This window comes from Megascapheus bottae, chromosome 10, assembly GCF_031878675.1.
Source record: "Megascapheus bottae isolate mThoBot1 chromosome 10, mThoBot2.hap1, whole genome shotgun sequence".
NCBI classification, from domain to species: domain Eukaryota; kingdom Metazoa; phylum Chordata; class Mammalia; order Rodentia; family Geomyidae; genus Megascapheus; species Megascapheus bottae.
The window spans coordinates 58,722,932-58,846,034 of NC_143518.1; the positions used below are offsets into that span (position 1 = coordinate 58,722,932).

At 52.3% G+C, this 123,103-nt stretch overlaps 4 protein-coding genes across 8 annotated transcripts in view; 2 read left to right on the forward strand and 2 right to left on the reverse strand.

The window, feature by feature from the left end:
* Cacna1s (calcium voltage-gated channel subunit alpha1 S) overlaps positions 1–3,549 on the forward strand; it is a 70,137-nt gene extending 66,588 nt beyond the window's left edge. Inside the window, exons 39-44 of the mRNA XM_090339955.1 lie at positions 1–29; positions 650–900; positions 1,935–2,023; positions 2,710–2,801; positions 3,057–3,194; positions 3,298–3,549. The exon at positions 1–29 is cut by the window's left edge and continues 100 nt beyond it. Of these exons, the coding sequence (XP_090196081.1) occupies positions 1–29; positions 650–900; positions 1,935–2,023; positions 2,710–2,801; positions 3,057–3,194; positions 3,298–3,549 (851 nt within the window). The remainder of the gene's footprint in view (positions 30–649; positions 901–1,934; positions 2,024–2,709; positions 2,802–3,056; positions 3,195–3,297) is intronic.
* A 13,067-nt stretch (positions 3,550–16,616) lies between these two features.
* On the forward strand, positions 16,617–66,798 carry Kif21b (kinesin family member 21B). Its single transcript, XM_090341446.1, has 35 exons — positions 16,617–16,859; positions 29,528–29,750; positions 30,025–30,207; positions 32,445–32,594; positions 32,690–32,824; positions 33,162–33,329; positions 33,635–33,750; positions 34,197–34,392; positions 35,093–35,282; positions 36,515–36,578; positions 36,684–36,902; positions 37,159–37,240; positions 37,583–37,700; positions 38,704–38,895; positions 39,936–40,135; positions 44,808–44,915; positions 45,443–45,511; positions 46,450–46,682; positions 46,877–47,024; positions 47,188–47,382; positions 47,473–47,574; positions 48,276–48,441; positions 48,621–48,672; positions 48,836–48,893; positions 49,667–49,872; positions 49,952–50,026; positions 51,765–51,878; positions 53,441–53,479; positions 55,228–55,364; positions 56,308–56,488; positions 59,228–59,392; positions 59,568–59,685; positions 61,022–61,192; positions 61,716–61,915; positions 62,852–66,798. The coding sequence occupies exons 1-35, from the start codon at positions 16,819–16,821 to the stop codon at positions 62,910–62,912; spliced, it is 4,875 nt and encodes a 1,624-aa protein (XP_090197572.1). The 5' UTR covers positions 16,617–16,818; the 3' UTR covers positions 62,913–66,798.
* Positions 66,799–70,737: 3,939 nt separating this feature from the next.
* LOC150058567 (maestro heat-like repeat-containing protein family member 7) lies at positions 70,738–92,073 on the reverse strand. The gene is made up of 23 exons (XM_090341643.1): positions 91,213–92,073; positions 90,305–90,527; positions 89,911–89,975; positions 89,321–89,443; positions 89,128–89,207; positions 88,689–88,818; positions 87,162–87,248; positions 84,660–84,767; positions 84,058–84,193; positions 83,492–83,580; positions 82,001–82,150; positions 79,102–79,256; positions 77,171–77,315; positions 76,739–76,914; positions 76,229–76,366; positions 76,018–76,132; positions 74,688–74,828; positions 74,049–74,225; positions 73,767–73,925; positions 72,762–72,863; positions 72,150–72,252; positions 71,672–71,731; positions 70,738–70,960 (listed from the first exon to the last, which is right to left on the reverse strand). Exons 1-23 carry the CDS (start codon positions 92,071–92,073, stop codon positions 70,815–70,817), a joined length of 3,669 nt encoding a protein of 1,222 aa, XP_090197769.1. The 3' UTR covers positions 70,738–70,814.
* An 819-nt stretch (positions 92,074–92,892) lies between these two features.
* Positions 92,893–114,336, reverse strand: Inava (innate immunity activator). 5 transcript variants are annotated; one of them, XM_090339959.1, is made up of 11 exons: positions 114,143–114,336; positions 111,746–111,748; positions 107,454–107,602; positions 106,534–106,658; positions 106,048–106,164; positions 105,379–105,592; positions 99,640–99,693; positions 98,664–98,874; positions 98,224–98,397; positions 96,119–96,728; positions 92,893–94,448 (listed from the first exon to the last, which is right to left on the reverse strand). In XM_090339959.1, the coding sequence occupies exons 1-11, from the start codon at positions 114,301–114,303 to the stop codon at positions 94,356–94,358; spliced, it is 1,911 nt and encodes a 636-aa protein (XP_090196085.1). In that variant the 5' UTR covers positions 114,304–114,336; the 3' UTR covers positions 92,893–94,355. The 5 variants fall into 5 exon arrangements, with proteins under 5 accessions (XP_090196085.1, XP_090196084.1, XP_090196082.1 ...); XM_090339958.1 differs by lacking the exon at positions 111,746–111,748; XM_090339956.1 differs by lacking the exon at positions 111,746–111,748 and having other exon boundaries at positions 98,224–98,394; positions 114,143–114,303.
* Positions 114,337–123,103: the final 8,767 nt, after the last annotated feature.

Sequence of the window (123,103 nt, forward strand, 5' to 3'; positions counted from 1 at the left end):
AAGCCGCTCTGGAGGAAGGAATATTCCGGGTGAGTGGGGGCAGGACCACTGCTGGTAGCCTAGGCAGGGCGACTGGCAACAGTGGAGGGACAGGAGCCCAGACACATGAGAGAGGACAAAAGAGCTGAAGACACCTGCCCTCTCCACCATTGCCACTCCTGGAGTCAGAGTCAGTAACCACTCCACCAAAGCATCAGACAGAATGCACCCTTTCCTGTCAGCCCCAAACAAGGTCCACATTTTTACCCAAGGACCTGCATCCACTAAGGCTTCATCTTTCACTCCATGGAATACTTCTTACGTTTTCAAGCTGGAAGATCCTCTCTCTAAACCCTTCTGTGTTATCCATAAGGATACGGTGATCCGAAGATAGGATGTGTGATCTCCAATGTAACATAAGTTTGGGAAATTGCCTAGAATTTGGTTCAGAAGACTCCCCATTCAGTGCTTTCTCCACAGAGACATCTTTTCCTATCTGTATGTCCATGTCTCCTGTGCATTTCCTATGTACGTCCCATTCAAGCCATCTAACAGAGAGCTGGCTGAGGGAGGAAGGAGATTCTCCTCTCCTGGCCTTAGAGATTTACCTCCAATCCCCTGTTCCCATGCCATTGCCCCAGAGTGACAGCTCTGTCCTCCTTGCCTCTAGAGGACTGGAGGTCTCTTTGGCCAAGTGGACAACTTCATGGAAAGGACCAACTCCCTTCCCCCAGTCATGGCCAACCAAAGACCCCTTCAGTTTGCGGAGATAGAGATGGAGGAGCTAGAGTCACCTGTCTTCTTGGAAGACTTCCCTCCTGATCCGAGAACCCACCCTCTTGGTCGTGCCAATACCAACAATGCCAATGCCAACATTGCCTATGGCAACAGCAACCATAGCAACAACCAGCTGTTTCCCAGGTAATAGAGGTGACTGCTGGCTTTGGATTGGGCTTGAACAGGACTTGATGGGGATCAACTTAGCAGGCGCCAGCGCCCCAAATTGATAGGAGGCATACTGAAATTTGCAAGATGGTCTTTGTTTGCCTTTGTGCCCTTGGAGACCATTCTGCATCTTGAGGTAGGCTTGGGTGCAGAGCCACTACTGGCCAGCAGGGGGCAGCCTCATGTCAGCATTGGCCTCGTGCTAAGTGGGTCTTCAATTCCACGGTCCACAGAAGACCTAGGAGCTGAGATGTACACTGCACTGGGTACTTCCCATCTCACCAACTACAGGCTGTAGGCTAAATATAATCTGTGATTGCTTAAGTGTCATGAATGCAGCAGGATGAGGGAGGAGCCGCCACATCCTAGGGGTGGGCTCCCAGCAAAGCTTCTCTTCTAGACAGATAGCCTGCTGAGTGCAGATCTCTTTGGGAGAGAAGGAGACAGAAGGCACTTGAGTAGCTACTACCTAGGGACAGGCTGCCTACACCTCATCCAATCAGAGGGGCCATTCAAAGCCACAAGGCTTAATAATGCATGTGTCTTTGGGTCACAGAGTGCTACATGGAGAAGAGTGTTATTTGGGAGATATCTGTGGTGACCGTGACCAAATCATTGCAAAGATTAGATGTCCTGAGAGGAGAGATGACACTGACCACCTCTCAGAACCGAGCTGCGACTTAACTGCTAGAAACACATAAATGCTGTCAGAAACCCCAGTGTCTGGGGGTGGGACACAACTGCTGCTGATTTTAAAAGCTCCTTGATGAGAACCAGGGTCTTGAGGGTTGTGAGGATGTGGAAGGGAAGAGGGAGCACTGAACAGAAATAGAGACGGCCACGTGTTTGGCTTCACATCCAGGGCTGGCTAGGCAAAGATCTGGGAGCCTCAGCCCTCAAGATTTTTACACCAGGCCCAGAAGGAAGAGGGTGACAGAACCTCAGAGGGAACAGGATGGTGGAGAACCAACAACCTTCTCTCTGGTTCACCAGCCTCACTTCCATTTCAGTGTCCACTATGAAAAGGAGTTCCCTGAAGAGATGGAGACGCCTGCGGCCAGAGGAGGAGGAGGCTTCGGTGAACCCCACAGGGCCCCGGGTCAGTCAGTCCTTCTCCTAAAGAAGGGCAGGGAGGGTCTCCCTCTTCCCTCGGAACCCGGGAGTCTGGCTGAAAGGGCTGCTTAAAGCCGTTGCTGGGCCCAGAACTGGAGCACCATTATCCTGCCAAGAAGGGTACCAGCAGGGAATTGGGAGTGGGTGCTCTATCACAGGCCTTCCACCGGCTTGCCAGAACACTCTCCTCACCCCACCTGAGGCCTTCTTCTCCAGAGCCCAGCTTGAGGCTGCTTCCTCCAGACTCCCAGATACATGACAGCTGGGCTCCAGGGCCCTTCCCCAGATGACCCTGTCATTCACTAGTGGGTCTGAGATTACTGTGTGCCTGGATCTGGGCTACTGTGGGAGCCCCAAGGGTATTAGGAGCCAAGGGTGATGATCTCCCCCCCCCTCTCTCTCTCACACACACACACACACACACACACACACTTTCATGAACATATATGGACACCCTGAAGAACCATTTAGCTAAAGACTTCACCCTGAGTTTTACTCCTGAACCCACAAGGACAGAACCAGGCAAAGCAGGTCAGGGCCACCCTGCCTAGCCTGCAGTGGGCTGGGACCTAACACATGTCTACCCTCTGAGCTACCTTCTGTGGCTGGCCAAGTAAGACAGCTGACCCAGGGCTCCAGGCACCCCACTCATTCCTGACCACCTTGCCACAGGACCCCACAGCAAACTCCGAATGGACACAATGGAAGGACAGCTGGCCTCAAGGGGAGTGCTCAGAGGCCAGGCGCCTGTGGTCACATGCCAGGTAACAGCACAGAGGCGGGAGGGCAACATCGTACAGACCCTGCCCTCCATCCCTGCCCAAGCTAGGAGTGGGGCCATGGCAGGGGGCGGCCAAGCGGCAAGCTGTGCCTTCAGAACAGAGGATCTAGGTCCCTGGCTCCTCTCCTTTTCATGGGTCTCAACTGAGCCTCTCTTGGATGACCTGGGATGAACTTTATCTGTGGGCTCCAGCCTCCTTGTTTGGGGGGGGGTCTTTGCTTTTGTGTATTTGGAATAGCACCCCCGGGCAGAGTCTTCCAGGCATGAAGAGAGGAAGAGTCCCACGGTAGAGTCTCTGGAAACACCGCACAGCAGGAGTCCTCAGGACAGCGCCCTCGGATGCCCAGCTCCAGCAACAGCCTTGCTGATCCAAGAGGTGAGACAGGGCTCCTCTCACTGCACTGAGAGGGTGACCCCACGACAGGCTCCAAAAGGTGGGTCCCCAGAAGGCGCTCACCCAGCCTCCTCTCCTCCCACAGGCTCTGATTCGAGGAGGCCTGGACTCCTTGGCAGCCGATGCTAACTTTGTCATGGCAACAGGCCACGCCCTGGCAGATGCCTGCCAGATGGAACCAGAGGAAGTGGAGGTGGCAGCCACAGAACTACTGAAAGAACGGGAGTCACCAGAGAGCATGGCCAGGGCTCAAGGAGGCCAGAGCCTCCAATCTTCTCTGGGTAGCCTCCATCAGCAGCAGGGCTCCCACGAGGCTCTTATTCCTCCAGGGCTATGAAGTCTATTCAGAATGGCCATGGCCTAGAACTGGCATGACCAAGTGGCTACCGAGTGCTGTCGTGGAGAAGGCCTCACTCCACACATCCCCTTCTCTCCCTCTGGGCAGCTGGAGGCAGCAGCGTGGTCAGGAACCACCTCCAAAAGCTTTGAGAGTATAGAGGGGCAGGATAGGCCCCGCCCCTCCCCAGCAAGAAGCCTGATTGGATGCAACTTCTAATGTCATTCAAAAATGGTCACAAGGCCACACCCACCAGCAGACATTAAAGTCTCCCCAGTCTGTGATACCAGTCTAGCCTCTGTCTTTTTTATTTTTCCCTCTCTCTATTCCTTTTCCCTCCTCCATCTTTAGAGCCTAGCCAAAGAACGAAGGGTCCACCTGCATTTTCCTTCTTCATGAGGAAGGGAAGGGCTTGTATAGAGTGGGATTCTTCTGGAAGTCTGTGATCGGGCCCACTGAGGAATAACCAGTAGCTAAGGCCACCACATGCTGGCCATACCACAGCCAACCTTCCTTAAAGCTATGAGTAGGTTCTTTGGCCAGAGTCCACTGCTGACACAGCCCTGAGGCCTCGGTGAGCCGGGTTTACAGCTGGGTTTCCATAGATCTGCAGGCTCCACGACCCCGCTAGGCTGTTCCACAACTGGTGACTGACAATGGCCACTGTTTCCCAAGTGCCTCCCGAGGGTCAGTCTAGGTATGGTTTCAAGCCAGGGGCTTAACATACATTTAAAATATCCATCTTGTTCTCAACACCACTTTGTATAGAAACCCACCTTAGCATCTATCCATCTATTATCAATGTACCTAGCATCCTATCTCTACCTCCCTTTCTCTCTCCTTCCCCCTCCCTCTCCTCCTTCCCTTTCCCCCTCCTTTCTTCCCTCCCCCCCTTCTTTCTCTCTCTCCAGTCAGGGACTCAGGGTCTGGGCACCGTCCTTGAGCTTTCTCAAGGCTAGCACTCTACTACTTGAGCCATAGCATCATTTCTGGCTTTTTGTGTATATGTGGTACCAAGGAATCAAACCCAGGGCTTCATGCATGCTAGGCAAACACTCTATCACTAGGCCAAACTCCCAGCCCTATCATCTATCTCTCCATACTCTATCTATGTATAATCTGTCATCTACCTACCTATGATCTATCCATCCATCTGATCACTCATTTCCACTATTGAAAATCAAACTTCTCACATGGGTCATCTTCTTTTTCTTATAAATAGATATTTATTGTTATTATACAGGTGATATATAGAGAGCTTACAGTTTCTTTAATCAGATAATATGCACATTTCTCTTTAGACAATGTCACCTTTTCCTTTGCCATTTTGTCTCTATTTTTGTTTCTACTCTCATGTCTCCTACTCACACAGCTTGCCCTCTGCCCCCTCCCTCCCTTTCAGATTCTTCACTTCTCCAGGGCTTAGTTTACATCTCCCCTCCCCCACCATGTCCCGGACCTCCTGAATTTCCTGCCACCTCACAAGTTTTCCAACTTGAAGCTTCCTTGCAGCTCTCCAGGGAGATTTCCTGAGTCTACTGCCTCAGCTGACCCCATCAATCTCATTTCGCTATTACATCCTGCGAAGAGCTTTCCCCGAACACTCCCACTCAGTCCATAGCCAGGCCAGGATTCAGCACACTATCTTTTTCCAGCAATGATTGAAGCTAGGAGGTGACTGCTATTTACCTGCAGCCAGCCACTGAGCTGCATAAAAGCTGCAGCTGTGCCATTGGTCACAGTCACTTTCCAGGGCTCACCACCCATTGGTGGCTCAGCAGCTGCTTGTTAAATACAGGAAGGAGCTAAGAGGTATGGATTCTGCCCAGGCAGGCTTGGTGCCCAGTGTCACCCACTCATCCCTGTAACCTCAGCCACCTTGGCCACACATGCACGCCTAGGGGAGCTGGGTGGAGAAGCTGCCTTCAGACTCCCCACAAAGAGAGCACCTCACCCAGGGCAGTCACATTCACCAGCTTTCATTTCATGGACTCATCTCTGTGGGAGATAAGAATGAGCAATGTAGCCCCCGGGCTCCTGCCAGTAATCCTAGCTATGCCAGAGGCTGAGATCTCAGGATTTAGGCTCCAAGCCAACTGAGCCACCAAGAGAATCTTATCTCCAATTAATCACACACACACACACAGCAACTTTATGTGCCTGTACCTCAACTGCTGTAGGTGTGAGATAATATGAAGACTTTGCCAAAAAGTACGCAGACATCCAGATACAGGGAAAAGAGGAAGAAGTTTAATGCCAAAAAAGGGACCGGCAGACCCCTTCACACACACACACACACACTCTAAGACACATGAGAAAAACGCTGAATTGGGAGAGTCCTGCTCTCTTGTTTGGTCATGGCCTGATCACCTCAGGTGACCTCTAGGACTTGTAAAGTGCAGGGGAATGTTGCTGGTTGCATGGTGACAGCTCAGCACCAGGGGACTGTCCCAGGTGAAGGGAGTTGGTAGCTAATTATCTACTACCTCTACTGAATGGGCCTAATGTTGCCTAATGTCCCCCCCTCCACAGGGGAGGAGCCTGCGGAGCTAAGAGGGAGGGACCACCCGCCCCGCACCAGCACCATTAGTAGGATTCTTTAAAAGAGTAGTTTATAAAGGTGACCTGGGGCCGGGAGTTTAGCCTAGTGGTAGAGTGCTTGCCTAGTACAAAGACCCAGGTTCAATTCCTCTGTACCACGTACATAGAAAAAAGCCAGCAGTGGCGCTGAGGCTCAAGTGGTAGAGCTCTAGCCTTGAGAAAACCCAAGGACAGTGCCAGGATGTTTAGTATCAAATTCCATTTCTTTAACTCTTAATTAAGATCTATTTTTTTTTTTTTGCCCCCTTCTCTCTCTCTTTCTGGCCCCGCTCGCTCCGACCCCGCTCGCTCCGGCCCGGCCAGCTCTCGCTTGCTCCTGGCTCTGCTCGCTCCGGCCCCTTCTCGCTCTGGCCCCGCTCGCTCCGGCCTTGCTGGCTCTGGCCCCGCTCGCTCCGGCCTCGCTGGCTCTGGCCCCGCTCGCTCCTGCACGCTCCGGCCCTGCTCGCTCCGGCCACCACTCAGTTGGGCTCTGCTTGCTTTCGCTCTCTGTCGCTTGTTGCAGTCTCCTGTCACTTCCGGCTTGGTTGTGTATGTGGGATACCGAGGAATCGAACCCAGGTCTTTGTGCATGCTAGGCAAGCACTTTAACCGCTAGGCCAAACTCCCGGGCCCCCATTTCTTTAACTCTTGTTTGTCAAGTTGATGTTATTTCTCCCTGGCTAACTGACAGAGATGTAGACACAGGTTCTGGGTCCCTTTCCTATTATGTCCTTGGGCTTTTAAAACTTCAGGCAGTTTCTTTTGTTACCATCAGCCTGTGTGAAAGACCATTTCTCCTGACTAAGTGGGTAGCTTCTACCAGGCTGCCCAAATAGAGCCAACGAAGTGGAGATGGGGAGTGGAGAGAGTGAGAGGAATGGGCAAATCAGACAGATGCCCCTCTCAGCAGGGCCCCCTGACAGCCTGGGTGCCATGGGCACAGGTGGGGTTACCTCCTGTCACTTGGGAACACTGGCCAGAAGCACTATGTGTCAGTTCCTTGGAGACTTGGGGACCAGCTGCTGAGTAGGGATGCTGCCAGAAGGGGCGTGGATGTCACTAGTGGGTGCTATGCACAAGCCAGTGTACACAGGACTTGGAAGGCACAAGGAAGGTCAAAGACGGAGTCCCAGCCTATCCTCAGACCAGAGATGCCTGTTTCTCTCCCTGAGCCACATAAGGGCCTGCTCCTGGGATTTTAAAATTTTATGTATTTATGTATTTTTGGTCCTTCGACTTGAACTCAGAGCCTGGGCACTGTCTGTGAGCTCTTTTGCTCAAGGCTAACACTACCACTTCGAGCTACAGTGCCACTTCTGGTTTTATGATGGTTCATTGGAAATAAGAGTCTTATGGACTTTTCCCACCTGCGCTAGCTTTGAACCATGATCTTCACATCTCAGCCTCCTGAAAAGCTAGAATTCTACATGTGAGCCACCAGTGCCCAGCTGTATATCATTTTTGACCTCAGGGCCTTGCATATGCTAGGTAGGTACTATATCCTTCAGCAGGAGAAAGAAGAGGAGCAGAAGTCAGAGGAGGAGGAGGAAGAAGAGGAGGTAAAAGAAGGTGGTGTGGGTGGAAGGTTAGTGTAAAGCAAAATAGGGAGAAGGCACTCCACAATGCTGAGCCAGGAATCAAGAGCCACTGACACACAGTGTCAAGCCAGTGACAAGCCAGGAAGAGAGTCCAGGGCCCCTCCTGCAAGCTTCAGAAAGGCAGCCATGAAACAAAAGGGCAATCCATTCTCTGTTCTAATGCCTCTGCTCCAAAGTTTCCTCTTCACCTGTGGAGGGATGGCAGCTAACACCCATCAAACCCTGCCTTAACATTCCTGCTTTGCAACACTGTCTGCAATATAGGTATGGTGCATTAATCCTTTTTTTTTTTCCTCCAGTTCTGGGGCTTGAACTCAGGGCCTGAGCACTGTCCATGGGCCTTCTCAAGGCTAGTGCTCTACCACTTGAGCCACAGCACCACTTCTGGCTTTTTCTATGTATGTGGTACCAAGGAATTGAACCCGGATTCCTTCATGAATGTTAGGCAAGCACTCTACCACTAGGCCAAACTCCCAGCCTGGCTTTTTTATAAGAGGAGAAAACTGAAGTTCTGAAAAGTGAAGTGAATTAGGTGAAGTCACTTGATCACAAGATGGTGAAACCAGGGGTCTGAATAGAAATCTGGACAATATTCCTAAACTCTTTACTTCTTGTACTACTGTGAAGACCCAGCACAATCTCCCCCATCCTACCTCACCCTCTACAAACCTGGCCGGAGACCACTGAATAAGTTGTTTTGGGAGCCCCACCCTCTGCTCCCAGGCCATGCTCCCTGAGCCCCCAGAATGTGCTCCTCAGCACCTAACCACCTGTGCTAACAATAGTTCTCCTCAGCCATCTCCTGACTCCCCCCCCACAGTAAATTTATAACACTAGATGACTTTTATTACACTGTATCTGAATTAGGGGTTTGTTGTGTATCTTCTCTTATACACTGTGAGTTTCTTAAGAACAGAGTCTGAGTATCAACTTTGCATTCTCAACAAAAAAGGAAAGGAGAGAGGAAGGGAAGGAGAGAGGAAGGGAGAAAAGAATGGAAGAAAGTTGGTCAATATGTATTAATTAGATCATTTGAAATTGCCAGTATTCTATAGGTTCTGAGCTACACAGTGGCAATTTGATCATTTTCACCTACAGCCCCTAGGGAAGGTTTCCCCCACTGTCCAGGGGCCCTCTTGTAGTCTCTGCTTTCAGATAGCACCCGGTGGCTTGGAGGGAACTCCACAGATTGTGCACTGATGGGCCTCTTTTTACTGTTGTCTTTGGGCCTGGCTATCAGTCTCCCCTGAAGAGAGGAGCAGAAACTCTTTTTGTTTGTTTTTCCCTTTGGCCAACATCTGGGCTTGAACTCGGGGCTTGTTTGCTCTCTGAGCTGGTACTATATCCCAGTAGCCACTTGTTGCTGGAGCTTTTGCAGACTTTCCTGCCTGGCTGCCCTTGAACTGTGATCCTCTGATCTCAGCCTCCTGAGTAGCTAGAATACCAGATATGAGCCACGGGCACCTGGCTTTGGGGCTCATTTTGACGACTTGGGGCTTAACTTCCACCACGGTTTGCCCCTTCCTCTTTCACAGACACAGGGAACCCTATCGGCCTGGGTGGGGATGATGAGAGCCAGAGTCTAGGCCTCTTCCTCTAGGCTTTCTAATTTGGGTTATGACCTAAAAGTCTCTTCCCCACCCAGTCCCAGCCTTCATTTTGGGTCCTCCAGTTCACTTTGAAAGTTAAAGAGATGGGAGCGAAAGATCTTTTTATACTGTTTGCATGCTTGCTTGACCTGGCTAATTCCTTAAACTTTGCTCAAGGCAACATGTCCCTTCTGTCTACAAGAACAAGTGTAAAGGAACCCGGGATGACACAGATGCACTGAACTTGGCCAACTGGACCTTCACAGTCAAAGGGCCTTTGACTTGCTCCCGGGAGACACAGCCCATACTGCCTGGGGTACTGGCCTCCTCTGCCACCCCTGCCCATCCTCAGCCTGGCTGCATTGTTGGGGAGCTGGCACTGTCACAGTGAACCTAGTGGGACTCTCCCTTCCCCTCTGGGTTTTAAAGTATGAAGTGTTCATTTGCTGGCAATTTGCTCTCTGGGGTCTGGCTGGGGCAAATATCTACTGAAATCCAAAGAAATGATGAATCCTTGGAGACTGAACACCAATAGCTTGGGGGCAGGGGACAGTACTAGGGAACGCGATCAGAGGAAAGGGTGGCATTGACAAAGAAGCTTCTTTAGAGCCCTGGCTAGGAGGTCTGCAGCCACCACTAACTAGGTGTGACATTTCCTGTGCCCTTCCTCCCTTGTCCCCTGTGGCTTTCTTTGTCTCTTTCTTTCCCTGTCTCTCAGCCTGGCCTGCAGCCTATTCTTCCAGCACCCTTCCCCTCTCCCAACCCCCCACCCCTGTTCCTGCCACCTTCATTTCTTTCATTTCCATTTCCCTGCCACTGGCCCCTGGCAACAGGTAGTGGTTTCTCAGTGAGCCCTAGGCCACCGGGTGCACGGAGGAGGCTCTCCAGATGGCCTGTCCGCATGAACGAGGATATGCCCTGAACCACTCTTCACTTCTATCTGGGCAGAAACTGAAGCGACTTACCCTTCTAAAAGCAGCTTCAGTGAGATAAAATGAACACATAGTAAATTACACCCAAAGCATATACATAATTTGATAAGCCTTGATGAACATAAGCAAGAACAGGGCCATCACCATCAAGATAATAGATAGCACCGTTCAAAAAACTTTCCTCACCCCACCCCCGTCTACCCACTGCCCCGCCTCCCTCCTCCTTTTGCCCACTTTCTAATTTTACGGTTTGCCTTTTCTAGATTTTGTTTTTTATATATCCATGGAATTTTGCAGCAGGTGTTCTTTTCGGTCTGCATTTGCCACTCAGCACAACTAACCTTGAGATTCTTCCATGCTGCACTGTATATCAGTAGTTCATTCCTGTGGATCGCTGAGTTGTACTTCACTGTATGGGTATCTATTTCAGGGTCCCACTCTCCTGTTGATGGATAGTGGGGTGATTTCTACTTCAGGCCAGGGCAAGGCTGCCAGGTTGCTCACATCCAAGTCATTGTACGTGCAAGGACACCCGAAGCAGATGACTTCCCAGAGGCTCTGTGTACTTTCTTGGCTCCACAGCTATCAAGGCCTAAACATGGCCTTCTCTGTCACTGGAAATCTGTCTATGCTGGATGAAATTGGCCATGGGCTCCCTTGAGTTTGCAAGGTACCACTATTTGACAGTAAGGCCTGAGGCAACCCTTGCTGTCCTGGTTTGTTTTGATGGGAGACTCATTCTGACTTCCCAGGGCTGTTGAGGGCAGTCCATTATGGCATGGGCCGAAGCGTGTGGCACAATGCCTCAGTGTTCAGAAACAGTGGTTGTTGTCCCGCATGTGCTCAGAGGACACACTCACAATGCAGAGGAGGCTTCCTCTGGGATCTCCCAGCAGTTGCTCTAACCCTTTGTGGTGGCTCCACTTTATGAAGGAGTACTCTGGGCGGGGGATTCACGCGATGGGACCCTGACCCTCAGCATGGGAACCATTCCTCGCCAGGTGAGACAGGCACAGAGAAGGCCTTCAGAAAGTCCCACGACTTTTCAGAGCAGCTCAAAACCCAGCAGATGAGCGCAGCTCCTACACCCCCAAAGGGTTAAAAAGCCTCACGTGACCAGCACCAGAGGCTCATGCTTGTAATCCTCAAACCGTGTTCAAAGCCAGCCCAGGCAGACAAATCCACTAGACACATATCTAGAAGTAACCAGTGAAAAAGCAGAACAGGAGGTGTGATTCAAGTGGTAGAACACGAATTCTGTATGACTGCAAGCTTGAGGCCCTGTGTGCAAAGCTATAGAGGGGTTCCAAATAGCTCTGGATACCAGGATCCAAAAAGGCTTCCTGTGCATCTATCTATGTATGTACAGGCAAGTAGAGCCTTAGAAAATGCTTATAACATTCAGTAACTTCACAGCCCAGGGCTGTGGGCTATGGTTCTGCCAGGAAGCCTGGGAACAAACAGCACTTAAGTTCACTGACATGACATGGCAAAGGTCAATTCCTCATTTGCACTCTGTGAATGACCTACACCCGAAGGGAGAGAGTGGCTCTTAGGTTTCACTTAGAGGTGACACATGTCACCGCTTACCATCAAGAATGAGGACAAGCAGACTTGCCTTGTGCTGGAAGGTAGACAGCTGGAAATATGTGACTAGAGCCAATGAAGACCACAGCCACTTACTGACCTTTGAGTCCATTTCCTCTTCTGCAAAGTGAGGGCCGTGACAGTGTTTACTTCATAGATTATTGTGAAGACTACATGAGGAAACTTATGTAACACTTGCGGCCACTGTGGTCACTGGGTGAATGCAGGATTCCTTTCCAGGTGGCCCCAGTGAAGCTGGATCCTGAGGTTTTGCACACCAGAGCTCCATCCTGACTTGACCCTGCCTCGCAAGACATTGTGCAGTTGGCTAAGGATGAATAACCTCCCGTGGCTTTGCCCTTCCACCCACCTCTGAATCTCACTGCTTGTGTTAGGCAGACCTCCTCTTTATAACCTGCCCCTAACCAGCTTTATTCACACACACTTCTAATCCAGTGAGACAGGAACCTAGTAGAGAAAGAATTGAGAATCCAAGGGAAACAGAAAGGAACTAGGCATGAGTTTTGTGCTAGGCTCCCCATAGCCACACCTGGCAATCATTGGACTGGACCCTGGACTGTACTCATCCTGGTTTTGAGGTGGGGAAGCTCATGCCTGTCATGGTGACATCACCACTCCAGAGATACATGGCTAGGAAGTTGCAGGGCTGGTTGCTGAGCCCAGATCTCTGTGACTTGGAAGACCACAGTTCAGTCTCTGGGATGTCTTGCTATTTTGCTTGAACTCCGGACTCATTAAAGGCTCAATAGTAGATTTTTTCTTTAGTTTTTTGTTTTTTTTTTTTGTCCTATTATGTTGTCATAGAAACTGTCCTACTCTGAGAAGATGGGGACCTACCTTGCTGTTTGGTGTAACTTTAGAGGAGTCTCTTCATCTCTTTGGGCTCCCATTTCCTCACGTGAAAGGAAAGGGGTGAGACGAGCAGCCTGGAGCTCTAAGTGTAGGATTTGGTGGCATTCTGAATTTCCTTCGGCTCTAAAGCATCACAAAGTAGAAGGGTAAATAAAGCCAGGCATGAATCAGGCACCAGTGGCTCATGCTCTTAATCCTAGCTACTCAAAAGGCTGAGATCTGAGGATTGAAATTGAAAGCCAGTCAGAGCAGGAAAGTCTGTAGGACTTTTATCTCCAATTAACCACCAAAGCTGGAAGTGGATATGTGGCTCAAGTGGTAGAGGACTGACCTTACGCAAAAAAGTCAACAGAAAGCACTCAGACCACAAATTCAAGCCCCAGTACCAACAGATACACAGAGCCCAGCATGGTGGCATGTATCTGTAATCCAGTACTCTGCAAGTGGAAACAGGGAGGACTGGGAGTTTCAGACCAGTCTGAGCTATATAGTAAGCCTTTGTTAGAAAAAAAAAAAAAGTCCCTTGCTTGAAATGACATAGAGCATTAATTAAGCCCTAATTATCATTTGAAACCAAAGACTGATGGATATTGTTAATCCACACCAGTTCTCTGCCTTCCTTGTTATTTTTAACAAACTGGTTTCCTTTGTGGCTGAGTCTGTCTTCTCCCATAACAAAGGAAGTAAAGCTGAGCCTGTGCATGAACTCAGATTCCCCTGGGTTGGCAGCCTAGTGGACCCACTCTGGTGTTCTGAGTTCCTGCTGGTAGGCAGAACTGGGCTCTGCCTCAGGACAGACGTTGGAGGCTGTGACTGAACATCTACCAGAGGATGGGCTGCTGTTTCCCCTGGACCCAAGCATAGCTGCTAGTATGGGGCTGGAGGTTAGGACCCAAGGTCTGGAACTCTGTCTTCCATCAACACTTTAGATTGATGCTTGTATAGATTTTGCAAATTATCCATGCCCAGTGCTAACCCTGAAGGTGATATAAAGGAGAAGGGCTCAAGTTCAGATCACCTGTGGAGACATTCCTAGGGCCTACAGGTAACTCTTGTGTGTTCTGATTGGTTTCTAAATGGTGGCTGTAGAGAACTGGGATATTTCTGAGAGTGATCTGGACCAGATGGCTGTCCCAAGTTGCTGCTGGAGAATTTTAGTAGCGTGGGAGCTTCCTGGCTGTGAGGGGGCCACACTTCCCCAAGGTTCCCATATGCCCAGACGCCCACGGCTTCTGTTAAGAGAAATGATGGAGGCCCCAAGATGCTAACGGTGGGGAAGGGGGCTTGACTCCAGAGAAGAGCTGAAGCTCTAACTCTAGTCCAATCAGAAGCGTAGGACCAATGTGTGTGTGTGTGTGTGTGTGTGTGTGTGTGTGTGTTTGAGAGAGAGAGAGAGAGAGAGAGAGAGAGAGAGAGAGAGAGATCTGCAGAGTATTGAGGTCTACATATTCAATGCAGTGGCTCACCCTGAGAACTTAAGAATTTAGAAAGGAGGGGATTAAAGGGTAGCTGAGAGAAGGCAGAGGGTGTTACAACAAACCAGAGAGGAAGCAAAGGCTCATTAAAACTGGATAGATGTGAACAGAGCAGAGATTGTCCACGCTTCCTCTGACCCTTCTAACCCAAATCTCCCTAAGCTGCAGTTTAAGCCTCTTTCCCACGTGGCCTCTGCTCAATAAGCAAGTTCCTTCTAGGCAGCAGAGCCCAGGAATAGGGCAAACACCGGGCTGCCCTGCTGCTCCCTACCACTCAAGGGGATGCTGATGAAGCACCTGGAATAGATGACATCCCGATGTCCTGACTTCTAGGAAGCCTCAGTTCGCAGCCCAAGTGCCTCACAGCTCAGGCTGTCCAGACTAGACACCCTGTGGCCTGGAAGGATGAGGGAAAGGGTGGGGGGAGGGGGCAGGCGGTGGCTTTGGCGGCATTTCCCAGCAGTAGAACTGTGAGTCAGAGGGTCACTTACTGTCAGAAGTCAGAATGGACCTCCTGCAGGCAGGAAACTAAAACTGGATCCCAAGGAAGTCCAGAGGTGGGTGGGCAGGAGAGCAGCTTTGCAAAATGCAGCAATATTTTCAGACCGATCTATGCCTGGAGGTTGCCATGGCTGTAGGAAAAGCCTACGCTGGCCTAACTTCTTTGTCACAGGCTCTCATTTAGAGGTGACATGGGGAATCTAAAACCACACATATGAGTTCAATCTTAAGTCTGTTGCTGATAGACTGGGTTGAGACTCAGTTTCCCCATTTTCAAAATTGAAAACAGATAATAGAGTCTAGCTTCCAAGATGTTGATAGTAGAGTTGTGGCTTAAGTGGTAGAGCATGATGAGTCTTGAGCAAAAAAGCTAAGGATAGTGCCTAAGCCCTGAGTTCAAGCCACACAGACAGACAGACAGACAGACACACACACACACACACACACACACACAAATGCAGGACCCCCTGCCCTAACATCACTCTTCAGGTACCACAGAAGGATAGGATATGTTGATCCACCCTTGAAAATCTCCTAGACAAAGATCTAGATGCAGCAGTCATGGGTGGTAGGGATGGTGGGGATAAGGGACGGGAGGAAGATGGTACCAACAGATGTATCCTTTGATGCCCCCCCCACATATACCCTTGCCAAAATCTCTGACATAGTTTCATCATCTGAAGATGATGCAAGAGGCTTGCAGCCTGACTCCCTTCCTCCCCTCCCCCACCCCCAGAGATCTCACCCACATCTGGAAGTACAGCTGGGTCCTCCTCTTGGGTCCTTTCCAGGAGAGGGACTGGGTGAAGAGAAGGAAGGGAGGGCAGCTGGTGAGGAGGCCATGTGAATGGCCTCAATGTTGGGAGCTGGAGGGGGGGGCAAGGGAGTGGGGAGTCCAGCTCCGAGGGAAGGGAATTGTGATTTCACAGCCATGGTCTCCTCCTCCATCACTGCCTTGTATTGAAGTCGCCAGGGCTCCCCCTTGTCCTTACATCCATCCCTGCAGGCAGCTGCGGGGCCTCCTCCTTCTCTTCCCACCCACTGCCCAGCCCAGCCTCTCTGCCCAGGTGCCCGGAGTTGAGAGTCCCCTTTGTTCCTTCCTCGTCCCAAGGCAGCGCTGGCCTCCCACACTGACCCTCGGCCCCCGCTGGCACAACGAGCAGAGTGTGGACCAAGCCCCGTGGGTCACGGAGGTTAACGGGCTGGGGTCTAGCCGTGGAGTCCGGCCAGGCATCAGCCAAAAGATGGATTTCAAGTGCTGCGGGGCGGAGGTGGGGGAACTGGACTGAAGGCATGAGCAAGAATCCCCCTCAAGAAATACTGGCGACTTTACAGGCACAAATGCGGAAGGGAAGCCGGCCCGGCCTTTTCAAGCCATAAACCTCTCTTCTCCGCGGTGGGAGGCTGTCTCCGCCCGGCCCGGCCCGACCCGGCCAGGGAGGCCAGGTTCCCCTCCCGGGCTTAGCCACTGACTCGCGGGGTGACCTTTGCTCGTGCCCTCCCGGCGTCTGTTTCCTCATTTACACAGGGAGGTCCCACCGAGGCTGCGGTCCCGCGACGGCGAGGCTCGAGGACGCCGCGCGGTCCGCTCCTCCGCAGGAGACCCCGCTCCCCGCCCCGTCCGCCCATCCGGCCCGCCCCCCAGCTATCCCCGGGACGCCCGCCAAGAGGTCCCTTTAAAGGCGCAAGTCCCACCCCCAGGAGCCCATTCGTGTCTCCTATTGGTGGGTTTGAGGGGGCGTGGCCGGCGCGAGCCCGGCGGGGCTCGGGGGCGGAGCCTCGGCCGGGTCGGCCCCCGCCCCCTTTGTTCGCGCGGCGGCGGGAGGCGGCGGCGGCGGCGGCGGCGGCGGCGGCGGCGCGGGCGGGAGGTGTGTGCGCGCGTGTGCCGCGCGGTGGGAGCGGCGGGGCGCGCAGCCGCCTGTCAGCGAGCTCTGCGCCGCCGCCGATGCCCGCCCTGAGGGGCCGGCCGCGGGTGAGCCCGTCTGCCGGTCTCCGGTGAAGCATGTCACCCCCAGCCTCCGCGGGAGTCTTCGCCAGCCGCGTCCGCGCCCCCGCCTCCTGCGGCCGCTGCCCCGGACACTGGCCCCCGGACCCCCGCCCCTGATCCTCGCCCGGACCCGAGCGCCCGGGGACCATGGCCGGCCAGGGGGACTGCTGCGTCAAGGTGGCCGTCAGGTGAGGGGCCGGCGGCGGGGCGGGGTGCGCGCGATCGCGGAGGGCGTCGGGGCTTTGTCCTGCGGGGTGCGCTCGGCGCGGGGGGCGCGGGGGGCGCCGCTCGACCCCGAGCCCGCAGTCCCGGAGGAGGGGCCGGGCCGGGCCGGAGGGCGCCGCGCGCTGGCCCGGCTGCCGCCGGGGAACGGCGACCCGGCCGGCCGGCCGCTGGAAGGTGGCTTTGTTCGGGTGGCAGTTTCGAGCCCCTCTGGGGAGCCCTTAATGATCAGAAGATCGAATAAACAAGGAAATCCGGTATTTCACACCCAGCCCTGGCCCGGGCCGAAGCGTCTGCGCGTTTCCTCTTCGCCTCCCCACGCGGCTGCTGTCTCATAACGGGGTGCTGGAGGGGAAATCCCCCCCAACCCCACCTATCCCAGTCGGTTCTGGGAGTTGGATCCATCGAGCCGCGGCAGCACACCATCCTGAGAGCCGGTTCTGCAGACAAAGATCTGCCCGAGGACCCACAGAAGGGCTGGAATGGTGCCTTGGCCTTCACCGGAAAGCCTTGGCTTTTGGAGAGGACCCTGCTGGCCCCGCCGGTCCTCCCGGGAGCCCTGAGGAGGGAGGTGTCCTCTCAAAGGACACTGCCTCCGACCGTGGTGTGACAGTGATGTCCTGTCACTCAGGTGGAACTGAGCAAGGGGAGGAGGGCTGCGGTCGCATTATCTGGGGTTCCATTCCCCACTGGCTCTGAGACTTGAAGGGTTCTCCGGGGCCTTGGGGGGGAGGGATGGAGGAGGGCCAGCCTGGGTGGGTTCTGTTGGGAGGGGCACAGAGAGGTGCAGAGGCAGGAAACGCCGCAAAGTTAAACCATCTGTGTTCTTTGTGCGGGGTGGAGCAGCTTCACACCGTACCATCCCTCCTGTTTTGGTTTGGGATTTTTTTTTTCTCTTTGAGAGGTGATATTGGGAGAGTACTAGCCTGCAACTGGCCACCAAGGCAAGCAGAGGGAGAAGAGCCTCTGTGTTAGCCTTGTATGATGTGGGTAGGAGAGTATTCCAGGGCTAGGTGGGTCTCTGAGACAGGTCTCCAGATCCCCTGGGTCAAGGTGACCTAGATTCCAGTGGTCCTTGGATGTTGCTTCTATACAGGGTCAGAGATGGCATCTGCCCCCAGGACAGATGTCCCCAGCCACCTGGCCAAAAGAGACAGTCACTGCAGTTTATGACAGCCCGGGGATGGAGAGAGGAAGATTGAGGGGTCCTCACTCCCACCCAGGCATCGCTCAGAACATCACTTGAGCTCAGTTTTCCTGGCACAGAACAGCCAGAGACAAAGAGGAGCCTGGCAGGCAGGTGCCTGGTGGGTTGGTGGGGTGGGGCCTGGCAGCTACTGGGGCTGACACTGCAGCCAGGAACTCTTGGAGATTGAGGGAGGAAGCCAGGGAGGGAGGGAGGGAGGGAGGAGGGAGGGAAGGGGGAGAGAGAGAGAGAGAGAGAGAGAGAGAGAGAGAGAGAGAGAGAGAGAGAGGTGGGTGGGTGGGTGAGAAATGTAAATATGGTATCTACTTCAGATGAGAAGGTACCATAAAAGGGAAATGAAGCTCTAACCCCCACTGGGTATAAACCAAGGCTAGGAAAGAAGGGGCCAAGTGCCCCTTCTGTGGGGGCTTTTCTTTAGACTCCATCTTGGAGGACAGACAAAGGACCTCTGTCACCTCTGCTTTGAGTCCCCAGACTGGATTGGGCATGGTAAAATGTGGAGGTACCAGTTGGGGAGCCCCAGGGGATGGACACCTGTGCAGAGAGTCAGGAAATCTGGTGGTACTGTTCCATTTCTTCCACCAGAAGATTCCTGGGGCCCCTTCTACTGCGACAGGCTGGTGCCAGCCTTCTCCACTGGGTTTTGGAGTAATGTTTCCAGTGTGAGTTGCTGATCTGGAAGGAGGCTTGGGGGAATTGAGCATCTGTAGGTGAGAGTCCTGCCCACTCCTCCCCTGAGCTCTGGACTGCATCTCTGCATGCTAGTCTAGCCTGGCACACGCCAGACCTCAATGTGCAGCCGGCCATGGAAGGCACACAATGCCTGGACAGAACCCAGTTTCTAATCAGAGAGCTGAGGGTAGGATTGGGATAGAGCTGTGGCTGGGAGGGAGAGCAGATGTGACATGCTACAAGGGGAGTTCTTCTTCCTTTTGCATTTCCTTCCATCTCCCCACCCCCCCCCAAAAAAAACTCACTTGTCCTGCTAGAAAGTCTGGGTTTGGGGTTGCAGTTGAAAGACTAAGGATCTAGGATTGATATTTCACATCCCCAGCCCACTACCTCAGGCAATTGCATTTCAGACATCCTGGAAATCCTTTTTACCTGAAATACTTTCCGAATTCCCTCGATAATACCTGGGGGAGGGCCTTGGGGTCCAGCTTTGTGGACAGGCAAGCAGGGAGTCTAACTTAACATGTTAGGAGGAGAGGGGCTCAGGCTCTGAGACAGGAGAGAATTGCCAGGGCCTGGGCTTTTTGCCTCTAATCTGGATGAGGATAAAAGCTGCTATCTACAAAGTGCTGCTGGGAAGGCCCGCCTCTGAGAATCCATTGGAGGACCCAGGGTTTCCAGATTAGGGGAAAGGAGCTAGGTATGAGGGGGCCCCAGAAATCACAACATCCCCCCACCTCAGGTTTACTAGGTAAAGTCTGGCCCATCTGTTCCTGAACTCAAGCTTGTCTGCTTTGCACTAGAGTCTCAGGTCAGCCTTCCCTGTCCTGTGTCCCTTTATCCTTTAATCCTCAAGTATTTATACGGTATGGACTCTGTGCTTCTAGCCTTTACCTGGAGGTTCGGGAAGAGGATGAGCAGTAAAGCCAGAAAGAGGAGAGGCTGAGCTGTAACCTGTCTCAGCTGCAGAAATACAGGCCTTCTTACAAACTGGAGGAGAGAGAGAGAGACCGTTAAGAAACACAAGTTGGCAAAGCTGAAATTGGGGAAGGAAGCTAGGTCATGTGGTCAGTTTATTTAAGACCCTTTTAGGCCCCCAGCTCTAAGCCCCCACCACAAGGGGAGCCCTTAGTGTTGCCTGTCTCCCTCCTCCTTATCTCTGCCTGACTCCTCAAAGCTTCCTTCCGGTAGTCTGTTGGGGAGGGGGAGGTGCCCTGGCCCATCCACATCCATTAAAGGACAGTGTAGGGACAGGATTGGGGGAAGCTGGGTACCCCCAGGGACAGGCTGGGTTCATTAGTTCTGAGATACTTAGAAATCTTGGTCAATAACTCTGAATTGAGAAGGGAGAGAAAAAGCAGGGGGGAGGAAAAGGGTAAGGAGGGGGGAAGAAATTGTGGACATAGGCATATGGGGTGTTTTCAAAGCCAGGCAGTGCCATTTTAATACCAGTTGTGCGTCATTCTGTCCATTTTATAAATCTGGGAAACTGAGGCCTAAACCAGGACCTTGTGTAGGTTGTGGTGGGGACCTGGAACCTTGGTGGCCTCCTGCTGTGGAAGCAGGGCTTATGTCACCACAAGGAAGTAGAGTATAGTAACCACAGACCCCGGAAACTGCCTCCCTCCTCTACCCAGCCGCCCAGCTTGATTGGACTTAAGCTTTTGAAAAATGTCTACTGGAGAGGAGGAGAGGCTGGGCTAAGGAAATAACAAAGGTGACACCTGCCTGGCAGCAAAGGGCAGGACTGGGGCCAAGGTAATTCATCTCGATGGGTCCTGGAGCTCCCTCCCTGTAGGTCCTTCTGAACCTACCTCAATTCTAACAACTAGAGAATGGAAATCCCTGGTTTGTTGATTTGTACAGAGCAGTAGAAATGGAGAAAGTTGAGAGCATATGAGTAATTCCTGGAGGGAACAACATGCAGGGTAGGATTCTGAAGGAATGAATAAAATATTTAAACGAATCAAATGTGTGTATAAAATGTTCACAAAATTAAGTGTACCTCAGAGGTATCTCGGTCATTTAAGGCGTAGTGACTGTAAAACAGTCCCATCTCTGGCCCACTGTGGCTATTTAGAGCAAGACAACATGTTGTGGTGGGAAGGAGATTGATCTAGGAGGTGGACAAGCACATGGATTGATTTCATTCTTCCTCTGTGCCGGGCATGGAGTCCACCCATAACTGTTGAGACTTCTAGTGTGCAGATGAGCAAACATGGAGGGTGGCTGGTGTGGGGGGGGATCTGAACTCAGGTCCTCTCCTCTCAAGCACATGCTCTTCTTACCTGCCTGACCATCCAGCTGCTCTGAGTCTCAGTGCTGCCATTTCTTCCAAGACTTTACTACCACACACTGTAAGGTGCAAGGGCCTGCAGCGTGGCATACATGCCACACGGATGTGTGGCAAGGGATGGACTTTGTGTTATGAGGTCATTTGGCAAAGGGTTGGTTGATGGTCACCACAGTGGTCCTTTTGTGTTTGGAAAGCTTCTTTCTTCCCCTCATCCTTCCTTTCTTGGATCCCTGCATCTGTCTCCTTGGCAGTTCTCTAGGAAAGGGAGTTTGGGGACACCTATGACTCTTCCTGCTGTCAGTTTCCTAGGTCAGAACCTCAGGTGTCCAGGGTCACCCAGTCCTTCATTTTGCCCTCTAGACAGCAGCACATGGAAAGCTTTCAAGAGAAAAGCAGCTTCTTCCCGCCCCTCCCCTTAGAACAGCTGGAGGGGAGCTGGATTAGATCTAGGCTGCCACAGAGGGAGAGCCTGTCTGTCCTAGGGAGAGGAACAGGGTGGAGCTTTGTGAGTGGTGGAGTTGAGCTTAGGGCCAGGGCTGTGAAGCCAGGTGCATGCAGGTGGCAGCCCTTTGACTGAAGTGTACTCTTCTCTACAAGGCTTCCTCTCTGACCTCTCTGGGGTGTGGAAATGAGAGCAAGCATAGTCCCAGTGCCCCTACCTTCCATGGTGGTGCCTGCCTGCCCTTGCTGTAGGCTAGGCTGGCCCTATCTCGGCATGTGCACTGTCACCCCAGGCTTACAGTGGAGCTAGGCACAGACCATGGTGGTGGGGAGAAGCGCAGCCCTCCCCAGTCCTCCACAGCCAGCCGGCTGCCTGTTGCTGTGCATTCCTCAGCCCCAAGTGTCCCTAGGGCCCAGTCTCTGCGAACTGTCCCCCAGCAGATGTAAATACTGTCACAGCTCTGGAGTGGGCTCTGGGATAAGCCTGATTTTGTCTTGTCTCCCACCACCCTGAAGGTCATGGGAAACTCCTGCCAGATGCCCTGCCCAAGGGGGTGGGACAGCTGAGTGGCACTTCCCTGAACAGGGCTGGCGGTTCTTCCCAGGCCCCGGGAAGCAGAGGAGTCAGACCCAGACCAGGGTACACAGGAAACTCCCAGGCTGACTGGAGTCAGCTGAGGGGCCTCCAGCTCAGAACAGGCCTGGCCCCTTCTCTCAGCCTCTCTTCCACATCTGCTCCCCCTTCCCCCAGTTTCTGATAGCTAGATGAGCAGGTAAGGACATCATCTCTCATCCTGCTTACTGCCTCCTCTTTGGTGCCCACTTTCCCCCTCTGTAGTGTGCCCCTGCTGCCCTGGGGACCACCAGCATGCCACTCCCCCGGTCCTCTCATAGCAGGCACCTCATCCTGCTCGCCTGCCAGTCCCGGAGCCTGGCTCAGAATCCATTGACCAGTAAGTACTCTGGAACAAAGTAAGAGTAAGGTTAAGGACACCCCCTTAGGAGGATGTAGGGTCAAAGCCCCGGATCCCATACTTTGGGTCAATGCTTCAGGCTCCCCTGGAAATTTCAAGGATTGCTCATGCCCCACTCCTTATAATCAAGGGCAAAAGTCAAGTGGAGAAGGTTGGCAGACCCCTTTCACTAAGCCTGCCAGGGCCTTATAAACCCCTGCCCTTTAAAGCTGCCTGTTTAGGGGTTCAGAGCCAGCCCAGGCTGGGGACAAGTCTAGGAAATCTGGGAAAAGGTGGATGCATGCACACACATAAAACATATGCTGCTACTGCAGCATACAGGATCAGCACCCCTAAATTGGCTCTTGTCACCCTGATGAGGAGAAGACTGGGCTCTCTGCTATGTCAGCTAAAAGTCCCCTAGTGTCTGGGAGCCAGACTCCCCTGGGAGAGCAGAGGTTTTGCTTCTAACTGCCTTCCCCTGGGCTGGCAGGCTGCCAGGGAGGCGGGGCGGGGGGGGGTAGGAGGAGAGGGTGCTGGCTGAAGTGGGGATGTAGACACCCTCTCTCTGCTACAGAGGAACGCTGCCTTCGCCTGGCAGGGAAGCAGCTCCTTGCATTGCCATGCCCCAGTCTCAGCCCCCTTTAGCTACAATACAGGGAAAATAACTTCCCAGCAGGCTGCTGGTGGCACCGCTGGCAGCTGTTGGTGGGATCAGCCTGGGACTTTCTCTGAGGGGATCATTTTTCTCCCGCCCTACTGCAGAATTGCTTGGTAAATGCGGCAGGATTGGACACAGGCAGGATTGGTTTGGATATCATTTCCACTGTTACAAATTGTGTGACTTCGGGTTTGTTAAATTTCACCCTTAGGGCCATAGAAAAATGGAGCCCACGTCCCCTGCATCACAGGGCTGTCAGTGCATTACCTGTGTTTGTGGGCCTAAGTGAGCTTGTCTTCCAACTATGCAGTAGATACTGGGTTTCATCCTTTTCCAGTGAGGCCTGCAGTTGGAAATGTACAGAAGACAAGCCAGTTTTTCCAGAGGAAAGACTGCTGAGGAACAAGATTCCATAGACCAACTCCTTCTCCTCACCTCAGGCTCTTCTTTCCAGGGTTTAACAACTTCTGGCATGCAGGAAGTTCTTTTGGCTAGCTTATCTACATCCCTCCTGCTGAAGTTTGCCCTGTCACTGATGAGAAAGAACTGGCAGGTCACAACAGCAAAGCCATTTGATGTGCCATGAGGCTCATCTCTGGATCCCTTTCCTATCCCCTGCACACACAGAAGCACACAGGCATAGACACAAACCTTCACCATGGAGGACACAGCAGCTTGGCTCTCACTCTTCCCTGCCACCTGTGGTTGGAGCCAAGCATGTGGATTTGGGGTTGGGTACAATGAAGGGGGTATCTGAGGGTATCTGTTCACATAGAAACTTGGGTGCCACACACCAGGAGACTGTATGATGAACTTCCTGACTCTACACTGCCCCACTGGTTTGGGGATTTCTTTTCAGATTCCAGTAAGGCATTAGTGTGGTCCTTTTAGAGCAAAGAGCAGATATGCTTTTAGCCCCGGGAACTTTTCAGAAAGGTCTCATCATATTGGTTATTTTTGCCATCCGAGGGGTATATCTAGTCCAGATTTTTGATCTCTGGTATGAAAGCCTTTGAGATAGGGCTTATCTCAGCCTACAGGTCTCCTAAGTGTACATCACATCCTAGAGAGCAGGGGGCTGTGGCTGTGTTCTGTCTCCCAGGATCTCCTCTGGATAGAATCTTTGAGGCTGATGGCCAGTAAAGGTGATCTTTATAGATCATGCTCCCGTGTTAGCTTTAAGACCTTAAACAAAGTTACTTAATTTACTGGCCTCATGCCTGTAATCCTAGCTACTTAGGAGGCTGAGATATGAGGATCAAAATTTGAACCTAGCATGGCTGAAGTGGTAGAGTGCCTGCCTTGATCAAAAAAAGCTAAAGGTCAGTACCCAGGTCCTGCATTCATGCTCCAATACCAACACAACACATAGAACACACACACACACACACACACACACACACACACACACACACACACACTGCCCAGCTGTTCTCTGAGCCCTCATGTGTAAATTACAGGCAAAACTGCTCAGTTTAGAACTAAATGATCCATTGTGATGACCTACAGGTGTCTGGCAAGAGGTAGTCTTGCTTCTTGGGTGGTGTGGTGGTTAATGAGGAAGTTTACTTCTCCAGGGTATAATGGCTTCCGGCACAGGAAAGGTGTCAGGAATCAGATCGTACACCATGTTTGTAAGAACCTTCATTTGTAAGAACTCTTCAGAATTCAGGAATAGTTCCTGCTTGTTCTGCTTCATCAGTGAGAAGTAAGACTGCACAGGACTACTAGATCCTGGGTAAGGTTTGGGGAGGGCAGGTTAATCAGGAACCAAAGGAGGAACCTAGCCATCTGATTGGGTAGGACTGACTTCACTTAGGAGCCTAAGGTCACTGGGTGGAGCTCCCAGGGGATGGGGTGTGGCCTATTCTTGAATATGCTGCTGAGGATGGGATAGGAGTGAAGCTGGACCAGCCCTCCTCCCACTCCCAGATGTCAGGTTCCAGTCACATGTCCGGATGTGCCAGTTATTACCCTCTGCAGAGGGAGCTTTCTTTCCTTGGCCAGCACTCTGCATCCCCTGGCCTGCCTCTCCCCCCTGTTTCCTTTGCCCTCCCTTCCACCTTGTCCTGCTAGCTCCCTGAAGAGCTAAGCAACTGCTGAGCTCAGCTCTTCCCCACAGCTCTGTGCTCTAGCTGGCCGTCTTTGTCTCCTGTCAGCAGGCACCAAGCTGGTGGGGGTGGGGGGAGCTCAGGAGGAAGCGGGGATGGCTGCCTACATCACCCCAGCCCCTGCCCAATTATGAGCAGAGGAAGCTCTGCGACCTCGGGCTGGTGCCAGATTCTGCCTCTAAAAAGATGCGGGCTCTTTCAGCCCGCTGCTCAACTTGCAGGTTGCCAAGTAGCAAATAGGCAGGCTCTGTTCTGAGAGATTTGGGTGGAGGGGAGCGCCTTCTGAGCCTGGGTTATCCTGGCCACTGGCCCTCCCTCTGTGCGGGATCAAGAAGGAATGGAGGGAGGCTTGTAGGTATTGGGGCCTCTGGATGAGCTGAAGCTCCTTTAGATCAGAAAGGACACAGAATCTGCTTCATGGCAGCTGGCCTGTGGGCTATAGTTTGCCAATTTGATTGTTTTAAATATCGCATTAAGTTTTGCTTTGTTTGCAGAACCCAGGGCTCGGGCTCTGTCCCTGAGCCTCTCTGTGCTCAAGGCTAGTGCTCTACCTCTTGAGCCACCATGCCATTTCAGCTTTTTTCTGAGTAGTTTATTGGAGATAAGAGTCTTACCCACTTTCCTGCCGAAGCTGGCTTTTTGAATCGCTATCCTCAGATACTGCCCTCCTGAGTGGTTGGGATTATAGGCCTGAGCCACCAGCACACAGCTGCATTGTTTTAATTGATCTTGATCACTGCTTTATTTTTTTTTTTATGCCTTCTTAAATTCTGTGTTTCCCTTACCTTACCCTTGTCTGGCTCCTAGGGCCTATAGGGTAATGAGAGACGCCCCAGAGGCTGACTCTTGACCCCACTTCTCAGGCTTCAGGGAAGAACGGGCTATGAATGATGCCCTCCTAGCTACCCTGCTCTAAGGAGAAACTTATTCCTCAGGTGGGACTGGATAGGCCTGTGCAGTCTTCAGAAGTAACTTTACCCAGGGTGGGGCGAGGAAAAGAGGCTGCTGAGGAGAGGAGGGTGAAAAAATTCTTAGAAAATTAAAATAACCAGCTGGAGAACAAAACTCACACTGTGAGAGGGCTGCAGCTGGCGGAGGACCCTCTGCTGGTCTCCTGGTGCTCCTTCTGTTCCCTGTGGACCACGGATTTGCAGTGAGGAGAGAGCCCAGGAGGACTGGCTACTAGGTTATACATCTAGAAAGGCACAGCAGCCAGTGCCCAGGCTGGCACTGTGTGAATGGATATGTGGTATTCCTTCCAGAGGCCCTGGCTCCGCTGGTGGTGCTAGGGAGGAAGTTTCCTTCACCACTTGGGGACTGAGAGCTGCCTGAGTAGGAGGCAGCCAGAGCAGCAGACACACACCCAGGGCTGGCCCGGGGCTCCACTGTCGCTGTGAGTGATGTCAACCGCCTCAAGCGTCTACTTTCATTTTTGAGAGATAGAGGTTGAAATCCCCAGCTCAGGGCGCCCAGTGAGGATGGCCATTGCGCGGGTGGCCCGGCCCAGCCCAGTGCTAGCACAGGCAAGGCATCCATGAAATCTGCTTTTTGGCTTTGCACCCCCAGTCACTCACCCTTCCTGGGACTGACGCCTGCTCCTTCATCTACAGCAGTTTCTTTGGGAATTAGTACCCCATCCAGGGCCCATGTCCTCTCATCTCCCAGCTAGTACTTGCTTTCTAGGTGATACTGCTTATCTGTCCACACCCTGGCTAAGCATCCTGGTGCTTAGACTGTGCCAGCTTGGGGCTGTGACCCTAGACAACCCATGTCAGGATGTGCTATGCCAGCAAAGGGTCTCTGGGTGAATACCTATCAGAGCCCACAGCCCAGAGGAACCCTCTTTCCTGCCCTTCCTGACTGCCCCTCTGTCTGCTCTCTCTCAGCAGCAGGCTCCTCAGGAAGTCTGGGGCCTGAAGGGCTCTGGTAGCAGGGCTGACTTCCCCCTCCCCTACTCTCTCTCTCCAGGGATGCTGATTTGATTTCTCCCAATCGTCAGTATTGCCATCTGCCTGCAGTAATTAAATGGTATTTGAACTGGATCCAGAAATCCCATCACAGACAGCCACGTGCTGGGGAGAGTGTCCTCGGAAACTCTGCTCTCCTACGTAGATCAAGGGTCCTCCGTGGCTGCCTGGGCAAGACCCTATTCCACCTGATTGCCCTGGGAAGAAGTCACTTGCTCTTAGGCCCCACAGGCTCAGGCCAGCGCTCCAGATTCCAGCCCTGTGTGTAGTGCCAACCCCCTCTCCCCCCAGCCCTACTCTCAGGATTCCTGGACCAGGCCTGAAGGCACTGTCCATCTGTCCATCTGAAGGACTATGTACCGGGCAGTGTCTGCCTCAGCTCACAGTGGCTCCTCACTGTCTGTGATTCTGGGTGACTCCATCCCAGTTTCCTCATCTGTCAATGAAGTACTCTTGGTTACAACCTCATGGGGTTGTTGTGAGGTCAAGAGTTTTAAGAGTCAGCACATAGGCACTCTCCAGGCTGTCCAGTGAGAGCCTAGCCTGTGTTAGCTGCCATGATTAAGGCTGAGGCAGACATCAAGGCAGGAGACTGTCAGCTCTGAGGTCTGATGGGGAGCTGGGGTGTCAGGTTCTTGGTCTGGATGTTTAGAGGAGACAAGTAAGAGTCAGCTCTAGTGATTAGGGATAGAGGGGGTGATAGAGAGGGTGAATATGATCAATGTTCATTTATATATATATAATATATATATGGACATGTCAGATAAAAGACCTTAATACAACTAATTGATGCTAATAATTTTTTGTGGGAGGGAGATGGATACCATTCCCAGTCACAGTTATGGTAGGAGCCTGAGAAGCTGAATTCTCATGTCAGGCTGGCCCAGAATACCTGACCAAACCTCTAACTAACTTCCTTGGGTTTCTTTGCTTTCGAGGAGAGCCATTTAACCACGAGGACTTGTTCATGCCTCAGAGGAAATATTTCTAGAAAAGGCAGACAGATCCTTGCGTGTGGAACTAGACCAGTTTACTCCCCTCTCCTCCCTCTCCCAGGAATTTCCACCTCCCCAAGGCAAATGCAGGCTAATTGGCTCAGATAAACACCCACCTAAGCAGTCTGCAGCTCTAAGTGAGCCTTGGGCCTGGGGCAACCCAGGACTGGAGACCTGGAGGCCCAGGCCTCTGTGGCTAGGTGCCTCTGGGCCCTGGGTGGGTGCTGGCTGAGCCTCTGTTCTTCCTTTCTTTCCTTGGTAAATGTTGGCTTAGGGAAAGGATCTTGACAAGCGGCTCATTGTGAGTGCTGGTCTGACAGGGCTGGCTTGTGTGAGTCTATGGGCTTTGAACCCCACCCCCGACTCTCACTTCACAGGGCTTGGGGGTGTTTTCTGCGAATCCCTGCACATGCATGCTAACTGGCTCCTGTTTGGTTGCCATGGGGACCTCGTCATGGTGATGCTGCTTAGAGAAGGGAGGAAGGGGTGGCGGATGGAGATCGTTCTGTCCATGGCTGGCTTTTCCACTCCATCTTGATGCTACTTTCTCTTCTCTGTAGGGGAGAGCCTGCTAGGACCTGGGATATGGGCCCATCCTGGGTGCCAAATGGGTCTGGTGTTCATTGTAGATGTGTCTCCTTGAGCTGGGCTGTTAAAGGTGTGCTTGATCTGGTCCCTTGTGTATAAGCCTGTCTGTGAACCCAGCCTTGTATGTGAGCCTGTCACCAGTCTCCGGCATAGGAAAGGGGGCTTCTATGATGGAGGAATCTTTCAGGCCACACAAGCCTTCGTAAAGGTTCTGACCTCCTCTAAAACTTGACCCTGCCTCGGGGGAATGTGATCAAGAGCCAAAGAGAGCTAACAAGCCTGTCTCTTTCTTCCCCAACTCCATCCCTGAGTTTTGTCTCCCTAGAGCAAGTGAGCTGACTTCTCTCCCTGCACAGAGTGACACTAATTCCTTGGATCCAGATTCAGCTAGTGTACACTTTCATTCTCCACAGGCTTGGGTTTGGCCCTGTCACTTTCCATTGTACAACAAAGCATTCTTAGCCTCTTTTAAAATTAAGCCAGTAAGAGCCACCTCTCAGGTTTATATATAGTGAAGAAGACATGAATTGATTTAAAAAAAAAACAAAAACCTGCAGATTCACTGTACACTGAGTGCTCAGTACATGTTAGCAGCTGCTAGTTTCAGTTGGTGGTGTGACTTGTATTTCCAAAACTGTCCTCTGGGGGTGGAATCATATGGGGAATGCAGGGGTGGGGGTGGGGAATATCTGCACCCTCATCCCTCCAGCTGGGCTGATCCAGGTCTCTTTCCATCCTGACAGGATTCGGCCCCAGCTGTCAAAGGAGAAGATTGAAGGCTGTCATATTTGTACCTCTGTCACCCCAGGGGAGCCTCAGGTCCTGCTGGGAAAGGACAAGGCCTTCACCTATGACTTTGTCTTTGACTTGGACACCTGGCAGGAACAGATCTATTCAACCTGTGTGAGCAAGCTCATTGAGGGCTGCTTCGAGGGCTACAATGCCACAGTGCTGGCCTATGGGCAGGTAAGCCATCCCCCCCTCACCCCCCCCCCCCGCACATGATGGTTTGGTACCCTTTCCCCTATCAGATCAGGGAGGCAGACCTATCCTCAGAGCAGTAGACATAGCTACACCATTTAGTCTGTAGTCTGGGGATGGGCTGGCTGACAGAGTGAGCACTGTCACTGCAGCCTTTCTTGGGGGGTACCTTTGGGACTAGCTGGACTGAGGTAGATGGGTGAGGGGATTGGTTCAGGGCTTGCTGGGTAGCAGCTCTGTTGCATCTTGGCCAATGCAGACCGGGGCTGGAAAGACGTACACCATGGGCACTGGCTTTGACACAACAATGGCGGAGGAGGAGCAAGGCATCATCCCCAGAGCCATCGCACACCTCTTCCGGGGCATCACGGAGCGCAAGCAGCGAGCACAGGAGCAGGGCATGACTGGACCTGAGTTCAAAGTCAGCGCTCAGTTCCTGGAGGTACTGTGGCCTCATAGGGAGTCAGGGTGGGGGAGGGAAGTGGAAAATAAGATCTTGAAACCTGAACTCTCTTCCTGTATAGCAGAATGTGACCAGGGAGTCACCAGGGTATCTGCAGCAAATAAGCTCCCTGTTTCCAGAAGCATCCAAGCAAGGGCTGGAGGACCATATGTTAGGTCCCCTCAGTAGTGTGTCTGACATCAGATGGGGGCTGGAGGCATGGCCTGCAACCTTCTTGGGCCCTAACTGATTCCAACTCTGACTCTTTTAATAATGTGACCTTAAGCTTGTCATTTTTCCTCCCTGGGTCTTATCTGCAAAATGGGGGTGACTGTCTACTCGGTAAAGGTCAATGAAGATAACAGTAAAGCTGTGCCTGGCACAGAGTGGCATTCTAGCTGTCTCTCTTCTTCCTGACTCTTAGTGGGCCACTCTAATCCTCCAAACCCCTCTGATTGTCCCTTCTGGGTTTCGATGACTCCTCGCCCATCTGAGACTTCTTGGATCCCGGGTCAGAAAGATCGTCCAGTTTCTGGGAGGGTGCCACTCTAGAATTGTACCAGCCTGGGACTTAAGAGGGGATCTCTGGGCTCCTTGATGCCTGGGCTTTTCTGAGCCCTCATTCAGTAAGCACCAGTTAGGAGCTTCCCCTGTGGAAGGTCTCTGGGAAGACTGCTAAGAAGGCAAACCAGGCTCAGTAAGAATCTGGCCTTGCTTCTCCTATGAAACATTTGGTTAGGAAGCTCCGATTCTCAACTTGTAATACCCCTAACCACAGGAGCCCACTCTGAGTTCTCACCCCCAAAGCCTGGTGACTATACCCCAGTTGCCCTCAGAGGGAGGGATATGGCCTCAGCCCTGTCTACAGCTTCTCATGCCTGGCCCCCATACCTACTGTCCCAACTATTCCCACACAGGCAGTAAGGGACCAATATTCTGGGTCCTTCTGGACTTGGCCTTCCAATCAACCATATGTATATGCTAGTGTGTGTGTGTGTGTGTGTGTGTGTGTGTGTGTGTGTGTGTGTCCTGCTGCTTATCTCTATATGCTTTCCTCTTATATCTCTTGTTCTTCTTACCTTCTCCATCCTGTTACTACCATGGCCTCAAGAACAGGCTAACTAGAGAATCCAGGCCAAAGGGTGAGCCAGTCAGAAGGGGCCAAAGTCTACAGATGGAGTCTATACAGCCATATAAGGCCCATAAAATCATTGAGTACACTAACACGTGTGCTGCAGGTCAGCTGCCTGCAGTCCATCTGCCTGTATTGATCATCGTGTATGACCTAAGAATGTTATAAATATCCAAATGGTCCTTGGCAGAAAAAGATTCCCCACCCCTCAAATGATCTACAGTGTGTCTGTCCCAACACAGACAGACAGACGGACGGACACTGGCATTCTGTCTACCATTTCTTCCTTTCTGTTTCCTCTTCCCTTTCCTGTGAGATATTTCTGTCCCTTTCAGGCTATGAAAGCCTGGCATGTTGGAGCGTTGCAGTCCTCCCCTACTGCCATCCCACAGGTCTCTTTTGGCTCCAGCTGCCCCATCCTTTTTCTCAGTCCTTGACCCCAGCACCTTGTTTAGAGGACAGCCCTTTCAGCACTGCCTATAATTTCCAGTCGCAGGTCTCCCCTTGGCTGAGACCTGCCTGAGCTGTAACTTGTGGCCAGCCACTTGCCACCATCTCTCCCTAAGAAGCTGGGCTACAGTGTCCACCCCCCAGAGCACAGGGCCAGCATGTGGCCATTCTCCCTTCCCCAGGGGTTGTCATCACCTCTATCCCCAAGGAAATTAGGATCAGGGGCTCAGAGCCTGGCTCTGAGCCTGTGCTCTGCTGAGCTCTACTTCTGCCCTTTCTTGTCTGGAATCATACCTCCACCCCCTTCTTTCCAGCCTAGTAATCAGTGAGATCTGCTGAAATCCAGGTCCTCCCTTCCTCAGCTGCATCTAGGACTCCTGTCTGTTGTTCCCTTTAGGACTTCAGTCCTCTGCCTGAGACCCAGAGCTACTGGATCCTGATTCCATGAGGGTCTCAGCTTACTTCACTCAGATCTAGTTGCCCTACTTCCCCTGTCCCAGAACACAAATCAGAATCCAGAGGGGACCGGGGCTAACCTCCAGAGCCTTAGTTTCCACTTCAACAAATGGAGGTGGCTTGTCAACCTGAGAAAGGCCCTGGAGGCCCCGGTATGTGCCATCGAACACACCAGACCACTGTCTCTTCCTCTGCACAGCTGTACAATGAGGAGATACTGGACCTGTTTGACAGTACCCGTGACCCGGACGCCCGCCACCGTAGGTCCAACATCAAGATCCATGAGGATGCCAATGGCGGCATCTATACCACAGGCGTCACGTCTCGCCTCATCAACTCCCAGGAGGAGGTGAGCAGATGTCCAGGACAGGCCGGGGGCCTCCTGAGGGGTCAGAGACTAGCAGAACAGAGGTCCCAAGTCCTCACTTCCATGTCTGTTCCCAGCTCATCCAGTGCCTGAAGCAGGGTGCCCTGTCACGTACCACGGCCAGCACCCAGATGAATGTGCAGAGCTCCCGCTCCCATGCCATCTTCACCATCCACCTGTGCCAGATGCGAGTGTGCTCCCAGCCTGACGTGGTAAGAAACCCTTGGCTCTGTGTGCCCAGCTATATCCCAGGAAGGACAAAGGAGGAGCCGCCAATCCGTGCTAGCTCACTATTGCTGAAGCTTGCCTCAGCCACTTAATTTTTCTTTGGATTTTCCCCTTGAGCCTCAGTTCCCCTATCTATCCAATGGAGTAACAGTACTCCTAGCACCCACTCTATACAAGTGCTGTACTGGACTAGCCAGAGGTGAGGTGCCCTGTGACCTCTGACCCTCCCAGATAGCTATGCTGTGGGGCAGAGTGTTGTGGGCTTAGAAGCCATAGGTTGGGGTGAGGACTGGACAAGCTGGATGCTGGCTTCTGCTGTAGGTGAACGAAGCGATGCCTGGGCTTCCTGATGGCCAAACTCCCACCAGCGAGTACGAGACGCTCACCGCTAAGTTTCACTTTGTGGACCTGGCTGGCTCGGAGCGGCTGAAGAGGACAGGGGCCACTGGCGAGAGGGCCAAGGAGGGCATCTCCATCAACTGTGGCCTGGTAGGCATGTGGGGGGGTCACCAGCCCCAGCAGCCAGCAGCTCAGGCTCCCAGAGGCTCTGTGACCCCATGGCTGCCCAGTAGCCGGATATTCGTAATCATTACCTACCATTGGGTCTTTGTTTCTTTACCCTCAGGCCTCACTCTGCCCAATCTCCTTATTTCACCTGTTTGCCTCATCTGCCTATAAATCACCCAGGAGCCTGAGGGCTACTGGAGTGAGAAAAGCAGGTCCAGTGGATTTGGGACAGTGAGTCACACAGCCCACCTCCCCGTGGGACTCACTGGCAGTGCCTGTCTCCACAGCTGGCCTTGGGCAATGTGATCAGTGCCTTGGGAGACCAGAGCAAGAAGGTGGTACACGTACCCTACAGGGACTCCAAGCTCACCCGGCTCCTCCAGGACTCTTTGGGGGGCAACAGGTATCCAACCCCCAGTGGGCAGGAATGCAGTGGGGAGACAGGGAGGTTCCTGGAGAAGACTGATGTGAGGCTGGATATAGATCAGAGGCAGGGAACTTGAGATTCTCTGTGACCTTTGACCAGTTATGTTCAGACTCAGTTTCCTTATCTGCACAGCAAGGAGAGCTAGCCCGACAGGAAGTATCCAGCCCAAATAGGAATAGATGGGAAATACTAGGGAAAACACAGGGGCCCATGGCATAGGCTGGGCACCAGGCAGAGGACTCTGAGGTTAGGCATCACCACTTCCTCCCCTTGTTAGCTGGAAACTCTTGTCCAGGTGGTCTAGGTCTTTGGGCATTTAGGCAGGGGGTTATAGAGAGGGCACAGAACAATTTCCTCTCCTAGACAGTTTTTTTGAGAGCTGGCTGTGTCCCTTACCCTTTCCCTGCCTGACTGCACCCCAGCCAGACCATCATGATTGCCTGTGTGAGCCCCTCGGATCGGGATTTCATGGAGACCCTCAACACTCTGAAGTATGCAAACCGGGCTCGCAACATCAAGAACAAGGTGGTGGTGAACCAGGATAAGACCAGCCAGCAGATCAGTGCGCTGAGGGCCGAGATTGCACGGCTGCAGATGGAGCTGCTGGAATACAAGGCGGTGAGCGTGCTCCCAGGCTCTCCCAGCATCTCCTGCACGCAGGCCATCACCCACCCTGCATCCCTACCCTGCCGTCCCTGAGTTCCTCAGCACGCCTTCCACCTCCCCATTGCCAATCCATCTACTCCTCAGGCCTCTTGTGCCAGGCATGGGGCCCAGTACTAGGTGAACTAGGTGATTCAGCACTGCTGACTTCAGAATACTAAGTCCAAGAAGAAGAGCACCCTGGCTTTGGTTACACCCAGGGAAGACCCTTTCATGTCCACTCAGCATGCTGGGGCAGCTGAGACAACAGCTGGACACCTGGGCCAAAGGTCCCAGCCAGCATGCCAGGACAGAGTTGGCTCTACTCACCTGGGGTGGTCAGGAAGGGCCTCGGGGAAGAGGCCTTTCATGTGGATTTTGAAGCATTAACAAGGTTGTGAGCCAGGAGTGGGCAGGCAATTGATGTAGAAACTAACCATGTAAAAAGGAAGCAAATGAGAAAAAAAGTGTACTTTAGGGGAAGCGTTTAATTCCACCACACGAGAAATCACGGAAGGTTTTTGAACCTTGGGAAACAGGCACTGTGGTTTAGGAAAGCTGGGGTAGGGAGACACGGGGCCATGCCTCCGGAAAGGCCCAAGGCAGAGGGAGGAACCTCGTCCCCTCCCTGTCCTGTGAGATGTGGTGCCTGACGGCTCCTCCTGCCCCTTCCCAGGGCAAGCGGGTGATTGGTGAGGATGGCGCCGAGGGCTACAGTGACCTGTACCGGGAGAACGCCATGCTGCAGAAGGAGAACGGGGCGCTGCGGCTGCGGGTGAAGGCCATGCAGGAGGCCATCGATGCCATCAACAACCGTGTCACCCATCTCATGAGCCAGGAGGCCAACCTGCTCCTGGCCAAGGCCGGTAAGTTGTGTGGGGCAGAGCAGCAGCAGACCATCCCAGAGCCCCAGTGTACAGGACCCCTTCCTCCTGTTGGGGGCAGCCAGTCAGGGCACAGATCGGCTCACTAATGCGTGTTTTCCAGTGACTTGACAACAAATCTAGTCTGATCCAAGTGGCAGGGGCACGCATCCTCCTGGGTAAATGATGCTGCAGTGTAGAAGAAGACAGTGTGACATTCCCTCAGCAAGCTCCTACCCGTGTGTCCTCTGTTTCAGTACACTTGTTTCGTACGTATATGTTCCCATAGATACATACATGTGTGAATATATGCTATGTCTGTACATGAGACCGTACGTACTGTTTTATGTTTTCCATTTTCCTTTCTTTTCCTTTCTTTCTTTCTTGCTTGCTTTTTGTGGTACTGAGGCTTGAACCCAGAGCCTGTGCTCACCAGCCTTTTTTTTAATATTGGTTATAATCATTATTTTTGTTTTTTTTTTTTTGTACTGGTGTTGAAGCTTAAACCTAGGGGCTCACATACATGCTGAGCCACACCTCCAGCTCCAGCATTTTTACTGGAGAAATGAAAATAAAGAATCTCTAAGATTTGTCTACACGGACTGGCTTTGAACTGTAATCCATAGCTCTCAGCCTCCTGAACAGCTAGGATTATAGGCTTGATCCACCAACAGCCGGCAGTGTTGATTGTTTTCCTGGTGGGTCCTCTCTTTATGCCTGAGCTAGCGTGGACTGTAATCCTCTTACTTGTACTCCTCTGTCGCTGGGATGACAGACTGACTCTTCGTAACAGTTGAAATGGAGTCGTAACATTTTTTATGCCCTGGCTGTCCTCGAAGCTCAATCTCCCACTCCACCTTCCAAGTATCTAGGACTACAAGCTTGAGTCCCCTCACCAGCGGCATTTTTCATTTGGTATTGTTTGATAAATGTCCGTATTAAAACCCACTTAATTTTTTAAACTAGTGCATTCTGTTCCATATGTGCTGATGAATAATTTATTCTAACAGCCTTCTATTGATGGACACGGAGATTGTCTCCAATTTCATGCCATTTCCAGCAATACATGGTGCATCTGTGCTCATGTGCAAGTATTTCCTTCACGTAGATTCCTTTGTGGTCAAGGCCATGTGGGACCCTGCCTGAGGCAGACACAGGGCCGCCAGCCTTAGTACTCTAGGCTCCCATCATCAGTGTTCTGACCTCCTTTATTGCAACTGCCTCCCCGATTCCAGGTGATGGCAACGAGGCCATTGGTGCCTTGATCCAGAACTACATCCGGGAGATTGAGGAGCTGCGGTGAGTGAGTGGGTGTGGGTGTGGGTTTTGGCAGGCCAGAAGCCTCAGCCAGGCAAGCTCGGAGCAGTGCTAGCTCACTGTCTCTGTCTCATGCTTTTCCTGCAGGACAAAGCTCTTAGAGAGCGAGGCCATGAACGAATCCCTCCGCCGCAGCCTGTCTCGGGCCTCAGCACGGAGCCCCTACTCCCTGAGTGCATCTCCAGCTGGTCCAGCCTTTGCAGCCAGTCCAGCCAGCTCCATGGAAGATGCTTCTGAGGTGATCCGCAGGGCCAAGCAGGACCTGGAGCGGCTAAAGAAGAAGGAGGTCAGGCAGCGGAGGAAGAGGTGAGTGCGTGCTGCCCCCTCCCCCAAGAGCTGGGGTACTCACACATGGACCCCCACTCACCCTCCAGAGACTGCTGAGCCGTCCTGGGCTTGGACCCGACTCCACCCCCATCTATAAGGGCTCCCCCAGTGTTGCTTCCATGTCTTCCAAGTGCAGGAATATTCCTTGTCCAGCCCCACCCCTGCTGCCCCTGGCCTGCATGCGTAAGGCAGCATTAGTCACCCTAACCTGATTTCCCCTTCCCTCCATGAGCAGCCCAGACAAGGAAGCCTTCAAAAAGAGGGCAAAACTTCAACAGGAAAATAGTGAAGAGACAGACGAGAATGAGGCAGAGGAGGTAAGGACCCACCCCTGTCTTTGGGAGTGGCTCCATCAACATCTTTGCATGGGAGGGGAGGGGGAAGGCCTCCTGTTGACCCTTGAGCTTCCTTATAACTCTGGCCCGTTGCCATGGTGATCACCATCCCTTGCTTTCTTCCCCTACCAAATGGATGATGCTAGACAGAGGTTCCTTCTGAAGGCCTTGCCCAGTACACTAGGGGTGGAGTGCTTTCTCTGGCAGAGGCGTGGCTAGCTCCCATCCACATTGATCTCCCCTGCCCCAGACATTGTGTCTGGCCTGGCCTCTGGACACCCCTTTCTTGAGGCAGGTACAGTCCTAATGGTGTTTGATACCTAGGAAGAGGAAGAGCGAGACGAGAGTGGCTGTGAGGAGGAGGAAGGCCGTGAGGATGAGGATGAGGACTCGGGCAGTGAAGAGAGCCTGGTGGACTCAGACTCAGACCCAGAGGAGAAAGGTGCGTGGGCCAGAACCAGGGGAAGAGGGATACCTGCATCCAGTGTGTGGTGGGGGAGTTGGGGGCGGCAGGGAGGGATGCCCATTGCTGGTCAGAGCTGGATGCATGAAGTTCAAAGGCTCTCTGTTCACAGGGAGCACTTTCCAGAGCCCACAACCCCTAGATGAAACATGCACGCCTGCATGCCCACTGCTTTGCTTAGCTTGATCATTCGTAAGCTTGGTATGCCCAGTCCTGCACTTAAATACTGAGTATTCTCTGCACTGCATGAGCTCAGGGAGGTCCCATCCCTCCCCAGTGTGGTCTCTGCAGGTCAGGCATGGAACAAAGCTTCTCCGGTGCCATGGCCCATTCCTCTCCATAGGGTCTGACGCCTGGCCTTTCTGCTTTGACACATTTGTGATGATTCTGTGGCTGAAACTCAAAGGCTAGACATGGTCTCTTAGCTCTCCCCACCCCTGCTTTGTGGGACTTGAACTCTGGGCCTGGGCAATGTCCCTGACTCTTCAGCTCAAGTCTAGTGCTCTACCACTTTGAGCCACAGCACCACTTCTGATTTTCTGGTAGTTAACTGGAGTTAAAAGTCTCATGGACTTTTGTGCCCTGGCTAGCTTTGAACTGCAATTGTCAGATCTCAGTCTCCTAAGTAGCTAGCCACCATTGCCCAGTTCTTAGCTCTTTTTACTTAGGTCTAGCACTAAAAACTAGAGCCACCCCTCCAGTTCTGTATAGTGTACTAATTAATTGGAAATAAGAATCTCTCAGATTTATCTGCTTAGGCTGGCTTCATTCTCCTGAGTAGCTAGGATCACAGACCTGGGCCACTGATACCTAGCTTCCTGACTACTTCTTAAATATGTTACCCATCTAGCATTGCTGTGGAGTTTACATTTCACTCACTGTGCCTCAGAGAAGGCATGCTCCTTCAACTGGCAAGTGTGATCCCCCACCTGCCCCTTTGCCCCAGCCTGGCACTAAGCCTGGCTTTGCCATGACCCTGCAGAGGTGAACTTCCAGGCTGACCTGGCCGACCTGACGTGTGAGATCGAGATCAAACAGAAGCTGATTGACGAACTGGAGAACAGCCAACGGCGGCTGCAGACACTCAAGCACCAGTACGAGGAGAAGCTGATCCTGCTGCAAAACAAGATCAGAGACACACAACTGGAACGTGACCGAGTGCTACAGAACCTGAGTGAGCCGATGGGCCCCGTAGCCTCACTCTGCCCCCGCCCAGCCTCTGTCACGACACATCCATCCATGGAAGGCTTCAGGATAAACCTGACCTTCTACATAGGGACTTCTGATCCTCTGACCTCCACGAGTTACAAGTTCCTGTGTCTACCCCTAACTTCTGTGCTATATTTTCAATTCTTCTTTTTCATTATCACCTTACATGTTAGAATGCTTTAAATTGTCATACACTGAGGCATGTGAACAAGATACCTCCTGGACATTTCTTTTGCAGTATATGAATCATATACTGCTGTTCAGTTCATCCATTCCATTATTCATTTTTTCATCCACTTAATGGGCAAGTATTGGTTAAATATATCTCAGAGCTTTGGGGATTGGGCATTTCAGTAAGGAAAAATATAACAAAATAAGCAGTCTGCAGAATGCAGATCACACCAGGTGCTGGTAGGTATTGTTATTATTATTATTGTTAGTTATTATTATAAAAAGACAGCAAGGGAGGGAGACTGGAACACTGGAGACTGGGTTTGAGTTTGAGTGAAGATGACTTTATTTATTTTTGTATTCTGCCTGCTTGGTAGGGGAAATGAACACAGAAGCAAGCCTGGGCAGTTTAGGGGGAGAGTGTAGCATGGGGAGCAGGTGTACACCCCCACTCCAGCCCACATCTGGAGTTGTCTGCTCTTACTGACCTCTTTCCACTGACCCAGACCTTTCCTGGACCATAGACCAGAACAGAACCGGCATCAGTAGGGCTGTGAGCCCGTGTGAAGCAGAAATCCAGATGTGCAGAGAGGGCAACATGAAAATAGCCCTTCTCTTCCAATAGACTACAAGAGCAGGAAGGAGCTTGGTCCACTGCTGGCCCCTCCCCATGCTTGTTCAGATGGAGACACAGGCTGAGGGAGGGGGCATGCACAAGGTCTCTCAGTGAGACGAGATGCCACACACCACCACTCCCTGCTTCCCTTCTAGTGAGCCACATTTAGTGGGTACACTAGGCTTCTGCCGCTAACAGCCGCCTCTTGCTGCCCACAGGTACCATGGAGTGCTACACGGAGGAGAAGGCCAACAAGATCAAGGCAGATTATGAGAAGAGGCTTCGAGAAATGAACCGGGACTTGCAGAAGCTTCAGGCGGCGCAGAAGGAGCATGCGCGGCTGCTCAAGAACCAGTCACGCTACGAGAGGGAGCTAAAGAAGCTACAGGCCGAGGTGGCTGAGATGAAGAAGGCCAAGGTAGGACTGAGCATGGCCATGATGTGTCTTACACTTCACTTTCCATGCATAAAATAGTCAAGGTAACGAGCTGGGCACCTGTGGCTTGCACCTGTATTCCTAGCTACTCAGGAGGCTAAGATCTGAGAATCATGGTTCAAAGCCAGCCTAGGCAGAAAAGTCCATAGGACTCTTATTTCCTGTTAACTAGCAAAAATCTAGAAATAGAGCTGTGGTTCAAGCGATAGAGCTTTGAGCAAAAAAGCTAAAGGACAGCACCCAGGCCCTGGGTTCAAACCCAGTATTGACACACATCAAAACAAAACAAAACAAAACTCACTGGTGTAAAGTGTAGGTTTTCTTCATGGCATTGCCTGATTTGATCCTGTGCTAGCCTTGCATTACTTTCCTCTCGCCCAAGTGCACTGTCCAAGATGAAGGAGCCTGTATAGTGGACGAAGGAACTGTGCAGCGAATGGAGGAATTGTTCCCCATTCTGGGCTGTGTGCAGGTGACGGAGTTTATGGGGGCCAGGGCAGATGCCATGCCCCCTGTGGTAAGAAGCAACACCACAGTTGTCCCCTGTCTGCAGGTCCATACACTCTTGCCCCAAATCATAATGACAACTGCAACCCAGAGCCAGGCTCTTGACTAGTCATCTTATATGCTTAGCCACGTTGAATTCTTAGGAGAACCTCGTGGGAGGATACTAATTACTATTCACACTGTATGCATGGAGAAGGGGCTTGGGGAGCTACCAGGAAAGAGTGCTGGGATGAAAAGTCAATCTGGTTTGTGTTCTGGAGGGCACAGTGCTCCCATTACCACTTTGTCATCACCCAGAGTGACCTAATCTCTGGCCCTGCTGCTGAAGGGCATGACTCTTGACTCAGATCTTGTATCTTCGCTGTTTAGGTATGTCTGCCACTGGCTTAGGCCCATAGATACATTTTCCCTTCATGCCTTCCCTCCCCTGGGCTTTCCTGCCTCAACCTCAGCCCCTGGTGCCTCTCCCCTCCGCCCCCACTTCCCATAGCTCTTCACAGTCCTGGACTGGACCTTCAGTACTAGTGGCTCACCCAGATGCTGTAAAGGGTTGGCCTCAGAAATGGAGACTGCAAAGAGAGATGCTTTCCAGTGCTTGGGGCCCCTGGGCCAGGGGCCTGCATCCTAGAAGCCTTTGGTAACCGGTCTCACAGCTGACTTGGCTGGCACTCAGCTGCAGGGGAGGAGAGAGGCAGTGCAGTGATGTCACCTCTTAGAGGAAGCTACTGCACAGAGGTCTTGGAGGTCAACCACCTTACCTGAGCCAGGTTCAGGACACAGGTTCTGAGCAGAATGCTCAGACCAAAGACCCCAAAGATCCCATTTTCACCTGCTTCAGTGCATCACCCTGTGGACAAAATGCCATAGTCACTGGGGACTTTGTAACTCAAATACCCACAGATTCTCTTGGACCCAAGCGCCCTCTGATGGTGCAGAGGGAGATTGGGAAAGAAGAGTCTTCCATAACTTAACCTGTGGTAGCTCTGATGTTTCCCACTCTGTCTGTCTGGATCCTCACAGAGGCCTCTGAAGAACAGACAGCCCCAGTCTCTCCTGGCAAGCTGCCACTACAGCTAGACATGACCCTGGAGAGCTTCTTGAGAAGATTCTCAAAGTGTCTGAAACCTGGGAAAAATGTTTGCCCAGAATGTAGGATGTATTTGAAAGCTAGTAGGATCCATATTTTTATCTCAGCCGAGGCCCTTCAGGGAGGCCCAGTGCTGTCATGTGACTATGCTCTTAGCCACCCAATCCTGGATGCACAAAAGGCCAGCCTGAGGTCATCCCAGAGATTTTTCAGGGACAGGAGGACAGAGAGCAGAAGCCAAGGAGTCTACCCAGATACAGTGAGGGTGAGTGTCTGAGAATTTTCCCATAGCTGCAGGGCCCAGTGCTTTGCAGAGCTGGACTGGTGGGCTTGAGTCTCATGGGAGAGGGCAGATTGCCTCTTATCTCAGAGCTGCAGAGCAAAGCTGAATTGTCAGATGCTTAGAATGAGCTTATCCACTCTTAGGCCATCAGCTCTGCTGTGGCTTTCCCAGAGCTCAGCCACATGTGCAAAAGTTGAGTGGACAGATCCAGGATCATGATGTCCCTCCTCAGGGAGGCGCAGTTCTGGGCGTGCTAGAGTTCTGTGGTGCACCTTTAACCTTGGGGAGAAGACTCACGTTGGCCCTCAAAGACCCAACAGCAGCCATTCCTCGCTCTGTAGATTCTGCCTCCCTCCCTCCCATTCCGTGGTGTCCTCAGAGAAGGACAGGCTGGTGACATTCCTGGTGGTGCCTGGAGGCCTCTGTGGTAGAATAAAAGGACTGGCCTTCATTCTGATTCCCTTGCCACCATCCAGTGGAAGGTATCAACAACCCTACATTTTTTTCATGTATTCTTTTTTTTTGCCAGACCTGGGCTTGAGCTCAGGGCCTGAGCACTGTCCTTGGACTTTCTCAAGGCTAGAGCTCTACCACTTGAACCTCAGCACCACTTCCGGCTTTTTTCTATGTATGTGGTACTGAGGAATCGAACCCAGGTCTTTGTGCATGCTAGACAAGCACTCAACCATTAGGCCAAACTCCCAGCCCCTTCATGTATTTTTTATTGTAATTAATAGAAGGGTTACATTATGTTCACCAGATAGAAGGTGCATTACTTCACAAACATTCTCATGTCTTAGTCCCCATTTCCTTCCACCCATCCTCCGCCCCTCATCTTGTTTTCCCCCCTTCCCTATTCTATTTCAAATAACCAAATAAGCATGTATACAATATATCAGATAACAAGGTAAAATACTGTAACAATATGAGATAACCAAGGACAGCAAAAGAGATGAGAGATAACGTAGTACATTAAGGACAACAATCACTCATTATTTGGCTTTTGTTTCTATATCCTGGAGGTCCTTTCATTTAGCCTCATCCTATATGGCCTTATGTATCTAGGTTTTGCTTTATTGTAAATCTCTGCTAGGAAAGCCCAAGGTTTCTACCGGTTATGACAAATGAGGGAAACCATTGAGCCTATGTTTCTTTGAGTCTGGCTTACTTCACTTAATATGATTTTTTCTAAGTCTTTCCATTTCCTTACAAATGGGGCAGTGTTGTTCTTTCTGACAGCAGCATAGAATTCCATTGTGTACAAATACCACATCTTGTTGATTCACTCATCAACTGAGGGACATCTGGGTTGGTTCCATATCTTTGCTAGGTAAATAGTGCTGCAATGAACATTGTTGTGCTGGTGGATTTAGTATGTCCTTGTTTCTGGATGGTTGGGTAAATGCCAAGTAGTGGAATTGCTGGGTCATAGGGGAACTCTATGTTTAGTCTTTTGAGGAACTGCCATACTGCTTTCCATAGTAGTTGAACGAGTTTGCACTCCCACCAACAGTGTAGTAGTGATCCCTCCTGGCCACATCCCCTCCAGCATCTGTTGTCATTCGTTTTCCTGATCCTGGCCATTCTAACTGGAGTGAGGTGGAATCTTAGAGTTGTCTTGATTAGCATTTCTTTTATGACCAGAGATGTTGAGCATTTCTTCATGTGTCTATTGGCCATTCTAATTTCTTCTTCAGAGAAGATTCTCTTTAAAAGTCTCTGGCCCATCTTTTAATAGGATGGTTGTTTCTTTGGAGATTAGTTTTGGAGTGATTCAAGTTTTTGAGCTGTCAAAAACCCTACATTTTTACAGGGCCCTGGGACAGAGGCTTGCCGTGTTTGCATCATCTCTGACACCACTAATGGTGTTCACTGTGCCTTTGGCTAGGCACTGTTTGCTCAGTCCCTATCCCTGGCTTGACCAAGCATAGACTGTCATGGCGCCACGTTGTGAGCCATAGGAAGAGCTAGATTGGGAAGGCAAAATACCCTGGGCTGTGAAGCTGGCCATCCATTACTAAGTTCTGTGTCTCTAAGTCATCTTTATTGTGGAAGATCATTTTCTTGTTTATAAAGCAGGAAGGGTCATGCATAGGATGGTCATGAGAACTGTGCCTGGCATAGAGCCACTTCTCAATAAATAATAGTGGGTTTTATTGCTGTCACTGTGAGCCTGGCCCCAGAATCTGACCCTACCTTCACTTCATCCCTGTTCAAAACTCAGGCTGTTATTAGAAGACAGGCTCCAGCAGCCAGGCTCTCCCAGAAGAGCCAGACTGAAGATGGTGGCTTTGAATTAGGGCCAGGATTGGGTCTTGCAAAGCAGAAGTTTGTACACTACAAGGCTGGCTATTGGGCCACTCCTTCCTGGCTGTAAGATTGTCCCAGTGACTTTAGCTGCTCTGGAAAGAAATATCAGAGCAGGCCGGGAGTTTGGCCTAGTGGTTAAAGTGCCTGCCTAGCATGCACGAAGACCTGGGTTCGATTCCTCGGTACCATATACATAGAAAAAAGCTGGAAGTGGTGCTGTGGCTCAAGCGGTAGAGCTCTAGCCTTGAGAAAGTCCAAGGACAGTGCTCAGTCCCTGAGCCTAAGCCCAGGACTGGCAAAAAAAAAAAAAAAAAAAAAAAGAAATATCAGAGGATCCAGACCTGAGCTTTGAACTGGTAACCTTGTGGGTTCCCAGCCTTACCCAGTATCTTTACAGCCAGCCCTATAGCCTGTGAGCCACCCTCTCCACAACCCTGCCTCATGTCCAGGACTCGTCTCCTTCCCAGGTAGCCCTGATGAAGCAGATGCGGGAGGAGCAGCAGCGGAGGAGACTGGTAGAGACCAAGAGGAACCGGGAGATCGCTCAGCTCAAGAAGGAGCAGCGGCGACAGGAGGTGAGAGGCAGCCCCCCTAGGCAGAGGCTGAGCATTTGGGCCAGAGCCCCCAGCCACCACATGACTTAGGACAGCCAAGCTGGACTCAGTTCCTGCTGTCCTAAGTCACGTGGTTATGCTTGGAGTAGAGAGTAGCTGTCAGCAGGTTAGCCCCTTCCTGCCCCCACCTCCCACCCCCGCCCCTAGTCACTGCTCCAAGGAACTAAGACATGAGCCCAGAGAGCAACCGGAACTCACACATGGCCACCGGCAGCCCAGACACACAGGGCTAGGTCAGGTCTAGCAGAGAAGCCTCCCAGAGCCGTGCCTTCTAGCTGTATTCCCCACCATAGTCAGGGATTCTTGTTTTACAAGGACAAGGGAACTTCACCACGATCTCTGGTGAGTGGAGCTCAACTCAGAGTGCCAATCTGGCTGCCTGAGAAGCAACTGCATGAGGAAAAACCCAGGCTTCCAGCTACAGAGCTGGCCAGCTGTGAGCAGCCCAAGGCCGGTGCTGAGTATGGACCCTGCCTCTGCTTTCTCAGTTTCAGATCCGGGCCCTGGAGTCCCAGAAGCGGCAGCAGGAGATAGTCCTGAGGAGGAAAACCCAGGAGGTAAGCACTCCTAGCTTGGTTCACGTCCCTATCCCTGCTTAGTACTCACCTGACTCTTTTATTCTTTTTTTAATTGGTGGTGGCACTTGAATTCTGGGCCCAGGCATCGTCCCTGAGTGGTTCAGTTCAAGGTTAACACTCTACCAGTTAATTGGAGACAAGAGTCTCATGGACTTTTTGTGCCCAGGCTGGCTGTGAACCATGATCCTCAGATCTCAGCCTCCTGAGTAGCTGGGATTACAGGCGTGAGCCACTGGCACCCAGCTTTGCTCTCTTAACTCTTACCTCTTGTTTGTTTTTATATTTCTATTTGGGTTTGATTTGATTTCTTCAGACCCTCATTATGCGTAGCCTGAGCTGGGCTGGAACTTGCTATGTGACCCAGGCTGACTTCCAACTCTTCATCTTCCTGCCTCTTCCTCCAAGTGCTGGCATTGCAGGTGTGGGTTACCATTCCTAGAGATTCCTTCTTTTATTCAGCAAACACAGTTCTGCCCAAGTCGTATCGGGCTTATACAAAGTGCCTTTCTCAACAAGAGTTGGGTGTTGATATCAGACATTGGAAAGTTGTCAAAACTTACAGAGGCAGACACAAATTTTCCACCTTATTTTCACTTGAAAGCTCACATTTGTCATGCAGCCAGTTGTTGTAACTGAAGTAAAGTTCAATTCATTCATTTTTCCAAAACAAGAAAGTTGGGGCTTCAGGACAGATTACAGACTTTGTCCCCAAATATTTGAGCTAACTACTTAAAAAGTAGGTTAGTCTTCTCTCATATCCATTTCACTTCAGACAAACAGGAGATTTTTTTACCCGAACCTAAGCCAGCCACCTCTCTCTTACCAGCCAAGCCCCCCACTATCACTACCAAGCTTTCTGTGCAGCTCTGGGCTAGCTTGCTCACTGGATCCCCCGTTTCTTGTTCTCCTGCCCCCAGGTTTCTGCACTTCGGCGCCTGGCCAAGCCCATGTCTGAGCGGGTGGCAGGGCGTGTAGGATCAAAGCCGCCCATGCTAGATTCAGGGGCCGAGGTGTCTGCCAGCACCACCTCATCCGAGGCTGAGTCAGGGGCTCGCTCAGTCTCTAGCATCGTGCGCCAGTGGAATCGCAAAATCAACCACTTCCTGGGGGACCACCCCACATCCACAGTCAATGGTGGTCGCCCAGCTAGGTAAGACTGGCTGGCCGTGCCCGGCCTGTGCCGGCAGAGTGTGGAAATTCCAGTGGGGTTGGGACCAGCTCATATAAAAAAGGACAAGGTTCTGGAAGGACTCGTCCTAGGTCTTAGCAGCTCCCGCCTGGAGCTCGACAGAGCTGCAGAGGAGAAGGGTGGGCAGCATAATCCCCTTTGCCTCTGCCTCCCAGAAAGAAGTTCCAGAAGAAGGGGGCCAGCCAGAGCTTCAGCAAAGCCGCCAGGCTCAAGTGGCAGTCCCTGGAGCGGAGGGTCATTGACATTGTCATGCAGAGAATGACCATTGTGAACCTGGAGGCCGACATGGAGAGGCTCATCAAGGTGGGCCGCCTGCCCCACTCTCCCCTCCCACCCTCCGTCCATCCTTCCGTGGCTCTGCAGACGTCTCTGGTCCAGACATGCTGAGAGTCTTGGGTGGCTGGGGAGCCTTTGGGCAGGGCAACAGAGTCTCCTGAAGTTCCTCCTCCATGCCTTTCCCCCCTAGAAAAGAGAGGAGCTGTTCCTCCTGCAAGAGGCTCTTCGGAGGAAACGTGAACGGTTGCAGGCTGAGAGCCCAGAGGAGGAGAAGGGGCTGCAGGAGCTGGCGGAGGAGATTGAGGTGTTGGCGGCCAATATTGACTACATCAATGACAGCATTACTGACTGCCAGGCCACCATTGTGCAGCTGGAGGAGACCAAGGTGCCCACAGGGCTGGCGGGGGCACAGATGGTAGAGATGGACGGATAGGGACAGCCTCAGGTGACAGGGGTCTCTGTTTTCTGGTCCCAGGAGGAGCTAGACTCAACTGATACGTCAGTGGTCATTAGCTCCTGTTCCCTGGCCGAAGCTCGCCTCCTGCTGGACAACTTCCTCAAGGCATCCATTGACAAGGTGAGCCCCGGGCAGCCCACAGGCTTAGGCGCCTCCGTGACATGCCCTTGTGAGGACGTGCCCTGGGCCTGGCTCCTCCTCCTCTGCGTCACTCACAAGCTGAGGCAAGCCACCCAGCTTTCAAGTCTCAAGTTGTCCAGCCATAAAACGGGAGTGATGACAATGCAGAGGTTACAGCTGGCTACGTGGCTTCAATGGACAACACATAGAAGCGCTTGACAGGACGCCTGGCACACAGCAGCTGACTCTGTGTGTCTGGCCCAAGCTTAACTACAGCAAAACTGGCTTGAGTCTGTGCAAGGTGGAAGGAATCAATATGTATAGGTTAGGGGTCAGGGGGACAGAGCACATTCTATTCTGGAAGATGAAAACCAGAATATCAGGAGTCCCCCAGCATTGCTGTGGCTCACCCGTCTCCCTGCCTGAGGATGTGTTTCCTCCAGATCACTAATGTACATGCCTTCCCTGTCCTCACACAGTCTTCGTTTAAGGACACCAGTCGTATTAGATTAGGGACCAATATAATCTAACACTACCCTAATATCCTCTGAAGGCCCTGCCTCCAAATACAGTCACATTCTGGAGTAACAGGAGTTTGGGCTCTCATATGTATAGATTGGGAGAACACAGAGCTGAGGGAGCTGGGGGTGAGCCCTCCCTCAGTGAGGAAGTTACCCTTCAGTCTTGCTTCCTGCCCTCAGGGGCTGCAAGTGGCACAGAAGGAGGCCCAGATCCGGCTGTTAGAGGGACGTCTGAGGCAGACTGACATGGCGGGCACCTCCCAGAACCACCTACTCTTGGATGCCCTGCGTGAGAAGGCAGAGGCTCACCCTGAGCTGCAAGCGCTCATCTACAACGTCCAGCAGGGTAAGTGTGGGTGTGGGGAAGGCCTCCCAGTTCTTAGGGCTTTCCCACTGTGCCCCCAGAACTCCCCAATAAGCCCTGATGGGATCCCAGTGGGAAAGATACTGGAGGGAGGCCATCCGTACCTTCCCCAGGCTCTGACCGGGGTCTCTCAACCCTCTTCCACTCTTCCCCTTCCCCAGAGAACGGCTACGCCAGCACAGATGAGGAGGTCTCCGAGTTCTCCGAGGGGAGGTAGGCATCCCAGCAGGGAGTGCGAGGCTGGCTGTCAGCCTGCACTTGGGACTGTGAGGGAGAGCAACTGATCCTAGAAACAGAGGCTCTCTGAAACCCGGAAAGCCTAGAGACATAAAGCACAGAACATCAGGATCCCAAACTCTCTCTGCTCTTTCCTCAGCTTCTCCCAGTCATTCACCATGAAAGGTTCCACTAGCCACGATGACTTCAAGTTTAAGGTGAGTTCCACTAGAAGCGAGGCAGTAGGTGATGCAGAGTCAGCCGGTCCCGACCCGGTGACTCGTCCTGGTCTTAGCCCAGCCCAGCGTTGCCTCAGCTGGGATGAGGTATCATAAAGGACCTATACTGGAATTGGGGGATACCCAGATGTGCAACCCATTCTTGATGAATAGAAGGTGGGAGAAATGTCTAGAGCCACTTCTGACTTCTGTTTCTACTCTACCTAGTAATATTACCATATCCAGAAGGTCTGCTTAAAAAACAAATTCTCCTTTTCTCCACTTAAGACTCTGTCCCAGGCTAAGTTGGAAGTCTAAGTATCCAGTTACTTTGCCTACAGATAGTTAATTCCCCAGCACTGAGAGTCAACAATATATAAGAAAGCTCAGTTCTCAGCCAGGGGCCATTAGTATGCAGAACCAGCCCTTGGCTGTATTAAATTGCATTAAATGCCGGCAGGGAGGAACTTCAGTCTGGATTCACTGGTGACCAAGGAGTTAATCTGAGCACTCTGTGGTTCACAAAGTCTAACTAAGGACAGGACATTCTTGTAGTTGTTTTAGATTCTCCAGAAGCCTGGGGAGTTTAGCTATGGAGCTATGGAGGTATCTGTAGAGGTGCTGTCTGTAGAGGTTTTCAAGACCAATGCAGCACAGTTTCCTTCTTGGGATCACACACACACACACACACACACACACACACACACACACACACACACTTTGTGTACTATCTGTGGTGGCAAATTGGGCCACCTAGTCCTTAACCTTTCCAGGGTGAGCCCAAGCTGTCTGCCCAAATGAAAGCTGTGTCCGCTGAGTGCCTGGGTCCCCCATTGGACATCTCTACCAAGAACATCACCAAATCCCTGGCCTCTCTGGTGGAGATCAAAGAGGATGGAGTGGGCTTCTCCATCCGGGACCCCTACTACCGGGACAAGGTCTCACGGACTGTCAGCCTGCCCACCCGGGGCAATACTTTGTAAGGAAGGGATCTGGATAGAAGGTGGGTTCAAGGGGCAGAGGTTGGGTCTGGCCTTCACTGGACCATTGTGTTCCAGCCCCCGGCAGTCTCGAGGCACAGAGACATCCCCTCTGACCCGGAGGAAGTCATATGACCGCGGGCAGCCCATCAGGTGAGAGCATGGTCTAGAATCTGCTCCAGAGATCCTGTCAGTCCCAGGGGTATGAATGGCATTGTAGCTCCACTCGTAGATGGTCATACACAAGTCTGACTCTGGCCCTGCTGGCCTGAGTTACTGAGCTTCACCCATGGACCTTGTCTACTCTGTCAGTTATGGGCCCAGGAAGTGCCAACTCCATACAGTAGCGAAGCCATAATTAAAAACTGTAATGTGCACTCAGCATAGGTGGCTTTAACTTCCATTAGGGGTGTGTGTGTGTGTGTGTGTGTGTGTGTGTGTGTGTGTGTGTGTGTGTGTAGTGTACTGGGGCTTGAACTCTGGGCCTCACATTCTCACTTGAATGAAAAAGATTTTCATTCAAGGCTGGAACTCTACCACTTGAGCTACACTTCTATTTCCAGCTTTTTTGATGGTTAAATGGAACTAAGAGTCTCCCAGATTTGTCTGCCTGGACTGGTTTTGAACCTTGATCCTCAGATCTCAGTCAACTCAGTAGCTAGGATTACAGGCATGAGCCACTGGGGCCTGGCTTCAGTAGCCTCTTCTCTGGAGCCTCAGCAGATGCCCAAGACACTGGCTTGTAAATACTTGCAGTGGGAGAGGTTAGGCCAAACTTTATCTGAACCTAATGACAGCCCTCCAAAGAGAGGAGCCTGGAGAGCTGGGGTGGGCAGTTCACAAGGTCTCTTTGGAGGTACAGTCAGTTCTCATGGTTCCTGGGAGTTGTGTTCTGTGAAGTCACTGTGAACACTGAGTCATGAATAAGAAACCATTGCTCCTAGGGAGAAGGCAGGCTAGCTTTCTGCAAACTTCCAGTCATGACACTTTCGGTGATCAGCTGCGATCCACTATCTTGTTTATGTGTTTCTACTTAAAGATACTTTACTTAACACATATCGTTGATGGTTAGCATGCAGTTGGCAACCCTAGCACTGTAACTCAGGCCAGGATGAAGCTCATCAGATCCACACAGCTCACCCCGCCTATGTTTAGAACACCAGACAGTGCCTCAGCACTAACACTGTGCATGGAGACTGTCTCCAAATGAAATCAGTGGGAGGAGAACATTGTCCAAAAAGAAATGTTTACCTGACTTATGCAACTGTAACACCTCCCTTACTTCACCTTTATAATAACAATTTTTAAAATTTTTTAAAAAAATGAATTAATCTGGCTACGGTAGCACAGTCCTGTAATCCCAGCCTCTCAGGAGGCTGAGATAGGAAGATTGCAGATTTGTGGATTAGCCTAGTCAACTTAGTAGTACCTGTCCCCAAAACTAAAAAACAGACAAATAAAAAACAGTTTAAAAGGATATGGGTATAGCTCAAAGGTGGAACATTTGCCTAGGATGCATAAGGGTACTGAAATCACCATCTCAGAGCAGAGCAGTGCTAACACAATACTAACAATATATTTCTCCAGCATCCTTGCTGAAACAACCTCAGCTGGGCACTTGTGTATGGAGCGACTCAACTTTTTGCTGTTTCACGCAAATCCTAAAATAATTGGATAAAAGGAAACCCAGGAGCATTGATGGGAGATTGCGAAGGCATTTCCAACAGTAGATGGTCCACCTCGCCTCGAGGGGCTTGTCTGGAGCAAGGCCCTGCAGTGACTCACGGCAGGCTCCGTGCTGTGGCTTTTCTGATCCAGGCACAGCACAGGGGTGGGCCTGCAGGAAGGGGTGTGGTCACTAACAGACCTGCTCTCTGTCCCCACTCCCCAGGTCCACAGACGTGGGATTCACACCTCCTTCCTCCCCTCCCACTCGCCCCAGGAATGACCGCAATGTCTTCTCTCGGCTCACTAGCAATCAGAGCCAGGGGTCAGCGCTGGACAAGTAAGAGTAGGACTGAGGGGCAGGCTAGGGAGGGAACTCCAAGGGGGATGGGAGTCTATGGCTGAGCCTTGCTGGAGGCAGGGGTAGCTAAGCTGACCCCCTCTACCCCAACCCTGCTCTTCCTGCCCTTCTGAATGATGAGGCCTGACATCCCTAGTCCTTTCGGGACTGATGGCATTCCCTTCCTGGTGCATGCTGGGACCTCAGGAGAGGACAAGGTAGAAGCTACCACAGGGAGGGGAGCACTGAGGAGAGGCAGACACACCTTCCTCAGCTCCGTCTTTGCTTTCCTCAAAGGGCCCTTCCTTCAGCTTCTGCTACTGTCCTGGACATTTCACACGATGCCCAGTGGCCCTTGTGGTCTGTCCTCTCAGGCACAGCAGGCTCTGCCACGCCTATACTCACAGTCCCTGTTGCCACTCTGTAATTGCCTAATGTCACTCCCACAATGCACTCACCTTGCTTTCCAGCTTGCCTTCCCTCTGTGGCTTCACTGCGACAGTAAACCAGCCCTGAGAACTGACCTCTCTGTGCCATTCTACAGGCATGAGGCCCAGAGAGAAGGGAGCCAGCCAAGCAGGGCCCCGCACTCACCCAGTGCTTCCAACTTCCACTGGCCTCGTGTCTCCAACTGTGAGACGCTGCCCTGGGCACTGGGGCAGATTTCATCTTACCTGTGCTTGCTCCAGACTGGAGCCCACTCCTGCCCTCTGCAGCATTCTGTCCAGGGTCCAACCCAGCCGACCTGCTATCCTGGACACCTCCTTCCTGAAGCCCACTGCAGCCTAGGCTCTCAATGGCGGAGCTGTGACCCCAGCCAACCCTCCCCAACCATGCCTTCACAGCCACCTACACTCCACTATTTTATTTGATTTTGGTTTTAAGACAGGGTCTTGTTCACTCTGTAACTCAGGCTGGGCTTCGAACCTCAGCCTTTTGAGTATTTGAATTATTAGAATTAGGGTTGCATTCTGCCCATCCCACCTGGTGGTGGTCTAATAGTTTTTGGTCCTATCTAGTGGCCCAGGTCTTATGTTGTATGTGCAGACCAGAGCCAGTCCCCAGCCCGGCCCCAGTGGGCTGCCAGGGGTTTGTGAGCTTTGTAAATCAGTGAGCCCTGAGGAATGTGTGACAGAAGCCATCTTCCAGGAGTGGGTAGGAGCAGCCACAGCTTTCTTTGGCCTCAGGCAGGTATGAGCATTGCTGGGGTGGGCTGCTGTCCCTAGCTGTGTGATGGGCCAGCCAGAGAGCTTGGAACCAGTTCATAGCCCCCTGAACCACCTCCTAGGTGTGGGCTGGCCTCCCACATCTCCTACAGCCCCCTCCTCCTACCCTGCTAGCTGAGGGACGCTTCTCCCCTCCCCATCTTCCCCTGGGGGAGTCTCGCAGCTCCCAGGCTGGCCTGTTCCCCCTCTTCTGCTCTGAAGGCCCTCCCCGCTCTTCCTCTCTTCACTCCCCTCAAAGAGAATAACCACCCTCTGAGCCCTGCTGCTGCCACCTCTGCCATCCCTCTGTGTGTTTTCCTCTCTCCCCTAATCCAGCTAATTTTCTGCCCTCCCCAGGTCTGATGAGAGCGACTCCTCTTTGTCGGAGGTCTTGAGGTACACACAGAATGTCTCTTGTGTTTGACTCCTGCTCTCGCTCTCTCCCCTCTCTCTCTTCTCTGACCCTCGCTGCACCAGTCCCCCCTGCCTGTACACCAGTCCTCGGCATGCAGCCCCTCCTCTCCTGGCGCCCTGCCTCCCTGCCCCTGCCCCTCCTGAGGCCTCCTCCTGCCACACAGTTCCTTCCTCTCCAGGTGGAGTTCTGCTAGGTGCCATCTCCTGATGGCACCAGGCCTGGCTGGAGCTGGAGGTTGGGGGAGGGGTGCAGTTGCTTGTGGCTGGGCCTGTTCTTTTCTCCCTCCTGGCCTGAGCAGGGTGGAGTGGGGCATGGAATGGGTGGGCTGAGCTCTGCTGAGGGACCTTAGGAGGGGTGTTGATGGCTGAGCAGGGCTCTTGTGACTCAGCTTGCCCCCATAGGCAAGCCCTGAAAGCTTTGTCCCTGAGAAGGCACCAAAGCAGGCCAGGCCCCTGCCCATATCACTTGGTACAAGGTGTGCAGATGCCTCTCCCCCTCAGCCAGTGGGATGCACAGAGATGAGGGTCAGGGCCTCCAGAAACCCATAACAAGGTGGAGTCTCAGGACCCAGGCAAGGGGGCGGGAGCTCGCAGCACTGGGGTTGGTGGTATTGTGAGGAGACGCTAGCACGTGCATGCCAGCCTCTCTTAGAAGGAAAGGCTCCCTGTTCTCCAGCTCCATGAAATATTTGGCAAACTGGGCCCAAAGAGTGTCACGAGCCGAGAGCTGGGGGCAGCATGGGCAGCTATGTGTACCAGTACCCAGGCTGGCAGCCCGTGTGTCTGACTACCATCCTAGTGGTGAGCCTGGTCAAGGGGCCCTGGCCTTTTTAGCAAATCCTGTGCTAATGAAGAATATGTTTTCAGACATAATTTGGCCAGTTTTATCCCAGACACCCTCCCTGAGAGGGTGAAACAGGCCCGGTCAGAACCCCGGGAGGCTACTGTAGCCAAGTCCTCTTGTCGTCTGCGCTCTGCCACATTTCCTCTTAGAGCACCATGAGCACTATTTTAGGTCCAAATAGCCCAGACCTCCCCATCCTCGGCTGAGCTGGGGCTTCCAGGGGGTTTTATTCCTTTCATGCTGATCTGATAGTCCATGGTAGACCTCCGTGCGCATGTGTGTGTGTGTGTGTGGATGCACATGCATGCATGCATATGTGTGCATTCATACTCCTGTATGTTTCACTGATGGAGGGGCCAGCCCCAAGCCAGTGGCTAGCAAATGGAAGAGTTGTGTTGGGATGTGAGGAGGTGATGGCCCAGCCTCCCTCCCTCCTCAGGTCTGGTGACAGCTGTCCTCCCCCCACTCTTGTCAACTGAAGTAACCTAAAGATTCTGATCACCGCTGCAGGGTGGATTCTAGCACCTGCGCTGCTCTGTCCTGCTCCACCGGGGCCAGCGTGCAGTTCTGTCGCAGGCTGCATGTAGGCCAGGCAGCCTGGGACGGGAACTGCCTCCTCCCACCTCCCTTAAGCCTCCAGCTCTTCCCACCATGCCTAACATGTTCAGCGCCTCCTGGAAGTGCCCAGGGTGCTGGACAGGTTGCTGTACAAGGCAGGCACCCTCCTTGCCCTGCGCAGCATTTCCTGGCTCTCAGCCCCTGGTGGAGTTCTGCTAGAGGCTTTAGGACCATTAGCCTTCATCCCCTCCCTGCCCAGCCCCTTCTCTCCTGAGTGCCTGATCAGCCTGGCTGACCCGCCTGTCCTCTCTCCCTCTCTCCTGGGAAGGGGCGTCATCACTCCTGTCGGAGGAGCTAAGGGTGCAAGGACAGCCCCGCTGCAGTGCGTCTCCACGGCCGAGGGTCACACCAAGCCCATCCTCTGCCTGGATGCCACGGATGAACTGCTTTTCACTGGGTCCAAAGGTATGTGGAAGCCCAAGGGCCTTAGGGTTAGACTCCCACATCCATCCCAACTGCCTCTGCTCAATGTGGGCTGTGAGGCTATAGAGTGAGGGAACCACAACTGGCTTCTCCCCCTTGTTTTTGGCTTTGTCTCTAGACTCCTACCTCCTCCATCCCTAGCCAGACCTCCCCACCCTTCCTTAGAAGTTGTAGGGAGCTTCTCAGGTACCTAAAGTCTCAGACGTCAAACGCCACCAGTCTCAGTGTCACCGAGCAGCTTTAGCTCTGTGGTTTCTGTGACTTAGATACAGTAGACATGCATAGTAGATGTATACTGCATGCATAATAGACAAATTGTATTGCGTGCAGAATAGAAACAGGCATCTAAGGAGAGAGAGGATGAGGATATTATATATATGTGTGTGTGTGTATAATATATATACTTACATATAGATATCTGTTTACATATAAATACATATATACTTACACATACATATATATGCATATGTATAATATATACTATATATTTATATATAAATATGTATTTATTATATAAACACGCAGAAGGATTGGAGACAACTTACTTATCATGTTCGTCTCTTGCTTTGTCAGTAAGGGTGTGACTGATTGGTTCGTCTAAATTTTTCTTATAAGATTCGCTTGCCATTGTTCATGTAGGTGGTCTTATTGGCATCTGTAAGAATGAGCCTGGAAGCCTTAGGGATTCTATTTGGCAATGCTTCATGAACTCACCAGTCTCAAGTCCTCACCTGCTTCTCTCCCCTAAAGTTCTCAGGAGAGCTACGGGTGCATGTTCTTTTTCGCACTTAGACTGAGTTCCTTCCCCCAGATCTCTCTCCACCTCTCCCTGCTAGCCTGGCCAGTTCCCTCTCACCAGGGGAGCCGCCTCACCCCAGTGGCTGACTCCATTCCTCTGCTCTTGGATCTTTCCCACCTCCTGCAGATCGGAGCTGCAAGATGTGGAATTTGGTTACTGGACAGGAGATCGCAGCTCTAAAGGGCCACCCCAACAACGTGGTCTCTATCAAGTACTGCAGCCACTCGGGACTTGTGTTCTCCGTGTCCACCTGCTACGTCAAGGTGTGGGACATCCGGGATTCAGCCAAGTGTGTTCGAACCCTCACGTAAGTTTCCCTGTCTGTTTCACCATGCTGGCTGCCACCCCGATGACAGTTAGACATAGCCAAGCCTGGCAAAGTGGGAGCAAAGAGCCTTAATGGCTGGTGGATTTGACTTGACTGCAGCACAAGCTAGGACCCCTTAGTTTGGCAGGACCAGTATTTCGATGAGCCTTTGAGATCCTGTGAGATGAGCCAAGAAGGAAAATGAAGCATGGTGGAACCTCTCTGTGCAGATGAGTCACCCAGGACAAACTTAAGACCAGGACTGACAGTGTGAGGCAGGCCTGGGAGATACAATCAGGAATCCTCGTAAAAGTCATGCTTCGAGAATTGTATTTTTAGTACATTAATTTGATCCTTACAAAGCAATGGGAAACGAGGTGCCCATAGCTTATACCTGGAACTCTATCAGGAGGCTGAGATCTGAGAATCAAGGTTCAAAGCTAGCCCTGGCAGACAAATCTGATTCTCATCTCCAGTGCATAATCAAAATGCTGAAAGTAGAGCGTAGATTAAGTAGTAGAGTGCCAGATTTCCGTGAGAAAGCCAAGCAAGAACACAAAATCCTGAGTTCAAGCCCCAGGACTGGAAGGAAAAAAGGAAGAAAGGAAGGAAGGAAGGAAGGAAGAAAGGAAAGAGAAAGGATCTTATTTTTTTTTGCCAGTCCAGGAGCTTGAACTCAGGGCCTGAGCACTGTCCTTGGGCTTTCTCAAGGCTAGAGCTCTACCACTTGAGCCTCAGCACCACTTTCGACTTTTTTCTATGTATGTGGTACCAAGGAATCGAACCCAGGCAAGCGCTGTACCACTAGACCAAATTCCCAGCCCAGGATCTTTTAAACTAGGAAAATGTTTCTATATGATGCTATAATGGTTGGTAGTATTAGTTATTACATATTTCTCCATGCCCACAGAATATACAATACCAGGAATAAACCCAGAGCAAACAGTGGGTTGGGGGGCAGGGAGATGGATTCATCAGCTGTAATAAAGGCACCACACTGGAGTCTGGCACTAGTAACTGGTGACAGGGAGGCTGTTCCTGTGTGGCAAAGGAGGTACCTTCCTCTGGGTTTTGATATGAGCCCGAAACTGCTCTTTAAGAAATTGAAAAATAGGGGCCAGGAATTTGGCCTAGTGGTAGAGTGCTTGCCTAGCATGCATGAAGACCCAGGTTCAATTCCTTGGTACTACATACTTAGAAAAAGCCGGAAGTGGTGCTGAGGCTCAAGTGGTAGAGCTCTAGCCTTGAGAAAAATCCAAGGACAGTGCTCAGGCCCTGAGCTTAAGCCCAGGACTGGCAAAAAAAAAAAAAAAAATAGTACTGGGAATGTGGCTTTTTGGTAGAGTGCTTGCCTTGCACACATGAAGCCCTGGGTTTGATTCCTCAATACCACATAAACAGAAAAGGCTGGAGGTGGTCCTATGGCTCGATGCTATCCTTGAGCAAAAGAAGCAAAGGGACAGTGAGCGCTGGTGGCTCAACACCTGTAATCCTAGCTACTCCAAAGGCTGAGATCTCCGTCCTTGAGACTCTTATCTCCAATTAACCACCAGAAAACAGGAAGTGGTTCTGTGGCTCAAGTGGTAGAGCACTAGACTTGAGCTGAAGAGTCAGGGACATTGCCCAGGACCTGAGTTCAAGCCTCCAGACTGACAAAAAACGAAAGAAAGAAAAAAGAAAAAGAAAGGCTAGGAGTTTGGCCTAGTAATAGAGTGCTTGCCTAGCATGCACAAAGACCTGGGTTCGATTCCCCAGTACCACATACATAGAAAAGGCCAAAAGTGGTGCTGTGGCTCGTGGTAGAGCGCTAGCCTTAAGAAAAACCAAGGGCAGTGCTCAGGTCCTGAGTTCAAGCCCCAGGGGAAAAAAAAAAAGAAGGAAGGAAAGAGGAAAGGAAGGAAGGAAGGAAGGAAGGAAGGAAGGAAGGAAGGAAGGAAGGAAGGAAGGAGAAAGAAAAAGAAATAAATCCTAGGAAAGAAGTAGTTGAGTCTGATCACTTCTTAATAATGAAGAAACGAAGACTCGGGGGTGTTTGGTGATTTCTACAAAGTCCAGTTTAAAGCGGGCCTCCTGACTTGGTCTTCTGGCCTGTCCAAGCCCACCTGGGCCTAGTGACAGGCCACACTGGTTTGTGTGGCAAAGAGCAGAGCGAGGTCTTCCCTTGACTTGCTGCTAGTGATCTTCCTTTGTCAGGGAAGGCTTCCTGGAAGAAGGGAGGTTCCAGCCAGGTGCAGTGGCTCACACCTGTATACCTAGCTACTTGGGAGGCTGAGATCTGAGGATCCCAGTTCAAAGTCCATGAGATTCTTATCTCCACTTAATCACCAGAAAGCTGGAAGTGACAGTGTCGCTCAAGGGATAGGGTGGTAGCCTTGAGCTGAAGAGCTCAGACAGACAGAGTTCAAGTCTCATGACCAAAAAAAGAAGGAGGACCGGGAGTGCGGCTTAGTGGTAGAGTGCTTGCCTAGCATGCACAAAGACCCAGGTTCAATTCCTTGGTACCACATACACAGAAAAAAAGCCAGAAGTGGTGCTGTGGCTCAAATGGTAAAGCTCTAGCCTTGAAAATGCCCAAGGACAGTGCTCAGGCCATGAGCCCAAGCCCAGGACTGGCAAAAGAAAAAAAGGAAGAAGGAGGAAGAGGAGGAAGAAGAAGAAGAGGAGGAGAAAGAAGAGGAAGTACTGAGGTTCTGTTGCTGGACCATTTTGACCTCTGGTTCTGCCTCACTATCATGGCAGGTCCTCCGGCCAGGTGATCTCTGGAGACGCCTGTGCTGCCACATCCACCCGTGCCATCACCAGTGCCCAGGGAGAGCATCAGATCAACCAGATGGCCCTCAGCCCCTCCGGCACCATGCTGTATGTTGCCTCGGGCAATGCCGTCCGCATCTGGGAACTCAGCAGGTCAGTAGGCATCTGAGGAGGAGGCCCGGCCTGGGAGGGCCCGCCCTCGGATGGGCAGGATGACTGGCCACAGTGCTGTGAGCTTGTGCCTCTCCTCAGAGGCCCATGGGTACAAGGCAACATTGGCCCCCAGCTGGTCTAACCCACTCCTCCTGGCCACACCTCTCCCCTGCAGGTTCCAGCCCATTGGCAAGCTGACGGGCCACATCGGTCCTGTGATGTGTCTGACTGTCACCCAGACTGCCAGCCAGCATGACCTGGTGGTGACCGGTTCCAAGGACCACTATGTGAAGGTACCTGAGGCGTCGCTCTTAAGCCCAGCTGGGACTATTTATAGTCTGACCTCCAGGGTTGCCTTGGAAACACTCATGAAAATAATGAGACTTTGGGGGAATTGTGCTGTAGGGAGCACTCCCAGAAAGCCAGAGGCATGTGCAAGAAGTTATAGAAGACAACTTAAAACACCCCCCCAAAAAACAAGGTACTAGGGCTTATGCCTGTAGTTAAGATCCAGGGGCTCAAAGTTCAAAACTACCAAGGCAGAAAAAGTACCGAGACACCATTTCCAAAATAACCAATAAAAAAATCTAGGCTAGAGGCATGGCTTAAGGGGTAGAATGCCAGCCAAACAAGTAAGCCAAGCAAGCATGCGGCCCCGAGTTCAAGCTCCAGTACTGCAATAATGAATAGATAACAAATGTATTTATTTAAGCTAATAAACAGCCTAAATACCTAAGGATAAATGGAAAATTCACTGAGGGGATGCAAAGCAACTGTTAAGATGATAAACAAGCCCGGCCCGGTGGCTCTCACCTACAATCCTAGTTACTCACGAGGCTGAGATCTGAAGATAATGGTTCAAAGCTGGCCCGGGCACTAAAGACCCTGAGACTCTATCTCCAGTTAACCAATAGAAAACGGGAAGTGGGGCTGTGGCTCCAGGGATAGGGCACTGGCCTTGAACTGAAGAGCTCGGGGACAGTGCCCAGGCCCAGAGTTCAAGTCCCATGACAAACAAATAAATAAACAGGCTAGACAACATATATACTGAATTCCTGATTATGAAGTTAGAGACAATATGTGGCCAGAAACTGAAGAAGTCATATAAAAGGGAAATGGAAGCTACTTGGGAAGCAAGAGATGGGAAGATTGTAGTTCAAGGCCCTACCTAAAAACAATAAACTGAAGCTGGGTACTGCTGGCTCATGCCTATAATCCTAGCTACTCAGGAGGCTGAAATATGAGACTCGTGGTTCAAAGCCAGCCCAGGAAGGACAGTCCATGAGACTCATCTCCAGTTAACCACTAAAAACCCGGAAGTGGGGCTGTGGCTCAGAGTGGTAAAGAGAATGCTAGGCTTGAGCCAAATTGCTCGGGGACAGCCCCTCGACTCCAACCCTGTGACTGGCAAAAAAGTTATAATCATAATCATAATAAAAATGAAAAAGGCAGAGATCATGAACTCAAGTCAAGGCTCTTAGTTCAAATCCCAGTACTTCCCCTTCTCCCCAAAAGAAGGATAGTAGAGGTGGCTAGACTACGGGTGAGATTTCTACAGCAGCAAAACTGTCACCTACCTGGGCCTCCCTCGGCCCCTTTCCAGCTTCCCTGCCCACCCTCTTCCTGCAGATGTTCCAGCTAGGTGACTGTGTGACTGGCACCATTGGCCCCACTCACAACTTCGAGCCCCCGCACTATGACGGCATCGAGTGCCTCGCCATCCAGGGAGGCATCCTGTTCAGTGGCTCTAGGGACAACGGCATCAAGAAGTGGGACCTGGAGCAGCAGGAACTCATCCAGGTGTGGTGGGAGGGGGGAGAAAGCTCCTGGCAGATGGCTGGCAGAGTCCCCCGAGGATGCTTGCTCTCCCCTTTGCCCTGCTGTCCCCAGCCTCTCCCGCTGCCCAGTAGTTGAGGCCAGTGGTGGACCACAGCTGGCATCATCAGCCTGCTCTCAATAGCAGCTTGGCTTCCAGGCTTGGGCTTGAAGGTGAAGGTTAAGTGCTAGACTCTCTATTTCAGCCTGGCTCATCCGAGGGCTAAAGGCTTCTGTGCTATGCAGACTCTGAGGTTTGAACCTGGGAGCTGGGGCAGAGACCAACTCTGGGTGTCTGAGATTCCCCACGCAGCCCAGCACCACCCAGCTCCAACGGGATGCCTACCTGCATGGCAGCTACCAAGTCTGGAAGCACCCGTCAACAAGGGCTTGTGTATTCCTGGGACCCCAAGGCAGTCTTCCTCCTCCTCCTCCTCCTCCTCCTCCTCCCCCTCCTCCTCCTCCCCCTCCTCCTCCTCCTCACCTCCCTTCCATGATCCTCACACAGCAAATCCCCAATGCACACAAGGACTGGGTGTGTGCCCTGGCCTTCGTCCCCGGCCGCCCCATGCTGCTGAGTGCCTGCCGCGCAGGCGTCATCAAGGTGTGGAACGTGGAGAACTTCACCCCCATCGGTGAGATCAAGGGCCACGACAGCCCCATCAACGCCATCTGCACCAACAGCAAGCACATCTTCACAGCCTCCAGGTGAGTGCTGGCTGCTCCAGCCGCCTGGGCACTGCCTATCCCATCACCCTCCCTGTGTGCACGGGAGGCTTCCCTGCAGAGCCTGCCATAGAACTGCTGGCTGCAGTCCAAACTTGTCACCTGTCCCCACGCCTCTCCTGCTCGTCACACAGAGGTTCCCTGTCTCTAACTTGTCCTGGTAGCTCGCAGACCACAGAGCAGACCCCCAGAGCAACCACCCACCAGCCCCAGAGCTGGTCCCGGGGGTGCTACTCAGACGGGTTTCTTCTTTTTCCTTCTTGTTCCGACCATGTGTCCCTTCTCTCTCTGACCCCCACCCTGTGTCCTCCTGCCTCTCCTCTCTGCCTCTCCGCCTCTCTCCCCCCCAACAGTGACTGCCGGGTAAAGTTGTGGAATTACGTCCCTGGACTCACCCCCTGCCTTCCACGCCGAGTCTTGGCCATAAAGGGCCGCGCCACCACTCTGCCCTGACCCTCATCTCTCCCGTCTCCTCTCTCCATCTTCCCCTCCTTCCTTCCCCCTCTCTCCTTTCCCCTGTCTTTCCCCCCACTTCGATCTGAGCTGCTTCTTCACGGTATGAGATTATTTTACTCTTCTTTCCTCCTCTCCCTGCTTGTCCTGCTAACCCAGAGACAGGGCCCTGCCCTCCCCTCTTCTGCTGGCCAGAGCCCAGGGCAGGGGTGTCAGGTAGCCAAGAGCAGTGGGGTGGGGAAAACATTCAGGCCTAGACAAAACCACAGAGCAGCAACAAGACAGCTCAGGAGGGTTCCTGTCCTGTGCAGTCTGAGACCCCAGGCAGCCTTCTGCCCAGCACTCCACCGTGCAGTCCACCACATTCTGCCCAGCCCAGGGAAGGTGGAGGATCAGTCCAGGGTCAGGGGGCCACCCAGCTGGGCCCACTGAGGTCTGACCAGCCGCTCTCTGTCCTCTCCCCAGTGACCTGACAGTGAAGCTCTGGAGCATCCGGCGGCTGCAGGCGGCCCACCCCAGAAGTTAGGTCAGCCTGCGCAGTGCCGCACAGAAGCTGCTCTGGGGACAGAGGGGGCAGCCCTTTCTGCTTCCTGTCCCTTGGCCTTCCCACAGGATGCTGTCCCCTTGCACCCCCTTCTCCCCCCCTGCCACCTCTTGGGAACCTCTTAGGGAGAGAGGTGGGAGGGAGGGAAAATTAAGCTGTGAAGCCAAAGGGTATTATCCCCTCTCCACACCTCCCTAGTAGCCCCCTGGCCTCCTCTCCTGGCCACATTGTGTCCTGCAGGACCAGCTCTGCCCCTTCCTCCAGGCCCATGGGTACAGGCTGAGGCCTTCTAGGGGAGGAAAGGCTGCCCCAGCCCTACCCATGCCCCAACTAGCTGGGGTCCCCCACATCAGCTCCTGGCCCGCCTACAGAGCCACTGCACCTGCCTCTGAGCCCCCCAAGGTAGCCCTCAGGTAACCATGAAAACCAGGTGTCGGCAGCCGGTGATTCTGAGCCCTGTAATCACCAACAGCTTATGCCAGTGGCCTCAACCATTCCGTGGTGTCACTTCCAGCATGCTCACAGTGGAGCTACCAGAAAGATTTCTTTGGGGACATGGTCAGGAATACTTCAGTTATTTATTTATTTTTTTAATTTTTATTTTTTGTGCTGGTACTAGGGCTTGAACTCAGGGCCTGGGTGCTGACCCTTAGCTTTTTCACTCAAGGCTGGCACTCTACCACTTGAGCCACAGCTCCACTTGCAGCTTTTTTGCTGGTTAATTGGAGATAAGAGTCTCATGGACTTTCCTGCCCGAGCTGGCTTCAAACCACAATCTTCAGATCTCAGCCCCCTGAGTAGCTAAGATTGTAGGTGCGAGTCACCGGTGCCAGGCTTGGTTTTTTGTTGTTGTTGTTTGTTTTTGTTTAATTTTTATGTTTTGATGTTGATACTGGAAACTAACTTGAAGTTTCTTCCCACATGTTCTTTCTCGCAGCTCTTGCGGGGTGCAGGGGGGGAGGGCTTGCTCCCCAGCTCAGTGCCACCTCCTCAGCTGCGCAGTCAGGAGCTGTCCCTCCACTCTGCAGCTCTGGCCTCTCCCCAGCTCTGCCCATGGGACCCTTCAGTGTAGCCCGGGCCTCTAGGCGCCTCATGCCACAGTGCCTTCCTCCGTCCTGGGGCCTGGCACCGTGCTGGGCAGCCTTAAGCCAGCCATGCCCGCCACTCCACATGTGTCTTCTACTCAAGGGTCTCATGCCCACTGCTGCCCTTCAGCCCAGGGCCAGGGAGCCTCTTGGGCGGGGTGACTTCCTAGCAAACCACCCTATTCTCCCACCAACCATGTCTTCACCCCTGCAGGGCAAAGAGTCTTTCCCGACTCTTCCCTCTGGTCATTCTGGATGCAGGTTTTCAAGCTGTTAAAAGCCAGCCTAGGGTATAACCTTGCCTTCTAGATTAGCAAAGAGAGGAATTGGTTATGTCTTCTTCCTGGTGTGGGGGTGGGTCTGTGGAGACAGCGCCCCCTGCTGGCACAGCGGCCTTGGGTTCTCCATCGCCCCCCCACCCCCAAGCCCATCCAGGCTGTTTTTCCCCTTGCTTCCTTGGTCTTCTGCTTCCCAGCCACCCGGAAGCCAGGAGCCCCAGTTCCATTCAGAGGACGTGGTGACTGCACTGGCTCAGTATTGCTGTCCTCTGCTCGTCTCCCTCTGTGACCAGGGCCTGTCCACACAGCCCCTGGTGTCTCGAGAGGGTCAGGCTCCAGCCCAGTGAGGCCGCTCGTCTCCCCTGGAGCTGTCCACAGTTAAAGATTCGGTCCTATTGGTGGCACCTGTTGGACGCGGAATGGAGTCTGGGTGAGCTGAGGTGCTGGGTGAGGCACCTCAGATCCCCGTCTCCTGCCATCTGGACAGTCTGCCTGTGTTGGACCAAACTCCTCCTCTTCCTCCTCCTCCTCCTTCTTCTTCTGCCTGTGACTGGGTGCTGGGAGATTGCCAGCTCCCAGAAGGAACCTCATCCTTTCCCTTCAGTCCATCCTCCCTCGCCTGATGTAAAGCTCTGACCCTGCATGACTGTTTACAAACCAAGAAACATGAGAGACTTTGTGCCCCGCCTGTGGGGCTAGGGCTGCCCCAGCCTGGGGCAGCTGTACTGTAGCTGCAAGACTTTGGTCTTAGGGCCCCCTCGAGAGGTGCTCAAGGTGCTCTTGCCCTTGCCCCTTTCTGCATTTCTGATGGGTCTCTACCTCACAGCAGGGCGGGCTCTGCTGTCTCTGTGTGTCATGAACTAAACTTGAAGTCCCCTGGGAGCCTCGCTGCCATCCTCCCTGAGCCACGCCGAGTGGCACTCAGTGGGCATTGGAGACCCTGCTCGCTTTTTCAGGGTGCCTGAGGTACAGGAGGTACATAATCGGGCAGGGGTCCCTTTCTGCCCCCCCTCCTTGCACAAGCATCTGAAGTGTTGGAAGCACAAACCAGTTGTGATTTGAGCACAATGGCAGGGCCGTGGGCCGGCAGGGTGGGCTCAGAGGCCGCTCCCGTGAGCCAGGCCCCAGGTTAGACTGCGCATGCCTGTGTCTCAGCGTAGCCTGGCCTGCCCTGGCTCAGACCCAGGCTTGGCCTGTGGTTTGTACTTGTACTTCTGAGATTCAGCCCACAACTTCCTGTGCCATCCTAAAACCTGAGGGCCAAGCCACATCTGTGTATTACAGGTCCTTCCCAAACCCTACACCTCTGGTCTTTAAGCACCTGGCCATAGGCCAGGCCAAAGCTCCATAGAGCCAAAAAGCTTAGACCTAGATTCCCCATCTCCTGGGCAGAGCGTCTGCCTTCCATCCTACCAGGGCCTTCCGTGCAGTGCTGGGCCTGGACCCCGTTCTCAGTATTAACCAGGTCAGTGTTGGAGTGATGCACTCCTCCAGCCACCATCTGCAAACTCTGAGCCCACAGCTGCATTGAAACATGGGTGAGGAGGGAGGGAAGGCAGAGAGGCTGGCACTGCCAAGCCCTTAACATGGTGAGGGTGCCACCACCGTGCCATGGACCTGGGAGCGGCCTCTACCCACCCGTCCTTGCCTCGGCTGCCTCGGCTGCATTGGGCCCTGTGTGTCCTCAGCTGTCGGGCCATGCTGCACACCTGGGCTGTGCGGCTTGGACAGACAATAATTGAAAGCACAAAACCACATAGGGACAACGCTGATTCGCTGGGACTTTCTCCTGCCATCCCCTGTGGTGGCAAACCCTGGAAAGTGTCTTCAGCCAAGCCACTGTGGAGTCTGGGCTGGGTGCATGCCACCTCCCTGCCTGGGCAGAGCCTGCCCAGTGGGAGCAGTAAATCCCTCCTGCCACATGACCCACTCCTGGGGCAGCTGGCCCTTTGCCATGTCCCACAAAAACTTCTTTCCTGCTTTTTCCCCGTGGCTCCACTTCCTGGTCAGTGGCCTTGCTCTCCACAGGCCTGGAGATCATCTCCACTCCTTTACATACGAGAACAGAATCTACAGGGGAGGTTCTGTTTCTTTGGCATCTTTATTCAGTCCCCTGGGCCCAGCCTCCCTCCACGTCTAGCACTTAGAATCTCCCCGCCCAGCCCCACCATCCCTCCAGTCAGTCCTTCCAACTTGAGTCCCAAGGGCCTTGCCAGAAAAGTGGGGAATAGACACGGCTTGTTGGAGAGCAGAGGGTCAGAAGAGACCCCTGACATGAATTAGATTCCTGCTCTGCCTGCCCTCGCCCCCGCCCGGGCTGGGTTCATGCAGCTCACGCAGTCCTCTACGAAGTGGTAGCACAAGGTGTATATATATGTTTTGTACCTCTGCTGATGATTGTACATAGTGTATGAAAGTTATTTAAGCCTCATGTTGTACATTTCCGTCTCACGATTGGATGTGTGTGTTCTAAGTTGTCATAAATAAAACCTGAATGATCCTGTCTGCGGAGGTGTGGCCTGAGGGCTATTGACCTGTAGTAAGGAAGTGGGGCGGGGGGTATGGTGAATGGGCAGGGCTGGCCCCTGGCACTGGCCTCTCGCTGGGAAGCAACACCTGGAGAGAGTTGTTTCCACCAGACCCTGTATGTTGCTTCCTTGGGGCCACCAAGACAGGTGCAGTTGCCAGAACAGAACAGACGGCACTGGCATTTACTGGGCATCTGTTTCATCCCACTTTGTGGCTCATGTGACAGGAGATCTCATTTAATGAAATGAGAAAAGTCTCCCAAAGGAAGTGACTTGTCCAGCCTCACAGTTAGCAAGGACACAGCCAGGACTCTGCTCTGCCCAGCTGCCAGCCCCCTTGTCTCTCACTAATGTATTTTATGCCTTCTCTAGGTTCTGGAACTCACTGTGTGCGGTGTGTGCTGGGCATATTTTATTCTCTGCACTTAGAAGACAAATATAAAAAGTGCATATATGAAAACATCTCGACACTGGTTGTTTTTGGTTTGGTTTGGTTGGTTTGGGGTTTTTGTGTGGACAGTACCAGGGCTTGAACTCAGAGATCTTTGGCATTGTCCCTTAGCTCTTTTGACTTAGAGCTGGTACTCTACCACTTGAGACATGGCTCTATTTAAGGCTTTTTTTCTCGTTAATTGGAGATAGTCACAAACTTTCTTGTCTAAGCTGGCTTTGACCCTCAGTCCTCAGATCTCATTCTCCTGAGTAGCTAGGGTTGCAGGTGGGAGCCAGCACTGAGCTTGATTATGATTTTTATGTGTGCATGCTGATTCTGGGACTTGAACTCGGAGCCTGGGCTCTGTCCCTGAACTTTTGTGCTTGAAGCTAATGCTCTACCACTTTGAGCCACAGCATTATTCCAGCTTTTTAGTAGTTAGCCGGTGATAAGAATCTCATGGACTTTACTGCCCTTGCTGGATTTGAATCTTGACCTTCAGATCTCCAACCTCTTCCTAAATAGCTAGGATTATAGTTTTGCTAGGATTACAGGCATAAGCCACCAGCACTGGCTTTTGATTATGGTTTTTTTATTTCTAGGTCAGCGTTTTTCAGATTTAAAACGCTGTATTCTCCTGGGCGGAATCCCCTGTATGCCCAGGCCATCTGGTGGGCACAGAGCCTCTTGCCTGAGAATGGGTAGGTTTGGCTGGCTGACTCCCACAGGACATAGCCTCCATGGACTGCACAGAGATGACTGCGTGTGGCAGTGTGGCCAGTCAGTCAGTGGAGGAAAGCAGATGCTAATGACTCCTTCCCTCTTTCCCTACTGCACAGCCCCCTCCTCCCAACTCACCAGAGGACTGGAAACAAAGTCTTTCTAAACTCAGGGTGTTTGGGATCTTGAGGACGCCAGCACTTGGGGACGGATGCAGGGTTAAGCGATTCTTTTGTGCCAGTGGCTCACACCTATAATTCTAGCTACTCAGGAGGCTGAGATCAGGATTGAGCTAAGTTCATAAGATGCCTCAATTAACCACCAATAACCACTGTGGCTCAAGAGATAGAGCACTCGCTTTGAGCAAAAAAAAGCTCAGGAACAGCACGCAGGCCCTAAGTTCAAGCTCTAGGACTCCCACACGTGCACACACACACACACACACACACACACTTTTTTAAATTGTGGAATGTTTTCCCCAAGATTATAAAAATAGTACCTGCTTACGTTACAAACTAGAAAATCCAAAAAGTTAAAAAAAAAAAAAAGGGTCAGGAAAACTTCCATTTGGGATCAACAGGCAACTTTCCCAGAACAATGGAAATGGCCCTTCCAGGAATCTGATGGGAGTATTCATTTCCTGAACTGGATGGCATCTTTATAGATAATTTTTTCAACCTTCACCTTTTACAGGTAAAGGAAAGGAAGGTCCAGAAGAATTGACCAAGGTCGTTCTGGCCCTAAAACCCATGACCTTGACTCCCTTACTTTAGGTTGACAAAGTAATGGGAAGAGTTGCGGGAGGCATCCCTCCAACACTCTTGGAAGTGTGTCTTGTCACAAAGCTGTAACTTGATAATAGGCTTGGGAGGAGGGGATGGAGGAAATGGAACTTGAATTCAGTGCTTTGCACTCATGCTTTGCTCTTTTTCTCTCACGGCTGATGCTCTACCATTTGAACCATACTTCCAGGTTTTTGCTAGTGAATTAGGGATAAGAATCTTGGAGATTTGTCTGCCTAGGGTTGGCTTTGAACCTTGATCCTATGATCTCAGCCTCCTAAGTAGCTAGGATTTTAAGTAGGAGTCACTAGTACTTGGGATTTTTGTTGTTGTTGTTGTTAGTTGTGGGACTTGAACTCTAGGCTGGGTGTGTCCCTGAGCTCTTCAGCTCAAGGCTAGTATTCCTCCACTTGAGCCACAGCTCCATTTCTGGTTTTCTGGTGGTTAACTGGAGATAAGAGTCTCATGGACCTTAGTGCCTGGTCTGGCCTTGAGCCTCCATCCTCAGATCTCAGCCTCCTGAGTAGCTAGGATTCAGGTGTGATCACCCGTGCCTGGCTCTACTCACCGATTTTAAAATAAAATCAATCATTTATCACTGCTTATTGTAAAGCCAGATCGCCCTCTGGGGACAAGGAAAGGAGATATGTGTGTGTTGCTGGGTTTTGTGATATTTCTGTTTGTTTTTATTGATGAAGAATTATTCAGGTCATAGCCTCTAGTGACAGCTGGTGGCAGTTGTGGGATCCAGATAACAGGCCGGGGAAACCAGTGAGCAAATCATTCTAGTCAGTGGCAAGGCCAGTGTAGCTTCGAGTAACACCTTTGGCATTGTTCTAAGCGAGGAACTCCTGCAGCTGGGCCCAGGCAAAAAGAAGGAAGAAACTTGGCAAGGGGATGAGCAAGGAAGGGTACCCTATGTTTCTGAGGCCTTACGATGGATAGAGTTCAGCCACATGAGAACAGCTAGTCCAGGGGGAGCTTACCAGGTCATTAGGTTAGTGTTCTATGAGATTTATCTAGGATCCAGTGACAGATGAGGGGTAATAGGGCCCACGAGCTGAGTTGGGGGGATGTACAACAAGGCTAGTATTCATGCCAGCAATAAATGATCCTGAACAGACAGAGCCATTGCAGGGACATATGGCCACCCAGGTCCAGAGAAGACCAATTTCAACAGGGCCATGTTGGGGGTGGGGGCGATGGGGGAAGGGCAGTGCAGACCCACAGGAAGAAGAAGCTGCCGGCTCTTTGGATACTATGCTTCCAATATCCAGGCCCCAATACCATCACTTGGCCTGTGGTTTGGGCTGCACCAAGGGCTGGCCACGGCGTCGTTTTTCTAGAGCAGCCCTGTGCGTGGCTACGTGGTCTCCAAGCTCAGATCTTTCAGGAGATTCTGGGAGTTTGTCAAGAACCCTTCAATAAATTACTTTCCTAGTTCAGCTAGCCAGATTAGACTGCTGCTTGTCATTTAGAATGCTGTCCTGGACAACTAGCTAGATCTGAGGAACGTGGTTCAAAGCCAGCTCAGGCAGGAAAGTCATGAAACGCTTCTCTCCAATTACTGCCCAGCTACACAGTGGGTTTAAGACTAGTCTGGGCTTCATAGCAAGCCTCTACTTAAAGAACAAAATAAAAATAGATCCCTGCCTGTAATCCCAGCACTCAAAGAGGCTGAGGCTAGAAGATATAAAGTCCAGGCCAGCCTTGGTCTCAAGCAAAACAACACTGGACAATGCAACTGTAAATACTTCATAGCACAGATGGATTCAAAGGAAATCTGGCTCTGATCACCACTGGGGGCTGAATGGCCATAGGTGGCAGGGAGAGCAGGAGAAGCCAGACTGACCCAGACATCGGCTGTAGACTGAGTGGCTCAAGGCAGCTTATCTCACAAGAGACGGCCAAGAACTGCCATTTCCACACAAGAGCTTGCTCTTCCTTTTATTAAAGTCCTCAGGAAGACATGATTCCCAGTGCACAGCTCAGGGGCCCAGCTCTGCTGTCAGCCTTGGAGCCAGGTCTCCTCTGGAGCCTGAGGTGACAGGTTTACAATTAGCTCCTTCGGGGTCTCCTCCAGCAGAGGCAGGAGGTATAGGTCTGGTCTAGCAGCAGCTTGTCCTTCGCTTCCAGAACATAGAGGGTCTGCCTGGTGAGACAGCTGACCATGGGATCTGGATCTCTCTCCATGAGCCTTAGGGCTACAACACAGACACAGTTACAGACAGAACTGTGGACAGAGAATGACTGGGCATGAGGCCCAGGCCCTGCTTCTGGTAAGGAAGAGGGCATGAGCAAGTCCCTTCTAGAATTCTGCTTACTTGCAATCAAGACCTAAAACCTGCCCCAGCCTCAGAATGAGGCAAGGCCCGCTGCTCTGCCTCCTGTGGCCATACCTCGCTGCCTTGGTCTTCCTGCTCCTCCCCCCTGCCCCCACTCTGCCCTCCTCCTCCTTACAAAAGCTCCCAGTAACATCCAGCCCGGACAAGTGACAGCCAGGCACAGAGCCACACGGGGCAGGTAACAAGCCAGGGATATGCGAGGAAAGGCAGGATGAGGGAAAGAGTGTAAGGACATGTCTGAGAGGGACAGTGGATGACGGCATGCACCGTTTGTGGTCTCCTGAGGGGAGGGGCGGGAACCCCTGAGTCCCCCGCGGAAGAAGCTAGTGGTCTCTCCAAGGAAGAGCTGGATCGTCCTGGCTGACAATGGCCTTAAGTTTAATGGCAGTGAGGCTGAGTGAATGAGGGCCCAGACCAATACCCCCCATACCTAAGTGTCTTGCAGATGAACCTTTTATTTCCCTCCTGAATGATTGCGACTCATCCTGCCTACTCTCCCTCCTTTCTGAGCCCTCTTGCAGACACAGGTACCCCTCCACAGTGCAAACAGGGCATGGCGGTTCTACTCACAGGAATACTCGTCCTCGATCCCATCCATGTCTTCCTGGCTGAGGACCTGGATGATCTGGCCTGCACGGGGTCACACAGGGCCCCTCAGTCACCCCTCCAGGGAATAGTTCCTCACTAGCTACACGTCCTCCCTCTGGCCATCCATTCCTCCCCCCTTTGGCCACCAGCCTCAGATCTAGACTCCCCCTGGAAAGTCACAATTGCTTTCCCCATTGCCTGAAGAGCTCAAAGGAAGGAAGATGCTTGTTTGTCCCTGGGGTAAATGGAGGCAGGTCCCTGGCTGCCTCCATGGAGCAGCGTCCTTGGCCCCGTGGCCCTGGAACCAAAGCTGGAGGCTCTGTGCAGGGGAGGGGAGCAGGGGAGCCGGCCTGCCCGAGGCCCGTGCATCCCAGAGTTAGGGCTCCTACACCAGGTCCTCAGCCTGTTGAGATCTCCCTACACCAACGTCCCCCTGGTCCCAAGCAGCCAGAGGCCATACCTGCAAACCACACTGCTATCTGGCGGAGGGGGGCCTGTGGGCTCTTGAAGAGGATCACGCACTGCTTCAGAAACCAGGGGCCTTTGTTTGGCTCCTGCTGCAGCTGTAGAAGGGGTGGCAGGTGGCAGCAGGGCATGCTGCCCGGTCCCCCGCCCTTCCACAGTCTTGACGCTAAACTCTTCTGAGTGTTAAAAAAAAATCTTTCACTACCGTTTACATCTCCACCCCTTGTGCTCTGGCACCTGACATCTTATTCCCCCAGGAAGCCTTCCTGGATCACCAAGCCACCAGCAGCACCTTACCTGGCTCTGCACTCTTGGTCCCTTCTCTCTGTCCAAGCCTTACCCCACCTTCCACCACTCCGCCTGAACATGACACCTCTGCCTGGAAGCCTACCACTCACAGACTAGGCTGAGCGGTGTCCTTCATACTAAAAGTCACATTCTTCTCTTCCCAAAGGACTCTGAAATGATCGCTTTGTGTGCCTGGCTCCCAATTTGGATGAGAAACCACAGAAGGGCCAGAAGCCACATCTGGGTGCCTGGCACAAGGTAGATGCTACAGAAGGACCTTGACTAATTGTGCCCTCAACAATTGTGGCTGTGGGCTTACCAGGGCTCTGAGGATGGTAAACACATCTTCACTGGCAAAGACTACTCTGAGCCTGGACCAGCCCAGGATGGTGGCTGTCTTACAGAGGCTGAACTGGCAGATCTGGGGAGACAAGAGGCTCCACATAAGGGACCAGAGTGAGGGGAGCTGAGCAGAGACACCTAGGGGCACCGAAGGGAGACACATTCAACCCACTGTCCTGAAGAGATGGAAGTGGGGGGCTGTCCAGATCCAGCATTAGAAGGAGGGCCTGTCTAGACATCCGGCTCCACTGACGAATCTTTCTACCACCACCTTGGTTTGGCAGCATTTGGCCCTGAACTCAGAACCTTAGGCTTGCCAGGTAGGTACTCTACCTCTTGAGCCGTGCTCTCAATCCTTTTGGTCTGAGTTAATTTTGCATTTTCGCCCAAAGCTGGCCTCACACTGTGATCCTCCTACCTACTGCTTTCTGAGTACTGAGACCACAGACATGAGCCACGATACTCAGCCCTGACAAGCCCTTTTCCTATGCAGTAGAAATTAGATCTGCAGCTGAAGTGATTTTTTGGTCCACTTGCTGTGATACTACACCCAGACCCAGAGCAATGCAAGATCACATCCCAGTCCTAGCTACCCAGCCTGCACTGCCCGACAACCACCTCTCTGCAAACATCTGTCCCCAGCCCAGGGACTTGCCCTCTCCTGCCTCCACCTCTCAAGGGCTGAGATTATAGGCAGGTGTTACCACACCTGGCTTCCCCAAAGTCCTCGTCCTCTGAAGATGTTCTCACTACTCTGCACCAGGGTTGGCTCTGTACATGGCATGGCTTTCCGCCTCCATTACAGCACCCACAGTCTTCAGAGCTGGGAGCTGGAGATGGCTCCAGTACTGCACTGGGACACCTCTGGTCTGACCATCTCCAAGATCAGTGTCACGTGGAGTGAGCCCAAGGTTTACTTGCTGGGTCTTGACCGCCCCTGAGAACTGGGGCTAAATGGGGGCTCCCAGGCCGGGCCTCTCACCTGGCCCACCTCCGTGTTCTGGTCTTTCATGTGCAGCACCAGGGGCACTATCAAGTTGAGGAGCTGGTACCTCAAGGGGAGAAGGAGGACATTCCTTTTGGTCATGGTCAGGAGACTTGCATAGACCTGGAAGGCCTTCAAGCGCAGGGGCTCGGACTCCTGGGTGAGAAGACATGGATGGAAAAGACACTTGTTTCCCCAGACCCCGCAGAGGCCTTTTGAGATAGCCATGCCCGCCCCATCATCACACCCCCTGCCGCCCACCACCCCGGGAGACTTCACCGCCTCGAAGAAGGTGGGCAGCATGAAGGCCAGCTGAGTGAGGAAGGAAGAGGAGTGCTGCCACTTGAGGTCCTGCAGGAGGCGCTGCAGCGTCAGGAAGGTCTCCATCGCCACGTCAGGGTCAGGGGAGTAGCAGCAGTTCAGCACGTGGGGCTGCAGGATGCGCAGCCTTCTCAGCTGTGGAGCGGGGCGAGTCCTGAAACCATTCCTGCTGGCCACTCCCCCTGCAGGCCAGTCCCTCGAGGCTCTCACGAGTCTGACCTGGGACTAGGCCAACCAGTGGGTAGTAGACGGCAGGCTTTTGCCCTTCATGGGCAGGGGGGAGATGCTAGAGGAGACCCCATTTCACCACACCCTAGATTCCCCGCCCCCTGCCTGCCTTGTCTCTGATGATGACCTCACTCTCCGGGGACCTGGAGGAAAGACTAGGGTCCTGGGACTGGCTGGGTTAATCTCCAAAGTGACCCACAGAACAACTCCCCCAGGGAACCTCTCGTACAAGGAATAAAGTAGGAGTGGCTCCAACCCCACCCTGTCCTTGAGGATGATAGGATTTGCTAATTCTCACAGTGTGTTCTGCTCCTCTACAACCGGACATAACATCTCCTGAGAGCACGGCCTCGGCCCCGCCCCACTTACCATGTTCTTGTGCTTCGCAAAGATCTCCGTCACCTGCAGCAGTGCTTTCACGGTGGCGAGCTCCTCCCTCTTGAACCAGCTTGCCAGAACATGGGTGGCAATGTCATCCACACTGGAGATCACATCTTGGCACTGGAGCAGCTGCAAGAAGCCAAGAAAGACTGAAAAGTGGGCAAAGAGAACACAACCTGGCATCTAGATTCTTCTTGTTACTAGTCAAGAGTTGTTCCTATAGACCTGGAAGTATCACTAGAGTGACCAAAGCTTAGTTAAAAGGCCAATTAATAGCCATTAATAGCTCACTCCTGAAATCCTGACCACTCAGGAGGCTGAGATGTAAGGACTGTGGTTCAAAGCCAGCTCAGGCAGGACAGTCCATGAGACTCTTACCTCCAATAAAACCACCCAAAGGGGCATCATTCAGGCCCTGAGTTCAAGCCCCAGTACTGGTACAAAGTTTTTTGGTTGTTTTTTTAAATGGAGGCCTTGATTGTAGCCTACCTAGATTTGTAGCCATGCACAGATGATCAGAAATGGAGGCAGAACTTGAAAAACAGGAAACTTTCCTGAGTATTGAGGACTCGTGTGCGTGTGTGTGTGTGTGTGTGTGTGTGTGTGTGTGTGTGTGTGTGTTGGTCCTGAGACTTAAACTCAGGGCCTGGGCGCTGTCCCTGAACTCTTCTGCTCAAGGCTAGCACTCTACCACTTGAGCCACAACCCCACTTTTAAGTTTAATTGGAAAGAAGAGTCTCAACGACTTTTCTGCCAGGCTGATCCTCAGATCTTAGCTTCCTGGGTAGCTAGGATTACAGGGGTGAGCCACTGGCACCCAGCTACTTACTGGTTTTATAACCTCTCTTATTTTTTCCCACTTTTCCTTACAAATGACTGAATTCTACTGAGTCATTGAGAGATGATGATCAAAGATTAGATTTCAGGGCTGGGAATGAGGCCTAGTAGTAGAATGCTTGCCTAGCCCTAGGTTCAATTCCTTGGTACTTCATACAAGTACCAAGTGTGGCTCAAGTGGTAGAGCACTAGCCTTAAGGAAAGCCCAAGGGTGGTGTCCAGACCTTGAGTGCAGAGCTGAGGTGGCTGAAAGATAGAACTGTGTTGTTCCAGAAAGTCAGCACGGAACTGCCTTGAAATTCAAGAAAGAACCAATGCCTGTAACTCAAGGGATCCAGATGATGTGCCATCCGAATGTCCTCCAGACCTCCGGTGAGGCCACTGCTGTCCCCAGGGGCCCTCCCTAGAGGATGCCACTGCATGTGATTATCTCCCAGAGGGTCACCCTCACTGCCCTGTCCTCCCGCCCAGCCCCAGGCACCTCTGCCAGCAGCACCAAGGCTGTCACATGACTGGCGCAGTCTGGGTCCTGGAGGCTCCTGATGAGGAGACTGAAGATAGGGCGGTTGTGCCAGCAGTTCTTGACGACCAAGGACCTGCAGACAGGACGTGCTCAGGATGAGGCTCAGGCCATGGGAGAGGACCAAGAGCATAGACAGTTCTCCAGCCAGGGCCCGAACGTCACGGCCCACCTGGCCATCAGAGTGACTCCCTGGTAGTGTGTTTCAGGGTCCACAAGCTTCTCCCAACCTCCAAGTTCCTGGATGTAAGCCACGTGGTCCCCATACCCAGAACTGCTTATCAAGGTCTTCAGGGTATCTGTGGAAAAGCTGGGGAAGGAACAAGAGGCAGGGGGGAAGTCAGCCTTTCTCTGGGCTCCTCTCCTTCCTGGCCTCCTGTGGACCAGCCTTTATACCACCAAATTAGACACCAGAGGCCTTTTGGGTCCTCAGGTGACACAGGAGACCTGGGAGATGGAATCCAGGCCTCTGGGCCCAGAAATCTTGTTTTGATTTCAGTCTGGTCCTGAGTCTTTGTATCAGCCTAGTGAGCCAGATTTAAAGTCTGTCCTAAAGAGTCCAGTGCAACTGGAGATGGCATATGTGCCATGTGGTAGGGGCGGGAAGGTGTGAAAAGGTGGGCTGTGTCCAGGAGACATGTGCCCGTAGCACATGACCAGTGCTGGCCAGAACCCAGCGTACCTGATGGGGTTTACCCACTCCGTCTCGTAGGGCTGGTTCTCCAGCGTTTCTTCCCTCCCTTCAAACACAAGAAAGGAGACCCTGAACAGTAGTGCCAAGAAGAGAGAGGAGAAGAAAGTCTGCACCTCCAGACGCCGGCTGGGCTCCAGCAGCAGCTCATGGATGGCCCTGGTGGCCTGAGGGAAGAGAGAGGAGACACATGTCTTCCTGTCACAGGAAGTCCCTTTGTGCGGGTGATGGCCAGGTGGATTGGGCTTGCTCAGTGACCCCACATGAGGGTTCTGGGTGAGACCCGGAACACAGCCCTCACCAACCCCAAGTCTTCACAATTAGCTCCATCCAACAGCCACCATGAAAGATAAAGGCCCTCAGAGCACAAGACAGCCAAGAACAAGGGGTCCCAGCCCCCAGCCCCTCTGCCGGCCCTCGTACAATGAGTGGGGAGAGCTCTGGCCTGCGGCCCAACTCCTCTTCCACAGGCGTCGGATGTGGCTTCAGCCTCTGCATCAGATGCCCCAGGATCAGTTCAAAGCCTTTGGGGAAGGATGCCAGGATTTTCCAAGGCTGGCGCACCCCTCTGCAGAGCCAGAACCGCCAGATTAGACCAGAGACACATGGGCTACCAGTGCTGTGATGCTTTGAGGAGGGACTCTGACTCCTTCATCCAGGCCTCCAGTACAGTCCCCTGCTTGCTTCCTCCTAGCTCATCTCTCCCTTCATGATCCCCTCTCCTGTCCTCCCACTGACCTCCTCATCATGGGCAGCCTTCCCTGCCCTGTCACCTTGTGCATAGATAAATCAGAAGATCCCCCCCACCCCACCCCCACCCCGGCTTACAAGCCTGATTTGAAAAAATATCTGAAAGCAAAGTTGAATGTCTACACTTGAATGCGCCTGCTCAGGTCCCCACTCAAGTCTCAGTCCTGTGGCCCTGTGCAAGCTCTCCCTAGCAACCTGTGCGCACACATGTTTGCATGCACCCATACACACACACTCCACGCCTCCTGCATTCCGTAATGTATGCCACGCAGGACAATTCTGATTTTCCCGTGTGATCTTTTTCTCTTCTCTTTTACAATCCTTGCTGGCAGATCTCACCATATCTAGCTCTGTCAACACCATCCCCAACACTGCTCATTACTTTCTACAACAAAATTTGAAGAAAATCTATTTCATATCCTCTAAAAGTCATGGCCTTATGTGTGTGTGTGTGTGTGTATGTGTATGTGAGCACACACGCGCATGTGTGCATGCATGCACGTGCCAGGGCTGAGACCTGAATGTAGGTCCTGGGCACTGTTCTCTACCACTTGAGCCACAGTTCCATTTCCAGCTTTTTAAAATTTTTTTGCTGGTTCATTAGAGATAAGAGTCTCAGACTTTTCTGCCCAAGATGGCTTTGAACTGGGATCTTCAGATCTCAGCCTACTGAGCAGCTAGGATTACAGGCCTGAGCCACCAGTAGCCACCCAAATTAACTTTTTTTTTTTTTTTCCAGTCCTGGGGCTTGAGCTCAGGGCCTGGGCACTGTCCTTGGACACTTTTTTTGCTCAAGGCTAGTGCTCTGCCACTTAAGCCACAGCACCACTTCCAGCTTTTTCTGAGTATGTGGTACTGGGGAATCAACCCAAAGCTTCATGTATGTTAGGTGAGCACTTGACCACTAGGCTATGTTTCCGGGCCCCTTAACTCTTTTTTTTTATTAACAAAAAAAATTATAGTATAGTAGAGTCACACAATATAATATCAGAAAGCCATTAAAATTATGCTTACAAAAAGGTTTTTAACACGGGAAGTACTATAAAATGTTAAATAAAAGATATAAAAATGGGTAGACTACAAACTACTAACACCACCATTAAGAGAGAAAAAATACAAATTATTCCCAAGTGAAAGCAGAAGGCACATGTAGGTGGAACTTGATTTTTTTGTTGTTGTTTTACTTTTTCTAAACTTCACGTGCATTTTAATTATTTTTTCTGCAATAGGTCATGCTATTCTTAGACTCATTGCCTCCAAGTAAATAACAAATCATTAAAAGTTAAATAGGTGCTAGGTGGCTTATCCCTGTAATCTAAGCTATTCAGCCACTACTTAGAAAACACAGCTTCTGAGGATCATAGTTCAAAGCTAGCCTGGCAGAAAAGTTCATAAAATTACAACTCTAACATAATCAGCAAAAAAACAGGGCTGGAGGTATGGCTCAAGTAGTAGGGCACCAGCCAAGGAAGCAAGCCAAGAATGTCTAAGCGCCTGAGTTTAAACCCCAGTATCATCCCCTCAGAACGAACGGAATCCATTCTCAGAATAAGCAAGTCAAAAGGCCATTGGAGCTGCTAGGCCTGCAGCTGGCGATGCCTTACTTTTGTGACCGATCTTCTATCTTAAACAGTGTCAAGATCACTTCATCAGTGTAGGACTGGGCAAGCAAGAGAAAGATCTTCTTCATGGAGTTCAGAGCCGTGGTATCTGTGACGTGGTTCATGTGGTAGCAAATGTACCGGACGATTTCCGACACCTGAAACAAGAGAGAGGAAGAGGAAGGCTTTCAGGATTCATGATGCCAGCTCCTCAGACACCACTTCATACGTGAGGCTGCCCGCAATGCTAGCACTGACTCTGGACCAAGACTGTCACTGTCCTGCTGCACTCTGTCCTGGTCTCACTCCCATAGCAATGTAGTCCCCATACCTTAAGAGGGGTAAATAGAAAATAAGTGCAGGGGCTCATGCCTATAATCCCAGCTCCTTAGAAGGCTAAGATTGGGGAATTGGGGTTTAAGGTCAGCCTGGGCAAAAAGACCCCATTTTGACAGGAATCAAAGTAGTAGCATGCATTTGTTATCCTAGCTATAGTGGGAAGCTATATAGAGGAGACTGGGGTCCAGGCTGGCCTTGGCAGAATGCAAGACTACGTCAAACAATAGCTAGAGAGCAAAGGGCTGGAGGAAAGGCTCATACAGCATTGTGCCTGCCTAGAAAGTGAAAGTCCTTAAGTCAAACCCAGTATTACCAAAACTCTCCCAGGCAAACCTGAGTGTTCTCAAAATTCGCCCCCCCTCGCCCCCACTCCCACCACTGGCAAACAACAAAAGAGCAAGAAATAAGAGCTTCCACGGGGGCATAACAGGACTGTATCTGGACATCACATCCTGAAGAATGAGGGAAGAGCTGAGGCTGAGCGGCTTAGAGGAAGGACATGGTTCTTGCTGTTGACTGGTGTGTGGACCAGAGACAGACTTGTGGTGAACCTTGTAGCCCCTGGAGTGATCACATTTCCTGGATCTAAATTTCACCTCCCCCATGAACTCACCATGTGACCTCTGGAAAGGGTTATGTGTGTGTGTGAGTGTGTGTGTGTGTGTCCTTACTGGGGCTTGAACTTCAGGGCCCATATACTGTCTCTTAGCTGTTTTGCTCTAAGATGGCACTCTACTACTTGAGCTACACCTCCATATGTGGCTTTTTGCTGATTACTTGGAGATGAGAGTTTTTCTGATTTGTCTAACATGATCCTCAGATCTTAGGCTTCTGAGTCATTACAATTGCAGGTATGAGTCACTGGTGTCCAGCTAATATATTACTTTGGTCATTTCAAAATACATTCTTTTTTTTTTTTAATGATTCACAAGTAAAATGAGTGGTGGCTTCAAAGAAGGACTCCTTCATGTTGCTTTTGGCAGAGTTTGCATGCTCATGGCTGGCTCTGGGTAGGATTCGAGCCTCGGGTGAGAAGTTACAGTTTGGGGCCTCCAGGACACCTTCAACTCTAAGGGCCCATCACCAGTTGTCTGCTTGAGTCAGCTCGTTATTAGTTGCATGGCTTTGCAGGCCACAGAGGCCCAAAAGGTCAGGTTAGGAATGCAAGCAGTACCCACACACAGTGGCTCAAGAGCACACAGCCATTCCTCTCCAGAATCTTTTACAACGATATCATGAAAGAACAGATGAGATTGTACGATGTCTTCATTGTTCTGAGGGCCCATCCCACTTCAGATAAAGTATCTCTGCATTCTTTTTACTGGTAGGTGTATCTCTCAAGTGTATATAATCATAAACACAGATTCACCGCTGGTCTTATTTTTCAACTTTATGACAGCCCCAAAGCAATACATATTGAATAGAAGCCATTCTTGGAAGTTTGAATTTTCTTCTTTTTCCAGGATAATGACATGTGATCCTCTGCCCTTTTGTAAGGTGTTGGGTATTGGCGGGAGCTGAAGGCCCAGGCAGAGTGGACCATGGGGAAAGGCTGTACAATGCAGGGCTGCTAAGCAGGGAGCTGGTAGGCCCAGTCTACCACGTCTTCTTCACACCCGGCATTTCTATTTCATGATGGGTGTGTTAGGATATTATGCCATCATTAGTAGAGAAGCATTTGTCTGTGCCTACTTCTATTTCTTCTACTTTGGTTTCTGTTTCTGTATCTTCTATGGTAACATTCACCGCTGTCATCCATTGTGCTTTTGCCCTCCCAAAGGTGCTAGGCATCTTAGCACAGTTCTTGGAAGCAGACAGGATGCCAGGAGTCTCTCGTGGTCCTGGGAGCTCACAGCTATCTGCCAGAACTGAGCCTCTATTCTTCCCTTCCTGCTAGAGGTGGAGGCTGCATGCCTGCCTCTTCTTCTAACTCAGCTTCTCTGTGAAAATGCCTTTTGCATAATTGCAGAAACTCATCACTTAGCCTTTTCCTCTGCATGAAAAGGTTGGAATTCCTTAACCTCAGACTGGTACGAAGTAAAACAGAATTAGACTTTAAAACACACACACACACACACACACACACGCTGAGCACTGGTAGTTCACACCTGTAACCCTAGCTGCTCAGGAGGCTGGGATCACAGATCAAAGCCAGCCGAGGCAGGAAAGATCATTAGACTCATATCTCCAGTTAACCACAAAGAAACCAGAAGTGGCTCTGTGATTCAAGGGGTAGAGTACTAACCTTGAACAGAAAAACTTAGGGACAGCACCCAGACCCTGAGTTCAAGCCCCACAATTGAAAGAAAAAATAAAACCCATAAGAGGGGCCAGGAGTTTGGCCTGGTGATAGAGTGCTTGCCTAGCATGCACAAAGACCCAATTTGATTCCTCGGTATCACATAAATAGAAAAAGCCAGAAGTGGTGCTGTGGCTCAAGTGGTAGAGCTCTTAGCCTTGAGAAAGCTCAAGGACAGTGCTCGGGCCTTGAGTTCAAGCCCCAGAACTGGCCAAAAGAAATGGAAGAAAACTTTAGTAGACTGTGGGGCAGCAGCGAGACTACCTTTCCGATCTCTGGAATGGAGTGCTTCACAAGGACCTTCAACACCTTCGAGGCCGCCCGGATGTCCTGGAGGTTGGCACTGGTCATGGATTCTATGATCACTATGATCACATCGGCTCTCTCCGAAGGGGTCAAGTACTTCTTGAAGAACTGAAGAAAAGAAGAACTGTCATGTCAAAGCCAACATGCCACCTTGGGACGCAGGTCCTGGGCAGCGTTCTGTGTGCAAGATCAAACTCCAGAGCAACTGTAGCTCTGAGATCCCCAGGAAGGATCTGTGGGCTGCAGAATGACAATGGCAAAGACATTTCTATTTTCAACTCAGTGTGCCAGGAGACGAGTCCATGGGCAATGAGTCCGGGTATCTGGGGATTTTCTGTCCTTCCAAAGCAAGAACCGTCATCTTGTAAAGCAGATGGCCCTGTGTTCCATGGAAAGCTCATGCACCCAAGTGACCACGTGGTGCCTGGTTGTGTTGCTGAGAGCTGGGAAGGACTGTGGGCACAACGCCTGGTACAGAGGACAGGAGCTCAGTCTCACTACTGGGCCTGCAGGTGGGAAAGGAGAACTGAGACAAGCTAAGACAGGACAGTGATAGCAGGAATCAGGCCACCAAGGGCTTTGTGTGCCACAAGAAAGACTATAGGGAGTCAGTGCTCTGAGGAGGGAAGTATTATAATGAGGTTTATATTTTATTTTATTTTATATGCCAGTTGTGGTGCTTGGACTCAGGGCCTGGGAGCTATTCCTGAGCTTTTTTGCACCAGGCTAGCACTCTACCATTTGAGTTACAACTCCACTTCTGGCTTCTTGGTTATTAACTAAAAATAAGAGTTTCACAGACTTTTCTGCCCAAGCTGGCTTTGAATCATGATCCTCAGATCTCAGTCTCCTGAGTAGCTAGGACTACAAGTGGGAGACACTGGAACCCAACTCAGCATTTTAGAAATAGTTTTCTGACTGTCACGTCGAACACAGTGTGACAGAGACATGGATGGAAACCGTAGGTGAGAAACCATAACAACAAAGGATAATGGTGGACTGAATCACAATAGCCAGCATGAGGCTACAACAGGACAGACAGGAGACAGAGAGGACAGGCATGCTACTAAATCAGATGTCAGGAATGGAGGGAGAGGAAAGGCCAAAGGATGAGTTTTGGATTCTTAGCTCGAATGCTTTCAGCAGACTGAGCCTGGGGACCCCATACTGAATGTATCCCATCCAGCATTTCTAAATGGGTACACCACAAACTAGGCTACAGCTAAAGGCGCATGATCTGCAGGTAAAGAATACGGTTGACTACACGTCTTTCCCAAAGGCTCAGGACCTCAAACGTCAATCAAGTGCACCCCACTTCTATGAGGCCTTGAGCTTTGGAGAACTGTATCTGGGGGATTATAACCCAAAGCCCCGCCCACACAATGCTCTTTCTCCTCTCCTGAGCCCTCCCCATTCCTTGGCCGTGGTGCACAATGATGGGAGGGTTACCAGCGTGAGGTCCTGCATGCTGAAGAGCAACTGTCCGCGGAAGTGTTTCTGTAAGTCCTTCAAGATCGTTTCTATCTTCGGTTTCACACCTCCAATCCAAAAATGGCAATTAAGGGGCGGGGCCTTAGCAGGAATAAAGAACAACACACCAGGCTACCCTGGCTCACCTCCAAGCCTCAGAGAGACCCAGAGAGTTAAGTGGATGAAATAACATTAGCCCACCAGAATGAAGAGTTAACTAGAACCAGCCAGCACCCTGCATCATGCCCAAATGTGGACCCACCAGTGTAAACCACCAGTACACAGTTTGCTGATTCTTTCCCTTCACTCCCCAAATAATCTCTTGGCTCAGCAATGGGTTTGGAAACTCATCCAGGTAATTTCCCAATCTGCATGTCATTAATCACTCTTCAGTTTGGGGCACCCTGGCTGATTTGCTCCTATGCCCACACAAGAGGGCACAGCCCTTCAGGATGTGTCTGACACATGTGGGCATCTCATGCACACAGCACTTGCTTGCTCCTCCTTTTCAGTGAAGGGGGGAGGGTCCCAGTTTGAACACTTACTTCTCTGAAGCACAAGGATTTTGAACAAGTAATGCAAGGCCTCGGATGCCTCGGAGCTGACGTCACGGTTGGAATGCACACAGAGGAGACCCAAGATGCCCATCAACGTCCCACTTATGGAGAAAAGCGACATGTGCTGCCAGGGAGAGGAAGGGAATGGTTACTTCTCCACCATCCTGAAAGAAGCTGCCCCTGCCAGTCCCTCCACCAACCTCTCTCCCCTCCACATTACTAAACCATTTGGCTCTCCTTCCCTAGTTCGATGTGCCTTCTTGCCCCAGAGAAAGTCTTAATAAGCATCCTGGAAGGGGGTAGCCAGAGCCCCGAGACAAAACAGCCAGTGGGCAATTGCATCCCCAGCCCAGCTCTGTAGACTTAAGGCTGAGAAGTATGGACTGAGTCATTAGACACAGGACAAGCCAAACAACAACAAACCAAACAGAGGAATGGAGCCTCTTGTCCCAGAGGAACAGCAAAAACACTGAAAGGAAGAGGTGAGCCAGTCCCTCCCCTTGCAGCAGCCCTGTGGATCCCTCAGGGGCCCCACGTTCAGAGAAGCAGGGCTCCACGAGGCCAGCCCTGGGTTCTTCCCAAGCACTTACCAACAGTTCAGAAAAATTGCAAATAAACCTCAACAAGCGGGACATGGCTCCCAAGGCCCGGGTCTGCTCGTATTCTTTTTCTGACAAGGTTACCCAAGGCAGGATGGCCTGGATGGAAACAAAGACTCATTAGCACTCGCTGGAGACATGGCCCCACCTTCTTCCACGTGATTCTGCAGCCTTGACTACCAGACACATGTACAGGAGGGACCCCACAGCCTGGCAAAGTGAGGGTGGGTTGAAGAGTCAGAGTTGAAAGGTGGGTTTAAAGACAGAGCTGCACCTTTGAGGTAGATGCACAAAACAGAAAAGGCAAGGAGGAGGGGAGGAGGAAGGAACGGCTTCTCCTGATGGTCTGATATACCAACCCATCGGCTAGGTCCAAGGCAGAGGTGAGGTGCCACAGGTAAGCAGTCCGGCTACTGCAGGTAGATAATAACTTGCTCTGTCTTCCTGACAAGCCCGGGAAGACAGTCCTACCTGGTGGGAAGGCCTGAGTTCTGCTTGCTGTAAGCCATTGAAAAGCGTCCCATCTCCCCATCACAGCACAGCTGCATGACTGAGGCAAGACCTTTCTCCTCATCACGGACAGGCATATGTGAACAAAAGTAAGGGAAGAAAAGAAAGAACAGAGGAAGGAAGGAAGGAAGGAAGGAAGGAAGGAAGGAAGGAAGGAAGGCAGGCAGGCCAGAATCACTAGTCAGTAGGAAATAGAAGTTTAAAACCACTTTGTATCTATACGGACGACAAACCCAGTGGATGATGTGCAAGCAACCCTCAGGCATTGGCTGCCAAGACACTTGGGAAATTTCCTGGAAGGCTAAGCAAGAATGCCAAACAACCCACTCCTAGATATTTACGCAGGTGAGATAAAAAACCTGGGCACAAACATTTATAACAGCTTTATTTGTAACTGCCACTAACAACAAAAGAACAAATCAAATGTTCCTCAGCTGGGGAATAGCTCACAAATTGTGAACTACTCACCAAAAAATGAAGCCTTGATACCTCTACCCATGCCAACAGGAATGACCACCAAACACACTGGGGTAAATTGAAAAGAAGACAGGTGCAAGGGGCTACACATTGTTAATTTCTGGTTAAAGCCTTGAAAAAAGATAAAACTATAGCCACAACAAGCACCCCAAAAAAAAAAAGTCAGACAGGGGCTGGTGACTCAAAACTACAACAATCCTAGCTACTCTGAGACTGAGAACCTAGGTTCTTTTTTGTTATTATTATTGTTGTGGTGGTTGTTGTTTTGGGGAAGTCCTTAGGCTTGAACATCCCTGAGCTTCTTTTTGTTCAAGGCTAGTGCTCTACCACTTGAGTCACAGCACCACTCTCAGGACCTAGGATCTAAATCATACTGGGCAGAAAAGTCTGTAAGTCAAGGGATTCTTGGCCATTTTCCCAATTTGGTTTTCCTCAGGAGATGGCAACTGTCATAACTAAGAACATTTGAAAAAAAATAAAGATAATTAAAGAAGTAACATCGATCAAGATACATTGTACTTATAACCTGACCTATGGAGTTGTAATTTATTTCTACAACTACTTAATAACAAAAATATTAAGTGTTTTGCAATTATTTGAGCTTCCTTGGCAGTCCTCCAAGGAGCAGAAACACAGGCTGGCAGGGCACTGGTGGCCCACACCTATGAGACCAGCTACCCAGGAGCCTCAGCTCTGAGGGTCACAGTTTGAAGCCAGCCTGGGCAGACAAACCTGAGAGATCTTTATCTCCAATTAACCAGAAAAATGCCAGATGTGGAGATGTGCCTCAAGTGGCAGAGCACCAGCCTTGAGTTAAAAAGCTAAGCAAGAGTCCAAAGCCCTGAATTCAAGCCCCAGGACTGGCACAAAAATCAAATCAAATCTAATCAAAATCAAAAAAGAACTGAAGGCTGGCTAGGTGACATCTGAGAAGTTCATCCCAGGGCGGTGAAATCTTGAAGAAGACTAAACTCTTCAGCATAGACATAGTAATATTTATAATAGCATACATGCATGATATTTATAATATTATGTATAATGTTATGCATATTAATTTATAAATAATTATCCTTAAATGTATGTATAAAGATTTATATTACATAAGTCATTAATCACAGTGAAAATATTAACTTACCTTAATATACTAATTTCATTTTACCTTAACATGTTAATATTCATAATGATAAATGTAGACATTTACATGAATGTTATTTAGATTATTTCACTATTTTTATAGTCCCATAGTGTGAAGGCCCCAATACATCCAAGTTCTGCATGGAAACGGGTCCTTCGGCTGAGGACTGTGGTTCTCAAATGCCACCCTCAGAGCAGCAACTTCAGGGGACATGCAATTAGGCCTCCAGCAGTGCTTATATGTGTGTGCTGAGGTTTGTGAGCTAGGGCGACACCCATAACGTCACCAGATGTCCCTCCTTTCCTCTCCAATGTACAGTACAAGCAACCACCCAGGAGTTGGGGTTCCCCTAGTTTCTCCACCCACTTTACCTCCAGGAACTTTTGCAGTATGAGCATGCTGGGATTCATATCTTCCATCACAAGGGCTTGCAGCATGTCATCCAGGGCTTGGGACGTCTGACGCGAGAGGAGATATGGTGTTACAGGAGGGAGTCACAGCACTAGCTTGGCGCCTATGGATGCTGATGCTCCCTCCATCCCCTGTACCCAACACAGGGTGAAGGTTCTGAACCCCCCTCTGCCCCACTAGCCTTATCATGATGATAAAAGAATGAAATGTAGGCAATGGGAGGTTCTCTCCATATAAAGATAGCTCTCATGGGCTGGGAGCATAGTCTAGTGGTAGAGTGCTCACCTAGCATACGCAAAGCCCTGGGTTCGATTCCCTCAGTACCACACGCCCAGAAAAAAACAGTAGTGGCACTGTGGCTCAGGTGGCAAAGTGCTAGCCTTGAGAAAAAAATGTCCAAAGGTAGTGCCCAGGCCTTGAGTCCAAGCCCCAGGACTGGCACAAATGAAAAAAAGGAAAAAGGAAAAGAAAAAAAGGAAAAACAGAGTATTTTGAGGGGGGTGGGAAGGTAGTTAAGTCTGTGTATGTGCAACCATGCATGCGTGCGTGAGTGCGTGCATGTTTTGCAGTACTGGAGATCTCACCTCAGGGCTGTGAACTTGCGAGGGGAGTGTTTTATCACAGCCTGCAGCCAAGCCCAAGACATATTCCTAATTTTATTTTTTTGGTTGGCCATGGGGCTTGAACTCAGGGTCTGGACACCATCGCTGAGCTCTTTTATCCAAGGCTAGTGCTCTACCACTTCAGCCACAGCTCCACTTCTGGCTTTTTGGTAGTTTTAATTGGAGATAAGAATCTCATAGGCTTTCCTGCCCAACCACACTCCTCCCATCTCAGCCGCCCAGATGGTTAGGATTACAGGCGTGCACCACCAGATACCTGACTGATATTCCTAATTTTAAAACGAACATCCTTGGGAAGATATGGGAATCTATTAGTTCATTTATAAAACCTATGAGTTCTATGGTGTGTGTGTGTGTGTGTGTGTGTGTGTGTGTGTGTGTGTGTGTGTGGTGTACGACAGTACTGAGGCATGAACTTGGGCCTTACATTCTTGCTAAAGTTTTCTGCTCAAGGCTAGTGCTTTACCACTTGAGCCAGATCCCTATTTCCAGCTTTTTGTTTCTTACCTGGTGTTACAGGTCTCACACACTTCTGCCCAGCCTAGCCTTGAACTGCCTCAGATCTCAGCCTCCTGATTAGCTAGGATTAGAGGCATAAGCTACCAGTGCCTGACTCTCTGGGTTGCATAGCTAGGCTGTTCCCTCCCAAGGCTGAAACTGTCATGTCCTCTCAGTGACAGACCACGCCCAGGGAAGGCAGGTGAGAGGAAGGCAGTACAGGATTAGTCTGACTATCACCTAGGCCACAGGCCATAATGGCCTCCTAAAGAAAGATCAGAGGGGGTGGGAGGTCAAGGAGCTAGGAGGACAGGAAGTGACCCCAAAGATAAAGTCACCCCGATTCAGGGCGATGATGTGGATTACCTGGATGTAGAGATTGGCACCCTCTCTTCTGTCCACGCTGGGTAAGATGAGCGGCAGAGAGAACATGATGGAGATGCTAGCATTGACCATATCCAGCTTTTGGGATAGGTTGAAAGGTGGATTCACCTGGCTGAGGAGAAATGGGACAAGGGGCTTCCTGTGAGGGGCCAGGCTGTGTTTCTGCAGGAAATGGTGGGAACCCCCGCCCTGCCCCGGATGTTCTAATAGACTTGTGGTAAAATGTCCTCTTCCTTCTTCCCAGCATGTAGGCAGATAAACCATGGGGAAGCCATGGGGCCCAGCCACCTACAGCTCCAAAATCAAATTCCCAAGCCTGGCCCTTTCTCCCAACCCAGTCCAAATGTTCTAGCATTAACAACCCTCCTCCCCCCCCCCACCAAAGCCACAAGAGGATCACAGGATCAAGACAGGATGGAACCTCAGAGCCACTGTGCACAGCATGGCTTGCTGAAGAATGTTGCTGTCCAAACTTGCAGTGGATTCTTCTAGGATTAACGTCTAAAATGGAAGGAAGAGATAAGAATTCCCTTCGGAGACAAACATCAGCCGTGGGACTGAGACGGTCACCCATTTTCCTGGAGGATCAACTCCCAGAAGAACTTGTATCTCACCTCAATTTTCTTGGCCAGGATGGTTTGGGGATAGTAATCGTTCATGCAGCCATTTGCCTGGGTGTGTACAGCACTACTTAAGGTCTCCACTGCCCTGAGAAACCTCAGCTTGTCCATCTTGGACTAGAACAGAACACAGAGCCTTCTGCTGATGAGCTGATCCCAGGCCCAAAGCTAGCCCCTAAGCATGTTTGAGGCTGGCATCCTGAACTCTGTTCCTTATACACTTCCCAGATTCAGTCAACTGGGCCAAAGAATTGAGTATGTGAGTTCTATCTTTTAAGTCTCCTAGTACCCCAGACAATGTTCTCCAATATCCCGAAGCCCTCTGGGCCCTCTGGGGACAATAGAAGTAGGGATCTAGTCAGAAAGAACCCCCTACACACACCCAAGATGGGAATGGAGCCCCAAGACCTGCAGCCCAGCCACTCAGTCTTGACGCCTTAGTTGCCTGTATTGGCCCAGATGGAGTACCAGTAACACTGACTAGCAGATGGTTTCCAAGCCAGAGATGACCCTTGAAACAAAAATAAACATCTTTCCCCCTACTTTTCCTCCTAAGTTATCAGCAGCCCAAAGAATTTTCTTACCATGTTTTCTTGTTCTATAAATTTCAGAATTAACTCATAGGCTTCTATTTCTGACTGACGCAGACCTGCAAAGGTATGTCATCCAGAAGAGTTTAGCTGATTCTATCAGATGGCCTAGAAAGGTAGAATCTGTCTATCCCCCAGAATCTCCCCCACCCCATGCTTGTGGTCAGTGAAGCAAGCTTTCCCAGGCTAAGACTATGTCTTAGGCCCATCTCCAGCCCTCTCAGGTATAGGACAGGCCTGCAGAGACCAGTGTGGGGGAAGGGGCAGTCACAAGAGAACACACTTGTGCTCACAAAACAACATCTCAAGCACGAGCCTCCTCACAAGCACCACTTCAGAGTGGCTGTGATTAGCTGACAGATAGCCCACCCCAGGGCCAACTGCTCACCCAGGAAGCTTGATTGCACACGATAATCCTGGTGGCCTGGTGACTGAAAGTTTAGCCTGCTTGATATTTGCTTTTTCAGAGGTGGATTCATCTGCACGTCTGAAGCAGCAGCCTGCGCCTTGAAGAAGAGCCGCTGGAGCCGGTGGGACTTCCTGGGGCTGCAGCGTCTACAGTCGCAGAAGGAGGGAATGCCAGGTGGCTGTGCCTCCGGCCTGTCGTTGACCTTAGCTCCCCCAGAGGCCGAGGTGTGCGGATCCGGGTGTGAAGACAGTTTGCGAGGAACGCCCTCGAGACTCCTCCATTAAGCAGGAGTCCGGAGTGGAGGGGTGGCTGGAGAGATGGGCGCCAGCCTGGCCACGTTCAAGGAGAGAGCGCAGCGGGAATGTGTCGGCCAGTGGCGTTTACTGCCTACTTGGGGTTCGACCCTCGGTGCAAATACATTGAACGATACATAACAGAGAAGTCGTGAGAGCAGCGCCCGCGCCCGGGCCTGGCTGTGCTTGTCCGCAGTCCTCCCGAGCCGTCCCCGGCCTGCGGGGAATCCCAGCCCAGGCGGCCCAGGCGGCCGCTCGGGCCCCGCGGGCCTCCCGCGCCTCTGGAGGACGCCTCGGCGCTTGAATGCCGGGACGTGAACTGCGCTCTGCACGCACAGCCCAGCTTTTGCCGGGCTCGCCGGCGGGGAGGCGGACTTCCCTCAGCGGAACTCAGAGCCTCGGCCGGGTCCCCGCGGGTCCCACACGGCCCGCCCGCTGGACGCCCCGGTCAGGTCTGAGGTGGGGAGCCCCGGCCCACCGCCCCGTCACCCCGCCCTGCCCTCCACCAGACCCCTGAACCTGGACGCTTCCTGGCTGTGCAGGCGGACGGCAGGCGGGGTGCCCCGAACCTGACTGACGCGCAGCACCCCTCACGGGCAGGCTCGCGGCTCGCGGCTTCCGGGCTCCGGGTCTGCAGGGGGCGCTGTGGCTCCCGGGTCTGCAGGGGGCGCTGTGGCTCCAGGTCTGCAGGGGGCGCTGTGGCTCCCGCGCTCCCGGGTCTGCAGGGGGCGCTGTGGCTCCGGGTCTGCAGGGGGTGCTGTGGCTCCGGGTCTGCAGGGGGCGCTGCGGCTCCGGGTCTGCAGGGGGTGCTGTGGCTCCGGGTCTGCAGGGGGCGCTGTGGCTCCCGCGCTCCCGGGTCTGCAGGGGGCGCTGTGGCTCCCGGGTCTGCAGGGGGCACTGTGGCTCCGGGTCTGCAGGGGGCGCTGTGGCTCCCGGGTCTGCAGGGGACGCTGTGGCTCCCGGGTCTGCAGGGGGCGCTGTGGCTCCCGGCTGCAGGGGACGCTGTGGCTCCCGGGTCTGCAGGGGGCGCTGTGGCTCCCGGCTGCAGGGGACGCTGTGGCTCCCGGGTCTGCAGGGGGCGCTGTGGCTCCCGGCTGCAGGGGGCGCTGTGGCTCCCGCGCTCCCGGGTCTGCAGGGGGCGCTGTGGCTCCCGGATCTGCAGCAGACGCTGTGGCTCCGGCCATCGAGGGACACCCGCAGGGCAAGCCCGGCCCGGCCCCCCGTGGCGGGCCAGGGAGGAGGCGACCTCTGCGGAGGGCCACTTGAAGAAGCCCCCGCTTTCCAGCCGCGGGGAAGATCTAGAAGATTCTCACAAGCCACGGAAGATGTGAAGCGCTGGGGAACGCAGCCACGCTCGCCCCAACCCCAGCGACTTGGCTGGGACCTCGGAGCGCGCCACGGCTGTGCCGGCTTCCCATCAGCGAAGCAGCCTGGTGCCCTCTGCTGCCCACCCATGCCACCGCCCCCCCCCAGGGACCGGCCAGGCCAGGCGACAGGGCTACCCTGAGGGGCTGAGCACCACCACGGCTTAGAAGACCTGGTGCATGCGCGTGCGCACACACACAGACACACACAGACACACACACACACACACACACACAACCCTGAGGGGCTGAGCACCACCACGGCTTAGAAGACCTGGTGCATGCGCGTGCGCACACACACAGACACACACAGACACACACACACACACACACAACCCTGAGGGGCTGAGCACCACCACGGCTTAGAAGACCTGGTGCATGCGCGTGCGCGCACACACACACACACACACACACACACAGACACACAACCCTGAGGGGCTGAGCACCACCACGGCTCAGAAGACCTGGTGCATGTGCGTGCGCGCACACACACACACAAAACCCTGAGGGGCTGAGCACCACCACGGCTTAGAAAACCCGGCGCATGCGCGAACACACACACACACACACACACACACACACACACACCCCTCCTCAACACACAGACACACACAACCCTGAGGGGCTGAGCACCACCACAGCTTAGAAAACCTGGTGCATGCGCGCGCGCGCACACGCACACACACACACACAGACAGACACACACACACCCCTCAACACACACACACACACACACACACACACACACACAACCCTGAGGGGCTGAGCACCACCACGGCTTAGAAAACCCGGCGCATGCGTGAAAACACACACACACACACACACACACACACACACACACCCTCCTCAGCACACACACACACACACACACACACACACACACACACACCCTCCTCAGCTGGCCAACCATAAAGAACGACTTTATTGAAGTTTTTGGCACAAAGATCTCACATAGTTCCAGTTCTGCAGCCAAGAGCCGGCCGCTCTGCAATGGCACCGGTGTTCTGGAGGACCAATAAGTTAATGTGGAGGATGTGCAGGTGTGGGGGAGAGGCCGGGGCTCAGGGAATTAATGCCCAAGCACAGTAGGGAGAGTGGACCCCAGGGTGGGGCGTATGGCAGGTTGGCAGGCACACAGTCAGGCAGCACGGGTCCGCTCCAGTTCTCTTCATGCCTCTCACTGCTCTGCACCCAGTGCCATGGGCCAGTATGGAGAAGGGCACCACATTCTTGCAGCCTTCTGTTCCATTCAGCTCCAAGGTCCTGCAGGGGAGGAGTTCTGCCCAGAAAAAATCGGAGTGCAGCTTTCTCAACCTGGGCATAGGCCTGGCAGCAGACAGGCCTTAGGTCCAGATGCCAGGTCGTAGTGCAGGCAGCTAGCTTGCAGGCTCGCCAGGCCTGGGCAGCTGGGGCAATTCCTGAAGAATGCCCTCTATGACAACCCAGCACAACAGGACTCGGGAAAGAACATTCCCAGTGTGTTCAAAGAAGGGTTTTCTCACAGCAGCAGCAATCATGGCTGGCAGAGAACAGGACAGTAACTACCTCCTCCCACCCTAACCATGCCACAAAAGTGGCACCTTCCCACAGAATATTTGCCACCATCGATCGCTCCTAGAACTATTGATAAATGACCTCAGAGGAAAGGGTGGACAGCCAGCCCCAGATATGGCCAATTTTCTGTAGACCAGGCTTGCAGCTTGGAAAGCTGAGGCATGGAGAGAGAATAGTGATGGGAGGGGTTTGTGAGTCCCCCAAAATAGCAGGATTCAGGAAGACAAGACTCCACCAGGGTACTCTGACCTTTCACCTACCACTTGGTGTGCATCACAGAGCACGTATTGACGGAGGGGGGGGTCTCCTCAGGCCAATGGTACCTAGAGACTGGGAAATGGGAGAGAGTGTGTGTCTCACTCCACCCCAACAATGAGGGACTAGAAGGGCCAGGAGCTTCCTCAGACTCAGTAGAGCCTCCAAGGAATTGTCCCCTGCCACCTGTTTTGCATAAGGACACTTGTCTTCATAAGGACACTTGTAAGGTTGTCAGTCACACCAGGAAGGCCATAAGTCTGAAGGAGCCAGACTTGGCGGGGTTGGGAGGGGGGATAAAGTAAAATCCTGTCACAGGACCTTGAGAACAGATCACAGATAGAAATCCTCAGATCAAGGCTTCTGGTATAAAACAAAAAGGGAGCTAAGAGGGAGGGAGGGAACACGTAGAGAGTGGAAGAGGAAAACAAAAATCTTCAGCTCCAGGTCATCGGCCTGCGATGGGGTGAGGAGCTGAAGGAGGCACTCGGGGGGCCGGGGCCTCAGGCCCAGCTCCAGCCCCACCAGGACAGTCTTTCCCACAGCGCTGGGGCGTCCGTGCAGTTACACTTGGCTGATGACCTCTCCATTCTCAGGGACGAAGACTTGCACAGGGGCCCCCTCGGGCGATCTCCGGAGCACACACACCGTGGGCACCTGTCAGGGGTGAGAGGAAAGGAGACACGGGGAGCACCATAGGTCAAAAGTCATCCTTGTCCTTTCAAGACACAGAACAGCCGTGGTAGTGGCGGCCCTGGCCCTGAGCTCCCACCCTGCCCTCCAAGCTTCTGTTCCTAGGGATCGTTCCTTATCCACTTGTCTGTCCAGGTTCTTTCTGGTGACACTGACCTCCTCTCCCTTCTCAGGACTCCCATCTCATGACCTGCCCTGTCTGGCAGGCTGGGATGAGCTACATGTGGGCCAAGGACAGGTCTAAGCTCGCAGGAAGGGAAAAGCATGTCATCTGCAGGGTGAGGCCTGGGACTGAGCCAGGGAGCTGCCCACCCGGGCACAGCAGCTGCCGCGTAAAAGAATTTGTGTGAGGAGGGCAGGGGCAGAGATGGGAGTGGGGTACAGCTGGGTTGCTGGGAATCTGGGGTCTCAAAGGAGCAGCCTGTTGGTGATTTCTGGAGCATGTCCTCTGCAGAGCTCTCCTCAGCAGGAAGGAAAAGAAAGGAAGTATTCATGCATGAATGAAGAAACCCGGGCCAGAGTCAGTGCTCTGAATCCTAGATACACTGCACCAAGCCTGACCTCAGGGGCCCAGATGGTGCTGCTCTCAGGAATCTGGCCCTTGGTATGCACTGCTAATCATTTTAGTTTTTTATCTGCCCTATGAGATACGCCACACACTACTCTCACCTCTCCGCAGGGAAACAGAAGCCCAAAGGAGTTGAGTATCCTGCCTAACCCTGCATTTGGTAACAGGACTAGAATGTGAACCTAGCATTCCAGCTTGAGGGTATTCCAGCTGAAGGGCTCATACTCTGTGCGAGAAGAGTCCTTGTTTGTCAGCTTAGTGTTTGGAGGAAAGTCAAGAAGAATGGATGTGTGGTTGTAACACTAGCTACTCAGGAGGCTGAGATCTGAGGCTCATCGTTCAAAGCCAGCCTGGGCTTTCCTGGGCAGGGAAGTTTGTGAGACTCTGATCTCTAACTACCAAAAAAGCTGGGAGTAGAGCTGGGCTCAAAGCTAACATTCTACCACTCTGAGCCCAAAATCTCAGGGATATGGCCGGGGCCTTGCCCTCAAGACTCAGGAAAGAAAGGAGGAGGAGGGGGGAGAGGGAGAGGAAGAAGAGGAGGAAGAGGAGGCCATGGCTCCAGCAGAGGAGGAAAGAAAGTAGAATCAACAGGCTGACGACACAAGTTCTGATTTCTGTAAACCCCATTTCTAAACTTTCCCTTTGCTCTGGGCCCTCAAGTCAGATAATTTCAGGGTTTCATTTGCACTAGATTTGAGAGTATGAAGTTTATCTGCTTTGTGTATCATCCATGGAGCTGTGTGTGTGTGTGTGTGTGTGTGTGTGTGTGTGTGTGTGTGTGTGTGTGTGTGTATCCTGTCCGCCAGGGACAGCGGTATGCCATCACAAGCAGACAAGCAAAAGTAGCAGGCGCCAGGAGAAAGGGGGCAGCTTCCACAGCCAAGAGAAAATGGGTTCCTAGCCCCACTCCTAGGCTGGCACTGCCCGGGCACTAGGCGTGCTGGAATGGCATCTGGAAGGGCTTGCTGAGACGCAGCCCTTTGCCCGTGGAAGCCCTGTGCCAGGCCCAGTGGGAGACCCCCACCCCACCCCACCCCACCCCACCGCGCGCCGGGGCGGCTACCTGTGCGCGCGGCCCCGGGATGCGCCCGGGCGGCAGGCTGCGCACGCGGAAGGCCCCGTGGCGGTCGAGCGAGTGCGGGCGTCCGCTGCGGAGCCGGGCCCGCTCGTGCCACCACTGCAGCTCCTCGGACACGGCGGCCCTGCTGAGCGCGCGCCCGGCCGCGGCGGCGTCCTTCAACGACGGCGTGCGCGCCAGGCGGCCCCGCGCGGGCGGCGGGAAGCGCAGGGCCTCGTCCGGCTCCCACTCGCCCAGTCCGGGGCTCTCGGCCACCACCACGAACCGGCCCGGCGCCGCCGGGAAGAAGCCGGGGGGCAGCAGCAGCCTGGGGGGGTGGGCGGCCGGGCCCCAGGCCCCGCGGGGCCGGGCGGGCTCGGGGACGCAGAGGGGGCGCAGGAAGGAGATGTCGGGGCTGCTGCTGCCGGGCGACGTGGGGTGGGAGACGCTGGAGGCCTCGGAGCCGCTGTCCTCGGAGCAGGAGTGGGGCGCGCGGGGCGCGGGCGGGCTCTGCGGGCGGCGCGGCTGGGGCACCGTCACCGTGTAGTGCGTGGGGCGCCGGCGGGGGAAGGCGCTGCGCCCCCGGGCCTCGGGCCCCGCCCGGAACGAATCCAGCCTAGGAGGGAAAGCGGGGTGCTGAGCTGGCTGCGTGGGAGGGGTATCCCCTGCCTGTGAGGACCCCAGCTATCCAGGAGGCTGACGTCTGAGAATTCCAGTTCCAAGCCAGACTAGGCAACTCCTGTCTCCAGTGAACCACCAAGAAAACTGGAACTGGAGCCGTGGCTCAAGTGGTAGAGCACTAGCCTTGAGCGAAAACAGTTCAAGGACACACACACACACACACACACATCTTGGACCTGGATGCTCCACCCCAAAGCCAGAGCATAAGCATGATCTTAGGTCAAACCTCCCTGGAGCAAATACACAAAACCACCCTCCCCTAGGCTCTAAATCATCTCTAGAGTGCTTATAAATAATAGTTAGCACAATGTAAGTGCTGTGGAGATTGTTCCCATGCTGGCTTTGTTCACATACTAGGTCTTGAACTTGGAGCCTCACACTAGGTCTCTGTTGACTTTTTTTTTTTTAAGCTTTTTTTGTTCCAAGGTTGGAATTCCACCATTTGAGCCACACCTCCAGTTCCAGCTTTTTGCTGATAAATTGGAGAGCAGCCTCTCAGCTTTGTCTACCTAGTCTAGGTCGGGAACCACGATCCTCAGATCTCTGCTTCCTGAGTAGCTAGGATTATAAACCACTGACAGCTGTCTTATGTTATATTATTTAGGGAATAATGGCAAGAAAAATAACTAATTAGAGCTATTTAGGATGCTCAGGGCCCTGGGTTAGAACACTAGGAAGGGGGGTGGGGGTGAGGAAGGGACGTACACACACTGCCACTCAGCACCTGTCCAGTGCAGATACACACACACACACACACTCAACACACACAGAGATTATACTGAAATTTGAACTCAAGGCCTCACTCTCTTGCTTAGCTTTTTCACTTGATTACTTGAGCCACACACAGCTCTGCTTCCAACTTTTTGGTGGTTAGTTGGCGATAAGAATCTCGGCTTTATCTACCCAGGATGGCTTCAAACTGATCCTTATATCTCAGGCTTCTGAATAGTAAGGATTACCAGTACCAACCACTGGTACTTGGCCAGAAAATTGTCTTTCAACAAAAACTCAGGTAAGCTATGGCTCTGCTGGCTAATCCATTAATGGACAATGGTGAGGAAATTCTGCAGCCTCTGGAGAGAGGCCTCAGAAAGGATCCTAAGGCCCGGCACCAGTGGCCCATGCCTGTAATCCTAGCTACTCAGAAGGCTGAGATACAAGGATGGTGGTTCAAAGCCAGCCAGGGCATGAAAGTCCAGTTAACCAGTAGAAAACCAGAAGTGGTGCTGCGGCTCAAAGTGGTAGAACAGTAGCCTTGAGCTGAAGAACTCAGGGACAGTGCCCAGGCCCCGAGTTCAAGCCCCACAGGCAAGCCCCTCAAAAACAAAAAGATCCTAAGAGGAAGTCAAGATGCTAGCCATATCTCATGTATATGGGTGTCCCCAAATCTTGGATAGTGCGTGTATCCACATCTCTAGGTGAGCTCTTACCTCAGGGACTGTGCCTGGCCCCTCCTGCCTTGCATCTCGGGGGTGGCTGGGGCACTAGTGCGGCCCTGTCGCTGGCCAGGAACAGCTCGGATGGGGACCATGTGGTAGGGGACAGGCTCCAGCAGCCATAGGCTGGAGGTGGGGGGCCCGTCTTGTGGTGTGGTGGCTGGACTGCTGAGAAAGGATGATGGGAGACCAGTCAGAGACATGAACCTCTCCAGAAAGGAGCTCAAGAAATACAGAATAGGGGTATAGCAGGAGGGAGCCCCCAAATCCAGGATATCAACTGCCAGCATCCAGGAGAGCCACAACCGCTCACACCTCTGCCACCACACAGCTAAGGAGAAAGTGGTCTCCCGCCTTTTCCTCTGCCCAGCCTGTGCATCCCTGGCACTTCCCACCTCTTATCCCTGCTGGTTCTGCCTTCCCTTTATCCTCACCTAGACTCGCTACTGGGCTCAGAAGATTTCCTGGACTTCTCGTAGGGATGATCGAGGCTGGTCTCTTTCCAAGGGCTGTTCTGGATGGGAGCCCGCTCCAGGCCCCCCTGCTCAGGTCCTGCTGGCTGCAGCCCCTCAAGGCTCTGGGGTGGGAGAGGCCGGGAAGGCAGGGCTGGGGACTCCGGGGGAGGCTTTGGCGTTTGAGAGTCCTCTGCAGAAATACAAGAAACCAGGTAAGGGCAGAGGCTGGGAAAACCAGCCCAGCAAGAACTTGCTGGCTCTCCCTCCCAGGTCTGCTTGTCCAGCGGCACTAGGCCATGGCTCTGACCCTAGATACTCAAACTTTGTTTTCTTCTCCTCCAGGCCTCCCTCTCTCCCACAACCCTATCTCAAGTAGCTTCCTTGGTTCTCATTAATCCATTTGTCGACTTTTGCTGCTCAAGAGGACTTGGCCATTGGAGGCAGCCTTCAGCTGCCATAGGCTGAAGGCTAGCCTTCTGTGAACCCATTTTTCTTGTCCCCACCTTGCCCAAGTGCCCTATTTCCTTATTGGCCTGGGCACTCCCTTAGGCATGACCGTACCACCCTCTCCTTCCACCCTGCCCCTGCCACCCTCAGCCTTGGTAAGTAGGGTTCTTAACCCATTGACAAGGGTCTCCTCCCCTGGGTGGCAAGGACTGTGGGCAGATCATTCCTCCTGGAATACAGCCCCAGGGGGAGGAGAAACCTGTGAGATTAACAGATGTGGGATTTCCCCTTTCCCTTCTCCCACAAAACAACCAGTCAAGTTTGTAGGGAGGTGGTCAGCAGGCCTCCACCTGCAAGTGCGCATGTGCTGGGTATCTGAATGACAGGGCATCTGCGGGAGACCCTGAGCTCATCAGCTCACTACGCCTTCCACTCCCCAATGAAATCTTCACAGTAAATTCTGCCAAAGCCCCCCAGCCTTGACTGTGTCTTCCAATGGTCCCCTCACCTTCCTCCAGGAGGAGCGCATCAGACAGGGAGCTGTCATCTGAGGTGCTGAGCTCTAAGAAAACCAGAGGAGAAGAGAGAAGGAAGTGAGGAAAGCAACCAGGGTATACAGAATGACTGTGGCCCAACCGCTCTCCGAGGGCCTCCTTCATGGCCAGGAAATCCCCACTGTGTGCTAAATGATATATTGTGATTTTTTTTTTCTTTAATGTTGGTTGTGGGGCTTGAACTCTGGGCCTGGGTGTTGTCCCTGAGCTCTTCAGCTCAAGGCTACCATCCTACTCCTGGAGCCACAGCCCTACTTCCAGTTTTCTAGTGGTTAAACTGAGATAAGAGTCTCATGGACTTTAGTACCTGGGCTGTCTTTGAACCATGATCCTCAGATCCCAGCCTCTTGAGTAGCTAGGATGACAGGCGTGAGTCACCATGCCTGGTTGTATTGTGAATTTTTGTAAGAAAAAGATAAATAAGGAGTTTGGCCTAGTGGTAGAGTGCTTGCCTAGTATGCACGAAGACCCAGGTTCAATTCCTCAGTACCACATACACACGCAAAAAAGCCGAAAGTGGTGCTGTGGCACAAGTGGTAGAGCTTCAGCCTTGAGAAAACCCAAGGATAGTGCTTTAGGCCCTGAGTTTAAGTCCCAGGACTGGCAAAAACAAAAAATAAACAAACAAAAACTAAGGGACTAGGAGACAGAAAATCTGCTTTTAATCTTAGCCCTTAGTGTGAAAAGAACTTTGGCAGACTTCCCTCTACCATCGCCACCACCTCTTCCTCCTTCTTCCCCTTAGGGCTTCACTCTTGCTAGGCAGATGCTCTATCACTTGAACCACACACCCCCCCAGCCCTTTTGCTTTGGTTATTTTGGGGATACTTTCCCCAAAATATCCTGTTCAAACTAGACCACAATCCCTCTAACCTATGTGTCCAGCTATAGCTGGGATCATGCCTGTGCTACCATACCCAGCTTGTTTTGTTGAGATGGTGAAGGGGGGAGGGGTGGGGCTCACAGACCAGCGCCTCTCATCCACTGCTAGCCTGGGTCAACAGTCCTCCAGCCCTCAACTTCTTTTTAGCAGAGGTGACAGGCACAGCCCACCACACTGTTTGAGATTTCCCCCAGGCTGGCCTAGAACTGTTTCTCTCCATCTCAGCCCCCCAAGTAGCTAGTATCACAAGCATGAGCCACTGCATCTGACTTAAAATTGCTATACGTCTTCCACAAATACAACTCAATCTAAGGACTCCTACATTACCAGCAATAAGAGCAGTGCAATGGGGAATCGGAGTGGTGGCACTCTGAGGCCAATTAAGTTAGGGTCTGGCCATCCAGGCTTGATTAAGGTTCTTTGGTGATGTGGCAAGTTAGCTAAAGAAAATGAGTGTGAGCTGGGCGCCAGTGGCTCACTCCTGTAATCCTAGCTACTCAGGCGGCTGAGATCTGAGGATCTTGGCATGGAAGTCTGTGAGACTTTTATCTCCAATTAACCACCAGAAAATTGGAAATGACCCTGTGGATCAAGTGGTAGAGCACTAGCCTTGCGTTGAAGAGCTGAGGGACAGAGCCGAGGGACAGTGCTCAGATCCAGAGTTCAAGTCCCATGACTGCCCCCCCCAATGAATGTGGCATGTCTGTATGGAACTGACATGTGCCATTGAATGAAGCATTTACATCTTAACAATGGGCTTTTATGATATAGCCTCACAATACATTTTCAGCAGTCTTGGATACTGAAGATAAATAATGGCCAATATATCTACTGTGATAACATTTTTCTAAGTTATGTGTGTGTATTTCTTGTAATCATTCATAGCATAAGGCAGATCGTCTCCAGGGAACAGCTGGGAAAATATCTCAGAGGACTACTGAAGTTTGGGTCAATTAGTTAACCCAAACACCTTGGGTGAATGAGTCAGAATTTACACATAGACAGTTTTTTATTTTTGGTTGTTTGTTTTGTTTATTTTAATTGTCTGTGCTCTGAGCCACAACCTCTTACTGGCTCTGTTGTTAGCTAGCACTTACTGTGTTGGTCAGGACCAAAAATTTTAGGAACAGCAAATGCTTCTAACCATCTGAGATGCTCTATGATAGGAATTGGTGAACTACAACCATATCTAACTCACTGGCTGTGTTTACCAGGAAGTTTTATTCCTTTACCTTTATTCCTTTATTGTTTACATTATTCCTTCACCTTTATCTCTTTATTTTTCACTTGATTCCTTCACCTGATGTCTGAACCGGCAGCGCTGGATGAGTGGTTGGGAGAGATGAGGGAGAATGGTGAAAGGAATAATACTGATCAAGACTCGCTGTCCTCGTGAACTGACATGTTACATAGTGACACATTTGTACAACTACTTAATAACAAATATATAATTTTTTTTAAAGAGAGACCACCAAGCCTAAAATACTATGTGACCTTTTGTGGAAAAGCATTTTCAAATCTTTGATGCATAATAAAATGTCATACCAACTTCACCCAGAGAAGCTCTTAAACTCTGTGGGGGTTCAGTGAAGGAGGTACCCTTTGTTCTCTGCCTTGAGAACAAAGGCTTTTATTGTCCCCAGTGGCAAGTTAAACTGCAGCGGGCCTAGCAGTGCAAGCCAGGTTTGAGTCACCCACTCGCTGTAGCCTAGGTTTGCAGGGATGGACTTCCTGGGAGACTCCTGCTGCTGATCCACGCAGAAATGCCATACCCATTCCTTGAGGTGACAAATCACCCAATGAGAAACCTCCCTCAGGGTGGGCTGGCCAGACCCTAAGTGTGTTTTGATTACACAGATCCAGGATCTTATATTTGGCAAGAAAGCTGTTGTTGGCTCTCAGCCCTAACCTTCCCATCAACAAGATGAGTTTTGTAGGTCCCAGCACAGGACAGCCCTGGTAGAGAGGCGACTGCAAGAACACCGGACTTTGGAACTCAGCATTTTCAAAGCTACATATCCAACAAACCAATCTGTGCAAGGCTGCGATGAAGACTACACACAATGAAAAGTTCATTACGCGCGCGCGTGTGTGTGTGTGTGTGTACATGCATGCATGCACCTGAACTCAGGACCTGGGTGCTGTCCTTTAGCGTTTTCACTCCAGGCTGGTGTTCTAGCACTTGAGCCACACCTGCACTTCTGGCTTTTTGTTGGTGAGTGGAGATAAGAATCTCATGGACTTTCCTCTGGGGCTGGTCTACAGTTTCCATGGTCAGATCTCAGTCTCCTAAGGAACTAGGATTACAGGCGTGTGTGTGCCAGCCCCAGGCACAGAACTGAATGTGTAGTTAGTCTACCATACTGGAGAGCAAAGACAGGCAGCACTTCCACCGTCTCAGAAATTCACTGGGAGTGTTACTCAATCAGTCAGCAAACACACACTGGGCACCTGTTACATTAAAGGTGTGTGCTGAGTGGGGGTGGCTCTCATCTGGTTCGCCACAGTAAATTAGTTCACCACCGGATGGCTTCTTGCCATATGCATAATTACTCTCACCTGGCCTAATTGCTTTACCAAGCTGAATAACCCTTGCATGGAGAGCAAGAGGATGGAGGTGGAGTTCTGTTTTGAATTTTTGTTTCATTTTGTTTGCTTTTTTTTCCTTTTTAATTCAAAACACCTTTCCTTCTCTAGATAATTATTAATCCTTCTCCACTTCCTCCTTTCTAGGTGAGTCTAGCTGGGCAGTGGAACCACAAAACAGGAATTACTTGTCTGGAACTTCCAGCTTCGACCTCTCAAACCAGGGCATCTAGAACTCAGGACCCAGCAGAGAACAGGGCCAGCAGCTAGAGACCAGGGTGGCTATCCTGGAGCTGAGTGAGCCAGCAGTCAGGGTTAGGCTCAATCTGCATGTAGCCGTCTGTCTTCTGGGCTAAGCCCCTCCATCTCCCGCCTTCCCACACTGGGTTAAGCCCGAGTCCTGGGCATGTCCTGGCCTGTTTCCCACTCCCAACAAAGAATGTCATTGATCACAATGGTGGCAGCAGAGTGACATCCCCTCACCAGCCTGTTGGGGCAGAAGCTCTCAGCCACCACAGAGCCCACAGGCAAAGATGCACTGGTGACAGTGTCCGGCTGGAGGGGGAACAGGAGGGGCTGTGACCTCCTGGGATGATTCCCCACAAGCCCGGGACAAGCTGGCTGTTGGGTCAGCAGCTGCCTTCCCAGGGAAGGGCCCTTGCTGGGGGTCCTTGGGGAATGAAGGCGGCTCCGCTCTGCCTTTTCCCTTCCAGATTTAGTGCCTGGCGTGAGCTCCAGGCTACTGGCCGTTTGGCCCTGGGGCAGCTGAGTAGTCATTTAATGCCATCTACTCCTGGCTGGCCTCTGCCGGTGACCTGGCTAGAACTGGACACACACTTCCTACCCAAATTCAGAGAGCACAGATGTGAGCAGGTGCAGGGACAGGAGGACAAGAGGAGCTGCCAGCAGCCAGGCAGGAAGCTGAGCTGACAGGCCAACCGGGAAGTCCCTGTTCTCCAAGCGGAGCCCCAAGCCTCTGCTCCAGCTCTGCCCTGGCCTCTGCCTATCAGGCCCCATGTCCCTCAGATGCAGCCAGGGACCCAGGCAAGACCTAAAACAAGGCGGAGCCTAGAACAGGTGGGCATTGGAATGGAGGAATGAAGGCCATGAGTCTTAACCTGACAAGCTAGATTCAGGTTGAGGCAAAGAAAAACAGTCCTAGACTGGGTACTGGTGACTCGTGCCTGTAATCTTAGCTACTCAGGAGGCTGAGATCTTAGGATCACTGTTCAAAGTCAGCAGAAAAGTCCTTGAGACTCTGATCTCCAGTTAACTAACAAAAAGTCAGAAGTGGTGATGTGGCTCAAGTGGTACAGGCCTTGAGCTAAAAAGCTATGGGAGAATGCCAGGCCCTGAGGTCTAAGCCCTAGTACCACCACAACAAACAAAAGCCCCAGGCCTACTAATAGAAGCTACCCAGCCTAGACACACTCGACTCAGGCAAGTGCCTCCTGACACTGCCAGTTCAGGCAGTACCACACAGCCACAGGTCTCCAGGTCAGGGCTGAGACACTGAGCTACAAGTACCATAAAGCAGAGTACAGAGGAGGGAAGATGATACAACCTGGGCACTTGCAGGTGCCAAAGCGATTAGGATGGTAGCACCAATCAATGAGGCTAGATGTCACTTGGCAAGCTCCACAGTGTGTCAGTGATCGGCTGGCTGCACACAGCGAGAGTCGGTGCGTGTACATGCCAGGGGAAGAAGGTGTGCTACCTCATGGAGTCCTACCCTGACCAGAGAAGCCATCACACTGTGGCCTGAGCCACCACAGATGAATCAACCCCAGGATTAAGCTCAGAGTCAGCCTAGGAAATGCCTTCTGTCAGGGAAGCTTTGTGTGTGTGTGTTGGCAGTGAGGCTTGAACTCAGGGTCAGGGCATTATCCCTTAGCATTTTTGTTCAAGGCTGGTACTCTACCACTTGAGCTACACTTCCAGTTCTGGCTTTTTGCTGGTTTAACTGGAATTAAGAATTTGGGTGTGAGCCACCAGCGCCCTGACTTTTTGAAGGTGAGTACAGAATGAGGAGGATGGTTTCCCAGGATGAAAGAGGCTTGCTAGCCCTGCAGAGGACAAGGAAATGGGGTCCAGGTGACTCCAAGAAGCAAGCTGTAGCCAGCTGGAGTTGATATGAAGCATCAGACATAGTGCTGGGTGATGCTAGCCAATGCCAACACGCCGATACCACCTGCACGCCAGCCGTTGGGATTCCCAGGCTCACCTCGGCCCAGCGTGGATGGCGGGGGCTCACTGTTGCGCCGCCGCTCGCCCAGGCAGCGTTGCAGCTCACGCAGCTTCTTCTCCTCCTGCAGCGCTGCGTGCTTGCGCTGGCGCCTTGTCTGGCGGCTGAGGTTGTCCTCAGCGCTCAGCCTCCGGGCTGCCTCGGTGATCTGTAGTTGCAGGGCCAACTGGCGTTCCAGGCTGCTTTGGGGGTCCTGGGGGTCAGGGCTGGCATGAGAGGCTGGTGTGCACGCGGCAGCTCTGACCCATGTCCTATGCCCACGGGGCAACAGAGGGCGGGGTGCTGGAAGAGGCCCCTAGCCAATTTGTCCCCATGAGAAGCTGGCATGGGCACCCTGGCCCCTCCCCTGAGCTGCCTGCTGAGCCAGGCTGGGTGGGGCCCACGAGGGCTCCTTTCCCTCCTGTCCTGGAAGGGCCAGGCATTCTGGGCTGTTCTCACCAAGGGGCTGGCCTCAGGGTCAGAGTGACCTAACTGAACAGACAGGCGACCACTGGCTGCGGGGCTGGCGGCTCTGCCCACTGTCTGCCCTTGAGCTTTCCTGCTGGCAACTTCTCATAGCCAGCTGAACTTCACCTGAGGGTACCCCTCCACCACCACCGTGCTGAACCCCACAAGTGAGGGAATGACGGGGGTGACGGAGCGCCTCACCTCTCTGTGCAGGGCCCACTCGTCCAGCTTGTACGCCGCTCCAATCCGACGGCGCACCTTGGGGGGCTTCTCTCCTGGCTTGAGGGGATACTCTGCCGGCAAGGTGCCCGTCAGCTCCTGGGGGGGGGGGGTAGCCAACAAAGCTCCTCTTCACTGACTTGGCCCTTGGCCAACCCTTGGAAGTTCATCTGGTGACCCCGAATTGCACGTGCTGGGGAAGACTGAGCCGTCGGTGCCCCTGCCCACATCCCTCCCACAATAATTTGGGGCACACTGGGCACTCACTGTCCTCTCTGCAGCTCTCCTTTCTTCCCCCACAAACTCTCTTAGCACCCCAAACGGGCTCAGGGCCAGACCTCAGTCGGATTTCCAAAACCATTCAAGACTAGCACTGCCCCCCCCAACACACACACACTGGGGTCTAGTACCCCCAGTATCTAGGTTTCCATGGGTGAGTGCTGGGCAGGGCCTGGCCCAGGTCCTCACCGCCTCTCTCAGGCACAGCCTGCGCAGCTCCTCCAGGCAGGCCTCCAGCCGTGCCTCCAAGGCCCTCTGCTGCTTGCGCATGGCATGGGTGAGCTCCTTTGTCTGGGAGACGGGGCTGTCCGGGCCTGTGCAAGGGAGAAGGGCACTTGCTCAGGGAAACCAAGGTAGAAGGTTTTCTTAGATGCCTGTTGACCACTCCTAAGGAAGTATGCGTACGCACACACACACACAGCCTTTAATGCCTGCCCACAAATTACAAGCTGGCTATTGTGGCCTATGTCATAACCACAAAACACCAGTCGCTTGGTTGCCCAGAGGTGGTGGCATTACAACTTAAAGGGAGGGCTCTCTCACCAGGGGACTATATGGTCAGAACTCCTAGGTCTCTTCTCTCTTTCCCCTCCCTTCTCTTCCCCCTTTTTCTTCCTTTTCCTTACACACACACACACACACACACACACACACAAACACACGCGTGCATGCACACCTCCCCCATCCTGTCCAAATTAGGCCAGGGGCTGGGAATGTGGCCTAGTGGTAGAATGCTTGCCTAGCATGCATGAAGTCCTGGGTTTGATTCCACATAAATAGGAAAAGCTGTGGCTCAAGTGGTACAGTGCTAGCCCAGACTAGACCCAGAAGCTTGAGCCACCCAGAGCAACAGGTCCTAAACAGCAGTCTGGGAAGTTTTTAACTTCTTTGTAATTACCAGTGCTGAAGTTGGACATAGCAGATCCCTGTTCTACACACAAACTCCAGGCTAGACCCTCTCTAGGGACAGCACTTTGCTGGATCCTCACTAGTCACCTTCCTTCCAGCCTGTGGAGTCTTAGCCTGGCCAGCCTGGGGCCTGTGGACTCACTGCGGAGTCAGGGCTGGGACTAGGGGCTGGGGTGGCAGGGGTTTCCCGGCCCACTCACCAGACTGCAGGATGATGCCACTGTCAGTGTCGCTGACCTCATCCTTAGTCTCCATGATGGATTTCTGGGAGGAGGGGGCACAGAGGCAGGAGGGGCAGCACGGGTCCCAGCAGGGGCCAGGATGTGAAGACGGCCTGCTGTTCCCCCAGCTTTAAGGGGAATAGAGAACGATAACCAATGAGCTCCAAGGAAATCCCTTAGATCCCTAACAGAGCTGGGGAGTAGGTGCTTGAGGCTGGAGATGCGCACACAGGCTGTGTGTGCCTCACAGTGGTCGGTTGAGGGGTTTCCGAGGGGAGAGGCCTAGCCTAGCTTTGCGCTGGGCTTCCTTCTAAGAGAGGCCTCTGGGGGTAGATCAGTGACTGCACTGGTGGCAGTCACTGAGAAGAAAGGACAAGGAAAGAACAGAGAGAGAGAAGACCAAGGGAGAGACAAGGAAAGACAGTGGGGACACAATGCGGGGGGGCGGGGGATGTCTTCATGGAGCACCGTTGCCACTGTCTTGGGAGGCACAGCCATGCTCCACTGCCCTGGCGGCACTTTTCTGTAATCCTAGATACTCAAGAGGCTGAGAGCCGAGGATCGTGGGGAAAGTCCAGGAGATTCTATCCCCAGGTTGCCACTATACCGCAGTAAGTGCACGTGTGGTTCAAGTACCAGCCTTGAGTGAAAAATAGCCAAGTACAAACAAGAGGCTCTGCGTTCAAGCCTCAGTATCAACACAAGAAGGAAGAAAAGGAACGAAGGAAAGAGAAAGGAAGGACAGGAAAAGCTGCTGAGGTTGTTGGGCACACTGGATACCAAGGCTGGTCTGGGATGCTCAAGGCCCCCGTCACCCTGGCCAAGCTCCCTTGGCCAGGCCATTCAAGGGACACAAGTGAAGCTGCTCTATGCCAGAGAGCTATCTCAAAGGCAGAGCCCCATAATGACTCCTGACCTGGCTCAGACAGAATCAGCCTGGATCCCCTAAATCCCAGAGCCAGAGAGGACAGGGAGGTGACTGTCAAGATTGTACAGGTTGGAGATGAGGACAGTGATGAGACAGAAACTGCCAAGATCAGGAAGACCACCACTCCTCTGCTGAGCTTTGGTAGCACTTTGGTAATGTGGGCACAATCCCAGCTGTGTGCCTGCCCAGCCAAACAACACCTGTGCCCGCCTCTTCTCTTCTTTCCTCATCAAACCCACACCCCTGGTTGGGGTCCCAGCTGGCCAAGGCTGGCAGCTGTAGACGGGAGCCCAGGGAGAGAGGGAGAGAGGGAGGCGGGTGGAACCCAGGCGGCGGTCTGGAAGGAGAGGCCAGCCACCTCCTCACTGAGTCAGCCCATTGAGCAAGAGTCCAAAAGTCCTTCTGAGTTTCTGTCTGAGACTTATCCTGCTGCCTCCCCCGTCTCAGGCCCCAAGTTGGGGAGGTGGGCTCCAACCCTGTGTGGGGGCCTGGGTAAGCACAGCTGGGCAGGCCGGGTCTCCAGTGCTGTCTTCACCTACATGTGCAATGGAGAGAGCTTTTGGACACGTCCAGATGGCAGCTTCCCAAAAAAGTGGGGCAACAACAATCACAACCACAGCCCTGAAACCTGCCTGTGCTTTGCACTTCTGAATTTCAAATTCTTGAAGGAATTTTAGAAAATACACAATAGATTTAAGAAGAAAGAAGAAGAAAAAAAGTTCCCAGCGGGTCTTTAGGAGCCTATCAGAAGAAAAAATGGCCATTTATTCTTGAAGCTCGGGGAAGATGGGGTGACTGTCTTTCCCAGTCATTATCCTTCCTAGAATAGGGAAATAGGCAGCTTAACCTTCCTCCCACTGTCCCCAGAAACTAGGGGCCTAGCCTGAGCCAATACAGACCCTACCAAGACAGGATCTCCCATAGGTATACAGAGCCTTTTGCTTCAGACAAAGGAAGGAGGTGATGTGGGAGGGGAAAGCCATTAATTAGTCCCACTTGCTAATTAATTATTAACCACTAAGGAGTCGCTTTGCGAGGTGGGGAAACTCAGTCCCTCTCAGGGACTTCCAGGCTGTGGCAGCTAAGCAGGACCAGGAGGGAGTTGCTGACATACATTCCCGATGCTCTCCCTCTCATGCTGAGTCCATTCTGCACCTTGCTGCGCTCACACCTGGAACTTGCTATTCCAGGCTGGTCAAAGAGCAGAGCTTCAGGTTTACAGACTATATGGCCTGGGGAAAGTCTCCTGGCCTTTGGATCCTCCATGTTCCAGATACACAGTGAAGATTAAACCACAGCCCTCTCCAGCTCCTCAGGCTGAGTCTGAGCCATGCCATGCTCAGGAGGAGAACCCCACCACTACAGAGCGACCTCACTCACCAGCCTTGCACAGGCTGCCCTCCCTCAATCCCTCCCGAAGATGGGCACCTGCCCCACCCCCACTCAGGAGGGTGGAGAGCCAGGTACATAAGGCCCAGCTTTAGATAAAGACAGTTCAGGGGACACCCAACACCCTCCCCAACACAGGAGTCCCAGACCTGGGCCCCAAAGAAGCAGCCAACCACACCCCACAGTGTCTCCAGGAAAAGGCAGAGGAGGAAAGAGACCAAGAAAACACCCTATTGCAAAGGGGGACCCCCTTCCCCAAACCAGGTTCTCCCAGTCCTGATTCATCTCCACTAACCTTTTCTCCACCAGAAATCAAGACCTGGCCACAGGGACACACTCCTTGTCCTAACCCAGCACCCCTCCTCCCATGAGCTAGAGGCAGCAGCCACTGCCCAAACTCCCCTCCCAGAGGGTCAAGCCAGCCTGCCTTGGCCCCAGGCCCAGCTCCACCCGCCCTACCCTCACCTGTGTCTGGGCTTTTGTCCAGCTCCCAGATGATCCCCTGCTCCTGGGTCAAGAGGGTCAGGGGCCTCTCATGTCGCCCTGGGGTCTTCCAAGCCACCAGCCAGCCACCTTGTGTTCTCTTACTGAGCCAGCTCCAGCTCGGTGTGGGCTGCTGGCCACCCCTCTGGCCAGCCCTTCCGTCCCTCCCTCCCGCCTCCCAGGCTGCCGGGCCAGGGGAACCAGGTTACTTGTTATGACTTGAGTCAGAGGGGAGGGGCAGGTGAGCAAGTCCTTCCCTGAACTAATCTTGTAGTTAGCTGCCGCCAGGCAGCTCTAGGGCCTCTGTACTTCCGGGCCCTGAGGGGAGCCCAGGGAAGGGGCTCCCCAAGAAGGAATGCCAGAAGGCCAAGGGGTCAGATGTCAAGGGCCCCTGGTGCAGGGCCCTTGTGTGTGATGTGCTGCAAGGGCCTCCAAACCCTCCTGTCTTGCTGGGCTCTTTGTGCCTGCATGTATGCTGGTTCTCTTTTCCAGAAACTGAGGAATAGTAGATGTCCCCAAACAGGGTGACACCAGTAGAAAAAAATCTACTGTTAGAGAAGGTCACTGAGGGACCCACGGACAGAAACAGAGACCATCTCAGTTTAGTCAGGGTTTAAGAACCTCAAGCTGCCAGGCCCAGAGTTCAAGCCCCCCCCCCAAAAAAAACCTCAGGCTGAAGTTGAGGGCAGTGTCATACACCTGTAGTCCCACGGACTCACCAGAGGCCAGGAGTTCAGGACCTGCCTGGGCAACAGAGACCCTGTCTATGGAAAGACTGACAGAGAAAGAGAGGAAAAAAGATAAAGAGAGGAAGAGAGGGAGAGGGGAAGGAGAGAGGAAAAGAGGGAGGGAGGGAGGGAGGGAGAGAGGGAGGGAGAAAGGAAGGAAGGAAGGAAGGAAGGAAGGAAGGAAGGAAGGAAGGAAGGAAGGAAAGGGAAGGAAAAGAAAAAAAATGAAGCTTCCAGGCCAACTTCGCATGAGCCTCTCACACTGGGAAACCTGTTGAGAACTCTGCCAGTTGCACAGGAGGAAGCAAAGCTAGGGCTGAATGGACTACGGACACCAAGCTGGACCACAGATATGCAGACATGCTGTGGGATACGGCTGGACCCTCAGTGTCCCTGTCACCTTCCCATCTCCCCATTGCCATTCTCCCACCACACCATCTCCTCCCACCGGGTCTCGACACCCCCACCCCAGCCAGGCACCACTGGCTCACTCCTGGGGTAAAGACCTAAAGGATCACAGTCCAAAGATAGCCCAGGCAGAAAAGTCCACGAGATTCCATCTCCAATTACCCAGCAAACAGCTGGACTGGAGGTACGGCTCAAGTGGTATAGCATCAGCTGAGAGCAAGAGAGCCAATCAAACATCTCCCCATGTCTCAGGCAGGGATGACAAGGGAGGTCTACTCTCATCAAACATCTGAGGGCCACAGTCTGCCACCTCCCCTTTGCCAGCACCCTCAAACCTCCTATACACACAAACACACTCATGCCTCCACCTTCCTCTACACACCCTTTTCCAAACAAGGTTAGCTGCAGAGTTCTGACCATCTCCAAACCAGGGAGAGGGACCTTCAGGGGGGACAGTCTCTCCCCGAGTGGGAGCATGCTCCGTGGGCCTCCCAGCCCTCCCTTCCCTGTGCTCTCCACAAGACAGCAAGGCCTTCCCATCCCCCTACAGGTTTGCTTTCTTCCAAGTCAGTCAGGAGTTGACCCTGTAAGTAAGCAGCCTTGGCCCATCCCCCAGCTGCAACCTGGAAGGGGCAGTGGAAGCTCCTAGAATCGACTCATGGCTTTGCTATATTGTCTTAATGCATACAATCAAGAGAATCACTAAGAAAACCCATCACACTGAAATAGAATTCTAAAGACAGAAAATCTGTAACAGTTTATTTGCACTATAGAGGACCCCGCAGCGGAGCATTTCTTAGAGGTATACATGACATTTCCACAGAGCTGCAACAATGGTTATGGGGTTTGAAACTGAGCTCTACTAAGGGCAAAGCACCTCTGTGCTTTCTGGTCTTCCTAAGGCAACACTAAGTTTCTGTTTAAGTGTGAGTGATAATAATAATAATAATAAAGTTGTAGATGCCCACTCCAAGCTACATTTATAACCCTCTTCATTCTAATCACAGATACGTAGGTTGCAATGAATCCAGTTAAAAACTGCCCTCTGGTAACCTTCCCTCCCCCTCTCCCACTATGTAGATTGGCCTGAGTGGGGGGGAGGGCGGAACATGAAATCAGCTTAAAGTTTGTACAAGCCAGGACATAAATTCCTAAAGCTGCCCTCCAGGAAAACCCTCCAGACCTTTCACTAATGTTTCTGCCTTTTTGGAACCAGCTTTTCAAGAATGGACACCAGTAGAAGCCAAGTGCTTGGTCAGTGATGTCACAAACGTGGAATCCCCCAAGCAGAACATAACTGTCCCCAAGACACAGGCCACCTGTAATGAGGCAGCTAAACCAAGTGAAGCCTGCTTCCTTCCTACAAATTCTCCTCTACCAACTGAGCAGAGAAGCAGCCTTGAGCATTCCGGAGACCCTCCTGGAGGTTAAGTCTGGTAATAAAGCTTCTTCTGTTTGCAAAAGTCCAGTGCATTGGCATCTAGACTCACACCTGTAATCCTAGCTACTCAGGCGGGCCAGACCTGAATGAAGATTTCAGTTCAAAGCCAGCCAGGGCAGGAAACTCCAAGAAACTCTTATCTGCAGGGAACTACCAAAAAGTCTGAAACAGGGCTGTGACTCAAGCGGTACAGCACTTTAGCAAAATGCTCAGGTGCAGTGCCCAGGCCCTGAGTTCCAGTGCCAGGGCCAGTGTGCATTCACGAACCCCCACACACCGACTTATCCACCTGTTCACACGGATCCTTGGGAATTTTTTTTTTTTGAAAGATTCCTTACAAATTCACATGCAGCATTTCCCAGCCCAGCGAAAACCCGGGCGGGCGTGGGGACCAGGCCTCCCTCCATGAAAGGTGGGGATGGGGGGGCCCAGCTGGATCTGGTGGCTCAGACACTCAAACCACGGCAGTCTTCCGAGGTGAGCCTGCACTCCAGTCTGGAATCTAGGGCTCCGCGCCCTTGCCCACAAACCAGGGACCTACGCCGCCCCGCCCCAGCCCAGAGCGCCATCTCCAACCCCCCTCCCCCCAATACTGCAAATACCCTCCGTAGCTTGCTCATTTCCGAAGGGAGCAGCAACCTGAAACAGAAAACTCGGAGCCAATCAACCTCCACTTTCCCTTCTTTGAAGTTTATTCTGACATTCTCAAACCCAGAGTTCTAGAAACCCAGCCTGCGCAGCCTGCCCGCCCTGCACCCCAGCGTACCCCGCAAAGGCACTCCGGAGTTAATGAATTAACGAGTGGGGTGGGGGGCGTGGAAGCCCACAGTGGGCCGAGGACCGAGGGAGCCGGCAAGGACCCCGGGGCCGGGGTCTGGAGGGGGAGCCCCCTCCTGGGCGTCGCCCCCGCGCCCCCTGCCCCGGGGAAGGCGTCCCGCGCCCCCCAGGCCCCGCTCCGGCGGACCCCCGGCGGGGGTGGAAAGCCCCCTTTGTCCGGGGCCCCCGCGCCCCTCCCCCGCGCCCTCCACGCCGGGCCGCCCGCAGACTCGGCTCTTTTGTTTGGCTGTTTCCAGGCCCTCCGGAACCTGGCCCGGCGCTCCGAGGGCGCGCACGGCGCGGGGCACTTGGAGAGTGGGGCGCGTGCAGTGGGGGGGGGGGGGGAATCCTGCAGTGCCCTTTCCCCGGGGAGATCTCTGCGAAACCCTCTCCGCGAAGGACGACGAGGGTTTCGGGGCGCGACCCCCGCCCCGGCCCGCCGCGCCCGCGCGCGCTTCCCGGGCTTCCGCCTTACCTGTCCCGCGGAGCTCCGGCGTCCCCCGGCCGCCCCCGCGCCCCCCGCGCCCGGCTCGCGGCCTCAGGACCCGGGGGTCCAGGCCACGGCCCGGGCCCCCGAGGCGCCCCCCGGACCCCTCTCCCCGGAGGCATCTCCCTTAACTTCGGCATTTGCAGCATCCCAAATGTTAAAGACCCCAGGACATCTGTCCCCCGGGGCGTACCAAGGCCCCGCGGGGAGAGGGGGCGACGCCCGCGCGGCCCCGGGACGCGGGCCGGGGCGCGGGCCGGGGCCCGGCGGGGGGGATGCGCTCGAGCCCGCGGGGTGCGGGCCCTGCGGAGGACGCCGCTCCTGGGGCCGGGCGGGCTGCTTCCCCCCGCTCCGGGGCTCCCCCGGGCCCGGGCACCCCCGCGCTGCGGGTTCGCGCGCCCGGGCGGGAGGAGCTGCCCGGCTCCGTCCTCCGCGCGCTCGCTCGGCCGGCGGCGCGGGCAGATTTCATTCCCGAGACCTGGCTGGGAGAAGGAGGGAGCCGAGGCACCGGGGCCGCCCCTCCCCGGTCCCCCGCTCCCGGGCCCGCCCCGCTCCGGACCCGCTCCCTCCCGCCCCACCCCTCCGGCCCCGTGCCACCCCGCACTCGCACCCTCTGACTTCATTGGGAGGGGAAACCCGGGCTCCTTCGCTGCGGGGATCCCGTCTGGCGGACCTGACTGGGGCCAGAGCTCCGGGGGCCGGGCGATTACCGATTCCAAGTCAGCTTAAGCTACACAGCAAGAATAAAATAAAATAAAATGTAAAAGTGTGTGTGTGTGTGTGTGTGTGCGTGTGTGTGTGTGTGTGCGCGCGTGTGTGCGTGTGTGTGTGCGTGTGTGTGTGTGTGCGCGCGCGCGCGAAAGGCTTCAAGAGAGCACAGGGACATTAAGGGGAGGGAGGACCTGAGATAGAAGAGCTGGGACTAGGAGCCAGACCAGGGTCCACTGAGAAGCAAGACAGCTGGGTGCTGGTGGCTCACACCTGCAATCCTAGCCACTCGAAGGCTGAGACTGGAGGACCAACATGCAAGGCCAGCCACGGCAAGAGAGTCTGTGAGACTCTTATCTCCAAATAACCACTTGAAAATGGGAAGCCATGCTGTGCTGTGGTTCGAAGTGGCAGGGTACTAGTCTATTTTTTTTGGGGGGGGGGGCTGGTAGATTCTGTGCCTGAGTGCTGTCCCTGAGCTCTTCAGCTCAAGGCTACCACCCTACCCCTTGAGCCACAGCCCCACTTTCCATTGTCTAGTGGTTAATTGGAGATAAGAGCCTCACGAACTTCAGAGCACTAGTCTTAAGTGAAATGCCCAGGCCCCAAGTTCAAGCCCCATCATCACCACCGCTACCAACAAAAAGAAGCAGGGTAGCTGGAGTGCGTGTCCGGGTTGGAGGGCCTAGAAGAGGGAGACGCTTTCCCGGGCTCTACTCAGCTCCAGGCAGCCTGCTTGCTCCGTCCTAGATCTGCATTTGGGTAGGGCATGTGCCTTTTTCTAAAAGGTATAAAGGCACCAGTGGAGCACAGCTGACCAAGTCTGGTGGTCTAGCTAAGAACTTCACATGTTGATTGTGAAATTGAACAGGAGCTACTTGTACTAGTCAGAGGGTTCCTGAAGAACCCAAGGTTGGGGGCAGGGGTTGTCAAAGCTGCATGTACAACAGAATGTCCTGTGCTGATGTCCTGTATACCTGTAACTCCAGGTCAGCCTTTGCTCCTCAAAACTCTACAGCGGCTTCCATGAGACCCACCCACCCATGGTGGGCAGTTTTACTGACTGAAGAATTCATGTCAGCTAGCTGGTGGCTCAGGCGTGTGATCCTCGCGAGAGACAAACGGGCATGTCTTCTCTCATATGCGGAAGCTAGATGGGTTACAATTCTCGGGGACGTGATAAGTTACACTGGACTGCAGCATTCACACACAACGAGACTACAGAAGCATGCTCCAGTGAAATGAACACTCCAGGAAATGGAAACAGGTTTTTCTTTCTTTGCTGTTGTTTTTATGTTGTCTTCCTTTTGTCTTGTTTGTGCACGTATCTGTCTTTGGAAGGGTAAGGGAGTCACAGAAATGGAGGAACAAAGGATGAACAAATTCAGTAGTGGTACTCACTGAACACTATGTTGAAAATGAGCTACATACAACTTGTGGACGGGGATGGGAAGGAAAAACTGGGAGAGAAGAAATTTCTTTTTTGTTTTCCAAAAAGAAATGTACTCTTTACATGACTTATGTAACTGTAACCCCTCTGTATATCATCTTTATAATAATAATAATAATAAAATTACAAAAAAAAAGCTGAGATCTAGGGATCTCAGTTCAAGCCAGCCCAGGTAGAAAAGTTAAGACTCATCTCCAATTAACTTGCAAAAGCTAGTGGGGCTGTGGATCGAGTTGTTGAGCACTAGCTTGGAGCCAAACAACCCTCAGGGATCGCACCCTTGGGTTCAGGCCTGCAAACTGGCATAAATAAGCTCAACTAAAAAAAATAAAAAAGCAAACAAAAACTCACTAAAATAATGGTATTTGACCAAATACCTAGTTTCTATGGTTTACTGAAGTTGATAAATAAAATTTACCACTACCGCTCTGAAGGATCTTGACCCTATGATAACCTTTAGAAAGAGTTGGGGTGGAGGATGATGATGCACACCAATAATCCCAGCCTTGTGATAGAGATGTGAAAATCATGCTCTGAGAGCAGGGAGAGATCCTATCTGAAAAAGAGAAAAGAGCTAAGTCATGAATTCAAGTGCAAGAGTTAAACCCCAGTATCCTCCTGCCAAGAAAGTGGGTGACTTTGGGTATGACTGGTGATCTCGGGGAGAACTTGAAATCAAGAAAGCCACAGGAGGGGCCGGGAGTTTGGCCTAGTGGTTAAAGTGCTTGCCTAGCATGCATGAAGACCCGGGTTCGATTCCTCGGTACCACATACATAGAAAAAAGCCGGAAGTGGTGCTGAGGCTCAAGTGGTAGAGCTCTAGCCTTGAGAAAACCCAAGGACAGTGCTCAGGCCCTGAGCTCAAGCCCAGGACTGGCAAAAAAAAAAAAAAAAAGCCACAGGAACCAGTTAAGTGGCCAAGTGGGGTGGGAGTGGGCAAAGGGGTGGGGAGCCAAAAATGCTGTAGGAAGCAGATCTGGCTTTTGAGACTATATTTGATTCACGCCTGTAATCCTAGCTACTCAGGAGGCTGAGATCTGAGAGTCAAGGTTCAAAGCTAGTCCCAGCACTAAAGTCCATGAAACTCTTATCTCCAATTAGCTACCAGAAAACTGGAAGTGGTGGTGTGGCTCAAGTGGTAGAACAGTAGCCTTGAGCCGAAGAGCTCGGGGACAGCACCCAGGCCCCGAGTTCCAGCCCTGCACTGACAAAAAAAAAAAAAAAGGTTTTGTAGCCAGGAAAAGGGAAGGGCCGGGAGTTTCCAGGTTTTTACCTGGAGACTCGAGTTGAAGGTATGTTTACTTTAGAATATTAATGGTAATAGCCACCGAGAATTCTGGCTTAGGTAAAGGGGCTTGGGCGCCATTACAGAAATGCCTTCATGGGGCTGTATAAAATCTCCTGGAAGAATGCATAAAAAGAGAAAAGAAGGAAACATGGAAGGGGTACACAGAGAGCAAAGAGCCATCTAGGCAAGCATTTCAAGAAACTGCTGATCTGAATTGTTCCCCACTCACCCCTACCTTTTTCTCTGGGTGAGAAGCTGAATCTTCCTGCCAGGGCCCAACCCTCATCCTCTTGAAACCATGCCAGGTGTCCTGCCAAGTGGGTGGGGGAAGGAGGAAGAAGCCAGCTTGTGTCCCTGACTAGGTGACAGAAGTCAGCAGGGCTGGGAGCTGGTGCTTCTGGCTTCGGGTTTCTTGCCTGTCTGCACAAGTTCTGGCATCCCATGCATCTAGGAAACAGAACCCCTTCTTTCCCCCCACCCACCAAGTCTACAAGAAGCCCCTTCAGGCTAGAAGCAACTGACTAAGCAGACAGTCCCCACTTCCTGTATGCCCTAACTGGGCAGGGTTGGAGTATTTTGCCATCCCAGCAGGTTGAGCCTCAGGACAAAAAGCAAAAGCTATTGGTACATGCTATATGGACTGCTCGTAGAAAACTTGCATAAGAAGGGGGACCTCCAGTTCACATATTGATGGATTTGGAGGTGGGACCTTTGGAGACCCTGAGGGTGGGCTTCCATGGTGGCTTAGTGGCCTTGGAGGGGAAGAGGGCCAGAGAGTCTGCTCGCTCAGTCTCACTCTGCCCTCTGTCACCTAGCCTCCAGAAATCCTTGCTACCCAGGTTAAAAATCTGAGGATCACAGTTCAAAGCCAGCCCAGTCAGGAAAGTCTATGAGACTCTTATCTCCAATTGACCACCAGAAATCCAGAGGTAGAGCTGTGACTCAAACTGGTAAGCACTAGTCTTGAGCAAAAGAACTCAAGGACAGTGCCCAGGTCCTAGTTCAAGCCCCACGACCAACCAAAAGAAATCTCTGTTCTTATAAATTACCCAGTCTCAGGTATTCTATTATGGTAGCTGAAAATGGATTACCTAAGAAGGGGTGCAGTGGCTCACACCTGTAATCCCAGCTATTCAGGAGGCTGAGATCTGAGGATCTTGGTTCAAAGCCAGTCCTGGACTCTTATCTTCAATGAATCACTAGAAAACGGAAAGTAGGGCTGTGGCTCAAGGGGTAGGGGTAGTCTTGATCTGAAGAGCTCAGGGACAATGCCCAGGCCCTGAGTTCAAGTCCCAAAACCCACCCCCAAAAAACTAAAACAAAACAAAAACCCTCAGGCTGAGGAGAAAGAGGAGGGATGGGGGAGGGAGGGGGAGAGAGAGGGAAGGAGGGAGGGAGGGAGGGAGGGAGGGAGGGAGGGAGAGAGAGAGGGAGAGAGAGAGAGAGAGAGAGAGAGAGAGAGAGAGAGAGAGAGAGAGAGAGAGAGAGAGAGAGAGAGAGAGAAACCCAGAAAACTTAAATAACTGGATTAAAGCCACACAACTCAGAACTGATGTGGGATTTGAAAACAGATCTTTCCAATTCCATAGCCTTGCAATTGCAGTTGAAACACTTCAAATTCCAAAGGATCAGACAGCTTAAATAAAGGAGGGAAGGAAGGTTTAAGGACTGCTATCTGAACGTTTTCTGATTTGTTTGCAACCTTGAAACTCATTTTGAGCCTTGCTGTGTGTAAAAGGTGCAGGGGTGAAATACAAAAGTGCATGATGGAGACTGGAGAAATTAGAATATGATTCCATTTAAAAGCATAAGCTGGAAATACATTTTTTTTTTGCCAGTCCTGGGACTTGAACTCAGGGTCTGAGCACTGTTCTTGGGCTTTCTCAGCACCACTTCTGGCTTTTTCTATGTATGTGGTTACTGAGGAATCAAACCTAGGTCTTCGTGCATGCTAGGCAAACACTCTTTAACACTAGACCAAACTCTCCATCCTGGAAATAAAAATGTTTAAATCAGACTTGCTTTGGACGTGTTTGATTATCCTACTAAGAGTTCAAAGGTGTCTGCATCTTCAGGCTGGTGTTTGAGTCAGCTGTGTTTTGTTGTTGTTATGTTTTGGGGGTGGATTGGGGGCTTGAATGCAGGGCCTGGGTGTTATCCCTGAGCTTTTTTTTTGTACAAGAGCTAGTTCTCCCACTTGAGTCGCACCCCCACTTTCTGATTTTGGAGTGTTTAATTGGAAAGTCTCTCGGACTGTCTGGTCTGGGGTGACTTTGAACTGAGATCCTCAGGTCTCAGCCTTCTGAGTATCTAGGATTACAGGCATGAGCCACCCATGCATGGCTCTGTTCCATTCTGCAGCAGCGGGCTGGAAGCCTAGCCTCAGGCTGGCACAGGAAACCCCAGATGTGAAGCTGGCCAGCTGAAGTGGACGTCCTGGGGACTAGCTCAGCCGGAGGGGACTGGGCAGGAGGTGCCGTCTGGGAGAAGCTACTAAAACCCATTATTTTCCTTCTCACTTTGGCAGAAGCGGGCCAGGGCTGTCCCTCCCTCCCTCCCCTGAGGATTTCTGGGAAGGTGGGGGTTGTAAGGAAAATCCCCTTGAAGCAGAATGGGACCGGGCCTAGCTGAAAGCTGCTGTCTGAGCAAAGAATGTTCATTACTTCATCAGACAGAGGGGACAACTCAGTGCTGCAGACAGAGAACGTGACCCTGCTTGCCCCACAGGAGGGCTGGCAGGAAGCTGGCTGTGGTTCTTTCCCCAGGCCCTCCTTGTCATGAGTTTAACATGGAGCTGTCACTCCAGCCTCCACAGGATGGGGATGAAGTCCGCCATTCCACGGATATCTTGTCTTGCCCTCACTTACCCCATGTGGCTGTGGCTGCCAGGCAGGTAGGAGAGGAGAAGTAGCTTTCTGTAGTCCACTCAGCCAAGAAAGCATGGGGACTTAGACCTCATAAGCTCCAACATGAGATGACCCGACACTGTCCTTCCTCTGGGCCTAGCATAGGGTGGGAGACGGAATCATATCACCCAGCGCCAAGCACAATGTGCCCTGGGCCGCCAGCCTCCTGAAGTCTCAAGATCACTCACCAGCTGGGCCTTCGTTTCCATCCTATGTCAAGAAAAGCCCCACAGGGTCGATGAGGACACAAGAGAAAGTCAGAGTTAGTCACAAGAAGCCAATCACAATCACACAGGGCCACACACCAGCTATGGCCCAGATGTTGTCCTTTTCTAACCCCAGGGCAGCTCTGCCTGTCTCCACTCCATGGTTGAGATGGGAGGAGTGCTCAATTGTCCTGAAAACCAGCTCTGTGGTGGGCTTGTGTAAAATACACTGCTCACAAAGCACTTGCAACATACAGTCACCCCATTTTCCAGTGGAGACATTGAGGCTCAGGAGGCTGAGGTGAGTTACCTGGGACAGGCAAAGTCAGCTTCACTGCACACATCTGGATAGCCCGAAACACAAGATGTTTCAGATGTGCATGTGTGTATGCCTGCACATATATTCAAGCATGCTAGACTAGAAGCTTGAACTCAGGGCCTGGGTGCCATCCCTCAGTTTTTACTCAGGGCTAGCGCTCTCTACCACTTGAGCTACAGCTCTACTTCCAGCTTTTTGGTGGCTAAGTGGAAATAAGCTTCACGGACCTTCCTGCCCAGGGTGGCTTTGAACCATGATCCTCAGATCTCAGCCTCCTGAGTAGCTAGGATTACAAGTGTGAGCACTGGCTAAGCCTGCTAATTCATCTAGGAACTGGATCAGGCTTAAGTTTATTTTCAGCCTTCTGGGCTTGTCCATGCTTTACCCAAGGACGCTAGGTATTCCAGTGAGGGCAGCACAGGAGTATGTTAGAAATGTGCTGATGCTGGTTGAGAGGCATCATCCAGTCCCATATTGACTATCATTTGAATAAGCAGCACCCACCTTGGCCACCCAGAACCATCTAATGGTTGGGGGTGGCTAGATGCATGACCACAGATATTCTGCCAGCTCAGAAGGAAGAATACAGGCAACAGATAATGGCCGTCATTTTGAGTCCCGTTTCCTGCACGGGCAACAGGAAATTCTCCTATTTCTCCCTTTACAAAATCTCAGTAAAAAGTAAAAACAATTCAGCCAAGAGATTCCAATTTACTTTACCCATATTTCTCAGCTTTCCACCAGGCCTGAATCTGCTAACATCAAGCCTTTGTGTGTTTTTATTCCACATGGGACTGGTGTGTGTGGGAGGGAGGAGTGGAAGTCAGGTCTGGACCTCGGTTGTAATGTTGCTATGCATTCGCTGTCTGCTGTGAGCAAGGGATGGTTACTTGTGTCCTCTGCACCCAATATGGTGTTGCACCAGGGCTTTGCACTTGTGAGGCAGGCGCTCTACCACTGAAGCCATTCCCCATCTCTTTTTGCTCTGATTATTTTAAGACCGGCTCTGGCTTTCTGCCAGGTGTGGCGTGACTGAACTGACTGAATCCTGCTTAGCTAGAATGACAGGTGTGTACCACACATGTGTTCTGTTGAGATGGGACTGTAACCCCCCCCCCCCACTGAGCTGATCTGGGTCTGGAACTACAAGCTTCTCAAAGGACCTGGACCACAGATGGATGGATTCCACTGCCCACCCAGCTCTACTGGTTGAGATGGGAATCTCACAAACTGTTCACCCTGGGCAAGCCTTGAAATGAGGATCCTTCTTATGTGAGCCTCTAGAGGAAGGGGGATCTTAAGTGTGAGCTAGTGCACAAGACTAATTATGAATATTTAAAGCTACAAAACGTAAATGTTCTCACCTTCCCAGACAGTAGCAAGTAAAATGAGTAAGAGTTAAAGAAACCGAATTGTTCAGTGTTGGTTTCTCCAGGGTTGAAGCCACCTCTCCTTTTCCACATAACCCTTGAACTATTAGGTGAGGCCGAGAATCACGGCAGCTGGAAATGTAAACTGGAGCTGACACACACGACTGAAAAGGATCAAGTGTGCCAGAAGCCTACAAACCATACTGGTTTTGCTTAGCATATTTGAAACAATCTTAGAACACACTTAGATACAATATTAGTGGGTCTGGGGACACATTTTGCTAACCCATTTTTTTTTTTTTTGGTCCGTCACGGGACTTGAACTCTGGGTCTGGGCTCTGTCCCCGAGCTCTTCAGCTTAAGGATACCATTCTACCCCTCAAGCCACCCAGCCCCACTTCGGTGGTTAATTTGAGACAAGAGTGTCTTGGACTTTCATGCCCAGGTTGGCTTTGAATCATGATCCTCAGATCTCAGCTTCCTGAGTAGCTAGGATTACAGGCGTGAGCCACCACGTCTGGCCTCAATTTCCTTTTATTCTTGTCAGTGGAAAGCAATCACTTCACCCCGCCATTTTGGTGATGTTAAGTATAATAATGCAGAGATGGCTTTGGTTAGTAGAGTCAAGACTTCCTTTATTTTTTTCTGCCATTCCTAAGGCTTGAACTCAGCGTGGGCGCTGTCCCTGAGCCTCTCAAGGCT

Excerpts from the sequence above, each read along its gene's own strand:
- Kif21b (XM_090341446.1), top strand. The coding sequence starts at position 16,819 with ATGGCCGGCCAGGGGGACTGCTGCGTCAAGGTGGCCGTCAG. Across the intron at positions 56,489-59,227 it reads AAGTGTGTTCGAACCCTCAC|GTCCTCCGGCCAGGTGATCT; the intron begins GTAAGTTTCCCT and ends CTATCATGGCAG. Across the intron at positions 59,393-59,567 it reads CGCATCTGGGAACTCAGCAG|GTTCCAGCCCATTGGCAAGC; the intron begins GTCAGTAGGCAT and ends TCTCCCCTGCAG.
- Inava (XM_090339959.1), bottom strand. The coding sequence starts at position 114,303 with ATGCTGCAAATGCCGAAGTTAAGGGAGATGCCTCCGGGGAGAGGGGTC. Across the intron at positions 106,659-107,453 it reads TGGCATCATCCTGCAGTCTG|GCCCGGACAGCCCCGTCTCC; the intron begins GTGAGTGGGCCG and ends TCCCTTGCACAG. Across the intron at positions 98,398-98,663 it reads GAGCCCAGTAGCGAGTCTAG|CAGTCCAGCCACCACACCAC; the intron begins GTGAGGATAAAG and ends ATCCTTTCTCAG.
- LOC150058567 (XM_090341643.1), bottom strand. The coding sequence starts at position 92,073 with ATGGGTGGGCAGCAGAGGGCACCAGGCTGCTTCGCTGATGGGAAGCCG. Across the intron at positions 79,257-82,000 it reads CCATTCCAGAGATCGGAAAG|GTGTCGGAAATCGTCCGGTA; the intron begins GTAGTCTCGCTG and ends CTCTTGTTTCAG. Across the intron at positions 74,226-74,687 it reads TTGCGAAGCACAAGAACATG|CTGAGAAGGCTGCGCATCCT; the intron begins GTAAGTGGGGCG and ends CCCGCTCCACAG.